Source organism: Sorex araneus, chromosome 2, assembly GCF_027595985.1.
Source record: "Sorex araneus isolate mSorAra2 chromosome 2, mSorAra2.pri, whole genome shotgun sequence".
NCBI classification, from domain to species: Eukaryota; Metazoa; Chordata; class Mammalia; order Eulipotyphla; family Soricidae; genus Sorex; species Sorex araneus.
The window spans coordinates 280,878,249-280,990,721 of NC_073303.1; the positions used below are offsets into that span (position 1 = coordinate 280,878,249).

Here is a 112,473-nt window from a genome sequence, read left to right on the forward strand (position 1 = left end):
TATTCAAATGCCAATCCCACCACCATTACACCTTCCCACGATCATATTTCAGATGTTTCCATCCTGAACCAATCCCAATCTCTGCCCCAAAACAGAACCGAAATAATATATTTGTATTGTTTGTCATGAAAAACCGCTGAAAATGCTACAGAAAAGTATCCGTAGAGGAAAGAGTGTGGAGATTGTTGTATTTCACCAGGGGCTGGAGCGATAGCACAGCGGGTAGGGCATTTGCTTTGCATGCGGCCAACCCGGGTTCGATTTGCAGCATCCCATATGGTCCCCTGAGCACCGCCAAGAGTAATTCCTGAGTGCATGAGCCAGGAGTAACCCCTGTGCATTGCCAGGTGTGACCCAAAAAGAAAAAAAAATAGGTGGGCTGTACCTTTTTTTTTTTTTTTGGTTTTTGGGTCACACCCAGTGATGCACAGGGGTTACTCCTGGATCTTCACTCAGGAATTACCCCTGGCGGTGCTCAGGAGACCATATGGGATGCTGGGATTAGAACCCGGGTCGGCCGAGTGCAAGGCAAACGCCCTACCCGCTGTGCTATCGCTCCAGCCCCCGGCTGTACCTTTTTAAGGTGAGATTGTTCTGCTTTCTTGAGGGTGCTCTGGGGACCAAATGTGTGCAAGCAGTATCTGCTGAGACAATCAGGGAGTGTCAGCTGATCCCAAGAGAAGGTTCCTTTTGGTAATTTGTAGGTCTCAAACCCTCACTGTGAAAATATTAAAAACAGGATAGGACCATTCATTAGTATTTATTACCTGTCTCCCAACCACTTTTGGGTAAAGGTAAACATCTTTTTTTTTTTTTTAATGACGAAGACCTGTCTTCTGATACTGCTTCACGCAGGGAGGGATCATAGAGATGTCCCCACATGTTGGCTAGCTGTCTGAGGCAAGGAGCGATGGGCCCAAAATGGGAATTTCTGCGTGACTGAGCTGCTTCTCTCCCTGTGCTTCACTTTAGGAGAGTCGGTGCCCATGATCCTAAGGGATCATCGCAGCAAGGAAAGTAATTGCTATTGGATGTTTTTCATTTCGGTAGTTAAAGGTACAATTTGAAGTCTTCTTAGATAATGGTAAAATAGGGGTGAGAGAGAAAAGTAAGTGAAAGAGGCAGCAAGAAAGCAAAGGAGTAGAAGCTGGTTGAGATGGAAAGGAGCCTCAAAAAATAGTGGAGGGGCTGGAGCAATAGCACAGCGGGTAGGGCGTTTGCCTTGCATGCCACCAACCCGGGTTCGATTCACAGCATCCTATATGGTCCCCTGAGCACTGCCAGGGGTAATTCCTAAGGCAGAGCCAGGAGTAACCCCTGTGCATCACTGGGTGTGACCCAAAAAGAAAAAAAATAGTGGAAATTTCTGAAGGGCAAAGTCCTGAATGGTTCTTTGTAAGAACTCAGAAGTAGGAGACGGAAGAGAAAGCTCTAGGCGTCTGAAGGAGGGTTGGAGAGGCCAGGAGAGGCATGAACAGGCCCAAGGGCTTCCTGGACGCTGAGTGTGAGGTCATAAGGCTGGCATGTGTTTCGCAGAGTTGGAGGGGGTTTTATGAAAGACCTGAATCCAAAGGGGCAGGTAATAGTAGAGTCAGAATAAAAAATACTCCATGACACCCCAGGAGGGGAGAGGACCCAGTCCCCACCTGCCGATGCCCCAGCAACCACACCCACACTCCACAGCTGCCAGTGTGCTCATGGCCCAATTTCACGGTTCACAACTAACCTCTACAGAGACGCCAAACCGACAAAAATCCCAGATACACTGATTTTTTGGGTTGAAAACTCTGGGATCCTGAGTGGGGGCAAGCCACTCCGACACCTGTTCTTCTGAAAGCCCCAACATCACACATACCCCACAGCATATGCAGCCTCACAACACTTCCAAATTCCACAATACTGACTTCCCAGTGAAAGCACACCAAGTTAGACGGGAAAGTAACAGAGCTAACTAAGGTCAATAGCACTATAGCACTGTCTTCCCGTTGTTCATCGATTTGCTCGAGCGAGCATCAGTAACGTCTTCATTGTGAGACTTGTTACTGTTTTTGGCATATTGAATAAGCCACGGATAGCTTTCCAGGCTCTGCCATGTGGGTGGGATACTCTCGGCAGCTTGCCGGGCTCTCCGAGAGGGATAAAGGAATCGAACCCGGATCGGCCGCGTGCAAGACAAATGCCCTCCCCACACTAAGGTCAATAAACAAAGATATTAACACAAAAGGCTCAGCTAGCAACAAACAGTTTTGGAACCCCCTCCCCCCCCCCCGAGAAGGACTTAATGTCCCCATGGTGAGGTATAATAATGTTCACAAATTGACTATTTGACAGCAGTTAGAGTTGTAAAAAGAGACCTGAAAACAATCAGTCCATCTCTGTCTGGAAAGTGAAAGCTGGCTGCAATCACTCTGGAGTGACCAGAGGGTCCAAAGTAGGGAATTATTTCCTGTAATAACACCGTGGCTATGTAATGTACCTTCTCCATCTCAGTGGGGAGGCTTCTGTCCACTCTCCCTAAACGTGTCCACCCAGACTGGGAGACATTCATATCTTCTACGCAGAGGATGTGATTAAAATTTGGTTGCCAATCTCTTCCCAATAAAAAGTACTTCTGTTGAATCAATTGAAGACGAGATGGGCTTAAATCCACTTCTATGGTTACTTTTGGAACAAACAGAACAGGAACTTAAAGTGGACTGTAGAGTGTCCTGAGCATTTTCACCCTTACCATGGCTTGGGTAAATTTGCTGCTCCCTGTGAGAGTCTGGATGGTCTGGAGCAATAGCACAGCAGGTAGGTCATTTGCCTTGCACAAGGCTGACCCGGGTTCGATTCCTTCCTCCATCCCTCTCGGAGAGCCCGGCAAGCTACCGAAAGTATCTCGCCTGCACGGTAGAGCCTGGCAAGCTACCCGTAGCATATTCGATATGCCAAAAACAGTAACAACAAGTCTCACAATGGAGACATTACTGGCCCACTCAAGCAAATCGATGAGCAACGGGATGACAGTGATACAGTGATACAGTAAGAGTCTGGATGTACCTGAGGCGAATGATGGAGATTAGACAGAGATTTCCACTGGCACCTCCTGGAGGAGAATTTGTTCCTGTGGTGTGTCCTAGAGCCTGAGAGTATAACCCTTGCATGTTGCTTATTGAAGCAACATGATCTCCTGATTAATATAATCTGGGTGGAAAACGTTAGTGGTGGAGACTAGGGGGTCTCTAATGAGAAGGCCGCTGATGCAAGAGCGTTTCCTGGAGAAATAGGATGTCTGTCAGTGACAGGCCAGCGCCCTTTACTCCACTGGCGCCAGGGACAGGAGATAATCCTCCCAGAGGAGGTCCCAAATTCTCTCCCTCTGTGTGACTGGGCTGTTCTGCATGATCCAGTATTTTCTCTCTGCCCAAAGGGCTGTATGGACATAAACGGCGTGATGGGCAATTGTAGAACCAGAACAGCTAGTTAAGCTTTGACCTTTTTTCCAGGAATAAGGTTCGAGTTAGGCTGATTGATTTGGCGTTTTTGTTTTGTTTGTTTGTTTGTTTGTTCTGCTTTTTGGGTCATACCCAGCGATGCTCAGGGGTTACTCTTGGCTTTACACTCAGGAATTACTCCTGGCGGTGCTTGGGGGACCATATGGGATGCCGGGGATCGAACCCGGGTCGGCCGAGTGCAAGGCAAACGCCCTGCCCTCTGTGCTATTGCTCCGGCCCCTCAATTTGGCGTTTTGAGCTGAGGTTGTGGAGAGCAGAAGTTTGGCCTCAATTGCCCTGTCTGTAATGGTCTAGTATCCCTTGCTTTATGGGGATAAACCTCCACCAAAGAATAACTCCCAGGACTGGAGAGATTGTACAGGACTTAAGAAACTTGACTTGCATGTGCTCAACCCCAGTTTGATCCCTGGCACCACGATGGTCTCTTGAGCATCTCCAAGTACAGCCCTGGAGGCTCCTGAAACACCAAGTGGCCTGGGCAATGCCTGGCACCGCAGGGCACTAGCAGTACTGTATTCTCATGAGTCTTGCATTGAATCACAGGCTCAATTGGCTGAGAATCACCTGTCTGAGAGGGGGCCTGGCCCTCCTGAAAAGGGCCTGGGAGCCCCCAGCCTCACCTTCCCACCCCTATCTCCCTGCCGGCAAAGAAGGAAACAAATCCTATTAGTATAGAAAAAATCTAACCTGATTCTCACGAACAGCAGTAAATAACTGAAGCATTTCTTAATCGTGCGTTTCAGCATGGGAAAGGATCTGTCAGAGAGCTGGCCGGATTAAGAGTATTATAAAGTTTAATCTGTATTTCTGAGCAACCCAACATTTTCACAGGTCCGGCCAGGGAGACTGAAATTCACTCGGCGGGCTTAGTTTGCAGTTTAGAGAGGATATTAAGAGAGACCACGATGGTCAGTGGGTGCCCCCAAGTAAAGTTTTTACTTTCTTTTGTAAGTAGCTACCAGTGTTAGGAGCTAGAGAGAGAGTACAGCAGGCAAAGGCATTTGGCTGACCCAGGTTCAATCCTTGGCACCATGTGTCCCTCGAGAACTGCCAGGAGTGATTCCTGAGCACAGAGCCAGGAGTAAGTCCTTAGCATTACTGGTTGTGACCCCTAAACAAAAACAAAAAGTAGCTGCCAGAGTTCTAGGCATGGAGGTCATCCGTGGCCACAACACCCAGATTTTTGGCTAGGTGTACCCTGTTTGAAGGCCTGAGCCCAGATTTTGAACTAGTGGTCCTAAGGCCACCCCACTTTTTTAATTTCTAGAGGTGGAAAGGGGCTTTTGTACATTTGGAAAGGTCAAGGCAGGGGCACTTGTTAGCGAATCAAATAATGACATTTGCAAGTTGATAAATGCCTTATTTAACTCATTACTCCATTCCAGATGTCCTGTATCAGATCCTTTTAAGGTCTCATATAAAGGTTTAGCAGTAATGCCAAACCAAAGGATCCAGGTTCTACACAAAACAGCCACTCCCCCAAAGGAAGGTGATTATGTGTGTGTGTGTGTGTGTGTGTGTGTGTGCGTGTGTTTGTGTAGTTTGTAGGGGTCATGCAGGAAAAGTAATTCTTTTGTGTGTGGGAGACATATAATTGGCATCATCCTGGAGAAAATATGAACCTTAAATATTTGACCTTTTGTAAAATTAATTGAGCCTTGGAAGAGGATAACTAGCATTATAATTTGCCAGATGGTTCAGAGTGAGGACAGCATCTTGGAGGGAGGCCTGTAGATTTGTACTACAGATTAAAAGTTCATCAACATGTTCTAAGAGAGTACTAGAAACTGGAAGCGTTTCTTGGATGTCCTGCGCCAGGGTCTATTCCACAAGATGAGGGCTATTCTGGAATCCCTGCGGTAGGGCTGCCTAGGTAGATTGCTTGATTTGGGGAGGGGGGTGTGAATATGATAATCAAGGGATGGAGGAAGCATCTTTTAAGTCTTTGGGTGCAGAGCCACTGAACAAGGAGGGCTAGGGCTTTGGAACTAAAGGGTGTCTGGGAATAACAGGATCACTGCTGGCATTAACCGGGGCAGTAGAATGTGGAGGATGGAGTGTGGACACTAATGGCCTCAGTCTCTGCACTCCCAAGCTCCTGGATGGGGAGAGCCCCACTCCTTGTGAGCCTGGACTGGGACGGTGGTGGGGAGTATTAGTCAAAGTTGCAGGGAAGCTGGGAAGAGGAGGATGCAAGTGAATGAAAGGAACCAAGGCTGGGGTGTAGGTTCTGATAGAGGGTGGGGCACTTACAGACAAGGAGAGTCATCTAAGGGTGATAGTATAATGGGGAGGGAAACTGCCTGGCAAGCAGCCAATGGGGTTTTGAGCCCCAGCACCCCGAGGGTCCCCTGAACCCAGCAGAAGTAACCAGTCATCTAGGAGATCAGATTCGTCAGAAAATTTTATGAGGCACGTAGATCAATTTTCTCAAGGATCTGGGCTCTGCTGGCAGCCCATAGAGACCTATGGGAACTTCAAATTATTTATGGAGTTGGTGACAATACAATTCTGGCAATAGAATGGTGTTAACATCAAAAGTTTCATTCAAAGACAAACCTCCTGGCCACCTAGTCTTTACTGAGCTTAAGCCATATTTCAAAAGAAAACCATTTGTTTGTAGAGAAGACAGCCAAGAGGAATAGATAATATTGGGTAGAAGTCAGCATCAATGTCCCAAGGAAGATCTGTGATCAGGAATTAGATAGGACAGAAGGGGCATCCTTTAACTTCCATTGATGAGAGAAAAACAACGGAAGAGCAATGAACATCCCCCTGTCATCCATCAATGAACTGACTCCTGAGAGACTGTGAAGGATGCCTATTTTTTTCAGAGGGTCCCCAAGAACAATACTCACTCGCCAGTGCAGGAACATGGAGTCACCCTGTGGTCTGGGTCTCAGCCAAAGGCTAGCAGGGGGAAAGTGGAAAGATCTTTGAGTCACTGGCAACAGCCTCGCGTGATAATCAGACTGAAAGTGCCAAAATTTGGAGCTCACAGAACTGCTCTTGCCAGAATTCTTGAATATTTAGTAGAGAAACATGAAAATCACCCATCCTCAGAGAAGGGAGGAAGAGATCTCAAAGGTCACTGAAAATGGGCACTGGAGGATTTTGAGAGTGAAATCACTGAACTTTGGAGTCTGTCAGAGTGGCTCTCGCCAAGACACCTCAGTTTTCAGCGGAGAGACATAAAATCCACTGACCTTCAAGGTAGGGAGAAAACAGATCTTGAACATGTGAATAATGTGCATAGACCCATGGGTCAGGAGGTTGCTGATGCTCCAGGTGTTAAGGATCCCCAAAATCAAGAGTGGAGAGAAGAACTGTGTAGGCCGCCAGCAATGCATACAGATTGATAAACTAATTTGCCACAATCAGAAGCAAAAAAAAAACAAATAGAAGTTTATTAGGGCACATACATAGGTGTGGGAAGGTCTCCAAGGTAAGACAAAGGCTCCTATGAGCAACGGGGTGTAAATTTTTAAGGAGAGATGTTCTGGGAACAGAGCGTGTGTGGTCAGGGACTGTTGAGATAATCGGAACATCCACAAGACAAGTATTTTTGGTCACCTGGGCGGTGGGCCTGTCAGGTGACAAAGAGTAATGCCTTAAACCGCTGGTGTGAAAATGTGATCACTAGACTAGACGCCAACGTAGGCGTCTGATCCCAGAGACTGACACTAGGCTGAGCTTTGGACCACACAGTCCAGAGGAGCCGCACTCCCAGCTTCATTCAGGACTAACTGGGGAGCAAATTACATATCAATGGGAACTGCATGTGGATCCTTCTATGGCACGCAATAGCCTGGCCCAACCGAGGGGGCATATTCCGAGAGAGAGACTGCATGAGATTTTAGGACGTTAGCATTTTGGGACACAGACTTTAGCTTTTTTTTTTTTTTTTTTTTTTTGCTTTTTGGGTCACACCCAGCGATGCTCAGGGGTTACTCCTGGCTTTGCACTCAGGAATTACTCTGGGCAGTGCTTGGGGGACCATATGGGGTGCCGGGGATCGAACCTGGGTTGGCCACTTGCAAGGTAAACACCCTACCTGCTGTGCTATCGCTCTGGTCCCAGACTTTAGCATTTTAATAAATGATTAGGAATTTACTTTCATGTCAACCAAAAAAGTAGGGCCCCAAGTTCACCAAAGAGCCGTTTATTACCGATGGTAGGCTCTAGAAAGATTTCTTTCACCTGTGCCACATTGGTCACATTTGTAACGATTTTAACTGTGTCCAGTGAGATGAGGCCTGCGTGAGTGTGGCAGTCCTGTGGCTCTGGCAGGAAAAGAAGATGTGAACAGATCTTCCCTCTGGGAGCAGATCCTCGTGGCGCTAGGCAAGGTAGCTTTGTTTCGAACCACTCGTCACCAAACTCCTCATTCTTTGTTGCTCTTTAGTTCTCAGGACCCAGTCTTCTGAGATCGGGGAATTGGGAGCACCATTTTCAACAGAATCCACAGAGGGGCACCTTCACCACTGTCAGAGGGTGCTGCCAGGGCTCCTTCCTGCCCTCGAATGGTCACTGTGCCTTGCGGGGGGATTCCTCCATTCCTCCTTGGGAAGTCAACTGCAGGACGAGAGAGGAGTTATGCGAAACTCCATCCGAGAACATTAAAAATGGAAGCATTCAAAGAAACGGGGAAAACTCTGTTTAGACTCGAGCAGCCAGGGTTGCGTCAGATCTTTTTGGAATAGATGGATCATTCTGGAACGAACGAGCTCATTCACTCAACAAATATTTACTGAGCATCTCTGGAGTGCCAGACCATAATCCAGGCTCCGTTCCATAGGCTCTATTAAAGTGTGGCTGTTTGGAATGATTCAATCAGATCTGGGTCTGGGTGAGGAAGTGAGTACCATTTTATTACAGCGTTTACCAAAGAAAATATCAAATACTTGAGGGCTTCAGCCAAAGAAATCCAAGCACTGCCTCAGCAGCCTCCCACATCCTGGTCCTCAGCAGAGTGAGCCTTGCCCTGATAGCATCGCGGGGTTGTGGGAAGCGGGGCAGACACTTGGCAGGGGGCTGGCCTTGAAGGCTGGGGGTTAGTCTCTTGGGAGTCCAGAGGGCAGAGAGGACAGAGCCTGTTGGCTGAGGCAAATGCCCTGGGGAGCTGGCCTTAGCCTGAGGCCATCTTCTGGCCCCTGCATCAGCCCACGTCAACTCTCCACTTCCTCCCCAAGACTGGCATTTGCCCTGAGTGGAAAGGTCTTCTGACTCTCAGCCCGGAATGTGGGTGCTGCAGGAGGTCAGGGTGCAAGAGGAAGCTACGGAAGCATTTTGTTGGCTGTGAGTAGCTGAATTAGGCCTTCGTGGAACTGTGGCTCTGGGTCCCTTAATTTTTATATTTTAACTTAAAAAATTGTGTTGAAGTTCTGTGATTTACTATTAATGAGAACCAGAACAATAGTACAGCAGATAGGGCATTTGCCTTGCAGGCAGTCAACCAGGGTTCGATTCCCCAGCATCCCATATAAACCCTGAGCACTGCCAGGAGTAATTCCTGAGTGCAGAGCTCAGAGTAACCCCTGAGCAACTCTGGATATAGCCCCCAAACCCCCACCAAAAACAAATATCCCAATACTGTTAGTGACAATTTTGCATTCAAATAATTCCAACACCACACTCCTCACCAATGTCTCCGTCTCCCTCCCCCAAGGGCCCCAATATCCCTTCCAACACCCCCCAACCCCGCACACAGAGCTGTATGGATCAGTTCTTTCATTGTGTTGCCTTCAGCCTTTGATGCTAGCTTGCTGTGTATCTTTGAGTCCCACAAATGAGATATCATTCTGTCTCTGTCCCTTTCCTTCTGACTGACTTGACTACCTTGATAACCCTCCAGTTCCATCCATATTGCAGCAAATTGCATGATTTTGTTCTTTCTAAGAGCTGCATAGTATTCCATTGTTTATGTATACCACAACTTCCTTATAACGTCTGTCTATGACTAATACACCTGTGACTCAGGGTAGAGCAAGAACCTCAAAAGTGAAAGACTGGGTTCAATACCTGGAGCCACCACACACACACACACACACACACACACACACACACACACACACACACACACACACAGATATACAGACACATCCATGTCAAGAGACTGGCTACTGTCAGCTGAGTCAAAGTGGGTGCCCTCTAGCTTAGGTTTGTGGAAGCCTGCTGCATTCATGAACAGGGGGAGACAAGAAATTTTCCTCTAAAAGGTGGTCTTTGGTCAGCAGCAGCCCCTCTGGGCATGCATGAGAAATACAAACCCTCCCTCCTCCCTACCCACACCAACCCGCACCCCAGCGAGGGCCCAGTGAGGGCCCAGTGAGGGCCCAGTGAGGGCCTACAGGACCACTTCCTGTGGTGCAGCCCACTTCTGGCTGGACAACAACTTGTGTTAGTCCATAGTGGCCCACCATCTCCCCAGGGGTCACTCCCATGACCCACAGTCACTAAGGCCTGTGGGCAGTGGGGAAGGTCAGGCAGAGAACATGAATGGGTTTCGAGAGGCGCAATAGGCCAGAGTTCCTAAGAGTCTATCTCTTGGGGACAGGGACCAGAAGGAAGCTGGAGGGTTCCGGAAGGCCCTGGAAGGCTTGTATAACCAAGGTCAGATCAGGTTTGTGTTGAGATTAGAGTGAGATTAGAGGCCGGCCAGCTAGGGCACAGGCTTTGGGAGGCTCAGCTTTGGCTTGTGCGCCCCGGGGCTGTGTTTGAGGCCTACAGACACAGTAGCCAGGAGACACCATTGCAGCTGCAGGCGGTGACCCCCTGCCCAGCCTCAGGACTAGGAGGCTTACGGCCCAGGGCTCGTATCCCACCGGGGCTGGGCATTTGCAAGGACATGAACTGGTGGGGGCCTGGGGACAAGGAGCAAGTTTTAAACCCACAGAAGGAGGGAGGAACTGATTGAAGGAAGCCTGAAATAGGGAGCACGTGGTCCTGTGCAGATGACGCCCCATTCTCTTGACACACTTGCCTGTGTACAAGCAACAGCCTCTGTCTGCTGCTGCCATCCCTGCTTGGTGCTGAGAAGTAGGAAGAAGCCTCGGCCTTGTGAGCCCAGGAAGGGCGCTGGGGAGGGAGGTGGAGGCACCGGCAGTCTGGGCAGCAGTGGGCTGTCTGGAACAGGCGGATGCCCCTACTGGGTGGTCCTAGAGGAGACAGGGTCTCCACTGGGGAAATTGAGTGAGTCCCCTTCAGCGGCAGGGGATAGCCAAGGTCACAGGAAGGATGAGGAAAGAAGTCAGAGCCTGACAACAGGGTAAGAGTATGCGTGGGAGGGGCTGGGAAGGAGGTGGGTGAAGGGACACTGAGAGAGCAGGCCACATTGGAGAGAGGCACTCTGCTGGCTGGAGAGCCCCCGCAAGAGCAGCACCCAGTTTTCTTGGGAATGATTAATAAGAGTGCAGGGAAGCGGGTCAGGAAACGTTTCCTATTGTCTGGGGGATCCTCCTTGCCTTGGGGAGAGCTCTAGAGCCGTCTGCAGCGGGTGAACTGGGAATAGAACAGTGAGAGAAAGAGAGACACTTTCAAGGACACAAATCCCACCCCCGCACCACCCCCAGCGCCAACAGGAAATCTAGGGGTGGGGAAGGACTGCTGCCCTGGTGTTAGTGCAGGGAAGCGTGGAGACCAGAGCTGATTTCCTGTAGGAAGGGGGGCGGGGGAGGCGCAGCAGAGAAAGGGAAGGGGGCGGGGCACAGGAGGGGAAGGTGAGAGGGAGAAGGTGTCCAGAACAGCAGGGGCTGGCCACTGATTCAAAAAGAGGGACAAGCCCTCCGTGGAATTCTCTGGCTCTGGATCACAGTTAGGTTGGAAGGAAGTGAAAAAAGGTGGGGGCAGACAGATGAGAGGACTGAGGCACGGAAGTGCCTGTCTCTGAAGTGCAAGGCCAGCTGCACTTCTGTCCTAGGATGTGGCCAGAGCAGAAGGTGAATAACTTCTACAGAATGATGTCAAAAAATCCTTTATGTCAATATTCTCACTCTTTCCGGAAGTTAGAGAAACAGGAATCCTCCCAAGTTTCTGTGAAGCAAACATTACCCTGATACCAAAAGCAGACCTCACAGAAAAATAAAACTATAGATCACGCCTCTCATGAACATAAATGAAAAACTCCTCAACAAAACGTTAGCCAACCAAATCCAACAATACTTCAAATGGGTCATACACCATGACCAAGTAGGATTCAACATGGGGGTGCAATGATAGTTTAATATACAGAAGTCAATTAATTAAATACATTATATCAATATAAGCAAAATTAAAAATCATATGACAATATCAATAGATGCAGAGGAAGCATTTGACAAGATTCAACACCCATTCATGACAAAAACACACAATAAAATGGGTGTTGAAAGATCTTTCCTCAACATAGATAAAGCTATTTACCATAAACTTACAGCAAACATCATACTCAATGGTGAAAAACTGAAAGCCTTCCCTCTTAAGATCAAGCAAAAATAGTCAGCGTGATCATACAGTGGATAGGGCGCTTGCTTTGCATGTAGCTGACCTGGATTCAATCTCCAGCATCCCAAATGGGTTCCCTGAGCACCACCAGGAGTAATTCCTGAGTGCAGAGTCAGGAGTAACCCCTGAGCAACACAGGGTGTGATCCAAAATTTAAAAAAAAAAAGATCAGGCAAAGATAAAGATAAAGGTGCCCATTCTCACCACTACTAATAAATATAGGATTGGAAGGTATTGGAAGTCGTTGCCTTGGCAATTAGGCAAGAAAAAAACTACATAGATACTAAAGGCATCTACATCAGAAATAAAGTCAACTCTCATTATTTACAAATGATATGATATATGGGTTGGAGCGATAGCACAATGGGTAGGGCGTTTGCCTTGCAAGCGGCCAAGCAGGGTTCAATTCCTCCGCCCCTCTCAGAGAGCCCGGCAAGCTACTGAGAGTATCTCACCCGCATGGCAGAGCCTGGCAAGCTCCCTGTGGCATATTCGATATGCCAAAGACAGTAACAACAAGTCTCACCACAGAGACGTTACTGGTGCCTGCTCGAGCAAATCGATGAGCAATGGGATGACAGTGATACAGTGATACAGACATGATATATTTAGAAATTCCTAAAGACTCCACAAAAAATCTCCTAGCAAAAATAGATTTGTAACGTAAGTGCACAGTAAAGTGCAGACTACAAAATCAGCATAGAGAAATCCATGTTTTCTCTATATGCAAATAAGGAAATTGAAGTGAAGAATTTAAAAACACTATTCACAACTGTGCTTCAGAAAAGTTAAGTATCTGGGAATCAGCTTAATAAAAGAAGCAAAAACTTAGGCAAAGAAAACTATATATAATTACAAAAAGAAATGAAAGAAGACATGAGGAAATGGAAACATTCCCTATTCAAGAATTAGGAAGACTAATATTGTCAAAATGACAATCTTGCCTAAAGTATTATAGAGTCAATACAATTCCTAAAATACCCATGACATTTTAAAAAAAGGCATAGGGGCTGGAGCAATAGCACAGCGGGTAGGGCATTTGCCTTGCACGCGGCTGACCCGGGTTCGATTCCCAGCATCCCATATGGTCCCCTGAGCACCGCCAGGGGTGATTACTGAGTGCAGAGCCAAGAGTAACCTCTGTGCATTGCCGGGTGTGACCCAAAAAGAAAAAAAATTTAAAAGAAAATTTAAAAAAGGCATAGATCAAAAGCTATTGGAATTTGTATTGGACAATAAAACCCCCAAAATAGTCAAAGCAATATAGGAAAAGAGAAGATGGGAGGCTTCTTTTTCTTCAACTTCAAATTATACTATAAAGTTATAGTAATCAAAATAGTGTGGTATTGGAATAAGGACAGACTTTCAAACCAATTGACTAGAATTGAGAGTCCAGAAACAGATTCTCAAGTATATGAACAGTTAATCTTAATCTTCCATAAAGGAGCCAATTATATAAAGCGGAGCAATAAAAATCTCTTCAATAAATAGTGTTGGGAAAAGTGACTTGTCACATGCAGAACAAACAAAAAAAGAACTCAGGTCCCTTTTGAACACCATGTACAAAAGTCAAATAAAAATGGAGTAAAGGTCTCTATATCACCCTTCAATCCATAGGTTATATTGAGAAAAACGCTGGTAGAACACTTCATGACATTGAATCTAGAGGCATCTTCAGTGATTCAACGCCGTTGGCCAAGCGAAGCAAGCGTAAACAAACATAAACGTAGGAGATATCAAACTAAGAAGATTTTGCAATGCAACGGAAATGACCAGATCCTGAGGCCAAGGGAGGAACAGGGCTGGAAGGGGCCAGAGCAGGTCTCAGAGTGGTTGTGATGCGTCTCCAAGCTCAGCATGGCCATGCTCTCACGCTCCCTCCATGCCCTCTCCTCTCGCTGCCTGGACAAGCCGACCAAGCACCGGCCCCACATTTCCAATTTCTGCATCTTCCCTCTGGTGTGGGTTCCCATGGCGACTCATCAGGAAGCTCCGTAGTTTTCCTCTAGGTACCCTCAAGGCTGACCACATTTTCCATTGCTCTCCCCGTATCTCTCTTCCTCCCTACTCTTCAGCATCAGTGTAGACAGGAGACGGTGCGCCAGAGCCTGGTGATGAGTGGAAGGCTCGAGTGTCCTGCTGGCAGCCAGGTGTGACTGTGTGTGACTGTGGCCCGAGGTGGTGAGCAGGTGTGACAGGAATCACGGGGTCATGTGCACAGCGGCTGCTCAGTCAATATTTGTGGAAGGGATAAACAAACAGGTCACCTGGAATGTTTGAGAGTCATGGAGTGTCATGGAGAGAGACCCGAGGCTGGACTTTGGAATCTGATGGGCTGCTGTTCAAATTCCAGCTCTTCCCCTCACTGCCTGGAGGGAGGCAGAGTCCGCCCTGGGAAGGGCGCCCGCCCCGTCCACACAGAAACCCAGGAGGTGAGGGTGCTGGTGGCAGTCAGGACCCCAAAGAGTACAAGAGCTGACACATATCTCTTGCCGTGCAGTCTCCCCAAAAGTCCAAGAGGGGAGTTGAGGCAGGCCTGGACCAGGAGCATCACCCCAGCCCCCGTGTAGACAAAGGGTATATAGAGATGTGGGTTCAGTTCAGAAAGTGGTGTCTGGTGGTCAGGACTTACTCCTGACTCTGTATTCAGGGATCACTCCTGGCGGGCTCTGACTGCAGGGATCCCCCAAGTAAGCGCCCTACCCATTGTGCTACAGCTCTGGCCCTTTCATCTTATTTTTTCTTTTATCTCGTGACATGATATTTTACTACACATTCTTCATGAAGGTAACTTTCAGGGGCTGTGGGCCCCCCTTTTCTCCCCATGTCTGTAGAATCCTTTGTAGCCGAACCATCTTCTGGTGGTGTTGGGTCACCAGGGCTGACCCCAGCAGGGCAGGGCTGGTTCCTTGGCTTGTGGGACCCGCAGAGGGACACAATTTGTGAGAGTCAAAAAGCAACTTGATTCTGGAGGAACAGGTGAGCCCTGATCTCTGATCTCTGTTCCCCTTTTAGGGAGCGGGGGTCAAAGCTCTGGACCCTCCCTGTCTGGCAGCTACAAGGTTATCGGATCCGGGGTGCTCAGTCCTCAAAAGCCGCCCTTGGCTGGAGCCAGCAGAACTCTGCAGACGCCTGCAACAGAAAATTCCTTCAGACTCTGTTGGCTCACAGAAATGCAAAGTCCCACACAGGGAGGGGCCCAGTTCCAGCCGCCCCGTGGCTTCCATCTTCGGCTCCCCCCAGTTTTTGGTGGCTACACCTCAGAGCAGAGTCTCTCAGGAAGGCCGACCCCGGCACTGAGGCGGTACCCCGGTCTGGCCACCCCTGGAGAGAGCTTGTGAACACTGTAGCACAGGGCCAAGGGAGCAGGCCCGAACGCCCTGCCTTTCTGTCAGGTGGGGGGCAGCCCCACCCGCCTCATACTCTGGAATGGGGAGGTGAGGTACCCCCAAAGGAGGGCCGGGTGCTTTTCAGTGGGACAGAGTCAGGGAGGTGCCAGCAGCAGATTGGCAGAGGCTGGCCAGTGTCCATGGCTGTGGTCAGAGGCGGTGACGCAGGAGGTAGGTCTGCACACACTGGTGCGAGGGTGCATTGGTGTCTCCGGCCCCCGGCCCAGCTCCCCAGTTCTTCCGCTAGCCTGGAGGCTGCGGCTGTGCAGGGCCGAGTCACACCCCCAGAACTCCCTCCCTGTGACCCATGACCAGGGAGGGGCCTGACATCCATGAGCTCATCAGGTGACTCAGCACCCAGGTCACACGGCCGGGATGTGTGGGGGATCCAGGCCCCGCTGCAGGACCCCCTGGGGCTTCCCAGGTCCCCTCGTTTAGCTGAGAGAATAAGGGTCCCACGGCCCGGGAGCACCCGCCTGCTGAGGCTGGTGGGGAGTGGGGAGACAAGACCGGTCGGGTCATGACCACGGATGGTGGCCTCGTGGCCTTCTGGACACAGGTTTGTTCCCCTGGGAAAGGAGGGACATGCCTGCGGTGGGACAGCGTGTTCTCTGACGGCCGGGCCCCTGCTATGCCCAGTGGGTGGCATCGGGCTATCTGTACCTGTGTTTGCTCTGGGTCCTGCCAGTCCAAACAGCACGCAGAGGGCGTGTGCCGGCCTCGTAGGTGCCTGCCCCCAGGGAGAGAGCACCGCCTGCGAGTAGCAGCACTGGGTGCCGTGCAGGTGCCAGGGACTGCGGGGAGAAAGCGGGGCCAAGGCCCTCCAGGGGGCGAGGAGATGCTGACAAGCTGAAGAAGGGCAAGTAAAGAGGAGGCAAGACTGAGGAGAAAGGAGAAGGTCCCAGAAGCGGGGTGGGCCCCGGGGAGCAGGATTCAGAGTGGGGGTGGGGGATCTCCACAAGGCAGCGTGCAGGTGCCCAGAGCACTGTCGGGGAGGCCAAGGGCACATTTAGAAAGCGGAAGCAGCTCTGCACACTCTGGCAAGGGCCTCTGCCGTTGACCCGGTGAGACAGCTGCACGGGTTGTGAAGAGGGGTGCCACTGGGGGGCCAGACATGCCAAAGACCTGTGTGCACATGTGCATGTGAGGGCGTGATGGAGCATGTGTGCCTGCATGATAGTGAAAGCCTGTGTGTGTGCATGAGGGAGTGTGTGAGAGACCGTGTGAGTATGGGGGAATGTGAGGGAGAGCGTTTGAGAGCATGTGAGAGTTGGAGAGAGAGACTGTATGCACACATGTGAGAGAGTGAGAGGATGGGATGTGAGAGCGTGAGGGTGTGAAGGTGGGAGAGAGTGTGAGAGAGTATGTGTGCATGTGAGAGAAAGTGTGAGGGTGGGAGAGGATGTGAGAGAGTGCATGCAAGTGAGAGTGTGGGTGTATGAGAGAATGTGAATGTGTGTATGTGGGAGGGAATGTGAGAGAGTGTGAGGGTGGGAGAGGATGTGAGTGTGTGTGTGCTTGTGAGAGTGAGTGTGAGGGTGAGAAGCTGTGAGAGAGTTTGTGCATGTGAGAGAGTGAGTGTGTGAGGGTGTGAGAGAATGTGTGGGTGTGTGTATGTGAGATAGTGTGTGCATGTGAGACAGTGTGTGAGGGTGTGAGAGAGTGTGAGTGTGTGTGTGCATGGGAGAGAGAGTGGGAGGGTGTGAGAGGCTGTGAGAATGTGTGTGCATGTGAGAGAGTGTGTGAGGCTGTGAGGGTGGGAACATGTGAGAGTGGATGGGGGACTTCTGGCAATAATTTTCTCAAAAAGTAATAAAACCTATTTGTGATTTTAAGCCGGTCACTAGCTCTAAAATAGTTAAAAGTATGAAGGCCAGACCCACTTTATGATCACAGGAAATGAGACCCGTAAGACCCTAACAGATGCCAGCACCCCCCCTCCCCAGAAAGCTGGACCCCCGCAGGAGAGTAGAAATCAGCAGAAACAAAAGACTGTGATAAGGACATGAAAGACCAACAAAAGCTCAAAGCTCTTCCTCTGTGACAATACCACGATGAACTTCTACTTCTATAGAAAACTCCAGGCCAAGGAAATTTGAAGAATATCGACATATAACTCTGTCTTACAATGCCATTCAGAGTGATGTCTCCTCTGGAGGAATCCGATTCTCCCTTTCTTCTCTCATAATCTCTAAGTAAATTTTTATTTCACTAACTGTCTCCTCCTGGAATCCTTTTCTCTGAGGGACAGTAAAGGAGCTGGAAAGAACCTGAGTAGAAGTTAAACCTGGCTTCCCTGTCCTGAGAAGACAGTTCCTGCTCCAGCTTAAGCCCCACAGTTCCCAAGCCTCCGGGAGGCAGGGAGGATTGCCCGACCTGGGAAGAAGAAGCGGGGCTCGGGTGCAGCCTGCTGACTGCCAAGTGGCGCTGTGGGAGCGAGCAGGTCTGGCCAGGGCAGGTGCTCCTCGGGGACTCGGCAGCGAGGGAAGCAGGAGACTCCCATCTCGAGGCTGCCATCTCTCTTCCCCCGCCTCACCATGTCACTGTAGCAACAGTGTGTGTGCATATGAGAGAGTATGTGAGGGCGGATGAAGGTAGAAGAGATGTGGTAGAGCGTGTGTGTGTGTGTGTGTGTGTGTGTGTGTGTGTGTAACATATAAAATATGTGAAGGTGAGAGACAGTGTGTGTGCCTGTGAGAGAATGTGTATGTGAGAGTGTGTGAGGGTGAGAGTATGTGTGTGAGAATGAGCGTGTGTGTGTACCTGTGAGAGAATGTGCAAGAATGTGTGTGTGAGACAGAGTGTGTTAGAGAAATTGTGAATGTGTGGGAATGTATGTGCATACCTACATGTTAGGGTGGGAATGTGTGTAAGTTTGTGTGTGTGTGTGTGTGTGTGTGCGCGCGCACGAGCGCTCACATCTGTGAATGTATGAGAGAAGGTGTCAGAGCATGTGTCTGTGAGAGACAGACAGACAGATACACATACACACACACACACAGAGCCCGTGAGGGAGTGTGAATGTGTGCAGTAAGAGAGAATGTGTGTACGAGTGTGGCTGTGAGAGTGTGTGAGAAAGAGTGTGTGTGCCAGGGCCCTGACCCTCCTCCCAGGGAAAGGGTGGAGTTCAAGCTCCCCTGGCCACCATCCCAACCCCCAAGTCTCTTCTTGTGCAAGCAGTCGGGGCAGGAGAGAGGGAGCTCACCCTGCACTGTGGGTTGGGGAGCGGGGGGGGCCTCAGTTAAGCTTTCTCCGGGATGCTATCCTGACTCCACCCTCAGTCCTACCCTCAGGCTGTAAGGAGCCCTGGTCTGAGGGATGTGACAGGCGTCACCTACTGCCCTCCGACCCCTAGCAGGGACAATCCCACGGAGGGTGCAGGTCTTTGGGGCTCCACAGAGTAGGGCATTGGGCAAATGTTCTTGTGGGGAAAACTTGGGGATGACTGAGGAGGGTACAAGGGTGATGAGGTAGGCAGAAGGTGGCACCAGGAGAAACCACAGCAGTAGCAGCGCCGGCCATTCCCAGAACCCACGTTCACCTCACTGTGCTGAGGAACCAGGCAGCAGGCTGCTTGAGGCCACACAGCCACGTGACCGGGCAGTGTGAGAACAGCAGCAAAGGCCCCCTTCGAGCCTGAAGAGATGGATGAGGAGCCTGGACCCCAGGAAGGGCTCACACCTGCCCTCTGCCCACAGACCTGGGTGCCACACCGTTTCTCCAGAAAGAATGAGTGTGTGTGTGTGTGTGTGTGTGTGTGTGTGTGTGTGTGGTGTATGGGGGGTCCAATGCAGGGTCTGCCTCCAGCTGCCATGCCCCAGGGCAGCCCCCAGGTGGCTGTGGGAGTGAGGGGATGAGGCGGAGTCAGCGGATCCCTCAGCCAGTGTAGGGGCTCAGGCGTTCGTCCTTGCTACCAGGGCCATCTGAGGGGCTGGCTCTGCTGGCAACTAGCCCTGCAGGGGAGAGTCAGGACCAAGTGACTGGAGTTATCTGTGAAAGGTGAAACACCTCCCCCCTACACACACCAACTCGGGCACTGCGGAGGGTTCCGAGCTCCCTGGCCCGCAGCCGCCCAGCTGGGAGCCAGACTTCTCCTCGGGGTGCCCTGGAATTCCTGAGGGCACAGGCTTATGGGAAGGAATGCAAAAATCCAGCGGATTTGGCAAAGTTGATCGAGTGCTATGGAATGATGTGCGAAGGGAATATTTTCTCTGTCCCAGTAGAGTTTAGACAATTAATATTGGTTTTGAAAGAGTCGAATCGGGAGGTTAACACACAACTTATAAGCAAGCATCTGACCGAGTCCAGGCTTGGGTTTCAGCTCACCCCGTGACATCCGGGCAGCAGGCTCTGGGCTCCACGGGAGCCAGGGACGTCACCAGCGCTCGCTGAGGTGTGCTACGTGATGCTGCGTGACGCTGGCCCTGACCTTGAATCAGCAGGGCGAGGCCCCCCCGGCTCTAGGAGCAGGAGAATGACAAGGGTGACACTCATGGACTTGGGGTTGAGCAGGCCTAAGACAGGCTGCGAATAGCCCCCTGGGGCAGAACAGGACAGGAAGGAGGGCGGGGCTGGGGGGAGCAGGACAGCGGGAGAGAGAAAGACAAGAGGAGACTGGCCCACACTGCAGGGACAGAGGGGCATGGGAGAGGCGAGCAGTGGGGGCCATGTATAGCCTCAAGCAGGTCATAGCACCTCTGGACCCCTGCAAGGCATGCTCCATTGTTGTCATGGAGACCGGGACAGGTGGCAGCAGGCAAATGGTGAGGGACAGGGTGGAAGTCAGGCCTTGAGGCCAGCAGGAGAGCAAACGTCAGGGGGTGAGGGGGTCCCATGAGGGAATCCTGAGTGAGGGCCTAATCGGGTGCAGTGTGGGGTTCATCTGAGGGTGCTGGGTGTGGGTGCCATTGGGATGCCACGTAAGGGTGCCCTCGCGGGTGGTGTGCGAGTGTTGATGACACTGCTGTGGGGGGGTGCTATGAGGGTGCTGCGTGAGGGGGCCGGTGAGGGGCCACCGCCCCAGCCTGCGGCCTGAGGGGGCGGACACAGTTGGAACTGAGGTGCTGGCCTCAGTCCCTCCACGGCAAGGGGATCATTGGCTTTCTGCTTTCCCCCCATTGAGCTCCTGCCAGCTCCTGCCAGGCCGGGGCTGCCCCACGTCTCCCTCCCCTCCCTGGACCCCAGACCTGCTCCACTGCCCAGGCCCGTGGACCCTCTCCCGGCTTCGCCACCCCCAGCCCATCTCTCCCCACTGCAGCTCCCTCCCGGCCCCACTGGGCCTGCTCCCAGCACCTTTTCCTCGCAGCGGGGCTCCCCCCCCCCCGCCCCGAGGCCTAGAGTCCAGCGCCCTTCCTGAGCTGGGGCCCACCTGCACCCGCCTGCCTGGCGTGGGGCTCACCCCCTCTCTGCCACTCCACGGGGGGCCCTCCCTCAGCACCCCCAGGGGCCGGCCAGCCTTCCTCACCCACCTGTGCCGAGCAGACCCTCCCCCAGGACCTCACGGCTCCTCCGAGATGGCCCTCGCCTGCTTCCCTGTGCCCGGAGAGGGCACCTAGACAGTCCAGCGGCCCAGCCCACCCGGTCCAGATACTGCACTGCGGACAAGGCAACCTTTTACCTTGTCATTTTGCTACTGACTCCAGGTGTGGTTAGACAGCATTCACAAGTCCTGAGGGCTCAGTCTGACTCACTCCTCCAGGCAGCCTTCCTGCTGCCCTGGGGAAGCCTTAGGGCCTCTCTCTCTTACCGTGTGCAGGTGAAGATGGTCCTTGACAATCCCCTGAGGCTTCCTCCCGTCCCTCCTCTGAGAGCACAGGCTGTTCCTCGTAGTCAAGGGCTGTTCCTTGATTGGTTTTGCTGCTGGGTTAAGAAACATCTGTCCCGGGGAAAGAGAGCGGAGGGGCTGGAGCAATAGCACAGCGGGGCCGGGTGTTTGCCTTGCAAGCGGCCGACCCGGGTTCAATTCCCAGCATCTCATAAGCACTGCCAGGGGCAATTCCTGAGTGCAGAGCCTGGAGTGACCCCCGTGCTTCGCCAGGTGTGACCCAAAAAGAAAAAAAGAAAAAAGAAACATCTGTCCTGAATCAAAGGGTCTGGGCAGGGTCCTGGAGCAGGTGCAGAGAACCGCCGCTCTTTTGTCTGGTTTTGAAGCCACTCCAGGTGGTGCTCAGGGCTTATTCCTGGTTCTGTGCTCAGGAATCACTCCTGCTGGACTTGGGGGACCATAAGAGGTGTCAGCGAATGAACCTAGCTGTGTACAAGGCAAGTGTCCTGCAGCTGTACTATCTCTCTGCCACTCCCCACCCCCGCCTCCGCACTCCCAAAACGTGTTGCTCTTTAAGGAAAATGAGTTACTCTACATACAGACACTGGAAGTGCAATATATTCTTTCTCCTCCTTTCCTCCGTTCGAACCCCAGTGTGGATCAAGCAGCAGCGGTGTTAACTGTGTTTCTAGGGTAGCCACACGCCCCGGGACCAACAAGACTTATGGGTGAGTATCTGGGGTGCATGGCAGAGGTGGGCATTCCTGCTGTGTGCTCGGCCCTCGCTGCTTCTGGAAGCAGAAGAGGCTGTGGGGGGGGGCGGGCGGGCAGCAGCTGGTGGGCGGCCGTGAGAAAGACTCCCGCTCTGGAGAGGCCTGAAGGGAGAGAACCCCTGGTCCTTGTGAGAGAAAAACCCCCTCATTAGTGTTGCCCGGGTGACTGGTGTCAAGTGGGGAGAGAGAGGCTGCGGGCTGGAGAAGGAAACCTTGAGGTTAGGACAAGGAGCGTCTGTTCCAGCCCCTGCACAGCGCCGAGACTCACGGAATGCTGCCCCTGACGCCCACCTGTCCCAGTGACCCCTGCCACCCAACTTATCAGGAAGCCGTAGGCTCGGGTTAGAGTGAAGAGTTAACTCCGTGCAGCAGAGAAAAGTCCGTCCTGGTCCTAACCTTGCCAGGCCTTTGGGATTTCCACAACTCGCTTTTTCTTCTCTCAGGAGGACCGTGAGGTACAAATAACAAATGTCTTGGGGACTAAAGGGATAGGCGGGAGAGCTAAGGTAAGATAGGTGCTCCTGAGGGGCTGGAGCGATAGCACAGCGGGTAGGGCATTTGCCTTGCACACGGCTGATCCGGGTTCGATTCCCAACATCCCATATGGTTCCCCGAGCACAGGAGTAATTCCTGAGTGCAGAGCCAGGAGGAACCCTTGTGCCTCATCGGGCGTGACAAAAAAAAAAAAAAAAGATAGGTGCTCCTGAGAGAACCATGGCTGCTCCAGAGTGGACAGGGCTTTTTTTGCATTTGGGGGAAGGTTAGCCATGGAGGTTTTCCCTGGAGCTGCCTTTGTCCCAAATTCTTTCCCAAGTAGGAGTGAATGGGGCTTTTCCTCAGGAAAAGCATTGATCTTCTGGTGGCTGGCTGCTCTTTGTCTGTGCCCGGCTTCCTGGTGCCACTCCTCTCAGGGCTCTACCTGTGCTTGGCCTGGAAGTCTGCACCTCAATGGCTTCCTGGGCTCCTTTGCCTTGAAGGCTTTCACACGTTGGGCTGGTTTCAGGGACTGCTGTCACTCCCCCCCAAACACGCTACTGGGGCTACTGGGGCTCCCCTATCTTCCCGCCTGTTTCCTAGGGTGCCACAGGATCCAGGATGACTTAAAGTAGCTGGGGCTACAAGGCATACATGGGCTCTCCTGCTGGGTGCTTGGGCCCTGGATTCTTCCAGAAGCAGGAGAGGTTAGTGGGCAGCGGCTGATGAACAGCCATGAGTGATGTCAGTGGGCCCACGGGTGGCTCATTATGTGAGGCAGGGAGGAGAGAGACGGTCACTTTCTCCCTATCCGCCTCTGCCACCTGGGACCCAGGGTTATGCATTCTTGTCTCATCCCTGCAGGAAAGAATTTCAGAAGGAGTTGAAGTAAAAACAGACTTTACTTGGAGGTTTCAGGAAGGAGAGGGAGGGAAAGAAAGCAAGAGAGTGGAGTAGCACGCTCCAGAGAGAGCGCGGGCTTTTCCAAGGGTGGAGAAGCCTCTAAACACACCCCAGCATTAGACAGGAAAGTACACGTCTCAAGAAGGGGGGAGTGGGTGGCACATGGGCAGCCAAGTGGGCACAAGCAGCCCCATGGGCTCGGGCAGCATTTGTTCAAGGTGGCTTTTATAGGGTTATCCCAACCTGCCTCCATGTAGGGCTTCCACCAAGGTAAAAGTCCGTTGCTAGGGCAGCTGCAGGGAGGGCGGGAAAGGTTGGAAATGGTTGATAGTCTTCTTTGAAATTCCTTTCCTTACCTTTTGTTCCTGCTGCAGCGTCTGTCGGTAGGGGATCCCGCCTCCCCTGGTTCTGTTGCTGGCCTGATGAATGTTTTATCAGACCTTAGTTACTGTTTTCTGCAAAGTGGGCTTTTTGCCACTTCCGGGCCACTGATACCATCATCTCCCAGGAAATTCACTGCCACTGCCTTTCCCATCTACCAGCCGGTCTCTATCATGAGGTCTCACTTTCTGGGGAACCCTGAGGGAGAGAACCCCTGGGCTTTGTGAGAAGAAACCCCTCCTCCATCTCACTGGGGCTGAGTCTCCACCACAACCCGCTAAATTCATCCAGAAAAAATGGAGGAAAGCAGAGAATTTCGGCAGAGGCCTTTCTGTGAGAGATGCCCAGAACCCGGATGCCGGGCTGGTCTCTGGCATTTTATTTTTTATTTTGTTTGTTTGTTTATTTATTGCTTTTTGGGTCACACCCGGCGATGCACAGGGGTTACTCCTGGCTCTGCACTCAGGAATTACCCCTGGCCATGCTCAGGGGACCATATGGGACACTGGGATTAGAACCCAGGTCAGCCGTGTGCAAGGCAAACGCCCTACCCGCTGTGCTATTGCTCCAGCCCCGGTCTCTGGCATCTTTAGATGACCATAGTGAAGCCTCACTCGGCCTTGAGGCCGGGCACCGCCTCAGAGCCCCAGGGGCCTGTGTCCTGGGCCTCTCTGGCCTCTGCTTTCATCTCGCTGTTGAACTGAGACCTCAGGAAGAACTTTGCAAAGGGGTCTGGTACTTCAACTCTGGGTTTCGGGGTCCAGGAAATCTGGGGTGAGGTCCCAGCTGTATTATAAAGGAGGTGTGTGAATTTCAGTCACCGTGTTTCAGTTGGTTTGATTCTGGATTCAGGTGCTGAGGGGACCTGGGGGCGTGTGCCAGAGTCAGAGGGTTCAATGTGAGGGTCCGAGCATGGCTCAGGCAGTGGTCGGGGGCCACCAAAGTGATGCTGGTGGTGGTGCTGGCGGGGTGGGGGTGGGGGGGGGACTCCAGGTCACGCTCTGGAGGCCATGTGGTACCAGGGATTGGACCCAGGTGGGGTGCGCGCAGCCGGGTGCCTAAGCCGGATATTGTCTCCCAGCCCCTGCTGTGTACTGAAGCATCATTTCCATTTTATTTTCCACAGAGGACTTTTTACATGGACTTTGGCGGAGGGCAGCACACCCGGGTCTACCCAGAGGGGCGTGAGGTGAGGGGTGTGTCCTGGGGGCCTTCCTGGAAAGCACAGCTCCAAGGGCCGTTCACATGCAGCCAAGGGGGACGCTGGATCGGGAATGTCCTCGAGGGTGCGGCCTCTGCTAAGCGAGAAGCAACAAGCTCAGAAGAGCCTCGTTCTTGGGCACACACGGAGCACCGTGGCCCCGAGCCTGGTGGCCTGTTTGGGATGCCCTTGGTTCCTCCACCGGTACTCGGGAAAGCCATGCCCTGACTGGCCCGGTCACTTTCCCACTGCTCTGCCCTGCAGCTGTATCCAGACCAGAGGAGAGCCTGCAAGCGTGAGGCCAAGCTGGGGTGCGTGGGACACGGAGGACTCCTGGCAAGTGCTCAGTGGTGGCGTCGCCCTAGGAGCCCGGCTCGCTAACCGGGGTGCATCTGTGTTTTTGTTTTTTTTTTCCCAGGGAGTCAGTGGTGAATTTGCAAACTTGCCTCTCTGCAGGGGACTGCAGGAATCAAGACGGCCGGAAAAGTAGCCCAGTGCTGGATTCCGTCCCGCGAGCACTGGGGGCAGAATCCTCCTGCCTTCTCCGGGAAAGCCCAGCCTTGTTTTTCTTCTCCGCACTTACAATAGTGGCTGGGGTAAAACAAAACTGGGTGAGGTTGGGGTTGGGGCAATAAAGTCGCTGCTCCCTCTTCCAGCCCTGGGAAAGAGGTCAGCGGGGTGCGTCCTGCGTGTCCAGCCCCGCACCCCAGTCCCAGCGGCGGGAGCAGCAGGTCAGACCCAGCCCTGCTGACACTTGACAGCGCCTGGAGTTTACCTTGGCTCGGAGCCAGCGCAGGGCCCAGCCCCGGGGCGGCCCCCACCTCTCCACCTTGTTACCTGCCCCCTCTCCAGCGCAAAGAGCAGCTTAAAGGGAAATCAGTCCCTGTCACAAACAGCGTCTCAGCCATCCTGGGAACCGAGGCCAGGGCCGCTTCTGCGAGTGCGGACAAGCAGCGACCCGCTTGGGACACCGCCGCGAGCACGGCGGGAGGTGGGGAAGGCGCGCGGGGCTTCTCCTCCACGCCCGCGGCTCCCAGTGGGCGCCCGCTGCACCCCTCGCGCGCCCCTGACTCTTGCTCCGTCCCGCTGCACCCTACGCTCCGCCCCGCGGGCACCCCCGGCGCCCCTCGAGCACCAGCTCCAGCTCCGGACCACCCGCACCTCCGGGACCGGCCCCTTCCACCCGCAGGCACCGGCGCCGCTCCCCCCGGGCCGAGACCACCGCGCGCGCGCCGCCGCGTGCCACCTGCGCGGGGGGCGGCGGCGGGCGGGGCGGGGGCCCGCAGCGCCTCCGACGGCCGCGGAAAGAGGGAGGAGAGAGCGCGTTTCATCATCGGCGCCGCGGGCCGACACTTATAAAACTTGTGGACGCGCGCCCTCTCGCTCAGTCTCCGCCGCGTCTCCTCGGGCCGCCGCCGCCGCCCGCCCCCCAGTCCGCGCCCGGCCCCCCGCGCTCCCCGGCCCGCACCGCACCATGGGGCTCCTGCTCGAGCTCGGCGCGCGCCCCGGCGGCCCCGGGACCTCGGGCCCAGCCCGCCGCTGTCGCCGCAAGATCTTCGGCAACATCAAGGTGAGCCGGGAGCCCGACGGACCGCCCGGGCCCCAGCGTCCTCCCCTCCGGGCGCGACTCCGGCGGGGGGCAGCGTCCGCGCGCGGGGCCGTCGGGGCGCGCTTCTCCGTGCTGGGCGCCGCGACCCGGGCTGGTCGCCCAGCGCCTGCAGCTGCGGGTCCGGGATGCCGGGACACGTGTGCGTGTGTGCGTGTGCGTGTGTGTGTGTGTGTGTGTGTGTGCGTGCTTGTGTGTGTGTTTGTGTCGGTACTCAGGCACCCGTCACCGTGGTCTGCCGCCGTGGGTCTGGGGACTCCTGGACTTGTGTGTGCACCTGCACATCAGGATAGGACACAGGTGTGTGTGTGTGTGTGTGTGTGTGTGTGTGTGCGCGCGCGCGCGCGCGCGCGCAGGCACTCAGGGACCCATCTCTGGGGTCTGCAGCTGCGGGTCAGGGGGCGCCGGAACGTTTGTGTGTGTAGGCATTCAGAGACCCATTTCTGGGATTTACAACTGAGGGTCAGGGGGCACCTGGACACGTGTGTGTGTGTGTGTGTGTGTGTGTGTGTGTGTGTGTGTGTGTGTGTGCAGGCATTCAGGGACCCATATCTGGGGTTTGCAGGACCCATATCTGGGGTCTGCAACTGCGGGTCAGGTGGCGCCGGGACACATGTGTATGTGTGTGTGTGTTTGTGTGTGTGTATGTGTGTGTGTGTGTGTGTGTGTGTGTGTGTGCAGGCACTCAGGGACGCGTCGCCCAGGTCTGCCACTGTGGTCAGGGGACTCAGGGGCTTAGGGGACTCCTGGATGTGTGTGCACCTGCTCACCATGATAGAACACAGGTGTGTGTGAGTGTGTGTGTGTGTGTGTGTGTGTTTGGAGTGTGTGTGTGTTTGTGTGGGTGCACGCACGCGGGCACTCAGAGACCCATCGCCCGGGTCTGCTGCTGCGGGTCAGGGAACTCCAGGAGGTGTGTGCACCTCCACCCCGGATAGACACAGGACAATTCTGGCCCGTTCTATTATTCAACAGGCCTAGCCTAGTGACCTGCCTGGCCCTTAAATGGTGGAGGGCATCTCTGGGGCGGACGGGGAGGCTCTGGGCTGGTCCTTTAGAGGGAAGAGCTCAAGGTTCCTCTCCTCCTGGTGGGAATCCCCACGCATTCTCCAGGCTTTTGCTCCCAGCCTGCATCCAGTGCCCCCACAGCGGGCCAGCGTTCCTGTCTCCAGAACATGCCTGTTACAGCAATGTTTGGGCAGGTGTCCACCTGCAGGTCTGTGGGATTGGAGCCCAGAGTGCATGGCCGTGTGGTTCCCCCTCACTGCCCCACACTGCCCCTTACTGCCCCATCCAGACGCAAGAGGCTTGCTGAGGACTGGCCCCTGCCCCTCGTGGGGCAGCTCCAGGCTCACAGCAGGATTCGGGAGCTCCCTTAGGGGCTGTCTCTGACAGCCACAGAGCTCATGCGGTTAGACCAGCCTCTGCCGGTGCCAGGAGGGGAACACCAGGTCCCCAGAGGAAGGGTGGGGGTCCCGGTGGGCTGGTCATGTGGGCGGGGTTGCTGCAGTGCCCCATCTGCTCTGCCCTGCTCCCCACCGCCTGTTCATTGAACCCAGTCCTGCATGGGAATGGGTGCATTAGAAAGAAAACCTGCCGGTTAAGATCATCCTCCACTCTTGCTTGGGGAGGTGAGATGTGAAGATCATCACAGGGTTTTGGTGGTGGTGGGGGAGCACTGAGACTGCACCGGGTGGTGCTCAGAATTCCTGACAGCATTCAGGGGACCCTGTCCTGTGTGGTGCTGGGGACTGAGCCCGCACCGTCCACATGCCAGGCATGTGCCTTCACCCCTGGACTATCTCTGTTGCCCCAATACCACAATTTTGATCCCACCGTTGAAAAGATTCTGCAGCAAAAAGCCATTTCAGCAGCAACTCTGGTGTTTACCGGAGAAATCAGGAGGGCAGGGTGGGGGCAGAGTTTGTGTGGTCTGAGAAGAGGGCCCAGTGAGGGAGCAGGGTGCCTCACTAATTACCCAGGGACTGCCGCAGGGATGGCACGACTGCCGCAGACAGATTCCCATCAGCCAGACAGCGAGGCTCACTGACCCCAGTGGGGTGGGTCTGTAGGGCCTGCCCCAAGCGCCTAAAATAAATGAGTTTATGACAGCAGTTTCTTTGAAGATCTCTAAAAAGAAGATAATTGCTCACGTGCCGATGATTTGGCTGCGCGTGCCTGCCTTGGGCCCATCCAGCTGGCCTCCTCCGAGTCTCTCTTAGTCTCATGCCAGTTATGAGACTCTCTTTTTTTTTTTTTTTTTAAACTCTGAGAACCAGATTTTCTCAATCACCGCCTCCCTCGATGGCGGTACTTCTGAGATGAGAGTTTGGAGAGACTTGTGCTTCGCTTCGCTTCTCAGCCTGGAACTGGGCACAAGGTTGGAATGCCGTGAGACTCACCCCAGGCTCTCCCCTGGCTGCTGTGGGATGGGCCATCCCAGGCTCTTCTGCACCTTCCCGGCGGGGCTTGGGCGGAGAGATGGTTGGCAGGCGTGCGATCGCTCCCTGTGCCCGTTTTTCAGGATCCTTGTTGCTGGGACAGACTCACCAACCCGTTTTGTGACCTTCCTGCCAAACCCTATATAATATACAGTGGAGGGAAGGAGCAGAAGGCAGAAGACTCGGCTCCATGTCCACCACGGCCTCTTCATTAGGTGGATGAGGGGGATGTTTCTCACTCCTGTGGGTCTTGGGGTCCTTCTGTAAAAACACTGGGGGACACCAGCAGGTGCCACCTTCTGGGGTCCAGTGAGTACTACCGGGACCAGGTGTAGGAAAGCGGCTTTGTGAATGCTGCTGGTCAGCTCTGGCCTCAGCAAACAGGACGGGACAATCCAACGTGGCTTAGGAACGATCATTCTACAAGTTAAGCCTCATTCCACGAGGCCGAGTTAATAGTTAAGAGAAACTATGGCTAATAATAATGTCCAAATAATAGTAATGATAGCTAACTGTAATGGGCCTTGCCTGAATGCAACAAGAGCCATGGAAGTGTTTTAATATTCAGGCCTCATTACAACCCACCCAAATGGGCGCTATTATGGTCGCCATTAATGAGGAGGAGAACAGGGCTGGGGCTCCAAGGGCTGGGTCAAAGGGCTGGGTCACATGGCTGCTGTACACAAGGCCCCAGGTTCAAGTCCTGCCACGGCAGGCATGGCTTCCCCACCACGGGGAAGCTCTTTCCAAACCCAAACAAACAAAAAACTGCCCATGAGGAACACAAGGCTGAGTGAGGCGCATCTTCAGAAAGGGGAGGGGTGAGGGCACCCCCAAGGCGAGAGAGTCTGGGAACATGAGCCTAACCATGGCACCTCACCTCACCTCACCTCACCTCACCGGGGTGTGGGTCAGCTCTGCTAAAGCGCGTGGGACCCCCTCAGGTGAGCCTGTGGCCGGATGCTGTGCTTTCTCGGGGGCCCTCCTGCTGCTCCCTCCCCAGCCCTGGTGCCCAGCTCGGGTGCTTGCAGTGGGTGTCACCTGCGATCCTGGCCCTGTGTCTCAGCTCTCATCCAAGGAGCCTCTTGACACCGACTCTGGGGGGAGTTTTGTGCCTCCCCTGCCAAGAGGAAATTGCAGCGACTCTCGAGGCCTCTCTCCTCGCCTCTCTCTTACAGTGAGTGCAGGGCTCCGTGCGCTTCTAGAACTCACTCTAAATTAAAAACAGGCTTGTCCGAGGGCTGTGCGCAGGGCCGAGGGAGGAGGGAGTCTTTGTGGCTAACTTAGTCTGGCAGCCTCACGTCTCGTTCTGTTTCTCCTCAAGATGAAACCTTGGGGGCCAGACTGAGGTTAGCCCTTGAGTTGCTGCCTGGGGTCAGGAGCTTCGAGTCAGGAACCTGCATCCGGGACCTTCCATGGGGCGGAGGGGAGAAAGGACCCAGGTCAACCTCCAGGTTGGGCCCGGTGGCCTCAAACCACCGCTGCTTGGGGGCTGGAAGGAAGGAAACGGTTTTTCCCCCAGATAAGTTAAGGGCTGTGGCAGGAGAAGTGGGAGAATTCTGACTCCCTGCTCTCCCCAGCCCGTCCCAGGGTGGTTCCGGCTTCTCTTTCTTGGGTGAGGGGCCGTTCTCGACAGAGGAAGAACTGACCTTGAAGCCATCTTTCAGTAACAAACTGGGGGGCTGGCGATGGCTCCGAGGGCGGGAGCTCGTGCTTTGTGTGGTTCCCCACGCATTTCCTGGAGTGCCCTCCCCAAATTAAACAATTCATTAAAAAAAATAAAGTAGGGGCCGGAGTGATTGCACAGTGGGTAGGGCGTTTGCCTTGCACTCGGCCCACCCAGGTTCGATTCCCAGCATCCCATATGGTCCCCCAACCACCGCCAGGAGTAATTCCTGAGTACAAAGCCAGGAGTAACCCCTGAGCATCGCTGGGTGTGACCCAAAAAAGCAATAAATAAATAAATATAAATAAATAAAAAAATAAAGTAACAAAGCACTTGGAGAGATTGTCACTCCTGAGTTGGGAAGCAGGCACCAGAAACGCAAATGGACAGGTAACTCCGTAAGGAGACTGAGTTTCTGGTTCCCCGGTCATCACTGGCCTGTGCCCAGCCTGTCTCTTCTCAGAGCTCAGCAAGGTCAGAGTGCAATTGGGGGTGGACTGGGGGTTGTGGGGGTTGCAGGACTGTGCAGAGCAAGGGCTTCTTCTGCTCCTGGCGGGCTCAGCGTTCCTCCCCCTGACCTGAGAGCGAGTCCCCCTTTCCTGTGGGGAGGTATTTCCTATTCCTGAGGAACTTCCTGGGGAGCCCCTAGGACAGAGGGAACAGTTGGGGCTTCACTTCTCAGTTTCAAAGCAAGGTTCTATCACAGCAACCTGCGAATTCTGTTCAGGAAAACGCTGTCAGTATAATCCGAGGCCAGAGAGCTCCCATTCAGCTGGAGTTCAGGAATGCACACTACACACACAAACACACACACTCTCTCTCTCTCTCTCTCTCTCTCACACACACACACATACATACATATTCATACACAATACTCATCACACAGACGACATACTCATAGACATATCACTATTCATACACAATACTCATTACAAACACACATACTCATACACATATTCACATAAATATACATCTGTATACACACACACACACACACACATACTTACACACATACTTATACACACACAGTAAAACCCAGGGTAGAGAGGTCCCACTCACTGAGAGTTAAGGAATGACAACTCTCTCTCTTGACAACCTACTCTCTCTCTCTCTCTCTCTCTCTCTCTCTCTCTCTCTCTCTCTCTCTCTCCCTCTTATTCACAGACAGACACACAAAAAACTTGAGGCTGAGAGCTCCCATGACTGGAAATTAAGGAATGACCACTCCCTCATCCAGTCGGACACACACACAGTGAAACTCAGGGCCCAGAAACTGCCTTGTTGCCTGGCTTGAAGCCTGACTTCCCTCTGGGGCTTCCTGTGGAGTGTCAGGGAGGGAGCAGAGCCAGAGAACTGGGAAGGGGGCACCAAGAAACCAGGAGTGCTCCTGGGCACAGAGGCCCTGGGGCCTGAGCTGGTTTGGAGTCACAGTTACTGACACGCACTTGGGGCGTACTCCCCTAGCTTCTACCTTGAAGAAATGGCTGTGCCTTCCAGGACCCACAAGGTGCCTTGAGTACCTGCTTCCAGGACCTGGGGCCATCCTTACTGAGGGACCAGGGAGAAAATCAACTAAGTTCTTAGCGTCAAGCAAAGCTTGATTTGTTTGGGTTTTTAAAAAATTCAGTTTGAAATTAGATAGTCGTAGGAGAAAAATAATTGCATGGTCCTGTGTCCCCTCCCTGCACCTTTGGCCTGGGGTTCCCTCTTTCCTAACTGTACACAGCAACATGCCAGTAGCGGGAAAAGAAGGGAATGCAGTGTGTGTGTGTGTGTGTGTGTGTGTGTGTGTGTGTGTGTGTGTGTGTGTGTGTGTGTGGTTTGTCACTTAGTCAGAGAAACAACCCCGTAAGCTCCAGACCTGTCCCTGTGCTGCTGAACCACAGACACACCCTGTGGTGCTCCTCACCCCCAGCCCCCCCAACCTCCAGCCTCTACTCAGGTGTTCTGCTCTTGTTCCGTGTCAGACACGGAGTCCTATAGGACCAGTTGGGGTGCTTTGTCCATTCAGTAAGATGCCTCTGAGATGTAGCCAAGTGGGACACACTTGTCATCTATTCCTTCACTGCTGGAGAGTCGTTACCGCATAGATATACCGTCATTTGTCCTTTGTGACTGTTCAGCGAGGAACAGGCTTCTGGGCTGTTCCCAGGTGGGGGGGTTTTACAGATAAAGCTGCTCCCAGCCATGGTTTTTGTGTGAGGATACTGGCGTGAACACCGTTTGCTGGGTCTGTGTGTGTTGGGTGAGCAGGGGTGGATGGTACCTGTTCGTGCTCAGGGCTTTTACTCCTGGCTCTGTGCTCAGGGATTACTCCTGGCTGTGCTTGGGGGGCCACCTGTGGTGCTGGGGCTCCAAGCTGGGTCAGCCATCTGCGAGGCCCTCAGCCGTGTGCTAGCCCTGTGGCCCTAGCAAGTCGATCATCTCAAGAAAGGCATGTTTGTGAGAGTCTGCACCCTTCCACATCTGCCCTAACAGCACTGGAGTCGCTCCCCTTTCTTATCAGCATGTATTGGGGACTTTTCATTGTTCTTTTGTTTTTGCTTTGAAGTCACACCTGGCAGGGTTCAAGGGTTAGTCACAGGGGTGCTCAGGGGACCTGGATAGATCCCAGCCCTCCTGTGTGCAGGGCAGGTGGTCAGCCTGTTGAACTGTCTCTTGAGCCTGACATCATTACTTTAAAATATATATGTGTATATATATATATATATATATATATATACATATATATATTTTGGTGGTACTCAGGGGTTACTCTTGGTGGTGCTAGGCAGACCATATGGGATGCCGGGGATCAAACCCAGGTCGGCTGCGTGCCAGGCAAAGGCCCTACCCACTGTACTATCGCCCCGTCCCTGACATCATTACTTTTAATGACAGTTATTCCAGTAGGTATATTCCAGTGGGTAGGTTTTTCCAGTAGGTAGCAACATCTTCTTGAGCTCTTACCTTGCATTTCCCTGATTCTGAGTGATCTCGAACAGCTTTTCTTGTTCTTATTTGCCATATGTTAATCATCTTCACTGATGATATGTCTGTATGTTTTCTCTGTTTTCAGTGGGATTCTCTTTATTAACGTAATACAAGGCCTTTATGGGGCATGTGATTTGCAAAGAGTTTCTCCCTCTCTTTAGCTTATTTTTAATCTTCTTTCACAAAATATAAGAATTTAGATTTTGTTATTGTTCTAGGGTTTTCCATAAGCACTTCTGGAAGTGGTCCCCATAATAAGAATTAAAGGGGGTGCTGGGTGGATCAGTAGCAGAGATCAAATCAGAGGCCTCACACGTGCAGGACGTATGCTCTCCCACCACCTCTCCTGCTCAAAGTCTTTTTTTTTTTTATTGGTGCTGTATACTCGTATATCACCATGATATACACAATTACAAAGCTTTCATTATAGGGTTCAGTCATAAAATGTTCCAACACCCATCCTTCCACCAGTGTACATTTCCCACTACCAGAATCCCCGGTTTCCCTCCACCCCCACCCCACCCCCAGCCTCTTGAGGAAGTCTAATTAATCAATTTTTAATTTTCTGAATCCTGCTTTTGGTGTCATATCTAATAACTGCACCAAACTCTAGTTCTTGAAGTTTTCTCCTATGAAATCTCTTCTTCCTCCTCCTTCTCTTCCTTTCCCTCCTCCTCCCCCTTTCTTTCCTTCTTGTCCTCCTCCTTCTCCCTGACACCCCCCTACCCCCCAGTCTTGACTCATGCGGATGCACAAGGCACCTACCATGCCTCTTTGGCACATGGAGTTTGGGGCAAGATGCCAGACAGCTCCGGTCAGGACTAGTTCACGGGCTGGACCTCCCAGCTTGCTAGCTGTTCGGGCACAGTGGGAAGGAGGCTTCATTCAGACTTTTCTGCCCCCACTCCCAGCCCTGCCCATCCCCATGCCTGGCTGCGTTGCTCTCCAGGGCCTGCATGGTGGGTGAGTGGGCTGTGCTGCTCCAACACTGGCCGCGGGGCTCACTGGTGGTGATGAGCTGCTGTGACCCTCACCGACATGTTTGCCTTGGGGTGCGGGGGCACCCACCCTTCCCTTCCGCTGTGGGGTCTCACGTCTCTTCGTGGTGCTGCTGTGCATGGCGGGTGCCGTCGGGGACAGCAGTGAGCAGAGCTCCCTGGGCTATGCTGGGGACATGTGTGACGACTTGGGGGCAGGAGCTTTGGAGGCAGGCTTCTCCTCTGGACCCTCCCTCCTCCTCCAGCCCTTAGTCAGTGTCCAGCGTGGAAACTCTTTGCCAGGTATTGCTGTTGGCTTTGGGCCCCTTCAAAGGCACCCAGAAGAAAATTGCCCACCAGCTCTGCTTCCCAGGGGGACAAGCTCTCTCCATCCGGTCAGAACTATTTTTGACAACTGTTTTTCAGAACATGCTATCCATGCCCCAGGACTTTTTCTTTTTTGCCTTTTGGGTCACACCCAGCAATGCTCAGGGGTTACTCCTGGCTCTGCACTCAAGAATTACTCCTGGCACTGCATGGAAGACCATATGGGATGCCAGGGATTGAACTCAGGTCGGCCGCATGCAAGGCAAATGCCCTCCTACCCACTGTACTATCACTCCGGCCCCTGCCCTAGGACTTTTAGGAATTTTGTTGTGTTTCTGTGGTCCTCCATGGGCAAGTTATGGGCATCTCACTGAGCCGTGTCCCTGGCCCTAGGACTGTGGTCTTATAACCACAGGAGCCAGGGTGAATTGAAATGAGCAGGTCCCCGGCCTTCCTTGCTGTGACATTTTACAGGAAGGAACAGGACCCGTCTGTCTAATTCTGGCTCAGAATGTACCATCGGAGACACTCATGCCCAAGAATGGAGATACTCGTGGGAGGGAGAGAAACAGAAGCTTCCAGAGAGGAGCTGGGTGACCGCCAGGATGCCCCAGGCTGCCCTGGCAGAGCTGCGAGGTTGTGTCTCCTCATTCGTCGAGGAGGCTGGGTTGAAGGCCTCCAGCCCACTCGACCTTTGCTCAGTTCCATTCGATGGAAGGCAGGTGCGCCCCCCAGCAGCGAGACCAGGGACCCCAGAGGGGTGGACGCGGCATCAGCGTCGACGCTCTTCCTGGGAGGGGGGTGGGAATGACATATGTCGTGTAACACACTACTTAGACGTTCAAGGAGAGAACGATGTGTCAAGTGATTGAGCCAAAAGCGTGAGGGAGGAACAGTGAAGAGCTAAGGCTTGGCGGGGGGGGGTGTTGTGAGGGAGGAACAGTGAAGAGCTAAGGCTTGGCGGGGGGGTGTTGTGAGGGAGGAACAGTGAAGAGCTAAGGCTTGGCGGGGGTGTCGCCAGTGCTGGGGGCTGTCACATTTGACTCGGGAAAATATAACCAAACTATCAGTAGGCAGCCCAGCTTGTGTCTGTTGGTCTGAAGGACCAAAGTATGTGTGGACAGAGGGACAAGACAGACGGTGGGACGGATGGTACAGACACTTGGATGGTCTCGGGATCCCTGAAGGTAGAGCAGGGGTGTGGCCAGCACAGTGGGGTAGCGGGGGGTGTCTGAAAGGACCATTTCCTGGGGTGTATTTTCACCCCCAGGAGTGCTGTGTCCAGTGTGTTCCTAGTGCGGGAGGCGGAGCCAGGTAACGGGCCCGACCTCATCGTCAGAGGTCAGGATGTTGGAGATTTTCTTTCCTGGGCAGATTGAGGGGTGTTTGTGTCCAGGAAGTCCTCTCCGCTCTTCTGGTACCCACTCCCAGGACTGGCTCAGAACTCGGGAATCCAGGCCTCTCAGGGAAGCGCTATCTGATGGGCCCTGTGCCAGGAAGGAAGAGCTGGCCTGCGGGCCAGGCTGTGGTCACAGATGCTGGAATAGGATTTGAGAAGTTACCCGGGGCCTGGGCTGAAAGGCGGATAGGGAGCATCATCCCTGGAGGACTTTCGCCCAGGCATGTGGTGAGCCTTGATTGACCCCTTACTGTGTGCCAGGCAGCGGCAAACAGTGTTGTAAGCAACAGGGCCCGAGGCCGGGAATGGTGTGGGCACAGCTGCCCGCTCGTTCACATACACACCAGGTACTCATCCATCACGTCAGCAAGGAGCAAAGCGAACGGGGCAGATACACAAATAAACACGAGGTGCCCAAAGGCGTCAAGTAAGAGGGAAAGGAACTGGGAGGAGAAGCTAGCGAGAGAACAGAATCCACCTGCCTGGGGACACGGATTCGGAAGTCTCACCAGTGCCACTTCGGGTCTGACATGTAACCTGTGCGAGGGACAGTGTCCGTGAGTCAGGCAGGGTCATTGTCTGCCAGAGGCACTGGGATGGGGCAATCCTGAAGTAGTGAATCATGGTTTCTGTTCACGGGACAGAGATCTGTGACATGGGACCCCTCCCATACTCCCTACACACACACACACACACACACACACACACACACACACACACGCACACACGCACGCACATTTGTACCTGCAGATCGTAGCAACCCAGAGATCTAAAAGACAAAACACAACAGGAACGTGTGTAGAGGGTTTGACAACTGGACTGGATACCAGCTGGTCTGTCCCTCTGGATGTTTCTTTGAGTGTCGGTGTCATTTGCCTCCGTCGCAGCCTCAGTCCTGGCCCTTGCCTGAAAATACCCGTGGAGCAGGGCTCTGCTTGGTCCCGCTGAGTCCTGTGCCTGCCCTGAGGAGGCTGGGACACCAAGCCTGCAATTCCTTCTAGAACTGTAGGGGTGAGTAAGGACCCAGGGGAGTCTTATCCTCGGGAGGAGCCTCGACACACCAGACGGGGTGACCTGAGAATGAGGGAGCCCGCGCTGGGTACTGATGTTGGGTAGGACGGGCTACCACTGCTATGACAAATCACCAACTTAGCTCTGTAAGACAAATGCCCCATCTTACAGTTGGAGGACAGAGGACCTGAATCAAGGTGTGGCTTGGACTGGGTTCCTTCTGGAGGCTTCAGCGGAGGATCTTATTTTTCTCCCCCCCTCTTCTCAGCTCCCGATGCCTCTTGCATTCCTTAGCTTGGGGCCCCTTTTTCAATCCTCAAAGCCAGCAGTGAGCATCGGGAAACCTCTCTCCTTTGGTGTTTTATTCTGATTTGGGATCTTTGACTAGTTGTAGTGATCCTTGTGATTTTATTGGCCCACACAGATGATTCAGGATAATCTCCCTATTGTAAGAATCTTAATTTAGGGACTGGAGCAATAGTACAGAGGTTAGGGAATTGCCTTTCACGTGGCCGACCCAGCATCCCATATGGTCCCTCAAGCCCTGCCAGGAGTAATTCCTGAGTGCAGAGCCAGGAGTAACCCCTGAGCATTTTCAGATGTGACCTAAAAAGAAAAATATGTCTTAGTTTAATAGCATCTGCAATGATGCTTTTGCATGTTAGACAATATATTTGCAGGTTCTGGGTATTAGGGCATCAGCACTGGGGAGGTTCAGACAAAGCAAAGCAGAGTCACTGGAACACACATACATATGTTTATATGAAAGAGATTTGTCACAATGCTTACACAATTATGGGGGCTGAAAGCGAATCCAAAATTTGGAGGGTAGGGTCTGGGGACGGCTCAAGGCAAAGCGCTGGGTTTGCAAGCCCGGAGCTGGATCCTAAACTGCACCCTCTGTGTGCTAATCGCAACCCCAGGCCTGCTCCCACCTGGGGCCCCAGGCACAGCCACCAAGTATGCAATCCCCAGGGCCACACAGCCAACACAACACGACACGACACAACACAACACAGCAGTGTCTGAGAACTGCGACCCAATGTGTGAACATAGCAAGTCAGTGTTGGGCAACAACAAAACCAGTTGCTGGTGTGAACAGGAGCGAAATAAAATTTTCTGGACAGGAACTTGGAGCAATAGCACAGCGGATAGGGCGTTTGCCTTGCACGCCACCGACCCGGGTTTGATTTCCAGCATCCTATATGGTCCCCTGAGCATATGGACCATATGCTCAGGAGTGATTCCTGAGTGCAGAGCCAGGAGTAACCCCTGTGCATCGCCAGGTGTGACCCAAAAAGCAAAAAAAAAAAAAAATTTCCTGGACAGGCCCTGTGGTTGCAGGTTGCAGGGCCGAAGACTGTCCCCAGGAATCCTCTCTCCACCCTTGCCTCGGGCCTTTACGGCATTTGGATTGATGGAATCAGGCCCACCCAGGTGATCTTTCCGCCTTACTGTCTTCTCATTAGAGTTAGAATTAACAGCTGCAAGCTCCTTTCACAGCAACTCCTAGATTGGAGTTTGGTGAAATACCAGGTGTGTGTAGAGGGGGAGGGGGAGGGCTGTAGCCAGGCCAACTGACACACCAGAATCCCCCACGAGGGCAGAGGGCAGTGACAGATTAGACAGTGCTAGTGGCAGCCAGAGAAGTCCAGGAGAAGGGAGCACTGCCTGGCCACTAGAGAAATGGGTGCAGGAAATGGAGAAGCCACTGATGGAATGAAAAGTGTGCAAGGGGGCATCCCTGCATGCCTTCTCACAGTTTGAAAATGCCATGAGGAGATGTGGGCCGGCCAGTGGCCCCTGTCCCGGAGGTCTGTAGGGTTTGCTGTGCCATCCTTCTGCTGCTGAGGTCATGGGCCCCTGGGCCACAGACAGGCACGGATGATGCACGGGAGGTGGGTGAGCTCATGTCTGCTGCTCCTGCAGCTGCGGCTGGGAGACGTCAAGTATTTGCTTAGCGTATCTCAAGATGCTTTGTGATGCCTTCACTTGGGTGTCCAGAAAGCTGTGGGTGAAATCCTACCCATCAAACCAGGTGTGGATGGTAGCGCCCCATTGCCCTGGCCCTCGAGCGTTCCCGGGGTCTGGGAGGGAGGCAGATGCACACAGCCAGGGCCAGTCGGGGCGTTGCCCACCCCCACTGACGCTACAGCCAGCCCCCTTTGGGTGAGGACACCCCATAGTTAGCGAGGCAGCGGTAACTCCTGGGGTTCCCTCCGGGGGGCCTCCTTCATGGCAGATTCACGCGCAGACTCCACCCTTGTGTCCAGGAAGAGTCTGGAGGGAAAATTCAGGAGCCCAGGAGGGCATGACTCCCCGAGAGGGCCCCCCTCCCGGTAGCGACGCCTCACCTGGAGCTGGGTATTGTGGCCATCTAGGCCCTGTCTCCGACCCCTGAACAGATCAGGGGCTCAGCGGGCTGTTCCTGCGGCCTCCAGGCAGCTCGGGCACACTCTGGGCTCTGGGCACCTCTGTCGTGCAGGGAGGGCTGGGAGACGATGCCCATCCCCGTGCCAAAGTCAAGATGCTGTGAGGTCTGGGGTGATAGCACAGTGGGAGGGGTACCCGTCTTGCATGCGTTTGCCTGGATTTGATCCCCGTGCCCCGGAACCCTGCCATGAGGAAGTTCTGAGCACCACGGGGCGTACCACACACCCCTCCCACCCCCGCCCAAGCAAAAAATATATAAGGTTGTGACATTCCCCATGTATTTTCTTTCTCTTTTCCCTCTTTTCTCTTTGACTCACTCCTATTTTCTCCTCTCCTATTTTTTTCCCTCTCTCCTTTCTTCCCCCCTTCTTCCCTCCCTTCCCCTTCCCTCCCTTTGCTTCCCTCTCCTCCCCTTCCCTCCTGTGTTTTACTGGCCGTACCCAGCAGTTTCTCCGCAGGTGACTTTGCACAGGGCCCCGTGCCTGCCATGGGTGGCGCCCAGTCCTGTGTGCAGCGCATGCGCTTAGCCCTTTGCACCATCCACCTCCCCAGGCACACCCCTTCTTTATTTTGTTGTTAGTTTTGGTTTGGGCCCCCACACGGTGTTGCTCAGGGCTTATTCCTGACTCTGTACTCAGGGATCACTACTGGTGGATTGGAGACCACATGGGGTGCTAAAGATTGAACCCCGATTCACCCCTTGCAAGGCAGGTGCCCTGCCTGCTGTGCTATCTCTCCAGCCCCGCCCCCTTTATCCCCACTTTTTCACAGCGACCGATGGGAAGTCACATTGGCTGAGATGGTGGCCAGGAAACGTGGGGGGCCATGATTGGCGGGGGGGCTGGGGGAACGCTGTAGCCTGAGTCTGTCCAGAGCTCCGTGCTGCTGGGCACAGCCAAATGCCCTGAGCCTCGGGCCTGGCCTGGCCTCGGGCTGGAGACAGGAGAGAGCAGGGGACTGTCTTTTCAGGGGCCTGATGACAGCCACGGGCTGGAATTCGAAGCATTTCCAGGTACCCGGGCATACAGGTCTGCGGGCCTGGGCGGGGATGCATCCCGGCTCCTTTCCCAGAGAGCTTGGCCCGGCCGGTGTTCCTGGGGCTGGGGTCGGGAGGGTTCTAGCCGCTGATATTTATAGCTTGGAGTCTGTGCGGGGAGGAACCGGAAACTGGAGGCCGGGGCCTTGCCTTGGTGCCTTTAGACCGGCCGGCTCACGGTGCTCAGGCCTTACCGCCCTGAGTGCTCCCCCAGCCCCAGGCGGGGGGATTCCCACCCCTCGGTCTCTGCAGGGCACTGGGCGGTGGGGTGCGGAGTCCAGAGGGAGTGGTGGCAGGAAAGGAGGTTCCCCGGGGTCATCTAAGCTGGGCTTTCCGATGGGAAGAGTCAGCGCGCTCCCTGCCTCCCCCGACCTCCCGCCTGGCCCGCCTGCCCACGTTTCCTTCCCTCTCCCGGCACCTGCGGGGTCTTCTGAGAAAGTCTCCGGCCACTTCCTGTGCTGCTCACCGGGGACCAGGCCTCCCCCAGTTCCTCCTCCTTTTCCCTCTGTGGACCCATCTTTGCCCCTGTGAGGGCTGGGAGGAAGAGAGGCAAGAGCCCAGCCACGGAGACATGGGAAACCCGACTGGGCCCACAGGAGGAGGCCGTGTCCCGAGGAACCCGCTGAGGTGATGGAGCCGAGCTGGCACTGAGCCCGCGCCCCCCCACACACACACTATGTAGACTGGGCAGACGGCCTGGCCCCCTGCACCCCACCAGGGCCTCCGGCTGACAACTTGGAGAAGAAGCTGGGGGCAATCAGGATCTTCCCACCTAAAGACCAGAAGAGGGGCTGGAATGATAGCACAGTAGGTAGGGTGTTTGCCTTGCACGCGACCGACGTGGGTTCGATTCCCAGCATCCCATATGGTCCCCTGAGCACCGCCAGGGGTAATTCCTGAGTGCAGAGCCAGGAGTGACCCCTGTGCATCGCCGGGGTGTGACCCAAAAAGCCAAAAGAAAAAACTAAGCAAACAAAAAAAAAGACAGAGGAGAAGAGGGGCCAAAGAGATAGAACAATGTGTCCCTGTGTTGCCTGGGCCGCCCTGCCAGGAGTGATCATTGAGCACAGAACAAGGAGTCAGCCCCCAGCAGCACCACTGTGCCCCCTGTCCCAACAACAGCAGATAAAGACCAGGAGAAAGATGTGCCTTAAGTCAAACCCCACCCCGCCAGACTCTGGCTTCTCCCGAGTCAGAAGCCAGATGCCTGATGTCTGAGAATGAAGCCCGTTCCACTCTTGGGCCTGCTCCTTTCTCAGGGGACGCGGCCCGGGGACACCGCTGTTGGCAGCGCTTCCGACTTACAGAGAGCAATGTACGGAGACTCCGGGATGGACTGGGGCTCCGGCTCTGGGCAGGAAGCGCTGGGGGACAGAGATAACAGCCTTGGCCCAGCTGCAGCCTCTCTCGGCAGCCCGAGGGGCTCCACATCACTGTCGTCACCATGTCACTCACCTTGCATTCCATGTGCAACTTTAGCCCCTGCCCGGGCGTGTTGTTGGAGACAGAGTGAGCCTGTCTTTCCTCAGAGTCTCCTCCCGCCAGCCTGGGCCCAGGATGGCCCCTATGTCCACTCGGGTCTCTAGCCCCATGGGGTAACTCCACTCCCTCTGGTACCTGCATCCCACTGTGTCTGGAGTTTCCTGCTGTCCTGCTGTCATCCATCCCCTGCTCTGCACCCCCTGCGCCCCCCATTCCTTTCCTTCAGATGCCCACGTGTCACTCATCACCCCTCCTTTCCCAGTCCTCAGCTTCTGCTGGCTTGTTCTGAGACCTTGCCCGCCCCATGCTCCCACCCCATTGTCTGTCTTCCTCTCCTCTCTCACCTGTCCCCTCTGCCATCCTAACACGCCAGCATGTGTTCTCTTTCGGGGCTCCAGCGACCACCAATCCTCTTTCTTTTTTCTTTTTGGGTCACACCCGGCGATGCACAGGGGTTATCCTGGCTCTGCACTCAGGAATTACTCCTGGCGGTGCTTGGGGGACCACATGGGATGCTGGGAATCGAACCCAGGTCAGCTGCGTGCAAGGCAAACGCCCTACCTGCTGTGCTATTGCTCCAGCCCCCAGCAGTCCTCTTTCTTGCTTGATTTTCAACTCACCTCATCAGAATTTTCTCCCAGATGGAAGGTTGTTTCCTCCTGCCACCCACCCCTCCTCTGATCTCTTGGGTCTGGCAGGATTCCTTTTTCCTCTCCACTTTCTGACATTCTCCTTGTCTTTCTAACCCTAACTCCAGCGCTGGAGTGGTGGCGGCTCGAGTGGCAGAGCCTGTGAGGTCCTGGGTTCCGTTCACACCCTCCCCATACCCCTCATATCCCACACCCCTGAGCACTGGGCCCGGGGCACCACTGGGAGTGGCCTCACAACAGTAACGAAGAAGCCCACCTCATCGCTCCAAATACCTCTCCCTTGTACTCGTATTCTCCATATCGGGAGGTCTCTCTCCCCTGGCGTCCGTCTCGTGGCACCACTGCTGTGTGAAGCCTCACTGACTACCCGCAGCTGAAGTATTCACAACACACAGACTCTGGAAAGAACCGGAGGCCTACGAACAGGTGATGGGATAAAGAACCAGGTACGTCGACACAATGGAATACGCCTCTGCTTCAAGAAAAGGTGGAAGCATGTCGTTCGCTGCTGCGTGGACGGAACCAGAGTGCTGAGTGACGTTAGGCAGGAGAGGGACAGACACAGAGTGACCTCGCTCATGTGTGGGATGTAAAGAGAGAAAGTAGGAGCAAAGGAAGCAAATCAAGAACTGGTCTTTAGTATGAAGCTTAGCAGGGGGAGGGGGAGCTGGGCAGTGGTGGAGGCAAATGGACACTGGGACAAGGGTGGAGGTCAGTGGTGGGACAATGGTGAGGCAAGTGGACACTGCAATCTGAGGTGTGGGACTGTTACGCATGAACGGCTACCATTAGCAGTATTGCAAACCACGGCACCTCAAATCAATGTAAACATTAAAGAAGGGAAAAGCCAAAATGTGTTTCCAGCTGAACCCTGAGCAGACACTAATTCTTTCGGTGTTTTCCCACTTTGCTCTGGGGAGCGGTGAGGGTGTCCAGAACATTCTAGAACAATCCAACTACCTGACACTGCAGTTTGGGTGTGGTGCTCTGAAGGAATAATAGAGAAAGTGTGTGGTGTCCCAGAGGAACAGTCTTTGTCTCCTGAAAGCTGGCAAAGGCAGGGGAGGGTGTGAAGAGCCGGGGTCTGAGGGAAGGGTCTCTCCAGGTGGTCCCCACCCTTCACTCCTCCTCCTGCCCTGGTTTGCAGGAAAAGTTTCCTGGAAATCTATTTTCTTCTTCTTCTTCTTTTTTTTTTTTGTCTTTTGGGTCACACCCGGCGATGCACAGGGGTCACTCCTGGCTCATGCACTCAGGAATCACCCCTGGCGGCGCTCAGGGGAACATATGGGATGCTGGGAATCAAACCTGGGTTGGCCGTGTGCAAGGCAAACGCCCTACCCACTGTGCTATTGCTCCAGCTCCAGGAAATATATTTTCTTTAAGCTCTAGCTTCTTCCACTGTGAGCTGTGGCTGGAATGTAGAGGGTCACGACACTTTTTCTCCTTTAAATGAATGATTTATTATGAATTAGTAAATTATTCATTATCAGTGAATGAATTATTATCAGCGAATGTTAGGCTTGCATGTATTTCATATTTTACTTTCTGTGGTTTGGGGGCCACACCCGGTGGTGCTCAGGGCTTCCTCCTGGCTCTGGTGCGGGGAGTTAAACCCAGGTGGACGTGAAGAGCCTTCACCTCGGGGTGAAGAGTAGGGATGTGGAAACTGTCCTGGGGGGGGGGGGGATTATCTCTGTGGCCAGACGTAAGAACCAGCTCATAATGCCGTTATCTTTATCTTCACCGATCTGTTATCTTTATCTTCACTGATCCGTTATCTTTATCTTCACTGACCGGTGCAACTCTGGCCAGATAAGCATCAACTGCTTGTCCTGCTGGAGGTGGCCCTACCTGTGGGTGACCCCTGGGCACTAGTCTCTCAGGCTCCTTCTGGAGTCTCTCTGGCAGTTTATGGCTGGCTGCTTCTGCTCGTCTGTCTTTCTGTCCCCAAGGCTGCTGACTTTCATGCAGTTTGGGCGAGAACGTCAGCAACTGAAAGGGAATCAGAGTTGGTACCGGTGGGGCTGCAGGCCGGAGGGCTGCACGGGGCTTGCTGAGAGTATGCCCAGGGCAGGGGTGTGTGGAGAAGTGCTGCAAAGGCTGAAGATCAACCAGATGCGGCCCACGTGGGGGTGGGTTCCACAAGACTGTCTCGGGAGGAGTTGAGAGAAAGCAAGAGCCTGGGAACTGCGGTGACATCCGCAGGGGAAGTGGGGAGCCCGGCGGCCCAGTGCTGCTGAGCTGGGGTAAAGCCATCACAGAGAGGCCGCTGACTCAGCAGTTACATACCTGGAACCCTGGTGAGAACTTCAGGGTGGACCCGTTCCCGAGCTCCATGACTGGGCAGCTTTGGGAGCAGAACAATGTACCGTGCAGCCTAATTCCCCACTGCCGTGTGCGTGAGAGTGTGTGTGTGTGTGTGTGTGTGTGTGTGTGTGTGTGTGTGTGTGTGTTGACAGCAGCATCACTTCCCCAGGCCGGCCATTCCCTTGCCCGTTAGCAGGCGGGGTTCTGCCTGCCTCTCAGAGTGTATGACGATGAACTCCATTCAGCTGGTGAGTTAGTGCGGCTTCGATACAGGCCAGCTGACTAGATGCGGAAGATACAGACTGACGAATGGGGAGACATCAGCTAGTGAGGAAACAAGCTTATGTGAAGCCACTGGCTCTCCAGTCTCTGGTCACAGCCAGCCTTTGGGGCAGTGGGGTCAGGTCCCTCCTTCCTGGCCAGCTTCCTTAGGGTCCTGGGCCAAATCTAAGGCAATCCTACTTACCATTCTGACAAATAAAACCAGCTTCCCTTTCCTTGAGGGTGAGGTGGTATCAGCCTAATTCTCAACCCTTCAGGGAATCGAGAGAGAAGAGTAACCTCCATCTTTTTTTTTTTTTTGGCGGAGGGGGGTGCGGCAGGGAGCACACCCAACGGTGCTCAGGGGTTACTCCTGGATCTACACTCAGGAATTACTCCTGGAGGTGCTCAGGACCATATGGGATGTGGGGGGATTGAACGGGGTCGGCCACTTATAAGGCAAATGCCTACACGCTGTACTGCCTCTCTCGGCCCCAGCAACCCCCGTCTTCTTGTCGAAAAGAATGTGAAGAAAGAATGTGAAGCGTTCAGCTCCACAGCAAAGCAGTCTAGGAACTCTTCACCACACACGTGTGATGCTCAGTGGGCTCCACACATGTGCACAGCACCGGGAATCGAACTCATGGTCTCACACCACACCCCCTGCAACCCCATAAGTGAAGTCAAAGGAGTTCCTCAGTGGGACCTTATTTCAGTTTGACAGTTAATGCTGTGAACGTGCCTCTTCCTTCCCTCCCACACATACAAATAAAGATAAATGATACTTGTTCTACATGCAGGAAATCTTTCCTGGATTAAAAATAGAAGTGACCCCAGGCTGGAGAGTGATATCATAGAAGGTAGGGCATTTGCATTGCACTCAGTCAACCTGGGTTCGATTCCCTGGCACCCCATATGGTTCCCCAGCTAGCCAGGAGTGATTCCTGAGTATAGAGCCATGAGTAATCTTGCTTGGAAGTAATATAATTTCTGGGGAACTTTGATCACCAAGCTTCTGGCTAATGGGATCAATTCCTCTCCATTCTAGGCCTTACAATTTTAATGTATGATTAAAGCTAGGCAGGTCCTAGCTACCTCAGACAATCTCTCTTTTTGCTTTCCCTCCTGTCACCCCCCCACCCATGGGGGTGACAAATCCCACTGGACCAATCAAGCCATCTGCTTCTCCACCCCCATGGCTAAGCTTCCGAAGGGGCACCACGGGGAACAGAAGGAAAACAAACAACCACGGCTGCAGGGTTTGCTGATGGCTGATGTCCGGAGCCAGAAAGCATCGGAGGAAATCCATGTGTAGCTTTGGAGACCTTTTGGTCTTCATCCTCCAAGGCTCCAGGGACCGTGTCTTATCAAAGATACAGCTTTGATCGCTCCTAACAATAATAAATACGAACCCATAAAAGAGCAACAGAACTACAGAATCAGGCAGGTTGGGAGCTTCCAGTGTTGATTTAAATTGTGGGAGAGTCTCCCAAGTTATTGTTCATGGTCCCCGGAGAATGTCTCAGTCCAGTGCTACTCATTCCCAGAGGACGGGGGCCACCAGGACCATCCTAGTGGTGTCAGGAATCGAACCGGGGGCTTCTACGTGCCAGGCATGTGCTTTAGCACTTTGCACCAGCTCTCCTGCCCCTTCATTTTTATTTTACATCAAGGCTTTTTAGGAGATTGTGTGTGTGTGTGTGTGTCCACACTGAGCAAACTAGGCTAAGAGAGAAAGAATCATAGCCAGTTCAGTGGGTGAGGCCGGGCCCCGACTGTGAACTGTGGGAAAGCGGGTCAGCTGCCCCTCTGTGCCTCTGTGGGACTGACCTGCTGACCTCACGGCATCAACCAGACCCTCATCCTCTGTGGAACAGTTCTCTGAAGCCACAGGGCCCTTTTTGGGCCATGTTAGGAGAACTGTGGGCACCCTCGAGCTTACTGTATGAGTAGGGGAGGCGACAGGGGCGCAGGAGAGGAGAAGGGAAAGTAATGCAGGGCTGTTGGATAGGGCTGCAGTGCCTGTTTCTTTGAACTTTCTTTTCAGATCTCCAAAGGTATCTAGAACCCTGCATTATCTAAAGCCTCCCACCCCCATTTTTAGAAATATATGTATGTATCATATTTTTTTTAAAGATGGTTCTCATTCCCCTGATCCTGAAAGAGCCCCCAGTACACCATCAGGATACACTACCATGTGCCAGGGACAAATGGAGACATTACTGGCGCCCGCTTGAGCAAATCGATGAACAACAAGATGACAGTGATACAGTGATAATAATTTTTTAAATCGAATCACCGTGAGATGCTCAGTTACAGGGTTGTTCATGGTTGGGTTTCAGTCACACAGTGTTCCAATGCCCATTCTTTCACCAATGTACATTTCCCACCACTCAGAGGCCTTTTCTAGTTCATAATATTACTAATAAAGCTTGCAGTCCCATTTCTTATTGCTACCATAAATACCACCTCTTTGACGCTCGGCTGGTTATTTTGAATCTCTGAACTTTATCTTGTTCAGACATTCTTCCTGCATGGGAAAATATTTGATTTCCTGAATCACTTCTTGAAAAGAAACATTCTCTGTGGGGCTGCTAGAACACAGTTTGAATCCAAAGTCACACCCTGCAGAAGGCACTGGAGGTGGGGGGAGTGGAGGGGCAGTGGCCAACTAGCTGAAGTCTTCATCCGAGACACAGCGAGCCTCCTGGGGCAGAGAAAAAGAGCCTCCTTCCCATAACAGCTCTGCAGGGCCTCTCAGGTGGGTCTCCAAGAAACCAGCTCTAAGCAAAGACCCTCCTCCCATTTCTGAAGCCGGGGGTCAGTGGGAAACAGCCAGGAGTCAAGGTTGCTGAGTTCTGGAGCTGGAGAGATAGTACAGCAGCTAGAGCTCTTGGTCTTGCATGTGGCTGACCTGGATTCAATCCCCGGCATCCCATATGTTTCCCCTGCACACCACCAGGAGTAATTTCTGAGTGCAGAGCAAGGATTAACTCCTGAGCATCACTGGGTGTGACCCCACAACAAAAAAAGAAAATTACTGAGTTCCTTTTTCCTCCATTTCATTAGGCCACTTAAGCCCTGAGCTTTACCCAGTTGGAAGGTAAGACCTCCAGGGTTTTACCACTGGTGAACCACTAACCAGGGCGGAGAATGGGCATATAAGGGTGTATGTAGTGTGACAGAAAGAACTCTAAGTGGAGATGGGTAGATGCCCAGGTGGGTGTCAGCACCACTCTCCAGCCTTCTGTTAGCACACCAACACTTTGGAAGATTCTAGATAAGTTCATGAGCCGCCAACATGCATGTCTGTAGTAGAGATGGGGTTAGTTTGTGGTTGCACTCTTTGGTTTGACTACTCAGTCGACTGTCAAATGCACACTACCCTGAGTCCTTTTCCTATTAAAATTTAGAGGCAGACGTGCTCAGTTGTTTGTTAGATAATAATCAACTGAGTTTATAATCCAAGATATCAGCTTGAATAGATATTGTCTCCCTCATCTCCAATACACTTACTTGTTACATCAAAAGTAGTGAATTAAAACACGGCAAGCACGAGTAACAGAAAAGGCAATGCAGGAATTGGACGAAAAGTTTCAGTAATTTCAGCCAGTTGGAAGATAAGGTTAAGGGATGTGATGGATGAAATTTAGATGGTTGGGTTGGCCAGGCTGGGGGGCGGGGGCAGGTGCGGTGGGTGAAACAGAGCAGAGGCAGGCTCTCTTTGTGTGTCGGGGGAGGCTCGCCGTGGAGAGTACCCTTGGACTCGGCTAGCCTTGAGAGCAACAGAGGTAAAGCTGGAGAATGAGAAGTGGAACTAAGTCATGTGGGGTTAGTACGAAGCAACACTTCACCCCAGGAAGAAGGCATAAGCAATGCTTTTTTTTTTCTTTTTGGGTCACACCCGGCGGTGCACAGGGGTTACTCCTGGCTCTGCACTCAGGAATTACTCCTGGCGGTGCTCAGGGGACCATATGGGATGCTGGGGTTTGAACCCGGGTCAGCCGCGTGTAAGGCAAACGCCCTACCCGCTATGCTATCACTCCAGCCCTGCATAAGCAACACTTTTTGACCCAGGAGACTATCAACTAATGTGAGGCTGGGGGCACCCCCAAGTGTCTGTTCCTGTAGCTCCCAGCTTGCTTGTCACAGAATGAAGTAATTCAGGAAACTTATTCGAATGCTGAAATGACTACAAAGAGTCGGGAGGTATAGGGAGAAGAGCAGGACGTCAAATGAGTGAACCAGATTCTCTCTACAAAGGCCTACAGGCTAAAGTGATCAATCGAGAAATGTCAGAGTCTGCGTGTTTTGTTCATTTTGGAGAGGTATAGAAGAAGAAAAACAAAAACTACAGTGAAATCTCATACCAGAGGCACAGGATGGTTCTGTACTGGTCATTCTAGGTCTTGGTATAACCTGATTTTTACAACCTATACTTATAGGTTGGAGCAATAGTACAGCGGTAGCCTTTAGCATAGCCTTTCATGCGGGCAACCCGTGTTCAATTCCTCTGCCCCTCTCAGAGAGCCCAGCAAGCTTCTGAGAGTATGGAGCCCACATGGCAGAGCCTGGCAAGCTACGCTTGCGTATTGGATATGCCAAAAACAGTAACAATAAGTCTCTCAATGAGAGATGTTACAGGTGCCCGCTCGAACAAATCGACGAGCAACGGGATGACAGTGACATACTTGTATAGTATTGATTCTAAGTATGGGGGGAGGGGAGAAGCTTACACTGATCATAGAGGCGGGGTTCCAGCTCACTGAGGCGTGTGCCCGTGGTTGATTGCCCCAGCCCATGTGGGTTGCCAGCCTGGGTGTGAGTTCTGGCACCGTCAAAATGCCAGATTGTCCCTGTCACGTGACAACCTGCTGGGCACTCAGCATTCGATAAGTTGAGTTTGCCTCCACCTTGGTGAGGACAGCCTCAGGAAGAGCTGTCCATGGCTATGTGGGTGAGAATCCCACAGGGCTCACCCATCAGATCAGTGTCCCCACAGCTACGTGGCCCGCGCTGTCGCTATCCTTCGGAAACAAGGGTGAGCCGCTGGGGCCCAGGCAGCCACGCCGAGGTCATCTGTGGCCCTGTCCTGAGCTCTGAGGGCCCCGTCCTCGTGTGAACGGCGGATCCTTGATGCTTGTATCGCTCGGGACCTGGAGACCTGTCTGGGACGGGGGTCACTGTACCCTATCTCGGGTTCTCCCTCAGGGTCTTTTGTCTGTTTTGGCACCGAGAGCAGTAAAAGGACCCCGAAAGATCTTCCTGGCAGCTCCAATTTCCCTGCTTCCTTTCTCTCTGCGCCCTCTTCATGGTTGTTAGGCTTGGAGGAAGAGCGGCTCCTAACAGCTTCCTGCCCACCCCATCCTGCCAGAATGCCTTCCATTCCTTTCTCCTCTCGCTTCCTTTCACAAGATGTGCCTAAAGACGTGTGTAATTTTCACACATTCTCCAGTACACGCACACACATGCACGCACACACATGACACCCTGTGCTTATCAAGAGGTTACCATCAGCGCACATGCAAACACATATTTACATGCATTTCACTGTTCCAAATGGGGCCCTCGAAGACAGATTTATTTCAAAAGCGTTGCCAATACTCATCCTACTAAAAAAGAAAATAATTTGTGGAATTCACACCCCTGGAACGTTGTTTTGACTAACTTCATGGTTGCAAAGCTCTTCTGAAATCAACTTTATCAAAATTAATTTATGTATAAGACAGCTCACAGCTTTGACATGTTGGGTGAGTTTTGACAAACGTATACATCTGTGTCAGTGCAACCACAACAAAATATGAAGTAATTCCACCAGACTCGACAGTCTAGTCGTAGGTAAGTAAAACTCTAGAGCTTTTCAGTGTGGATTTAGAAATACCCAGACGTGATTTTGAGTTTACCAAGTCAGGGAGTGTGGCAGTTAAGCGGACAGGTGGTGTCTGGGGTTCCTAGTATTGGTGTGGCTAGTAGGTGGCAGGCGAGGCTGAAGTGCTGGTGGTGGCGTGGTAAGTGACTGCACAGCCCTCCCTGGTCCTGTCTGTCCTAGGGACCTTTCGAGACCTGATGACCTTGACAATAATATTCCTGGTGAATGCAAGTCAACTACTTTTATTTTATTTATTTTATTTTTTTATTTTTTGGTTTTTGGGTCACACCCGGCGATGCACAGGGGTTACTCCTGGCTCTGCACTCAGGAATCACTCCTGGCGGCGCTCAGAGGACCACATGGGATGCTGGGATTTGAACCCGGGTTGGCCGCGTGCAAGGCAAACGCCCTGCCCGCTATGCTATCACTCCAGCCCCAAGTCAACTACTTTTATTAAGCTAAATCCTTATCTAGATTGGTGGGCTTCCATCCCACGAAATTTTATTTATTTTTTAAATACTATTTTATCTTTTTAAAAATTTTTATTAAGGCACGTGATTCACAGCTGAGTTTCAAGCAGATGGGTAGATTATGAAGGTACATCCCATATCATTTGAGGTGCTATGCTTCATTTTAATTATTTATTATTATTATTATTATTATTAAGATAGAAAACTTTTAATTGATTGCAACTTTTATCTTTCTTGATAACAAAAATTTTCCCAGTTTTTAAATTTTATTATTATTTTTAGAGCATTACAGAGCCACTCATGGTTGGATTTCAGCCATACAGTATTCCAGCACCCATCCCTCCGCCAGTGGACATTTCCCAGTAGGTTCCCTCCCATCACTGCCACCTCCCACCCCTTGCCTGCCTCTTCTCTTCTCTCTGTCGCTCTGTCTCTCTGTCTCTCTGGCCTTCTCTCTCTCTTTTTCTCTCTCTCTCTCTCTCCCCTCCCCCCCATTTTAGACATTGTGGTTTACAATATTGATACTGAAAGGTTATCAAGAATATCCCTTACGGGGGCTGGAGTGATAGCACAGCAGGTAGGGCATTTGCCTTGCAAGCAGCCGACCTGGGTTCGATTCCCAGCATCCCATATGGTCCCCTGAGGACCACCAGGAGTAATTCCTGAGTGCACGAGCCAGGAGTAACCCCTGTGCATTGCCGGATGTTACCCAAAAAACAAAAAATATATCCCTAAATATATCCCTTACCTACTATAGCACTCTCTTCTCTATCTTACCTACACTCATACACTTGTGGCTAGTTCCAACCATTAACCAGTCCTCCTAACCCCTGTTTACTCTGGCCATGTATCTTATTCTTCAGTGTAATATAGCAGTGTCATCCCGTTGTTCATCGATTTGCTTGAGCGGGCACCAGTAACATCTTCATTGTGAGACTTGTTACTGTTTTTGGCATCTCAAGTATGCCACGGGTAGCTTGCCAGGCTCTGCCGTGAGAGCAGGATACTCTCTATAGCTTGCCAGGCTCTTCGAGGAATCGAACCCGGATCAGTCGTGTGCAAGGCAAACACCCTACCCGTTGTTCTCATTCTATATCTGTCCCTTTCCTTCTGAGTCATTTCACTCAGCATGATACTTTCCATGTCCATCCATTTATAGGCAAATTTTCCTGACAGCTGCATAGTATTCCACTGATCCCACAAAATGTTAGTTAACACCTAACTACCCCAAACAACTGGCTTCAATCTACTTCTCCCACCTTGATAAATAAAAATGTAAAGGCAGGAGAAGCCCCAGCAGAATTATGGAAAATATAGCCCATTTCTTCCCACCTCATAAGCTACACCTTGACCTAACGTTTTTATGTCCTATACTTGTGCTTACTATTACTCCTTTTTAGGGCTGGAGCGATAGCACAGCGGGTAGGGCATTTGCCTTGCATGCAGCCTTGCACACGGCCGACCCGAGGTCGATTCCTCCATCCTTCTTGGAGAGCCCGGCAAGCTACTGAGAGTATCTCGCCCGCATGGCAGAACCTGGCAAGCTCCCCATGGCGTATTCGATATGCCAAAAACAGTAACAACAAATCTCACAATGGAGATGTTACTGGTGCCTGCTTGAGCAAATCGGTGAGCAATGGGATGAGAGTTATACACTGATACAGGGTCTCCTGAAGATGGTGGCATATTATCTGTATTAGCAAGGGGTGGTGAGGTTATCGGGCTTATCGACTTTAGGGGGATACAGAGCACTGCCAAGCTCTTTGAGTTTTCAGCTGTTACTGGTAGTTCTCTGGCAGGTATTTGTAGGGACGCAACCTCCCCAAAACACCACCGAGGTTTTCCTCTACAAAGTCTATGTTCTGGCGGGAAAGATGCCAGTAAGAGAGAAGTGAGAGGCACAATGGCACGGTAGGAAATAAGGTTATAGAAAGGCGGGAAAGGAGAGTGAGGAGAGGCGAGAGCAATGCTGGGGTGGCACTCCAGGAGAGCCACCGCTCCTAAGAACCATATGTTCTCTCTGACACTTCTGCTGGCTGCTGCTTTCTAAAACAGCCGTGGGCTCTTTAAGGCTTATTGTGCAGAGGGCTAGCACCTGCATGTATTTATTTATTTATTTATTTATCTATTTATTTATTTATTTATTTTGGGTCACACCCAGTGATACTCAGGGGTTACTCCTGGTTCTGCACTCAGGAATCACTTCTGGCAGTGCTTGGGGGACCATATGGAATGCTGGCAATCGAACCCAGATTGGCCGAGTACAAGGCAAATGCCCTACCTGCTATGCTATCGCTCCAGGCCCTGCATTTTTTTTTTAAAGGTGCATATGTGTTGCAGGGAAGAGGGTGAGGATTCATGGTGAAAAAGGTCTGAAAAAAAAAATCTGGATTGCTAAACAAAGCAGGTCTGATGAAGGTTAGTTATCTTGGTGACGCTTACAGGCTAATATGAATTATAGATTTTCGCAAAGGAGGATTAGAGTATGCAACGCTTTCGCAGACATTTTTTAAAATTTTAAATGTATTTATTTTTAATTAGTGAATCACCGTGAGGGTACAGTTACAGATTTATACATTTTTGTGCTCATGTTTCTCCCATACAAAGTTCAAGAACTCATCCCTTCACCAGTGCCCATTCTCCACCACCAGTAAACCCAGCATCCCTCCTACCCTCCCCAATCTATCTCCCCCCACCCCAACCTGCCACTGTGGCAGGGTATTCCCTTTTGTTCTCTCTCTCTAATTAGGTGTTGTGGTTTGCAATAAAGGTGTTGAGTGGCCACTGTGTTCAGTCTCTAGTCTGCATTTGGCCCGCATCACCCTTCCCCCGCATGGCCTTCGACCGCATTATACTTGGTGATCCCTTCTCTGAGTTGCCCTCTCCCCAGAATGTGAGGCCAGCCTCCAAGCCATGGAGTCAACCTCCTGATCCTTATTTCTACTATTCTTGGGTGTTAGTAGTCTCCTACTCTGTTATTCTATATTCCACAGATGAGTGCAATCTTTCTATGTCTGTCTCTCTCTTTCTCGCAGACATTTTTAAATTTGTATTCCTTTGTTTTTTGTTTTTTGGGTTACACCCAGGGGTGTTCAGGGCTTACTCATGCTGCTTTCAAAGATCAGTCGTGGTGTGCTTGGTGGGATATAGGAGTACTATAAATTAAACCTGGACCAGCCGTGTGCAAGGCACATGCCCTACCTGCTATACTTTCTCTCTGGGCCCTCACAGACCTTTTCATCAGGGAATCCTCTTAGAGTGGAGCATCATTTTTTAAAATTTAATTTAATTTTTATAAAGTTGTTCACAACAATTTATTACATTCAATATTCCAACACCATTACACCTTCACACCACCATTATTTGGAATTTTCCCAACCACCGCCCAAGCCTGCCCCAATAGATTAGGCCCTATGTTGCTTTGCTCATTATGAATAATTCGCTATAAAATGATCAGGAAAGGTTTCCTTAGAAAAAAGTGTGTGAAGATTGTTGTATCCCACCCTGGAGTCATTACGTCATGTAAGAGATGACGAACATGTTGTTACAGGTTGAGCCTTGTGTCCTAATATGTTTTCAGTTAAGATTGGTCCTATTTATCCCATCCAATGTGGTGTGTTACTTGTGGCACATCCCGTGCTGTGGAGTATGAGATGTCACACGGCTGCAGATGGTGGCCGAACGCAGAGGGGAGCATCGTAAGCAAATGATGTGATGTATATCACACGTGTGGGAGAAGGTAGAAGATTCAGTTCCAGAGTTTCACACCCCAGGAAAGTGGAAGCAGCCGAGAGGATAAATGACTTGGGGGACAGGTAATCCAGGGGTGTGGAGGAAGCTGAATTCATTCTCTGTCCCTCCAGTGTGGGCCAGTTCCTGGGTCCCGTTGTCTGGTGGGAGCTTCAGACCATCTCGGCTCCCGCTCATGGGTTGGGAGCTGCTCCTCAGAGAGCAGAGACTGTGGCCAAGGTCACACCTGTCCTTGCACAGTGAGGCCTGCGTGTCCTTGCTGGACTCTAGTCCCTAGCTGCCCAGACCGTGACCACAGACCCCTCCTCCCCCGCCCCCTGCAGCCCTGCACATATTTCTTTAGCTTTGTGTCAAGTGTGCCTTGCTTCATCTCGCACTATTCTGGATTTTTTTTTCCTTTTTGGACCACACCCAGAGATGCTCAGGGGTTACTCCTGGTGATGCTTGGGGGACCATATGGGATGCCGGGGATCGAGCCTGGGCTCTGCTGCATGCAAGGCAAATGCCCGACCCACTGTACTATCACTCCAGCCCCTCATGCTGACTTGGGTGAGCCCTTGGTTCATCCATTCACTTGGGGTCATGGTCCCACAGCTCCATCGACACAGGTTTGGGAGGTGAGGCCAGATGGTGTTCCCCGATGGCCTTGGCCACAAGTGTCTGCTGAACTCTCCATCGTCCCCTTCTGTTTTCCCTCCTGGCAGCCACAGCGCTGTGTCCTGTCTGCGTGCCGCCTGCTCTGGAAAGGGGGCAGTGGGGTGGGGGGGGGCTGGGGGGGCCACTAATCCACACCAGCGCTCCTGCAGCGCACCCAGAAAGCTCCCAGGCTGCCTCTGCTCGGGGCGTTGCCTCGAGGGAAGGGCCAGTTGGCCGTCGGTGGAGACTTCTGCCAGGATCTGGGAGGAGAGGGGAATTCCGAATTTACTGGAAAGAGTAAAGGCCGGTCTGTCTCAGGAAAAGACCTGAGACAGCTTTTCTTTCCCAGTGTCTCCACCATCCTCCCAGGAGACTGCGGGGGAAGTTGGACGAGATTAGTCACTCATTGCTCACTCGGATAGAGGGACGCTGCTCTCTCCTGGGCCGTATTCTCAGAAACACAGGTGTTCCGGAACCAGATTCACCGTCCTCTCATATATGGGAGCTCCTGGGGTCCCCGTCTCCGTGCATGGTCGGTCCTGGTTCTTCCCCCCGCCCCCCAACCAGTCTCTCCCGCACTGATGCAGGCCATGTGCCAGCACCTTGTCACCTGCAAAACCAGTCAAGTGAACCTGGGACTTGGACATGCCACCTTCACCCCGATGCGTCACTCACTGAGCTCTGCCCGGGCCAAGGGGCCCCTGAGGGACTAGGCGAGATTATCCGGACAAAGAAGGGGAAGATGAGTCTGTAAGTGGGTACAGGTGAAGATGTGGAGGATCTGAGGTGGTCCGACCCCCATGAGGTGTGGCAGCCTGGCTGACAGCCCTCGTGATGCCCACCTGAACAACCCCATACATGGTGCTTAATCCATGACACTCAGTCTGCTCAGGAATCTGCCATCCCTCTCGTGCCTGGCATGGGTGGCTCTTTTCTGCCCCGCTTGGCAGGGGAGGCTGGGCTGGGATCCCGCCAGTGGCTGCCTCGTGGCGTGTCTGACAGACAGACAGGTGACGCTGGCCGGCATGCTTGGGTGGAACACTAGTGTGTGGCGCCTCTGAGCAGGAAAGCTGGGCTCCTTCAAGAGTCAGGGGGTTTCTGTAATGGCTTTCAGGACTGCCCCAGCGGCCACAGGCATCAAATAGCCCGGTAGACCCCTCGGGAATGCACAGAGAAGGGACAGCTGATAAAGGTGTGCCAGTGTCCCAGCCGACAGGGGAGTGTGGCCTCCTCAGTCCATGTGACCAAGCAGAGCAGGGGCTGGGACCTGGGGCCCCTTGGATGCCACGGCAAGGGCACGGGTTTGTACCAGTTTGCGGGGTGACCTGCTGACATCTGCGTTTGAGAAAGCTCTTCCCGGGGTGGTGGCTGAGAGATTGAGTGTTCCCAAGCGAGGCCTGTGAGAAGCTGATGCTGTGACCTAGGACAGGGGAGAGGTGTAAGCTGAGGTGAGGCCTGGAGAGGAGCTGGGAGAAACCACAGGGCCTAGCAGGGGCACGGATGCTGGCCGGTGAGAAATAGGAGCTTCACGCGGTGTCTGGCTTGGGAAAATGAGGTGCTGGAGAGTGACAGGAAGGGGGAGTCGTGGCCAGGAGGTCAGTGATCCAGTGTAGCAAGTGGACCTGAGAGCACCCAAGTGGGTCCAAGGATGGTGCGTCAGACTTGCATGTAAGTATCTGGGGAAACATCTGGATGAGGGTCTGCGAGGTGGGTACCCTCAGCCGATGGGCAAATGGGATTGGTCCTGAAGGCAGACAGGGCACCATGTTCAGAGAAGGGGGCTTCGAATGAAGTTTGGGGCACTTGTTTGTAAGGTCTGTTCAGAAGAGAAGGATCCTGCAAGCTGATCCCAGATGAAATTGCCTCTTTCCGGGATCTGGCCTGGGCCAGGAGCTCCAGGTTCCGGGAGCTTTGCTGTACAGGAAAAGGTCAGGCCTGGACAGGCGCCCTCCTGCCTGCCCATCACTGGCCCACACATTTCCCATACCTCCTCCGTGCCTCCAATCTTCCACTCATTTCCCAATGGAAATTCCCAAGAATTGGGTGTGTTTTGTTTGGGGTTTCCCCTAATCTTCACATATCACTCTGTTTTCGTACCTAAGCATGACCTCTAACCAGCCACTGAGTCTTAAGGGGATGATTTCAAGGAATCGTTCCATTCAAGAGGCCTGAGTTTGGGTTACTTTTTTTCTTTTTGGGTCACACCCGGCAATGCACAGGAGTTACTCCTGGCTCTGCACTCAATACCATTACTCCTGGCGGTGCTCAGGGGACCATATGGGATGCTGGGGATCAAACCCAGGTTGACCGCACGCAAGACAAATGCCCCACCCTCTGTACTATAGCTCTAGCTCCCAGGGTTATGTTTTTTTCTTTTAATTTTAATCTTTTAAAATTTTCAAATGAATCACTGTGAAGTACAGTTACAGACTTACAAACTTTCGTGCTTATGTTTCAGTCATACAATGATTGAGTATCCATCCCTCCACCAGTGCCCATTCTCCACCACCAATGATCCCAGTATCCCTCCCACTACCACCAACCTTCCACCACCATCCTACCCTGCCTCTGTGGCAGGGCATTCCCTTTTACTCTCTCTCTCCTTTTGGGTGTTCTGGTTTGCAATAGAGGTATTGAGTGGCCTTCATATTCCGTCTATCGTCTACTTTCAGCTCACATTTCCCATCCCGAGCGGGTCTTCCAAGCACCCTTTACTTGGTGGTCCCTTCTCTATCTGAACTGGCTCCCCCCACCCCTGCCCCGGTTGTGTTTTAAACATTCTCCACCCCTCCTCCCTGGGTGATTCTAAGTCAAAGTTAGGAACCGCCTCTTCGGGGATCAGAGAGACCGTGCAGCAGGTCAAACGTTTGCCTTGTGCCCGGGTGACCCAGGTTCAATCCCAGCACCACAGGACTTATCCTGACAGTACCACTGGGTGTGGCCCCAAAACAAACAACTGAAAGAAACACCTCTTCCAGTTGGGAAGCCAAGAGGCCAGGAGATGCAGGGAACGAGTCATTTGTTAGAGGCAGCAGCACTGAGCCACACCTAAACCCAGAACCTTCTATGTGCAGGGGAGCCTTTCCTCTGGATTTCAGTTTCCCCGTTTGTAAAATTAGATTGTTTTCAAAGTCACCATCATCTCCAAATGCTCCGAATGCCTTCAGGCGACTTCAAGCCGTCAACTGTAGGGTAGTGGAGGTGCGAACAGGCTTCTGTGGCACGGGGTAGGGAGTGCCCAGACTGCCGGGGAGGCTTGTGGCACGTGATCCACCTGTGCTACTTTAATGAGGATTCTTGTTGAAAGAAAGAATTCTGACACGGGATAGGAAGCTGAGCGCGGCACCCTTGGAGGGCCAGACCCTGGGGCCACGATTCATGGGGGGCAAATTTCAAAAAACTTGTGGGGTGGGAGGAGGTATCTGGGTTCTCACGGGGTCTAAGGCTGTGAGCCAGCAAGGGGCCCTCTTCACAGCCACAGCGGATCTTGGGAAGGTCCTGCCCTGGCCGGTAGGTGAGGGGACATCTGGAGGAGGCCGCGGGGCAGCTCTGCTGTACCAGAAATGGAGATGGCGGCGATGGCGGAGCCTGTGCTGCCCTCCTGAGCTCGCAGCCCTTCCAGGAAGGGGAGAGCTCTGCCGGGCTTTGAAACAGAGCAGCCGCCTTCCCGAGGGGAACAGTGCCAGCTCCACAGGACCCCTCCCAGGGCCTCCAGGATGGGGGCACCCGGCCTCAGAGACTGAGCTTCGACCCACCAGTCCTGACCTCCCCTTGGGCCAGGACCCCCTCATAGCACCCACGGCACAGGCCCCCGGTGCGTGGGCACGTATGCAGACAGGGCCTCCCTCCTGGGAGTGGCCGCAGAGGCCCCTGGCCAGAGAGGATGCCAGGCTGGGGAAATACTGGGTGACCCCTGTGACAGTACGTGATGTGGCCTCAAAGGATGGGGGAGAGAAACATGGACCGTGAAAGAGTGAAGCAATAGGACCTGAGCACAGCGATGTGTGACCCGGGGGGTGGCCTGGGCTGGCTGCAGAGTGTAATGGTCCTTCCAGGGCCAGGAGGGCAGAGCCACCGCCCATGGGCACCAGGCCACTGCCACAGAACCAGGCCCCTTCCCTGTTGCTTCCTAATATTGATCCGATCAATAGGCAAAGGCTTTCATTGCCTTCCCAAGGTGTAGAGAGCGTCTTTTCCATGCCTGTACATTTCTTACGCTACTGCCATGGTAGACACTCAGCACTTATTTGTTAATTTAAGATGGAATGAGTTAAGTATCTGAATGAGTAAATATAAGAATAAAACAATCTCTTCACAGCAGCCTAAGGACACAGCCAGTTTTATATTATGAAACACTTAGTCTAAACATAGGGGAGAATTTGAGAGATGATGTGTTTATGAGACAAAGTTGCTTCTAAGAGAGTGTATAGAATGACCATTTCTAGGGATCTCTGAATGTTTGGTCACAGTCATCATTCTTAGGGTCCTAAACTGTGATGGCCTGGGAGGATGAAGACCCCGTTTCCCGTTCCTCTTCTGCCTCCTATGACAGAGTCTTTGCCTATGACTTGCCTGTTTCAGAATATTCTTTGCAGAATTCCTGTCTTCAGGGAGGTGGAACAGAATTGGGTGCCTTGAAAGGGGTGCCTCTGCTTTCCACAGGGGAAAGTTGGCTTGCCTGGGGTGCTATATGACCTCACTGTCACTGTCACTGTCATCCCGTTGCTCATTGATTTGTTCGAGCGGGCACCAGTAACGTCTCTCATCGAGAGACTTATTGTTACTGTTCTTGGCTTATCCAATACGCATGGGTAGCTTGCTAGGCTCTGCCGCATGGGCTCGATACTCTCGGTAGCTTGCCGGGCTCTCCGAGAGGGGCGGAGGAATCGAACAGGGGTCGGCCGTGTGAAAGGCGAATGCCCAACTGCTGTGCTATCCTCAGATAACATTGATATGAGTCTGTCTCCCTGCGGCCTGGGGGAAATACAAAGGGCCACTGGGTTGGTGGGCGGCGGGGGGGGGGGGGCGGGCTGGAGCACAGCGGGTAGGGCATTTGCCTTGCCCAGAGACGGACCGCATTCGTTCAATTCCCAGCATCCCATATGGTCCCCCAAGCACCGCCAGGAGTAATTCCTGAGTGCATTGCCGGGTGTGACCCCCCAAACAAACAAACAAACAAACGAACAAAAAAACAAAGGGCCGCTCCACTCCGGGCTGCTTCTCCATCCCCTGGTGGGCTGTGCCGCCGTGATGAGGGTGGCCGGGGGTGACGGGAGCTGCTGGGACGGGCTGTGCCCACCCGTGGGGTGGCGCTTCCCCGCCCCGGCCCGCATGGCGAGCCTCCTCCGCCCCCCCCCCCCCCCGCAGGTCTTCGTGTTGTGCCACGGGCTGCTGCAGCTCTGCCAGCTGCTCTACAGCGCCTACTTCAAGAGCAGCCTTACCACCATCGAGAAGCGCTTCGGCCTCTCCAGCTCCGCCTCGGGCCTCATCTCCAGCCTGAACGAGGTAAGCAGGGGGGGGAGGGGGGAGGGGGGAGGACGCCGGGGCGCAGCGAGGGGGGCAGGCGTGCAGCCCCAGGGGTGCATGCAGCTCAGTGCACAGGGGCTCACCCTCGCCGTGGGCTTCCTCCCCCTCTGCTGGGACCCCAGACCCGGCAGCTCCCCTCTGCAGCCTGGTGGTGGGAGCCAGACGCCCCCCCACCAGCCCTGGGCTCTCACTCTGCCCCCCAGAGGCTGTGCTTGAGGGAGTGGCCCGCGGAGGCAGCACGCCTGGCCACACACTTGCCTCGCAGGAGGCCGACCCCAGTTTGAGGTGTGGTTCTGGGCACTGTCTATGGTGCCCTGAGCAAGCCTTGAGGAAAGGGAGGCCCTGAGCACAGCAGGGGTCTAACCCCCAAACTGAAAGTAGGCTTCAGAGGCCTACAGGAAGGCAGGGCGGGGCGGGGCTGGTGGGGGGTGGGGGCCTGGGCCTGACACCTCTCACCCACAGTGCACCATTCTGGGACTTGAGAAACGCTGCAAGCAAATGTCTCACTCAGGACACAGGATGCTCGTATCTCTGATGTGTCCCCGCAGTTGGCGCCCGTGCCCCTGCTAGGCCCCTGCTAGGCCTCACTGATGACACACAGACCTTTCCCTTGTGCGCCCCCCACCCCCCAGCCCTCCGCGGGCCAGCTTGACTTGAGGTTCTTCCCAGCAGTGTTCTGGCACAGAGAGGAATGCGGAGCCTCTCCTCCTGCCCCTGCAGCAGGACACACAGCAGTCACTCCACACTCCCTGGGGCCAGGGAACAGGCAGAAAGACTCTAATCCACCTGCTCCGACACTGGTCCTGTGCCCCCAAGGGCGGTGGCCCCCATCCAGGGAGAGACTGGCTTACATCAGCCTTTCTCCTCTGGGGGCCACCGAGCTCTCTTGGTGTCCCCAGAGAGTTCAAGGGAATCGGGTGAGAGTCACAAAAATGGTGCGGGCCCCTGCAGCAGACAGGGGCCACGGGAAGGAACAAGGGCAGAGGGGGACCAGAGTTGGAAAAAGTTGTGAAACACTTGCCTGGGTGGTGCTAAAGATGTGCTTTAATGATGAGATCTTCATTCAACTTGTTCCAGGGCGTAGAACAAGAAGTATAAGTAACGGAGCAGCGGGTTTCCCAGCGGGACCTGGGCAGAAGGCTGCTCAGTCAAATAAGGAGGATTGTTCCCTGGGGCTGCAGTTTAATAATTAAAAACAACAACAACAAAAAAAATGAAGCTCCTAGTTGACTCCACAAACCTAGCTGAGCTTTTTATTTATTTCTTTTGGGACCATATCTGGTGGTGCTCAGGGATTACTCCTGACTCAGTGCTCAGGGATCATTGGTGTGTGCAAGGCAAGCAACCTATCAGCTGTCCTATCTCCCAGGTCCCCTAAATGAGCTTTTCAACCTCCTGGGTTGAGGCCATGCCTTTGGGAATGGTTTGAGGTAGAAAACAGGAGAAAATTCATCTCTCTGACCTAATGACCCTGTAAGTATCTGAGTGTGTTTGTGTCTGTCTGTATCAGTGTATCCCTGTGACTGTGTGTGTGACTGTGTTTACCTGTGTGTCTCTGTGTGTCGGGGTAATTGGGTATCTTTGTTTCTGTGTGTCCATGTAAAATTGCATGTCTGAGTTTCTGTGTTTATCTGTGTCTGTGTGAGTGCTTGTGTACAGGAACATTCATGTGTTTGTCTGTTTGTCTGTCTGAGGAGGGGTGGAGAGGTGAGTGCAGGAATCAACTAAAAATTCAGCTGTCCTCACCGGATTCCAATGCAGGCATTTGAAAACAGACCGTACTGTGAAATAGGGGTCACCCCTGGACACAGAGGGAGCAAGACTGGGACATGCCCTGTGGAGACGGAGTCACCAGTGTTTGTGGCAGGCAGGCAAGAGCCAGTGTGGCTGCCTGAACAGCTCTGAGGCCAAATAGTTCTAGGACAGCCACCGGCAGAGACAACTGGGAGACCTTGAAGTTCAGGACAGAGACACAGGCACTGAGTCAGGCTTGGGAATTCAGGGAAGAAGAGGACCCCAAGGCTCCACACTAGGAGACAAAGCAGATGATAGCCCCTGAGTGCAAGATGGAAAGCACTGCAGACCACGGGAAGGAGGCGTCCCCACACCCAGGGAGGTGAAGAGAGATATTTGGGTGTGAGGGGAGACACGTGGATGTTGGGGTTGTGTGTGTGTTAGTGGGGGTGAAGGGAGACAGGTGGATGTGAGGAGAGACAGGTGTGTGTGTGTGTGTGTGTGTGTGTGTGAGAGAGAGAGAGAGAGAGAGAGAGAGAGAGAGAGAGAGAGGAGACAGATGGTTGTATGAGGGGAGATAGGTTGAAGTGTGAGGGAAAATGGGTGTATATGTGGAAGGGAGATAGGTATGTGGGGGGGAGATAGGTATGAGGGAAACAGGTGAATATGAAGGGAGACAGATGTGTGTTTGTACATGTGTGTATGAGAGCAAAGGGCGTATGAGGGGAGACGAATGTATGTGTGAAGGGAGACTGGTGGGGGTGTGAGGGGAGATGAGTGTATGTATGTGAGGGGAGACAAGCATGTGTGAGGGGAAATGTGTGTGTGTGTGTGTGTGAGAGAGAGAGAGAGAGAGAGAGAGAGAGAGAGAGAGAAAGAAGCGGGTCTGAGGGGAGAGAGGTGTTTTGGGTGTGTGAGAGAAGACAGGTGTGTGGCGCTAGAGGAACAGGTGGATGTGTGAGGGGAGGTAGTTATGTGTGTGTGAGAGGAGATACTCTGTGTGTGTGGCGGGGGGCGGGGGGTGGGGAGGCAGGCTTGAGGTGGATGACCTGTGGTAGGAACTGCATTTCCACTGACAGAGGATATGGGATATTTGGCTTCTCTTGACCGCTGTCAACAGTCAGACCTGAGCGAGCATTCCCCCTCTGAAGTTCCCCTGCTCCCTTAACACCACCACCAGTTTGCCCTGATTCCTCTTTGACTTGCACTACTGACAGGTAGGAGTGAATTATAGCCGGGTTTTGTGACAGCCTTCAGGTGGGGTACTGTAGTTTCAACCGAGCATTTTAGGTATCTTTTGATCTTGAGGTTGAGCTTGGATTGCCGTGGTGGCCCATCTCCCCTCAGCTGACTGGCTCCCAGACCCCCCCCGAGCCTCATCATCCATAGAAGCTGTGCAGGATCAGTTTCTCTCAGGGAAACAAGTTCAGGCCTTGCAGCGTGCTGAAGAGGTCTCTCCAAGAGATGGAGCTCTGGTAGTTCTGGTAGTTTCTCCTTGAGTTCCCTGGGGGCCTCCCCTCCCTGCCCTAGACCTTTGATGTCAGCCGAGTTCGCATAGCTGATGGGCTGAGGTATTTACACTCTCTTTAGGGCCAGTGATGGGAAAACTAGAAGGAAATCAGTCAGATGGAAGAAGCATAGAGGATAGACTCTGTTTCCAAGGTCAGGTCTCGGAATGTCCTAGAACTTTGTTTGGCTGGAGCAAACAAACCTGTTTGGCCTCAGAGCACAGAGGATGAGGCTGTAAGCTTCTTTTTTTCCCTGGCTCCCCCCTCAGGCTGGTCCAGGGAGGTGAGAGAGGGCTGCCTCTGGTCTCTGCCTTTCCTGGACAAGGCCTGCCTGGCTGGGTGTGGACCATGACCTGCTCTCACACGCTCCTCTGCTCCCTCCACAGATCAGCAATGCCATCCTCATCATCTTCGTCAGCTACTTCGGCAGCCGAGTGCACCGCCCAAGGCTGATTGGCATTGGGGGTCTCCTGCTGGCCCTGGGTGCCTTCATCCTCACCCTGCCGCACTTCCTCTCGGAGCCCTACCAGTACAGCTTGGTCAGCGCCGGTGAGTGCCCATGGGGCGAGTGAGAAATGGGTGGTGTCTCAGCATGTTGATGGGGATACCCCAGGACTGTGGGCACCCCTTTGGACTCCACTGCCCACTATTGACACAAGGTCTCCTTAGCGTTTATCTTGCTTCTCCTTAGACTCTCGCGGAAAACCAGAACTCGCAGAATTATCTAGTGTGGAATATTCCCCCACTGCTGGCTGGCTGGAAGGGTGTTACTTCACTCTCCTACCCAGAATCCCTATGCTGGGGAGTGTACGTGGGTCAGCTTCTTGCAGGGCAAATGTACTGTCTCATGGTCCCCATAGAGCTCTTTTGTGAAAAGAAAGAAATGAATTGTCGCTTCCCTTGACGCTACACTCCACTCCCCCGAGGAAGCCTCTACTCAGCATCGGTGCACTGAGGTTCATTGCTCAGCGGTGTAATTGTCTTCCTCCTAGTACTGTGCCTGATTTCTGCAGACCTTCTTTCTAATTACTACTGATATGCTAGTTATCCATACTTTAAAGTAGGTTAAAAGAGGGGATGGAGCAATAGCACAGCGGGTAGGGAGTTTGCCTTGCATGAGGCCGACCCGGGTTCAATTCCCAGCATTCCATATTGTCCCCTGAGCACCGCCAGGAGTAATTCCTGAGTGCAAAACCAGGAGGAATCCCTGTGCATCGCCAGGTGTGACCCAAAGACCAATAAGTAAATAAATAAATAAATAAATAAATAAAGTAGGTTAAAAGAATCATTAGAGGGGTCAGAGAGATAGTACAGTGGGTAGCGTGCTTGCCTAGCATGCAGTTGATATGGGTTCAACCCCTGGCAGCACATATATGGTTCCCCCAATTTTTTCTTCCCCCAGAAGTAATCCGAGAGCACTTTCAGGTGTAGCCCCCAAATAAACAAAAGGTCATTAGAGGATCTGGAGCAATTGGACAAAGAGTAAGGTATTTGCCTTAAACATAGCCTATCTGGGTTAAATCCCCAACACCCCATATGGTCCCCTGAATTCTGCTGGAAGTAATCCCTGACTCAGAGAGATCAAAATAAAACAGGGGCCAGAGCAATAGTGTAGCGGGTAGGGTGTTTGCCTTGGATGCGACTGACCTGGGTTCAATCCCCGGCATCCCATATGGTTCCCTGAGCACCACCAGGAGTAATTCGTGAGTGTAGAGCCAGGAGTAACCCCTGAGCATTGCTGGGTGTGGCCCAGAAAGCAAAAAAAAAGTCATTAAAGAACCAAGTTAACTTTTGTTGGGGGTGATATACAGTTCTATCTGTATATTTGAACATATTTATTGATTTGTGTTAGCACCACAGTCAAGATATGAATCAATGCTAACACCCCAAGATTCCCTTATGCTGTTCCTTTATTTTTAGTGTGTGTGTGTGTGTGTGTGTGTGTGTGTGTGTGTGTGTGTTTTGGACCACACCTGGTGGTGCTCAGGGTTTATTCTTGGCTCTATACTCAGGGGTTACTCCTGGAAGGGATTGGAGGACCATATGGGATGCAAGGAATTAAATCAAGGTCATGCAAGACAAACATTTTATGCACTGGACTATCATTCTAGCTCCTTGTGCTGTTCCTTCGTAGCCACTCATCCCACCACACGCCTCTACAGCCCTTGTTTTGTTGCTCATCAAGAGAGTCTTGAGGTTTTTGACATCATTTCAATAGAAACACAAGAGATAGTAGTTAAGACTGGATCCTTCAGGCAACATGTCTTTCGGTTCACCCAAGATGTTGTATATCTCAGAAGTCCCTTGCTTTTGATTGTTGGGTTATATTACTTTGTAGGGATTTGCCTTTGTTTATTCACTTGCCTATTGAAAGACATTTCCATTACTTCTGTTTGGGTGATTAGAGAGCTACAAATATGTGTGTGCAGAATTTTGTGTAAATATGCTTTTGATGTCCAACATGTTTTTCGTGCACTCATTTCTCAATAGAGTCTCTTTGGTGAAGTGTCTGTTCTAGGCTTCTGCCCTATTCTCAATTGGGATTTTGTTTACTTACTTACTTGATAGTCCTTTGCAAATTCTGGTTGGTACTGTTAGGTCAACACCCACTGCCCGTCAAAGGACACAAAGCAGCAAAAAAGAAAAGAGCACTAGAGACCCAGCACCGAGGGTTCGCAAGCTTAAGAGCCTTGTCACCCCACGGAGCTGTGGCCCCCCTTCATTTTATACACTCTAAGGGCTGCAGAAGCAGGGTAAGTTTCCCAGTCCTATCTTTATCTAAAGCAAAGTAGATGTATTGAAGCAAAATAGATAGTTAGTTTCCTCTGACTTTCCCGCCTTTTAATCTTCCAAGTAACTAGTTGAGGGGTCAGGGATAGACCTCAGGGCTTGGAGTCGTCAATGGGCAGAGTTCATCACTCATGTCGACATTCACACACACGCATGTCCTGGGCAAGGGGTCGCCCTCTCCCTATCGGGCGGGGGCCACCTGGTGATTTGCTTACTCCGAGGTCTACTCAAGTCTGCTCTTGAGGAGGAAAAATTGTTTTTTCCTCTAAAGAAAAGATGCCATGCTCATATGTTCTTTCAGGTACAAGTTCTTCATTGCATACAAATTCATAAATGTTTTCTCCCAGCCTTTAACTCAATGTTACATTTTTCAATGGTGTCATCTGTGAAGTAAAATTACAAAATTTTCCTGAAATGCAACTTATCTTTTTATTTCCTTTTATTACTTTCATGTTTGTTGCCATGTTGAAGAACTCTGCCTGACTCTACACTCAGAGATCTCTCCTGGAGAGACTCAGGGTGCCAGGTTGTCCGCATGTGAAGCAAGCACCTTTTCCCACTGTATTTTCTCTGCCTCCCAATTGTAAATTTTTATAACTATGTATCGTCATTTTTTGAACATATATTGAATAGATCAATATACCTGTCCTATTTTATGGTTTATTGGGACCTCCATATGATTTATATATGTTCCCTTCAGTCACTTCAATTATTCAGATAGTTCTTCTTGGGGAGCTTGGCAAGCCACCCGTGTCGTATTCGATATGCCAAAAACAGTAACAGCAAGCCTCACACTGGAGGTGTTACTGGTGCCTGCTCGTGCAAATCGATGAGCAACAGGATGACAGTGACAGTGACAGTTCTTCTTGGGATTGTTCTGTTTGCTAAGTTTTGAGAAAGCTAATCCTCACCATGTGTGGTGTCCGCTTTCTCTTGCTCCTGATGTCAATACATTCTATCCATTGTGTTTGCTGTCGATAAACCATATTCGTTTGCAGTGTTTTTTTTTCCCCTGTGACAATTTTGTGTGGTCTGGGCTGAGTAATCACCCTACTCAAGAGTGGGGTCCGCTTTTTCTTGCTCCTGATGTCAATACATTCTATCCATTGTGTTTGCTGTCGATAAACCATATTCGTTTGCAGTGTTTTTTTTTCCCCTGTGACAATTTTGTGTGGTCTGGGCTGAGTAATCACCCTACTCAAGAGTGGGGTTTGCATTTGCACTTAGCACCCTGGGGAGCATCACTACTCTGGAATGAATTTGATGATGATTTATTGGGCTGGAATAAGTGTGCACTAGTTTGGAGGGACCTAGGAAGTGGCTGTGACTGTGATGAGCGGCAGTGAAAGGCTCAGCCCTGTGTGTGCGCATCCTTAGTTCACTGTCTTGGGCCTCAAGGTATCTGAGGAAACACCCGGCACCCAGGGGGAATTGATTCCTATTTGCGTAAATGCCTGACTCTTCTTTTAGAAGTGTTATGTACAGATTTATCGAGAGATGAGTCACTTAGAATGCTCAAAGGGGCTTTGTTCCAGGACATGAGACTTATGGTATAGGGAAAAATAGACTGTTGGGGGAAATGCAGCAGAAACCACCGTCCCTGAAGAAGAAACATCTGCTGAAGAAGAAACATCTGCTGGTGTCTCATGGGGACCTTCTCTTCTCCTCACCTCTCTGCCAGTTACCCACTTGCTACTTCTCATACATGCACGGCGGGTTGGGGTCTATTGCAGCCTCCTCAAAGCCAAGTCCTGCTTTGAGTGGGCACAGGAGAAAGACAGACTCACGTCCAGGTCTGTGGCCTGGCCTGGAGGCACGGGCCAGCTCTGCAGGAGGCTTGGCAATGCCTGGCTGCCCTCTCAGCAAGCCAGGGCCAGGGCCAGGGCCAGGGCCAGCAGCCGCCCTCACATTGCTCGGGACACTTCTCCCTGCCCTTGCATGTGAGCACGGAGACGGGGCTAAGAAAACCAGCGAAGGGAGCCTGGGGCACCGGGCACTCACCCAGGGGAAGGCATCCTTCCAGGAGCCACACACGGTGGCCTCCTTAGCCTGCTGGCTGCGCTTCCCAAGGCCTGAGCTACATCCCGATGGCATTTGCTTCCCACAAAGCAGCCACCACGGAGTGGCTGGAGGCAGGCGGACTCTGAAAGCAATCGTGCCCGTTCCTGATTAGGGACGGCCCTTCCGCTGGGACTCAGCACCGCCAGGACTCTGCTGGAGGGGGCCACTCTGGTCTTCTGCCCTTGACCTCAGAGCTCTTTAGTGAAGTCACTGACATTGGACTGCAGGGGACCCAGCGAGGGGTCCTGGCTTTATCTGCAGGCTGTAGGGAGGGTTAGCTGGCCCGGAGAGTGAATTTTCATGGATGCTTGTTTTCTTTGTGTGGGATCTAACAGTCGCCCCCCCCCCCCTTCTCTCTCAGTCTGGCTGGGACAGGGCAGCATCTGGACATGCTCAGGATTCAGTGACCTCTGGGGACGTACCCAGTGCCAGTGGGTGACCCGAGGAGGACTTTGGCCTAGGAACCACTTCCATGAGCTCTTGCTCTTTCTGTACTGGGGGGGGCAAGGGTCGTTTGGGCATGTGATTATGGGCAACTAAAGTTATTCAGAATTATAAAGCTATTCCCTCTTCTTGGGGAAAGTTTGAAACACAAAGATCTGAGTTTCGAGTTACAGGAGCCCATTAGGAACAAATGCACTTCATTCAGTGTTCTGTCCTGAACGACATTGTGCATCGGGGGAGGGAGGCTCGTGGATTTTTGTTTGTTGTTTGTTTTCTGGCTCTCCCCAGAAGTACTGGAGGCTACTCCAGGCTTAGTGCTCAGGGATTCCTCTTAGAGATGCTCATGCACTGTGGGGTACCAGGGGTCAAGCCCAGGGCCCCTGCATGTGAAACATACACTCCAGCTTTTGAGCCATCTACCGAGTCCGTGACAGTGAATCTCAGCTGGAGTCAGGCGGTGTCTGGTCTCCCCTGGACTTGGGACAGTGGGAACCTGGGGCCGCTCCTCTGCGGTGCTGTGTGTGTACCAGGCTGACCCGATCAAGGCTGCAAGAGGAGGATGCACTTTCAGAATGTGGCCAGAGGCCCGAGCCAGTGGCATGCTTAGATGATGGCTCCTGGGATGGCCACTTCTGGGGACAACAGCTGTAGGATGCTGAGTAAACTCGGGTCCAGGCTAGCGAGGGCCCAGTTTCCTGGGAAGAGGTACCAGTCAAGGCAGCTGGGCAGGGCAGCCCAAACCTCTGAGGGCTGCAGGCTTGCTTGGCCCAGAACAGCTGCTCTCAGCAGAACAGGTGGAGCTTCAGGAGGGACAAACTCAGGCTCTGTCTGCCCCGCCCTCGGGTTCCCAATTGGACCAGCCTGGCAGGATAAAGAGAGCTCAAACTTTACAGTTCAAAGTCTGAGGATCTGGGAGATCGCCCAAAGGGCTAGACGGCATGCTTTGATGCAGACTCCCCAGGTTGGATCCCTGGCATGCATGTTTTCCCCCAGTGGTGACCCCAGGATACCAAGTCAGTGGTAGCTTCCTAGCACTGTTGAGGGGGTCCTAAACACACACACAGAACTTCAAATCCTAACCCAGCCATTTACTTGTCAAGTCCCCTGAGGCGAATTGGGACTTTACCTTGCTGACCCTCGGTTTCCTTATCTCTACAATGGGAACAAGGAAAATGGAGATGAAACAGTGGCGGAAAAGTGGAAATGAAAATGCCTGAACCCGTTAGCGGTGGCTTTCCTTTTGTCTGCCCTTGCCATGGGGTCTGAAATCTGGTTCTTGTTTGCGATGCCCCCCACAGACTATTACCATGTGCTGATTACTGATTTCTTTTTCCTCTTGGAGCAAAGTCACTCCAGAAAGGATCCTGGGAAATGAAGCGTAACTATGTGTTTTAGGGGGAAACACAAATTAAAGAGCGGCCGGACGTTGTGGACATCACGCAGACCTTTAACAACTAATTGCTAATTTCAAAAAGGCCACGCAGACCTTTATGAATGTTTAGATTTTCTAAATGTCAATGGAGTCCGGAAATGTGCCCTGGCGCCTTTTGAGAAAGACGAGCCACCCGGCCACAGCCTCGGAGCCCACGTCTGGGAGGCGCGGGAGGCGTGCAGGGGTGGGAAGCGGGCCAGCAGGAGACAGCCCCCTGGGAGATAAGAGTCTTCGGAAGCCGGTGTCTGCGGGAACTGCACGGCCCGCCAGAGCTCCCAGCCAAGAACGGGGGGAAGTCTGCCCCCGCCAGACAATGGGGGCTCCCACTCAGCCCCTTCCTGCGGCCCAGTGGGCGGGCGCGGGTGGTATTTTTGGAGTGGTCGAGAAAAGAAAGGGAAGGGTCCCCTTCTGGTCCTGCATCCTGGAAACCGTCCGCCCCGCGGAGAGAAGTGGTGACCGGGTGCAGAGGGCCACCTGCCGCAGAGAGAACCCCAGGGCCTGATGTCGGCACCCTGCCCTTCCTGAAGCGTGTGGGCCCGGCCCTGCCTCACAGAGTTCAGACTGTGGGTGTGAGCACCTGAGTGCCCACCTGTTAAGTGAGGTGAATGTGCTTCCTATGGGGGAAACTTAGAGCGAGCTGTGTACCAGGGTGTGTGTATGTGTATGTGTGTGCACATGTGTATATGTATTTTATGGGTATGTATTATGTGCGTATGGGGGTGTGTGCATGTGTGTGGGTGTGCATGTGTGTGCACACATGTGTGCATTTGGGTGTGGGTGTGGGCGTGTGTGTATACATGTGCATGTGCATGGTACATGCGTGTGTGCATGTGTGTGTACACACACATGTGTGTGTGTTTGTGTGTGTGTGTTATGATTAGGAGGTTTGGGGGTGTTTCTCTCTGCAGAGAGGTGAGTGTCGTCAGAGGTCCAGGACTGGACAGGGGAGTGGGTATCTGTGGCCATGGGAAGTCAGCCAGGGCCAAGTGAGCGTGAAGCGTGCTGTGCGGGTGGAGATGGGGCCAAGGAGGAGGGGAGGGTGCAGCACTGGAGCACCGGGTGGGCGTTGCATCTCCGGGCCAGTTGGATCTATTTAACCTTGGAAAAGGAGAGAAAACAACAAGAGGGGTGTGTGGGGGCCGTGCAACACATGGGTGTTATTAAGGCCACGGAGAGAAAAATAGCCCCAAACAGATGAGCAGAACAAAAGCTAATGAGAGCTGATGGGGAACATTCTTCAGAGGCGCAGTGCGGGGAGAAGGGCCTTGAGAACTGATGGGAAACAGCAGACGGCGCTGGACGCTCAGGAGAGCGGGGACAGGAGAGCTGCCGTCTCCATGGCAACAGCGCATGGCCGCTCCATGGGCCAGGCTGGCCTTCCCTGGTGGTCTAGTGGATTCGGATTCAGCATCCTTGAAAGGGTCAAGCCGCTGAGAGGAAAGGGCTTGACTCTGGGGGCAAGTCAGGACCCCGCCTTGGCTGGCCGCCGGCCCAGGCATGCGCAGTGACCCAAGTGCTCCCCTCCGGGCCCCCGGGGCATGTCCAATCCTCTCCCTCTCTAAGGAATGAGTTGAGGGTTCAGGCCTGCTTCCAGCTGGGCAGCAAACTGGGTCCTCCTCCTCCAGGCAGATGGCTCGTGCGCCATTGGTGGGGCACCCTGACCGTGGGAAGAGTCTCCTTGAAGGAAGGGGAAGGCTTTGGGTACCCAGGAAAGTGGCCGGGGAGTAAGGGATAGGGAAGTAGGGAGTGAGGTGGAGAGGTGCGAAGGAGCCATTGGTCCATCCTGCTCCCCGAAGACCTCCCGGAAACTCAGGAGGAATCTTCTTGTCCTGCCGTAGCTGGGGAAAGCAGGGGGCCGCTGCTGTGCTAGATGCCTGCCGTGGCCCAGCGGTAAACGGGGGACCCCTGGGGCACAGGCGGGAGCACTTTCTCTCTCTCTGGCAGAAAAAGGGCACTTCTGGATGCAGAGCTGCATTGGCTGCACCAGCAAGGAGGGGTCTGTTCAGGATCCGAGAGAAAGTCAGAGCAGCAGGAAGGGGTGCTGGAGGACCTGGGGGGGGGTCGGCGGCTGCAGGGGTGCTTCTGGGCTGGCTGCCTCTGACAGCTGCCCCAGCTGTCCCCTGGAGGCAAGCCCACCACAGCCAGAGCCTGTGACCACCCCTCCCCCGCCCCCAGCCCCAGACCTGCACCGTTGCCCTGTGAGGTGCACGTTTCTCTGATTTTTCAAGCCACCCAGTTATGGGCCTTTGATTGGGGAGTTTGGGGCCTTGGATACCATACTCTGCAGTGCTTAGGGGCTACTTCTAGCAGTACTTGGGGCTCATGTGGTACTGAGAATTAAACCCAGGACCTCACATGTACTAGGCAAATACTCCGCCCCCCGAGCCATAGCCACAACCTCTCCATTAGGGCCCTTTGATACAGAGGTCCAAACTAAGACTCTTTTGGGGGGTAGAGGGTGGGGGGCACACCTGGTGATGCCCAGGGCTTACTTCTTGGCTCCGCATTTGGGGATCACTCCTAGTGGACTCGGGACCATACGGTGTGTGAGAGATAGAACCTAGGTCAGCTGGGTGAAAGGCAAGAGCCTTACCCACTATACTCTCCAGCCCCCCAAACAAGGACTCATTTATAGTCGTTCTGCTGGGCTGGGGTCCTTCTTGACTGCCTTGGGTCTGGTTTGGAATTTTCAGCCTCTGGGCTCTCGTGTCAGCCATGCCTCCAGGATCCTGCCCTTCACAGATCTGTCATCTCCCAACTGACTTCCCCCTAGCCTGCGAGCACAGTACTGAGTGGTGCCCAGCGCCAGTTCCTCTGGCCACACAGCCTGCACTGGGCGTGCTCTGAGTCGCTTCTCCCAGGGATGTTCCAACCACGAGTCCCCAGGCTCTCATGACAAGCTTTGTGAGGAAGCTTCCTCCGGCATGTTATACCACGCATAGCTTCCGGCCAGCCTGGGAGCCCCCATTGCAGAGGAAATGAGTTTGGCTTGGCATGACTGCCTGCAGATGAACTCATGTTAGCTCACTTAATTGCTTTTTTTTTTCCTGACGAGGTTCTCATCATACTATGGAATAAATCTGTGAATGATAAATTCCGCTTCACACCCAGTTGGATATAAAGCAAGTGGACAGAAACCAAGCACGCAACACCCTGAGAAGTGAAATGAGCTGCTGAGATCTCCATCGGCTCTTTGGGTGTCTCTCTCTCATTCCCTCCTGCCACTAAGAAGCAGCTCTGATGAGGAGCCGAGCCAAGGGGTGACCCTCAGTGTCCTATGCAGGAGCATGGGTGAATGGTGGGGCAGGGGGTGTGAAAATGCCCTTTTCTGGCACTGTGCAGGCCTTTTTATGGCCTTTATAACAATCCATCGTTGCTGGTGACCAGCCCTCACTTTATTTGTTTCTGATTTCTGGACTCAGTTCCCAGGTCCTCACAAACCTCAATATCATTGCCTGTCCCCAGAGTTCTACCAATATCTTCTCCTTGCAGAATTAGGAGTTGCATACGGCTCAAATTTTCCTGTCTTTTGGGGAGAACGTTGGTCTTACTGTATCGTCACGTCCTGGGTTGAATGAACTCATGCTTTCTAACCCTTGGATAAAATTGCAAAGCAGGCACTCTTGTATCTGTTTGGGGGAGTGAAGATGCCATTTCTGAGGGACCTTTGAGAACAGATAGCCCAGGTAGACACCTAGTGAATTGCCTCCTTCACCCCTGAGCCCCAGCCCCAACATGCTGTCAACCCAGTTCTGTTCTGGAGACGCAAAGAACATGTTCTAGAGTTCCAGCCCCTTTAGTAAGTGGAGGCTGGTTGGAGTAGGGCAGGTTTCCCAGGAGCTTTCTGGGCTAATAAGGCTTTGTCAGCTCTGCTGGGATCCCCCACCATCACTCCAGACTTGCAAACAACCCACGTTACAGCCCACTTTGGGATCCCAACGCCTGAGCAAGTTCAGGACAGTCTGTTCCAGGCTCGCCAGTGGGTGTGGCCAGTTCTTTCGGGAAGAACTGTTGAGCCGCCCAATTTGGGAGGATGAGGAAATGGGTCCTTCAGAGTGGAACGTTCTGAATGACGTTCCAGAAGCTATCCTGGTAGCGAAAGGGCTTGGAACCTTGATGATGCTTCCAGAAAATTCCTGAGAAACACTTCTGCCTGGGCCTGGTGTTTCCATTGAGGTTCTGAGGGTTGGGGGCCTCACTAGCCTCCTCCCAGGACCCTCCTTGTCCATGGCTCATGCCGCCTTGAGTGAGGAGGTATTGGGTGGCTCTTAAAAACCAGCCCTATGACTGCACTCATTTGTGGAGTATAGAATGACATCACATGAGGCTGACACCCAAGGGCAGTAGATACAAGGGCCAGGAGGATTGCCCCATAGCTGGAAGCCTGCTTCATGAACCGAGGGGAGAAGGCAGATGGAATAAAGAAGGAACCACTAAGAAAATGATTGCTAGAAAAAAAAATAAATAAAAAAGAAAAGAAAAGAAAAGAAAAGAAAAGAAAAGAAAAGAAAAGAAAAGAAAATGATGGCTGGAGGAATCAGTCGGGATAGGAGATGTGTGCTGAAAGTAGATAATAGACCGAACATGATGACCTCTCAGTGTCTGTGTTGCAAGCCATACTGCCCCAAAGTAGAGAGAGAGTATGGGGAATATCGTCTGCCATGGAGGCAGGGGGAGGGTGGGAAAGGGAGGGTATACTCAGGATATTGGTGGTGGGGAATGTGCACTGGTGGAGGGATGGGTGTTTGATCATTGTGTGATTATAACCCAAACACAAAAGCTTGTAACTATCTCATAATGATTCAATAAAATTAAAAAACAAAAACAAAAACCCAGCCCTATGGAGCCAGAGCCATAGTATAGGGGGTAGGGCGCTTGCCTTGCACACGGCCGACCAGGGTTCAATCCCGGCATCCCATATGGTCCCCCGAGCACTGCCAGGAGTAACTCCTGAGTGCAGAGCCAGGAATAGTCCTTGAGCATCGCTGGGTGTGGGGGCCCCCCCTCAAAAAAATTAAATAGTCCTGGGTGGGGATTTGACTGCTGCCTCCTGGCAGAATCCTTCCCTCCTTTGGCCATGGGGAACTCGTCCCGGATGTCCTCCTTGCCAGGGTCACCTCCTGGGAAGCCTCCTTCCGGGGCCCACCCAGCAAGAATCAGCCGGGCCAACCTGGTGTGTGTCGGTGAGCTGCACAGGGCCCTGACCTCTGCTCAGTCCTGCCCCCTCTCCTCTGTCCCCATCACCGGACAGAGCCCCTCCCGAACAGCTCTCCCCCACTCTCCAGACCCACCAAGGGGTCCAAAACCCAGAGGTGAAGTTCTTCTGATGAAAAGTTCGGTGTGAGTCAGGGTTGACTCACGTGCAGCTGGGGTGGTGCCGGGGACGCAGGCCTGTTTCCACTTAGCGTTGCACAGTCCCGGGAAAGCTAGCGGAGCCTGCCTCTGCTGTCCGGCGGGCAGAGAACGCGCACTATTGAACTCGGGCCCTGCAGGCTTCTGCCCCACGGAAGATGAGACACACACTGATATGTGTGTGTGTTTGGGGACGGGGGGGAGGGGTGAGCAGACGCCCTCTGCAGGGACTCTGTGGGGGTCGGGGCCTTCTCCTGCCTCTAGGAAGCGGTTCCAGGGCCACCATTTAATAGAGGGTGGCCTGGAAGGGGCTCTTTCGGGTCCTCTGTGAGTGGGGGGTGATGGCCGTTCACTTGGGCCCAGGCTTCCGAGGAAAACCGTCATCCGCTCCAGAAAAGACAAGGGTGGAGTGAGGAAGAGAGAGCGGAGCCTCCAGTTCTGCCAAAAGCTCCTCATACGCTCTTTTTCCTTTCCCCTTCTTCCGGTGCTTGGACCTCCCCATGTTTTTTTGATGTTTATGTAGGTTTTGGGTGCATCGGGGTTCTGTATCACTGTATCACTGTCATCCCTTTGTTCATCAATTTACTCAAGCGGACGCTGTTTTTCCCAGCCCTGAGATTTTAGTAGCCTCTCCTTACTCATCTTTCCAACAATTGGAGGCTCTTTCATGGTCATGGGAATGAGACCTGTTATTGTTACTGCATTTGGCATATCGAATACTCCATGGGCAGCTTGCCAGGCTCTTCTGTGTGGGCGGGATACTCTCGGTAGTTTGCCGGGCTCTCTGAGAGGGACGGAGAATGTATATTAGAGAATACAAGCAAATATGTTAAAACCAAACACATGTGTGCTGTTTTAGGGACATCATTGGGCTAGACTATAAGAGGTTGTGCGGCCTCTTTGTGGTCACGTGGTTCCGGGAGCTTTGTTATATATAGTCTCTGGATCTTGGCCCATTTTCCAGTAGCTCGGTAGTCACACCCACAAACTGCCCCCGGCACCATGTAATCCCATCAATGTCACTGGGGTTATTTCTGGTAACCAGTGGTCAGGGACTATGTAGGAATTGAACTCGGGACTCCTGCATTCAAAGTGTGCCCAGCCCTTTGAGCCAGCCCCCCGGCCCCTATTCTCGTATCCATTTGGGGGCCTCCCAAGAGGTGCTCAGGGGCTCAGGGACCACACGAATGGATGCTTCGGTGCTTCTCACCTTTTGACAGGTGTGACTTCCTGCTGTGCTCGCTGGTGGACAGACACCTGTTCAGTCCCCGTTTCCGTTCCTTAGGGTGCATGTGCAGTGGTGGGATTGCTGGATCACGCGGTAGTTCTGTTTGTTTGGTTGGTCTTCAGCTTTTTGAGTCATGCTCAGCAGTGCTCAGGGGTTCCTCCTGACTCTGCACTCAGGAATTACTCCTGGCAGTGCTCGGGGGACCGTGTGGGATGCCGGGGATTAAATTCAGGTTGGCCACTTGCAAGGCCAGTGCCCTGCCCACTGTACTATCGCTCTGGCCCCCTGTTGCTTTGGGGGTTTTAGGACACTATTGCTTTCTCATCGTGGCACCCATTTTACATCATTTTCCCATCCACAGTGCTCAGAGTCCCAATATCTCTGCTGCTTCTCCATCGTGCCCTGTTCTGGGTTTTGATGGGAACCAGCCTGCTGGGGATGAAGGGGATGAAGGGATCTGTGCTAAGAAGAACCCCCCACCCCACCCACACCATTTCTCTGCCCTTCCCAGCCTTCTTGCAGGAGGGCCGGCTCATCCTTCAGTGCTCTCATTCACTTTCAGGCCCCTCCTTTTCCTACCTGCAACCCTTTCTGGAACCATCATCTTCTCGTGCCTGAATGATTTATAGAAAATCTCCCTATGCAGCCACCTTCGGGTTTCTGCCTCATGGGAAACTGAGGCTCAGAGTGGTTCAGAAACTTGCCCAAGATCACAGTGATGTAGGGCTAAGACCAATTTATTTTCCCTTACGACCACTTTGTTGAGGACCAGAGAGCTAGTAGAAGGGTTAAAGTACTTGGTCCCCCCCCAGAACCACTAGGAATGACCCCTGAGCATTGCTGGATGCGGTCCAAATATCTACAGGTGGTGCTGAAGGCCCAAGGCCAAGGACGGGCTACCAAAGGTCCACAAGCTTGGCTTTTTATTTTAAAAGTTAGTTTTATTGCGGGAGGGCATTAATTCTAAGGAGAATGTAGCTCCTGTGTGCGAGATGATGGGGTGGGGCGTTTGCACCCCGAAGGAGAGCACAGGCTCCCCCAGAGCAGAAGCCGTGCTCACCCTTCTTTCTAGAATCATCTCTCCACACCAAGTGGACAGACCCTCGGAGTCGTGTGCTGTGCGCCAGTACAGCCTCTGTCCCAAAGGGCCCAGAGAAAGGTCAGGTTTGGGGTCACAGGAGCCAGAGACTCAGTGGGGATGACCGGGGCTCTCTCCCTGCAGGCAACCGCAGCCGCTACCAGGCCGAGCTCTGTCAGAAGCACGTGGGGGACCTGGCCCCCAGTAAGTGCCACAGCTCCTCCCAGGACGCCCAGAAGGAGACCAGCAACCTGTGGGGCCTGATGGTGGTGGCCCAGCTGCTGGCGGGCATCGGGACGGTGCCCATTCAGCCCTTCGGCATCTCCTACGTGGACGACTTCTCCGAGCCCAACAACTCGCCCCTGTACATCTGTGAGTCGCCTGGCTTGATGAGGGCAGCAGGGTGGGCGGTGCCCGATGTGGCACTGTCCAGGCCTGGGGGTCGGGTGGAGGGGAGTCAGCCACTTTGCCTTATCACCCCGTCAGTGACGCGGACGGTTGGGGCTCAGAGTTCCTAACAGTTCTGACACACACACACACACACACACACACACACACACACACACACACACAATCACGCACGCACACGCTGAGCCCAGGGCAGGGCCCTGCTTCCTCCCGCAATCTGAGGCTGTGTTTACGCAGAGACAGGTGCGATCACCTGGCCCCCTGCCAGCACAGCCCGAGCGGCTGCTAACACCTGGTCCCGGGCCTGGCTCCACCTGTCTTCTCTGGCCATTTGCTTGGGGGCAGGTGAGCCTCAAAGACGCACATCCGGAGCAGAAAGCGGTGACCATTCCACTGTCCAAATTCACCCCTCTGTGTGCCTCTGTGGCGTCCCCTTGGGGAGTGTCACCCCCTAGCCTACTGTCACCCCCTCCGCATGCCTGCACTGGAGCGGCGTTCCCAAACGCTGTGGGGCTGACCTGGGCAGGGCTCAAAGGGCCGGAGCGCGTGTCTGCTGTGCATTTAATGTTGCCTCCTAAGCCCCTCCAGGTGATCCCAGCACCACGGGGGAGACCCCCCTAAATAAATAAATAAATAAATAAATAAATAAATAAATAAATAAATAAATAAATAAAGGTAGCGATCCTGTTTCCCCCCAGCAACCAGAACTTTCTGGCTGCGGCCGGAGGAAACCAATCCGTGGCATCTCTCAGAACTCCAGTGCGTCCGGGAGGCCGCACAGGGCAGGCTTGTCAGGGCAGGGAATGGAGCAGTGGCACTGCAGGAACCCCTCAGCCTGGTAGCGACCACCCCCTCAGCCTCCTTTCCCACTCCCCTTTCCAGCCATCTTATTCGCCATCTCTGTGTTTGGACCGGCCTTCGGGTACCTGCTGGGCTCTGTCATGCTGCGGATCTTCGTGGACTACGGCAGGGTGGACACAGGTGAGTGTGTGCCCGTCCCGAGCCACCCCTCTGCTTCAGTCCAGGCAATCCTTCAGGACAATCCGGCAGAACAAGGCTTCGACAGCAAAGGCTCTCGGCCAGCCCCTCCTGCCCAACGTGCTCACAGTCACCTACGCATGCAGTCACACACACTCAGTCATACGGAGTCACGCACACTCACTCCCTCGCTCACACAGATTCACTCACCCAGTCCCTCACACTCACTCCCTCGCTCACACAGATTCACTCACCCGGTCACTCACACTCACTCTTCCTCACTCACAGATTCACTCATCTGGTCCCTCACACTCACTCTTCCTCGATCACACAGATTCACTCACCCAGTCCCTCACACTCACTCTCCCTCGCTCACACAGATTCACTCACCCAGTCCCTCACACTCACTCTCCCTCGCTCACACAGATTCACTCACATGGTCACTCACACTCAGTCTCCCTCGCTCACACAGATTCAGTCACCCAGTCCCTAACACTCACTCTCCCTCACTCACACAGATTCACTCACATGGTCACTCACACTCACTCTCCCTCACTCACATAGATTCACTCACCTGGTCCCTCACACTCACTCTACCTCGCTCACACAGATTCACTCACCCAGTCACTCACACTCACTCTCCTTCACTCACACAGATTCACTCATCCAGATTCGCTCACAGTCACTTACCCAGTCACACAAACTCACTCACAGTCACACACACAGTCATTCTCACGTGCCCACTACTCACACAGTCACTCACACTCTCCCTCACTCAGATTCACTCACGCGGTCACTCACACTCTCTCTCACTCACACAGATTCACTCATGCATATTCACTCACAGTTACTTACCCAGTCACACACACAGTCACACACAGTCACTCTCACTCGCTCACTCAGATTCACTCACAGATTCACTCACAGATTCACTCATGCAGTCATGCAGTCACTCACAGTCACACACACACACACACAGTCACTCTCACTTGCTTGCGCAAATTCATGCACACACTAGCTCTTACAATCATACACATTAATTCACATCCTCAATCACTCACACTCATTTACAGTCACTCATTCAATTGTTCATTCACTCCCTCACAATCACAGTCACTCACACAATCACTCATCACATGCTTACACAACACACAGTTATGTCATTCATTCACAGTCACTTACGTAGCTACTAATTTACATACTCACATAGTCCCTCATTCACAGTCACTTCATCACTCAATTACTTAGTCACACTCACAGTCATGTACTCACATCGTCACTTACTCATGCAGTCACTCACTCATAATCACTGAATCCATCTTTCATTCACTCACACACACGCTCCTTTCCTCATTCACTTACATACTCCTTCCCTATCTCCCATCCTTTGCTCACTCACATGCTTTCTCATACATATACATAAACACACATACACACCATCCTCTTTTGCTCACTCACACGCCCCTTCCTTTCACTCCCTCACTTTTCCCTACAGTCCCTCAGATGGCCTGAGGTGAACAGCTTCTGGCTCTGACTGGGGCCCATGCTGTGTGCCGTGGGGGACATGCTGCTGAAGAAACATACTCTCTGCACTTGAGATGTTTATGGACAGACCCCCAGCAGGGCTGCTGATTATTGGAGTTGATCTTTGATTCTTTAAGTCTAAGATGATTTTAGTTGTTTAGAAATAAAAATTTAATAAGAATTCTTTTCCTGAAAAGGGAGACTGCACATAAAGTACACATGGTTTGGTTATGACTTCCATCCAGAGGGGACAGTCTGTGCCCAGTCCAGGCTCCACCTCTTGCTGGTTGAGTCATAGAAATATTGACCTTTCTGTGCCTCATTTCCTTGCCTGTAAAATGGGGCTTATGAGGCCTGGTAAAATAGAGCTGTGGTAAAGATTAGAATATGCCTACAAATCCAGTGTTTTCTGTAGGGCATCCTGCCTGGTTTCCCAGAGAGAGGGGGAGAATGGGCATTTATTCTAAGGGGCCAAACCATCTTTGACCTTTGGCTGATGTTGCCTCAGTTGTTCCTGGCTCTTGGTTACCCAAGAAGGCCAGTAGCCATCTGACGCGGTTCACTGTGAGACACTGCCACCTCTCCCTCCTCTACTCTCAACCTGTGGTCCCCTGGAAGTGCAGGAGGGAGATTCATCAGGAGCAGTTTCTCTGAGGAAACTTGCCCACTCTGAGGAAGGTTGACGACTCTGAAGAAGATCTCTGAGGAAGGTTGTCCACTCTGAAAAGAGTTGCTCACTTTTAGAAAGTTTGCTCACTCTGAGGAAGATTGCGCATTGTTCCCTCAGTCTTTTTTTTTCCCTTTTTGGGTCACACCTAGCGATGCACAGGGCTTACTCCTGGCTCTGCACTCAGGAATTATTCCTGGTGGTACTTGGGGGACCATATGGGATGCTGGAAATCAAACCCGGATTGGCCGTGTGCAAGACAAACGCCCTACTCACTGTACTATTGCTCCAGCCCCACCCCCCCTTAGTCTTTTAAACAGTTTGGGATTTCAGTTCTTATTACTCAATAAAGTTGGGGGCAGCTGTGTTCAGCGGTGAAGAGTACCACTGTTTGGGCATAGGAAAACATAAGTTTGGACTTGCTTGATGAGGTGGCACTTCCTAGGTGAAGGGCAAGGTTAGCCCCTCTGATCCTGTTTCCTGATTGGCTGAGGCAGTTCATCTGGCCTCTCTCTGTACTTTGCTGGCACCTGACTCTGATTATGGGGTCTGGGTCTGACCGCTGGTGAGCCCTCCGGCGACTCAGCCACCAATGGGGTCACCCCTGTTCAGGATTGAAAACAGATGAGTGGAAGCTTCCTTAAGGGACATTCAGTAAAACAGGCCTGCTCTGAGAACCTCTTGTAAGGCACGAACGTGCACGCCCTAAAGCATTCTTGCATCCTGTTGTTTCGCTTCAGCCACAGTGAACTTGAGCCCTGGAGACCCCCGATGGATTGGAGCCTGGTGGCTGGGCCTGCTCATTGCTTCGGCCTTGTTGGTGCTTAGCTCTTTCCCTTTTTTCTTCTTTCCTCGAACCATGCACAAAGAAGTGGAGGTAAGTTCTGAGTACCCTCGAATCTGCCTCTCAGTGCCCAGGCAAGGAGGCGGGGTGGGAGACGAGTGGAGCCAAGAAACAGCGGGGCAATCAACACAAGTTTCGTGAGGCAGGACCTCTCAGGACTTTGAAAACTGAGGGTGACTGTCAAGATGGAGTCCATCAGAGTCTCCTTGCCAGCCTGGCAACTTGGGGACTGGGCAGGCTCCGTGGAATAGAATTTGGGATCCACTGAGTTCATCTAGAGTGGGATGAGAAATGAAGAGCCCTGGAGACATGGATGTGGGGACTCGATTTTGCATGTAGAAGGGCCCCAAAGCATCTAAGCCTGAAGGCTGAGGGAAAAGGGGGTTCCAGTGTCAAGGGTGAACTGGGAGGGTGTCTGTTTTCAGCATCTTCTCATCATATCCCGTTGGGGAAGAAATTAGGCAAAGATGAGAAAGGAAAACAGGGAAGAACGGTCACGGCCTGGTTGTCGGACTGAGGGAGGGCCTCAAACTTGCGTCGGGTGCTGCTATCGTGCCCAGAGGGTTCACTTGGTGGGGTCACATGGTGGTGGTTAGCTCGACAATGGTCTCGGGAAGGAAGGGCTGCCTGAGAGGCCAAGCTCGGGCCGGCATTGGTGTTCCCTGTCGGCTTAGCAGTGAGTTGCTTTGGAGGAGGGACCCAAGTTTGCACCCAAGCTTTGTGACAGAACTTGACAATCACTGGGCAATGAGGAATCTGAGGTGGAGACCTGGAGTGTGTATGTGTGTAGGGACTGGGGGCAAGGATGGGGCGGGAGTGCCTGGCTTGCTTGGGGAAAAATCGGTTGGTTAAATTTGGTGATGTAGGATTCAAATCTGAGTTCGAATCCTGCTCTGCTACTCACAGCCTAGGCGAGGGACCTTGGGCAAGTCACCTTATTCCGAACTCTCTAAAACACTGGAGAAAGAGACCCATGTTGTGAGGACAGAGACGATACCTGTGCAGAGAGAGAAACTTGGGGTGAGCCTTGGGGAACAGGCCTCCCGTGCCTGGAGACAGGTTCCTGGAGGGCCTTCAGTGTCAGGGCTTGGGACCATGTGTCCGTGAAGCAGAGAAAGTTAGGGGCCAGCACAGAACCGGGAGCAGAACTCCACTGGGAGCCCAGGAGGAGGCAGGGCTGTGGAGGAGAGAGATAGAGACCTGGCACGAGGGCCCTCTGGACGAGAGAGGTCCCCAGAGGATCCGAGGACAGGCTGCTTCCACGACCAACTAGCATGGGCGGGGTTGGGCGTCTGCCAGGGAAGGTGGGTGTGAAATTAGCAGCTCAGGTATGTGGAGGCCTTAGCGTGTGGCCCGGCCCAGACCCTCTCCCTCCTCACATCCCCGTTGGGCCTGGAGCGTCTGGGATGGAGGGTGAAGGGCGCAGGGAGGCACCTCAGGGAGACACTCACTTCCCTCCCCTTCGCCTCCTCAGCAGTCTCCGGCCATAGCGGACGAGACGAGGAAGATGGAGGGCGCCAAGCCCAGCGGCTCCCTGGTGGACTTCATTAAACGTAACTGGCTAGCAGGCACCCCCAGGGAGCAGCTCGGGTCTGGGCTGGGTTTGGGGGTTCCCCGTCCTGCGGGTGTGGTGTGAGGTAAGAGAGCAAGTGCGCCTGTGGTCCCAGCCTTCCACCGGCTGCCAGGGGTCCGCAACCCCACGCCTCAGTGTTGCCTGGCTCTCCTCCCCTCGTGTGCCAGCGACAGGCTGGTGAGAACGTCCCTACGGGGGTCCTTTCCCTCTCCATCCTCGGCCCACCGTGGCACGCGCCTGGGCATCGGTCCGAGTAGCCTGACGGCGTCTGCTTGCAGGATTCCCCCGTATCTTCGTGAGGCTCCTGCTGAACCCGCTCTTCATGCTGGTCGTCCTGGCCCAGTGCACCTTCTCCTCCGTCATCGCCGGCCTCTCCACCTTCCTCAACAAGTTCCTGGAGAAGCAGTACGGCGCCTCCGCGGCCTACGCCAACTTCCTCATCGGTGAGTCGGGGCCGGGGGGACTCGACTGGAGCCAGAGCAGGGGTTGCCCAGAGAAAGAGTCTCAAGGTTGTTCTTCCTGGTTGGTGACCTGCCGTGCTTGGGGGCAGGTCCCCGGGGCCCTGTCAACCCAGGCAGGAGTGCGTGGAGTGGGGGTCGCCTTCCTCCTGTCCTGGGGGCCGGGAGCCTCACAGCCTCTCACAGACTCACCGCCGCAGAGGGAGAGCGAGGATCCTGGGGGTTTAGATAATGGCAATGGCCCCTGCCTTTGCCCTCCTTCCCAGGGCCTGGCGTGTGTTTGCTGAAATAAGAGAACCCCTTCCACGTTAGGGTCTCCTGAGGACTTGGAAGTTAACGAAGGCCCAGCCAGGCTTCTGGTGGCTGTGGAAAGCAGAGTCTCAGGAGGGGTCTGGCGTTGGCAGGGGCACCACCTGAGCCTAAGAACCACTGACTGACGGGGGTCTGGAGCTATAGTACAGTGGGTAGGGCATTTGCCTTGCATGTAGCTGACCCAGGTTCGATCCCCAGCATCCCATAGGGTCCCCTGAGCACCGCCAGGAGTAATTCCTAAGTGCAGAGCCAGGAGAAAAAAAAAAAAGAACCATTGACAGGGTCTCCCCAGGCACCCGAGTGGATTACAGGGCCCAGTATACACAGGTGAACTTGACTGCGTGGATGGGCAAAGTGGACATGGTGTGACCCGATCTCTTGTGTGACCTTTGGCTATAAGCTCACCCTGGAACCTCCCGTCTTTGCTCTGTCATGCCTTGCTGACCTCGTGTGGTCACTGTGAGGATGCAGTGAGGGTCAGGGATGAAAGACGAGGCACTGCAGCCCATGTCCCTCTCCCTGCGCGGCCCCTCCTGTCTCCTGGACACTGACCAGCAGTCCTGAATGCGCGGCGCAGCCTGCCAGCCTCCGCAGCCTCGCGGGACGGAAGCCAGCCCGGCTTGTCTCTGGTCTGAGGCCGCGCTCCCCGCCCGTGCGCCCGGACCAGCCTCTGAGCAGCCCCGCTGCCTCCGCAGGTGCTGTGAACCTGCCCGCCGCGGCCCTGGGCATGCTGCTGGGAGGGATCCTCATGAAGCGCTTTGTCTTCTCTCTGCAAACCATCCCCCGCGTGGCCGTCACCATCATCACCATCTCCATGATCCTCTGTGTCCCTCTCTTCTTCATGGGCTGCCCCACCCCCGAGGTGTCAGAGGTCAACTTCTACAGGTAATGGGGTGTGGGGGGGTGCAGCCCCGTCCACTATGGTCAGAGCCTGGATCTGGGAGCCGCTTCCCAGCTGCAGCCTCAGCCCCTAGGGGAGAGGAGGGTGGGAATTCCCCGTGGCCTTCCCACGGACCCCCACCATCAGTCTAGTCAGGGTCCCAGGTGGGGCTAGTGAGATAGCGCCGTGGGTCAGGAGTAAGCCCGGAACACCCCCAGACAAAACAGACACGGTGGCCGGAGCCATAGTACAGCGGGGAGGGCATCTGCCTTGCATGCGGCTGACCCAGGTTCGATCTCCGGCATCCCATATGGTTTCCTGAGCACTGCCAGGAGTAATTCCTGAGTGTAGAACCAGGAGTACCCCCTGAGCATCATGGTTGTGAACCGAACAGCAAAAACAAAGCAAACAGACAGACAGTCCTGGGCGGCCAGTGTCTTGGCCCCTTCTGCTCGGAGGGGCGGCCTCACTGAGTTTCCCTCCTGGTGGGCTTGGGCCCTGAGTGGCAAAAGCAGCGGAGAGTTGCCGTAGCAGCAGGTTGGTCCTTGTCTCCACTGGGCCCCAGTCGCGAGGCCCAGCCGGCCGAGACGTGGGCCCGGTCTGCAGCAGGGCACGTGTGCTTTCCCTCTCATCTTGCTTTGTTTGAACCCTGTTTCCTGTCTCGCTGGCAGCCCACCGAGTTCTCCCCACCTGCAGCCTCCCTTCTGCCGCCAGGACTGCGCGTGCACAGATGCCATGTTCCACCCCGTGTGTGGGGACGATGGTGTGGAGTATCTCTCCCCCTGCCACGCCGGCTGCAGCGACGTCAACAACAGCTCCATGACCTCCAAGCAGCCGGTAAGGCTCAGGGGGTGCTCTACGGCCCCTCGGGGCTCCTGGTCGTAGAAGGACCAGGCACCCTCCATTCCTCTTCACATCCTGGCCCCCTTGAGGTCGTGCCTGTGTTCCTTCCTTTCCTGGAGTCACGGCCAGATGCGTCTGACCCTAAGTCACATGAAGAATGGCCAAGCTTCAGACAGCCCCATTCTGGTGGCCCCGCCACGCTCCGAGGGGAACAAGCCTTGCTGCAGTGAATGTATGCGGCATCTCCGGATGCACGCCCCCAAGGCGTTGGCACCTGTGTCCCAGCAACGCCATTGAACTGGTGTGGACACTGAGGGCAAAGCGTCTCTGTCCCATGGACCTGGAGGCTTAGGCCCCGCGCAGTGACCGCGGCATTTGCTTCAGCTCCTCACCCCCCAGGCACGGCTGTACTCTGGCGGACAGCCCCAGCTGTTGAAGGGCAGGTTTGGGACTGCACCCCCGGGGCCCTGGCCCAGTTAAGGCAGCCCTGCCCCACTCGGGGAGCCCACCTTGGCTGTGCTGCTTTGGGTGGGCTCCCAGCCGGCCACAAGTGCATGGACTCCTGCTTTCTCGGCCCAGCCACCCACCACCCAGTTGGGTCCTTTGCTCAGCGGTTCAGTGGCGTGGACACTGCGCTGGCGATTAGGCTGTAATTGCCACGGTCAGGCCATCATCTCGTGGCGCTTCCTTTCTAGAAGGTGGTTCCAGAAAGGGACCCAGGCCACCGGAGACTGGGGACTCTGCCCCAGGGAACCCGTGAGCTCGCACCAGAGGGAAACACCTTGGCAGGGGACCCTTTCCAGTCTGGGAGCAGCTGGCGCCCGGCTGCCACCCTGGGGGCATGGCTGAGCTGGCGTAGGATGGAGGAGGAGTGCCACGTCCATCGGGTTAGGGAGAGGGCAGGGGCCAGAGCTGGGCAGGCCAGGGGCAGCGCTGGCGACTCACTTCCCAGGGGCTGAGGGAGGCCTGGACTTGCCCCCAGCAAGGAATGTGCCTGGTTCCGCTGTGCCTGCATGGATGGCCTGAACATATGGGTCCTCCTGACCATCCCCCTTGGAGTGGACAGGCCAGGGCTGCCCCACAGGCAGCTCTGTGGGCAGGGGGGCAGGGGTGGAGGGCAGAGAGAGGCCTAGATGCAGGACCAGTCGCCCTCTCGTCGAAGGAGGCTGTGGTGACGGTGGCTTTCTTATCTGTATTTACTTACCACTGACTCATTTACTTCCAGAAATAATCTTGACACGTTTCCAACAATAGCACAGTGATATCCATTAGCATAATGTCAAGAGAAAAGAGGAATCATTATAAGTGAAAAATGTTTTAAAAGCCCTAGACTGGGGGAAATAGCTACAGTGTTGCAGAGAATTTATTTCTGAGCAGCCGGGATGAAAAGTGCTTCCTTTCCCCTGTGCGGGAGCAGGAAGTGTCCGGGCTCAGTCCCTGACCCGCGACTGCTCTGTAACCCAGAGAGCCCTCGGCTGCTCCAGGGAATGGCGGGAGAGGGAAGGTGATGCTCCCAGCTACGGGCTGGGGCCTTTTTTTTTTTTTTTTTGCTTTTTTTTGGGGTCACACCTGGCGATGCACAGGGGTTACTTCTGGCTCTGCACTCAGGAACCACCCCTGGTGGTGCTCAGGGGACCATATGGGATGCTGGGAATCGAACCCGGGTCGGCTGCATCCAAGGCAAATGCCCTACCCGCTGTGCTATTGCTCCAGCCCCCGGGCCGGGGCCTTTAAAGTGAGCTGTACGGGCATCACCGTAGGAGCCGTAAGGACTTTCAGACTTGGAATAGAAATCTCTTCTCTGGAGCCCCCTGCAGACAGGAGGGAGGGGAGCCAGAGGCTCTGGCCCAGACCTGAACCGCTCAGCGGTTGCCTGTGCTCCCTCCCCTGCCGCCCTCCCTCGCCCTTCATGCAGGAATGCACCACCAGCCCCCCAAGCTCCGAGCTGGGTGGGCCTGGTCTGGCAGCTCCTGGGTGATCTCGGCCGTGGTTCTGCTGCAGATGTCTCCTTCCCGGGGCATGGCAGGACTCCAGAGGAGCATCTTGAACCCCAGGACTCCACCAGAGCTGGGGCAGACACGCACAGGCACGTGTGCCCAAGGAGGATGCCTAACCGCCACCCCCCACCCCTTCTCGTTCCAAGGTTTACTTGAACTGCAGTTGCGTGAAGGGGGCCTCGGCGAGGACAGGGCCGTGCCCCATCCCCTGTGCCCACCTCCTGCTCGCAGCCATCTTCCTCATCTCCTTCGTGTCCCTCATCGCCTGCATCTCCCACAACCCGCTCTACATGATGGTTCTCCGGTGAGTGGCCCGCCCAGCCTCTCGGCCCTTTTGGGGTGGGGGTGGGGTCCTCACCCGCCTCTGAGGGCACTTTGCTGAGAGATGAGCGAATGCAAAGCCACTCGAGTGCTCCCGGAGGCCCGCCAGTCCTCTGGGGCGTGGGGACGCGTGCCAGGGTGAATAGGGCTGGCGTGTGTGACCGGGCCACGTGGGAACAGGCCTGTAGACCCACTCGTTTGCAAATCTCAGACGAACAGAGAGGAGGGAGGAAAGTTCTGGGGATGCCTAGTCATGGGAAAGGGGCTGAGGAAGTTTCCAGAGACGTTAAGGATGGGAGTGGGGGCTGTGCAGGGAGGGAGGAGAACGGATAGGGCGGGGCAGAGCATCCTGCATGTAGCAGCCTCCCTGAGCCCCAGTTTGCTCTTGTCTTCTGTGAAATGGGGGCGATGAACCTGGCCTCAGAGGACTGGTGTGGGGCCCCCAAGCCCAGAGACAGTAGGTTCCATTGCTGGGTTTGACTAAGCGGGCCCTGGACATCTGCATTTCTAATGTGTCCCCAGGGCACGGGTACTGAGTGGGGAGGTTCTGAGGACAGGACGAGCCATATGAGTAGGGGCCAGGGGAATCCCATCCGCCTGCCGGTAGCTCAGGCGGGTTCCCACGAGGGCAGGGAAAGTGGAAAGGGCAGAGGGAAGGAGGGTAGAGGGCAAAGGGAAGGAGGGCAGAGGGCAGAGAGCAGGAGGGCAGAGGGCAGAGGGCAGAGGATGGTCCTTCAGTACAGACTTCCTGCGCCCTTTCAGCGTGGTGAACCAGGAGGAAAAGTCCTTTGCCATCGGGGTCCAGTTCCTGCTGATGCGCCTGCTGGGTAAGTATCTGAGGAGTGTCCCCCCTCCTGGGGCATGACCCTGGGGCAGCTTGGGGTGCAGGGCGGGAGTGGGAGAGCCGGAGCTCGTCGCTGCGGTACAGAGAAGCTGTGTAAGTGTGGGCGGACCGGGCACTGACCGGTGGGGCCGTGTGCCGATGGCCGCCGAGGGATTTGGGGCCTCCATCCTTGCATGCGGTGACACTAAGTGCTAAAATGCCCGCAGCATGGACTTTCCTGGACTCCCTCCGGCCCCCTTCTGGCCTGGCAGAGGTCCATCCTGGCGCCCCGTTTTAGTTTTGTAACTACACGACTCATTTCCAACTTCTCCAACCCCAAAGGAGACCTCGGTTCTCCCGCCCAATCCCTCCCCCGCCGCCCATGGCCTGAGGAGCCCCCGTGACCTAGGAAATGACCTTGCCAGCCCCTCACCCCCGCAGCACAGAGCACTTGCCTTTGCTTTTGCATCTGAGCTCAGAGATGTGGGTATGAGGCATCGGGAGCCCAGTGCTTTGCAGCTTGGCTGAGCTGACAGGTAGAGACAATATGTGTTGGTCCAGTCCAGCCCTCCCGGCTAACAGGGAGCCCACCTCTCCCTATAAAACCAGTGCCCGAACCCCCCACGCTGGGAGCTGGGAGGACCTGAGGGGCTGATGCCTCAAGAGCAGCCAGGCAGAGGTGGTCAGCTCTTCAATCTCTGGGCCAGTCCCCCCATGCAGGACTCTTGTCCGTATGTACTAGCCTCAAGGAGGCCTGGTCTAAAAGTGAGCTCGGGGGTCCTTATGCTTCCACACCTTCTGGTGGAAGAGGCATGCGGGCATCCTGGAAAGCTCTCTGCTTTCTAGAACTTTCCAGAGCTTTCTAGAGCTTTCCAGAGCGTTCTAGAGCTTTCCAGAGCCATTGTGGTTCCTAGGGCAGAGAGTGCTGTTCTCAGGCCTGGGATCCTGTTTAGCGCGAGAGGGACTCGCTCCCCCGGCCCTGCCTACAGTGCCCATGACCTGCCTTCCTGCTCTCTCTTCCCGCTGGTGCCAGCCTGGCTGCCCTCTCCATCCCTCTACGGCCTCACCATCGACTCCTCCTGCATCCGGTGGAGCTCACAGTGCTCGGGGAGGCGAGGGGCCTGTGCCTACTATGACAACAACCACCTCCGGGACAGGTGAGGAAGCTCACCTGTAGCTTCTCTGCTGCCTGTAGACCAGAGGGGCGCTCCAGTGCGTGGGGTGTGGGACCACCACGGACAGGCCTTCGGGCTCAAGAGGGCCCATTGCGGGATGGCCTGCAGTCCCCACGGGCTATTGAGAGAGGCAACTGCAGAGAGAAAGGAAGAAAGGAAGAAGTTTATCCAAAGGCAGGGATGGCGGGGCCGGGAGGGAGGGTCAGTGCGGGTGGGACGGCACCAGCCGGCCGCCCTCTGCTCCGCAGGGTTAACTGTCTGCTCCTGGCAGGGGCCAACGGCGGGAGCAAAATGCAGGGAGGGAAGATCAGGAGGAGGGCGGGAAGGTGGCCCCTCAGTGCTGGGAGCCCAGGCCCCTGCAGGCTGGCTGGGGCTGCAGGGCTGCCTCTGGCCTCTGGGGGGCGCCCTGGGGATAAGCCCTGTTGGCTCCTGCCTAAGCACTGGCCACTTGAACCCGTGGCCAAAGAAAGGAGGAAAGCTGTCTTCACATGGGGGAGAAAGGCTGGGGGGCGTGAGGACACCGTCCCTGGGCCACCGAGGGCAGTTCTGCTTTCGCTGAGCGCCCGCACCCCCGCTGTGCCCGGCCCCTCCTGCCCACAGGTACCTGGGTCTGCAGATGGGCTACAAGGCGCTGGGTGTGCTGCTGCTGCTGCTCGTTGCCTGGCGGGTGAAGAAGAGCAAGGAGTACAACGTGCAGGAGAAGGCCGCCGGCCTCCTCTGACGCGGACTCTCGGCCGCCCGCCCCGTCGGTGGACTCTGCCCGCTCCACCCGCCTGCAGATACTAGCGACACGTCATTTCTGTCTTTAAGTACCAGAGAAGACTCCGTCACTCTTTGCCCTCCCTGCCTCCTCCCCCCACGAGTGCCCCGAGTTTCCGGGGGGGCCCTGAGCTGGACGGGCCAAGAGCTGGGTTCCTCGGGAGGGGCCTCCCTCGTGCCGGGCTCTCCCCCAAAGCACATTCTCAGACGAGGAGACCCCTGGAGGCTGCTCGAGTCCCCCCTTTCCCTCAGTGAAGAGCAGAAAGGCCACTGGCCCGTAGGAGGGAGTGGATTGAGCTGTCAGTGGCCAGAGCCGGGCTAGGGAAGGGGCCCCCTGAAGCCGGTGAGGCCACCCCAACCCCCAGCTCCTCCCTCACCTCCTCACACCCTAGCCCGTGAGGCCACTTTGGAAGCTGCCCCTGTCATGACAAGGGTCAGCTGGCCCCCGAGCTCCCCACATGCACTCAGCAGAGACCTGGCCCCCGGCCGGGTCACTCTGTGTCCTTGTGGCCAGGGCCCATCGTGCTCACCGCTGTCTGCTGGGGCTCCACATCCACCCAGGAGAGCTGGACACGAGAGGTGGAGGGTCCACGCCGGCCTGCAGTCTGGGAGCAACCCCCTGCTCAGTGTCGGCAGCCCCTTCCCGGGCTATCCTGGGGCAGGCCCCTGGTGACGTCAGCCTGCATGGTCAGACACAAAGAGACGGTGGCGAAGCCTGCAGAGCCAGTGTCCAGCACAAAGGCCGAGGCCCCCGAGCCTGCCGGGCAGCACCCGGGAGAGGAGGCTTCCCCGCGGCTCAGCCCCTGCCACCTCCAGAGACAGGACACGTGGGGACCAGAAGCAGGACGCCTGCTGCAAGGGGGCCAGAACTGGAAGTGGACTAAGGTCGGCAGGCCCCCGCACGCAGCATGGCACAGGGGTCTCCGCCTGCGTCCCTCCTCCTTCACACCAGGCCCCTCTCCGGGAGAGACAGCGAGAACCAGAAACTCAGCAGGACCCTGACAGCCCACGGCCCACCACACAGGCCTGGCCGCTGGCGCTTGGCTGGGCAGGCCGGGCACTGCTCGCTGTCCCCTAGGCCCCGGTGCCACCCATATTTTAGGAATGAAAGTGTCACTGGAACCAGGGCCTGTTCCCAAGTTCCCACTCGGGCAGGGGTGCCAGGCACCCTGGGGGCCAGTTCCAGCTACTCCAAACGGTTCTGCTTGGAAAACGCTTCCTGTGACTAACCCGGGTCCTCCTTGCCGCAGCGTCACCAGGTTCTGCGACCTGCCTGCTTGGCTGCACTCCTGGGCAAGTCCAGCCTCCAGAGACCAGGCGGTGGGCGGCCCTCCCAAATCAGTTTTGATATTGCTATTAATATATTCTAGTTTTGCTATTGATTTACCTCAGTCATGACTTCGTGCCGTCACGTGGCCCTGTCAGGGGACAGACAGAACCCGCAGCGCTGTGGCAGAGGAACTGTCCACACCACAGGCCTCAGAGCTTCGGCCACAGCTTCGAGAGTGGACACCAGTCTCAGCCTGCTCCGTGGCACCAGTGTTCTGTTGACAATGTTCCTCCAGCCAAGTTCTATCCGTCACGGTCACAGCTCGTAACAGCGGGGTGTGGGGGGGGCGGTTCTTAGGCCTGGATTCCATCCCCTTCACACACACACACACACACACACACACACACACACATACACACACACACACACACACACACGTCACAGGGTTCTCAGGAGACCTGGTCCCCATGAGTTCACATCCAGAAAGTGGGTTGAATACAAAGTAGAGTGACAATCCAAGCCATCCAGTGTGGGCAGAGCCACCGTGAGTCCCCTCAGCAGACCTCTCCGTGCAGGCCAGCAGGGAATGCCTCAGGGTGAACTTCCTTTCCCTTCCAGAACAGAGCAGAGCAAACTCCCTGTGGAGGCAGCAAAACTCCTCACAGAGGATGCTCAAATGCACATCCCCAGTCCCTCACCCAGCTCCAGAATATTGCCGTGGACTTTGGGGTGTCCCTGAAGTGATAGAGGACATTAAAAAATTTGGGGGGGTCCACACTTAGCGGTTCTCGGGGGTGACTCCTGGCTCTGTGCTCAGGGATCACTGCTGGAGGTGCTCAGGAAACCGTGTACCTAGGATTGAACCCGGGTCAGCCACATGCAAGCAAGTTCCTTAACACCTGTGCTGTCACCCCTGCCCTGCATTTTCTTTTCTTTTTTTTTTTTTTGCTTTTGGCGATGCACAGTGATTACTCCTGACTCTGCACTCAGGAATTACTCCTGGCAGTGCTCAGGGGACCATATGGGATGCTGGGAATCGAACCCGGGTCGGCCGCAAGCAAGGCAAACGCCCTACCCGCTGTGCTATCGCTCCAGCCCCCTGCATTTTATTTTCTTAAGAGTCCCACTATGGTGCTTGGCAGGGGCCCAGGGCCCTTCACAGGAACGCTGTGCCCAGGCAGAGTCCAGTGTCCCTTGGCCAGTGGGCGCACGTGAGCGGAGCATTTTGGGCTGACTTTAGCGCCCCCTGCTGGCTGGAAAGCATAGCCGCGATGCGCAGTTCCTGGCCCTCTGCAGAGTCTGGGGGCCTCCCTCAGGGGAGGGTTTCCATCCTTTTCCTAATGGAAGGCCCCTGAGGGCGTCAAGTGACCTGGATACCATGGGTCCCAGTGACAGGACCACCACTCGTTGCCCCCCTCTGCCCCTCGTCAGTCATAGATTGCCTCTGCGCCTCTCCCAGTCCCTAGAGGGCTGAAGCAAGAAGCTAGAAGGTTCCCACGTGGGAAGGTTCCCAAGAGGACCCATTCGAACATGTTCCAGTGCTTAGGACATGTTTGAGTTTCAGGTCTCCTAACATACATTCAAGGAAACTGGTGGGGTCCACACTTCCCTCGGGAAAGGGGTTGCCGGAGAATCGAACACTGTATTTTAAGGGGGCTGGAGCGATAGCACAACGGGTAGGGCATTTGCCGTGCACACGGTTAATCTGGGTTCGATTCCCAGCATCCCATAGGGTCCCCTAGCACCGCCAGGAGTGATTCCTGGGTGCAGAGCCAGGAGTAACCCCTGTGCATCGCCAAGTTTGACCCAAAAAGAAAAAGAGAAAAAAATCCAACATTGTGTCTTCAGACATTAGCCGCAGCCTACTGCTGCCAGGCTGGCCTTAAGGCCACGCTTGAAGATGAGAATCCAAAGTTGTAGAATAAGCATTGAGGCCAATTTTGTGCCAATATTGCCTGAAATCAACCCGGCTGCAGTGCCAGAGCTCATTACCCTGTTCATTCTCCAATGGGGAGGCCCTTCTGTTCCCAGCGCTGCTCATTGCCGCGTGGGGAGGAGGGGGGGATGGGATGGGGAGAACCGGGAAGCATTTCATTGACCAGCTTCCATCCGAGTAGCAAGAACATCCCCCCATCCCATTCACCGAGCACTCCAATATAGAGCGCCACCAGTCATAGAAGATTCACGAGAAAGGGGACAGAGGCAAAGGCTGCCACAAGAAAAGGCCTGCGGAGATCTGCACACAGACAGCCCTTCAAGGGAACGGCCCTGGCTGGTGCCAGGCTGAGATGCCTGCTTGGAGAACAGTGCCAGGCTGAAACTCCTCCAGCCAAAGATGGAGAGACGCACTCTCAATCAAATGGGTAGCACGCTATAATATTCCTACTACAGATGCCCCAAGAGATTGGCAGGGGCTGGAAATGTGTGTGTGTGTGGGGTGTGCGCATGTGCGTGCGTGTGTGCGTGTGTGTGTGTGTGTGTGTGTGTGTGACAGAGAGAGAAGAGAGAGAGAGAGCTCTTTTACAGCCACAGGAACTAATTGCCCAGGGAGAGCTATTTCTCTCCTGTCAGTCACAGCCGACTCCTCATAGTCTTTCACAAGAGATTAAACATGTCAATGGGGCCTGAGCAAGTCCTTTAATAAACTCCTAAGTGAGAGACAGTTTTCCTCCTGTGACACATCTGCTCTGTAGTTCTCCACCTCATCCCCATCATGTGCTACTGTCACTCTACATAGGGGTCCCCCCCTTGCTTAAGTCCCTGAGTGCCCCTACCCCCATCCCGCCCCCACCCCTACCACCTCCCTCTCCTGGATGACAATAGATCAGCTTAAAAGTGTACATCTCTACAGCTTACAAACCTGCCCATTTAAGCAGCTGCTTTCCTGGCAACTCCTTGAGCATCCATTGCGGGACACACAAGATAATCTGTCTTGCTCACCAAAGTACCCCCCATGTTTCCTGGGGGACCCCCAGTAATTCCCTGGCTCCATAGCTCACCTTGAGTGGATTCTGAGACAGTTGCCACTAAGTTCATGTTTGGGCCCGGAAGTAACATCTTCACCCTTGGCCAGAGGTGGTGTGTCCCCGCTAACTGCCACGTGGAGAGAAAGACAATGCTCTTATATGCCCTGAAAAATAAAAAAAAAGGTGTGGATGAGTGCTAGAATTCTAGTGTTAGAATCGGAATTCTAGTAGTAGAATTCTCACTGTTCATGAGCATTAGAATTCAGACACCAAAGAAAGCACTGGAATAATCTCCCACTAAGGTAACCACTAGAATTCTCTCCTAATGAGCATCAGAATTCTTTACCATTGCAGATGAGCACTAGCATTCTGTACTATAGATAAGCACTAGAATTCTCTCCCGTGGCTAGTGAGCACTAGACTCTAGAGTAAGCGCTACATTCTCTAACGTTCTGGGGTACGTGCTATTGATGGGGAGGAGCACTGGAACTCTTGGCCACTGTGATAAGTATTAGTGTACCCTATGCTCAAGACTACGGAAATGCATCCCCCCAGAATCTCTTCCAGTGTGGGTGAGGATCCGGATCTATCCTACCCAGGATGAGCACAAGAATTCTTTTCCACTAATATGAACACTAGATTTTTCTTCACCCTAGCACCAGGACTTTCTTTCACTAAGTGAGCACAAGAGCAGGATTCTCTACCAACATGGATAAACACTATTACTGTGGATGAATCCAATCCCCTGCCACTATAGATGAGTACCAAAATTATCTACCACTATAGACGAGTCCCAAAATTATCTACCACTATAGACGAGTACCAAAATTACCTACCACTATTTATGAACAATGGAGTTTTCTTCCAGTGTGGATAAGCACTCAAAAAGCTCTAGAACTGAATGAGCACTGGAATTCTCCCCTGCAAACAAGGACAACAATTCTCCACCACTACAGTTGAGTACTGTAATTCTTACCTGACAATGAGCAAGCACTCAAGGTTTCTACCATTCTAGCATTAGTATTCTCTACCACCAGAGTTCTCTTACACCACTGATGAGCACTGAAATTCTCCATCAGTAATTAGGGCATTAGAATTCACGCCCACCATGTCTGAGTTATATAGATTTCCCTACAATTTTGAACAAGTGCTAGAATTCTTTACAGATATTAATGAGAACTGAACCCTGCCACTGCAATGAACAGTCTTCTCTCTCCTCCCACCCCTCCTCTTTCCCCATCTTTTATCTGGAAAAAATTAAATCTTCGGGTGAGGGGTTGTTAGAAAGTTTGTCTGCCAGGCCCTGGGGGGCAGTTAATTTCAAGGAATCTCTAGATTACACCCCCTTCTCTTTGGGGTCCATCTATCCATAATATCCCAGGCAACCCCTTTTTGGACTTTAAACCCAGAGAACGTCAGAGGTTCCAGAAGGAACTGACATTGCTCTAGAACTCGGTCCCCATTACGCATGGCCACAAGTTCACGAAAGAGGGAGCGGCTGGTAGTCTGAGAATGAGACCGAATGTCCTCTCCGTTCACACGGGGAAGAGGCAAGATTCCACACTGTCTCCACACTCTCTCCGGTTCCCCTGCCTGGGCGCCTCTCCAGACACCGTGTCCTGACGTTTTCAGCGAAGCCTGCACCGTTCATGGGCACTGCAGCCCTGGTGGGTCCAATCGATGTACCACTGCACCCACCCTGGAGCTAGCCTGCAAGGAGCCTCGCCCCGCGTATGGGCGCGACTGGCCAGCAGGGGACGCGGTCGGACCGCGGGGCGTTCCCCACCCCTCCTCCCTCCTGGGTGTGTGTGTGGGGGGGGGGGGGGTTTGCAATCCGGCTGGAGGCTGTGCATTGCTCCTGCCGCATAGTCTCAAAGAAAAGATCTTGCGTTGCCTGCGGGCTTTCCCCACACCCACCACAAGCCTCGCGCTCTCCCCTGGCCACAGGCTAGCGGCGCGGTCTGGGTCTGGGCTGTGCATCACTAGATAGGACCTTGAGACGCCCGTCCCCTTCCGGGGCGGGATGGGGACAGCGCCAACAACCCCGCGGAGGCTGTCACCTGTCGCAGGAGCGCGCAGCGAGCACAGGCAAGGACGAGGGAGGCCGAGAGAAACCGGTCGAGGGCACCGTGCTCCTCTGCGCTCGCGGACCGCGTGGGCAAGCGGAGTCCCCTCCCTGCTGCGTCACCCACCCCCAGGGGTCACGTCCAGGTGCGCTCCCTTTGGAACCTGAGCTTCGTTTGGCCTGATGGACTGGAGCGCCTGACTTGGGGGTTCCAGACCCTGCGCCCCTGGAATTCCGCGAGAGCACAGTCCAACGAGGCACAGAATGTGGGGTCCCTGGCTTGTCTGTTATGGGGGCTTCAGTGGGGTGCGGAGAGGTGCAGGTGGCTCCCTGGACTGCAGGATGAGGAGGGGTCGGAGTGACCCCACGATGGGGCGAGAGGGAAGTCTATGCCGGAGTCTCCACTCTCCCATCTTTCACTGACTTCTCCATTGTAGTTACTCCAGTTTTCTGGAGGAATAGACAAAAAAAAAAAAAAAATGGAGAGGGAAGAATTAAGCTTTTTAAGTGAACCTTATTGACAGGTAATTTGCATGCAGGCGGAAAGCACCGTTCAATGGGTTTTGACAAATGTATCCAACCATGCAACCACCATTTTAATCCAGATGTAGAACCTATTCATGACCGCCACCCCCCCTCCGCCCCCAAAATTTGAAGTCAATACTAGCCACTCCTCTACCTCATCCTGTCTGCTTGTGCAAATAGCCCTTGGTAGGCCTATTTCCCTATGGTCTAGAGCCAACCCAGACATATTCTTGAGTGCCAGGTTTTCTCTGCTTAGCAGATGTTTTTAAGAGTCAGTCAGTGCTTGTGTATATAAGGAACTGATCCTTTTTGCTGAATATGCCATGATCTAACCACTGGGTGTTCAGGCTGTTTATGTTTCTACCCTTATCAAAGTAGTTGCAAAGAACATTTGTGCCCAATTCTTTTTGTCAGCCCATATTTTAATTGTTCCTTGGGGAAATGCCTGGAAGAAAAATCTGCCAAGTCATTGGGAACGTGCGTGTTTCGCTTTCTTAGAAAGTGCCTTGTTCTGCATTGGTGGTGGAGAATGGGCACTGGTGGAGGGATGGGTACTCGATCATTGTAGGACTGAAATGTAATCACAGAAGCGTGTAAATCTGTAACTGTATCTCACTGTGATTCATTAATTTTTTTAAATAAATAAATAAATAAATAAATTTTTAAAAGAAAGTGCCTGTTCTAAAAATAATCATCTCCCTGTTCCCACCAGCAACGCAATGTCCACTGCTCCACATCCTCTTGTAAACTTGATTAGGCTCAGAAAAGATGGATATGGTTTAACTTACGTAAAATATCCACATGACCAGCACCGCTCACCAAGCAGGGCTGTTTTCCTACAAAAACAAGCTGCCTTCCCCACAGGAAACCTCCATAATAGCTCCTGCTCTGGGAGCCACTGATAGGATTGCTCTTGCTACAGATTCCTCTACCTGTTCTAGAGCTTGATAGAGACAGAGCCTTAAACATATCTTTCTGCCATAACGCTTTTGCGGTGCATCCATCCTACTGTATGAATCAGTTCGTTCCTTGCTTCTTTCCAAGATGGATTTTTAACTTTCTAAACGATTTTAAGTCTTTACATTATGCACATCTTAAAGAGTGGTGTCTTGGGGCTCAATCCACAGATATGAAGCCTGGACACTTCACCAAGAACCTTCCCCAGTAACATTTTGCAAAACTACAGCATAATATCACAAGCAGAATGTCACTGATAAAATCCACGTGCTCTTTAGTGTTCTCATCCACTTTAATTCTAGTTATTTGTGTGTGTGTGTTTGTGAGTGTGTGTTCACCTCAACAGAGTTCTATTACTGGTGTAGGGTCAGATATTCAACACTACTGTGGAGAATAGAACAATCTCACACCACAAAACATTGCTTTTTGGTAAACACACATACACCTTCCCTCCTGGCCCTTTCAACCTAGCCCGGTCCTGGTATTTTATATTATATAAATATTATATAATTAATATATACCATGTTGTATATATGATTGCAATATATGAGATCAAACACCGCAATATTATTTACAATACATGTCTCTGTGTTTTATATTAATTATATTAATATAAATATAATAATACATCTAACTCAATACAATTCTCCAGAGAGTCATCTCTAGGTTGTTGCATAGAGCTTGTACTTTTCACAATGCATTTCTCTGAGTAGACATTTCACAATGCATTTCTCTGGTTAGAGTTGGAGTTACAAAGAATAAATATACCTTCAATATTTATATTTAAGTAAACTATAGTTTGTACTTTTTATGACTGAGTAGACATTTCATAATGCATTTCTCTGGTTTGGGGTTGGAGTTATGAAGAATAAATATACCGTGAATAATTATATTTAAGTTTTTGTGTGAACAAAATTTCATCTTCCAAGAATAAATATCTGAGTGCAATTGTTGAGTTCTGTGATAATTGCATTTTTAATATTGTAGGAGATTGCTGAAGCGCTTTTCAGAGTGTCAGACCATTTCCCATTCCCACCAGCACAGAGCTCGTTTCTTCACGTTGCAGCCAGCTTCTGAAATGCAGCTCTCTCTCAGCCCTTCTGATAAGTAGGGAGTGATGTCTCTTGAGTTTCTCCCTCCCTCCCTCCTTCTCCCTCCCTTCCCTTCTTTTCCTCTTTCTTTCTTTCTTTCTTTCTTTCTTTCTTTCTTTCTTTCTTTCTTTCTTTCTTTCTTTCTTTCTTTCTTTCTTTCTTTCTTTCTTTCTTTCTTTCTTTCTCTCTCTTTCTTTCTTTCTCTCTTTCTTTCTCTCTTTCTCTCTTTCTTTCTTTCTTTCTTTCTTTCTTTCTTTCTTTCTTTCTTTCTTTCTCTCTTTCTCTCTTTCTCTCTTTCTCTCTCTCTCTCTTTCTTTCTTTCTCTCTCTCTTTCTTTCTTTCTTTCTCTCTCTCTTTCTTTCTTTCTTTCTTTCTTTCTTTCTTTCTTTCTTTCTTTCTTTCTTTCTTTCTTTCTTTCTTTCTCTCTCTCTCTCTCTCTCTTCTTTCTTTCTTTCTTTCTTTCTTTCTTTCTTTCTTTCTTTCTTTCTTTCTTTCTTTCTTTCTTTCTTTCTTTCTTTCTTTCTTTCTTTTTTGCTTTTTGGGTCACACCCAGCGATGCTCAGGGGTTACTCCTGGCTTTGCACTCAGGAATTACTCCTGGCAGTGCTTGGGGGACCATATGGGATGCCGGGGATCGAACCCAGGTCGGCCGCGTGCAAGGCAAATGCCCTACCCGCTGTGCTATCGCTCCGGCCGTTCTTTCTTTCTTTCTTTCTTTCTTTCTTTCTTTCTTTCTTTCTTTCTTTCTTTCTTTCTTTCTTTCTTTCTTTCTTTCTTTCTTTCTTTCTTTCTTTCTGTCTTTCTTTCTTTCTTTCTTTCTTTTTCTTTCTTTCTTTCTTCCTCCTTTCTTCCTTTCTTTCTTCTTTTGGACCATACCTGGAGAGATGCTCTGGGGTTACTCCTGGCTCCACATTCAGTAAATACTCCTGGCAGTTCTCAGTGGGATGCTAGGAATCCAACCCAAGTTGGCTGTATGCAAAGCAAGTGCCTTCCTCACTGTACTCTTGCTCCAGCCCCACATGGTTTTCATTTGTTTTTCCCTAATGGTAAGTGAGATGTTGAGCACCATTTCACTGACTTTTTAATGCTTAATTTTAATCTATATTTCCTCCTCTGGAAAATGTCTGTTCTTAGTAAGACAGTGGGTAGGACATTTGCCTTGCATGCAGTTGACCCGGGTTTGATCCCCCGTATCTCTTATGCGAAGTATTGAACCTGGGTCAGATATTTATTTGTGGAAAATGAAATTTTGTTCACACAAAAACTTAAACATAAACATTCATGGAATATTTATTCTTCATAACTCCAACCCCAACCCTGCATCCTAAGTACCTCCAGGAGTAATTTGTGAATGGAACTGATGCGTTAGATGGCAAATACACGTTTAGTTTTCATTTTTTTCTTCTTTTGCTTTTTGGGTTACACCTGGCAATGCCCAGGGGTCACTCCTGGCTCTGCACTCAGGAATTACTCCTGGAAGTGCTCAGGGGACCATCTGGGGTGCTGGGAATCGAACCAGGGTCAGCCATGTGCAAGGCAAACGCCCTACCCGCTGTGCTATCACTCCAGTTCCATATTTAGTTTTCTAAGAAATGGCTAATGGCAACATGACCTAGGTTAAAGTCAGGTTCCAGATTATTACCATTTTTTATTTTCTTCTGTCCTTTATTCCTTTCCATAGATTGGTGTATATCTGAAATCACTGACGTTGAGCCAGAAGAACAATCTTTCACATCTCTTGAATTACATAGTTCTGCTGGTAACAGATTGCCTCAGTTCTCATCCATCTGAAAATGGCTTTATTTTGGTTTGTTTTCATTTTATTTTTTGTTCTTTGTGTCATACCCAGCAATGCTCAGGAGTTACTCCTGGCAGTGCTCAGGAGACCATATGGGATACCAGGGATCAACATGGGTTGGCTGCATGCAAGACAAATGCCGTACACACTGTACTATCACTCCAGCCTAATTTTTATTTTATTTTATTTTATTTTATTTTATTTTATTGGGGGGTCACACCCAGTGATGCTCAGGGGTTGCTCCTGGCTCTGCACTCAGGAATTACTCCTGGCAGTGCTTAGGGAACCATATGGGATGCTAGGGATTAGAACCCAGGTTGGTCGAATGCAAGACAAATGCCCTACCCACTATAATATCACTCCAGCCCCCCCTTATTTTTAATTTTAGATAAATGTTTTGCCCTGTATATAAACTCCTCAGTGGACAGGATTTGTTCACATTGAAATCTCACGCTGTTGTCACCTCAATTCCTTCTGAGTGGGGAGACCTGCTGTGTCTTTAAGACACGTTGCATGCTGTCTCAGAAACATGAGGAAGAAAAAGAAGAGGAGAAAAAAATATATATGTATATGTATAACTGTACATAGATATGTATGTATATTCTTAGAGGACTGGAGTGATAGCACAGCGAGTAGGGTGTTTGCCTTGCACTCGGCCGACCCAAGTTTGATTCCTCTGCCCCCCTCAGAGAGCCCAGCAAGCTACCGAGAGTATCCCACCCGCATGGCAGAGCCTAGCAAGCTACCCGTGGCATATTCAATTTGCCAAAAATAGTAACAACAATCTCATAATGGAGACGTTACTGGTGCCCGCTCGAGCAAATTTATAAACAATGGGACGACAGTGCTACAGAGCTGTATTCTTAGAGTGAATCTATATTATTCTATAATCTTATTATAGTGATAGTTCAATTACTGGTTGAAAGTTATAGGACTGGCTTTAGATATGATATTTAATTAATACATGAAACAAAAATCTGTAAAATGCCCTTGGCCTTCCTTAAACCCTCTGATGTTTTAGAACTTGGCCTCCACCTTCTGTCTCATTTAGGGATCTAACTAGGGCAAAGTAGAGGTAGAGTTGGTACCTACCAGGACAGACTCCTCCCTCTCCGCCAGCAGTACAAAGGTGTGGAGACTTGCTTAATCCCAAATTGTTCAGGATTTTGGTGCATGTAAAACAAGGAATTAGGTTAAAAAGTGGTGTTGAGCAAAAGACTATCACCACCTGTGTCTTTTTTTTTTTCTAATGGTAAAGCTTCCTCTGAACTCCTGGCCTATCTCTTCCTTGTAAGTACCCTAGGGAAGAACAATTTATAGTATTTCAGTGATTGATTGATTGATTGATTGATTGATTGAATCAGTCCCTTTGGTGCTGGAGCTATAATTGGGGTTGACTGTGTTCCAGGAATGATCCCTGAGTACAGAGCCAAGAATAAGCCAGTTATGGTTCCAATACCAAAATAAATATATAGGTAAACTCATTAAGATGAAGTATTTCTATTCATTAGAAATATTGTGGAAAGAGTTAAACATCAAATTACAGAGAAGAAAAACATTTCCAATTTATATGCCAGACAGAAGACTTGTACATAGAATCTGTGTATAAGCAAAGGAAAATATATACTGGACAGGAAACTGGCCAAAAAACTTGAATATATATTTCATAAAATAAGATATCTACTCTATTTCAATTAACTATGTATTAACACAATTGAGTGTTAAAAAATAAGGACATGCAAAAGTCACCAAAGAAATTGGAAGTGCACTTAATCTCATTAATTATTATGGAAATGTAAAATTGAAACTGTAATCTGATTCAACTACACCTTCACCAGAATTTGTTTTTGTTTGTCTGTGCTCAGGGCTTACTCCTGGCTCTGTGCTCAGGGGTCACTTCTGGAGATACCCAGGGGACCACGTGGGGTGCCAAGGATCAAACCTAGGTCTGCTGCGTGCAAGGTTAACACTCTACCCACTGTACTCTCCCTCTGGTTCCATATGGCTGAAGTTTTTAACCAATACTACTAAATATAAATAAATATAAATATAGTCCAGAGACTATTAGACCAAGCTCCCAGAAACGTGTGGCCGCAATGCAGCCGTGCAACAACTAATAGCCCTGTTCTCCCTCTTGGAGAACCTGACATGTTACCAAGAGTCTATTGCCCGCATGGGAGAGACTTGCAAGCTCCCCATGGCAATTCATATCCCAAATACAGTAAAAGATATATACATAACTCTCAGAGAGCCTGGCAAGCTACCTGTGGCATATTCGATATGCAAAAAACAGTAATGATAGGTCTCACTCCCCTGACCCTGAAAGAGCCTCCAATTGTAGGGAAAAATGAGTAAGGAGAGGCTGCTAAAGTTTCAGGACTGAGAGTGATAGAGACGTTACTGGTGCCCGCTCGAGTAAATTGACAAACAATGGGATAATGGTGATATAGTGATACTAAATATTAAGAAAATATGGAGCACTAGAAACATTATTGGGGGAGTATAAGTTGGTACAATCACTTTAACTGCATTTTGTAATTTTTTTTTTCTTTTTAGGTCACACCTGGCAATGCACAGGGGATACTCCTGGCTCTGCACTCAGGAATTACCCCTGGCGCTGATTAGGGAACCATATGGGATGCTGGGAATCGAACCCCGGTCGGCCACTGCAAGGCAAACGCCCTATCCACTGTGCTATCGCTCCAGCCCCTATTTTGTAATTTCTGACCAAAGTTGAACACATGCATAAAATCTGACCCAGAAATTCTACTTCTGGGCATATACCGAACAAATGCATGATACATGTGCCAAAAAGCATGTGCGGGGCTGGAGTGGTAGTACAGTGGGTAGGGCGTTTGCTTTGCACGCGGCTGACCTGGGTTTGACTCCCAGCATCCCATATGGTCCCCTGAGCACCACCAGGAGTAATTCCTGAGTGCAGAGTCAGGAGTAACCCTTGTGCATCGCCGGGTATGACCCAAAAAGAAAAAAAAAAAGCATGTGCAGGGTTTTTCACACTTTTACTCATAACAGTCCCAACCTGGAAACAACACCACATGATTACAATAGCACAGATGTACAGATGCAATACCTAGAGAGGTTAATATAAATTAACCTGTAACCACAGCGTCGTCAATAAGTCTTATAAATACTTCCTAGAATATGAAAGAATATCATAAATCACGAAATCCCACTGATTGTCGATCTCTTGAGTGGGCTCAGTAACCTCTCCATTCGTCCTATCCCTGAGATTTTAGAAGCCTCTCTCCACTCGGCCTTCCCAACGATGCCGCATTGAGGGCTCTTTCAGGGTCAGGGGAATGAGATCCAGCTTGTTACTGGCTTTAGTATATGAACACACCATGGGAAGCTTGCTAGGCTGTCCCATGTGGGCAGGAAACTCTCAGTAGCTTGCTAGTTTCTCCCAGAGGGAGACGTAGGTTATAAGATATCTGGGAGCTTGCTTTTAAGTCTCTGGATGTTGGCCGTTGATGGGATTACACACACCTGGGTTCCTCTGCCGGTACCTTCGTGTGTGAGGCTTGTCCGAACGTGTGGAGAGGGGCCTTGAGCATGGTTGTGGCTAGGTTCCGGTGGTCTTTGGCCACCGGGAGCTCTGCTCGAGATGGGGAGGGAAGCTGGAGCCCATCTCCTCCGAGGGGCCCCGGGGAAGACAGCCAGGAGTGCGGGCAAGAGACTCTCTGCCATGAAAGAATAGATGCACCGTAATTTTCCCCCCAAAAGTCACAGGAAAGTGCCATATTCTAGGCAGAAACACTCGGTCCCCGGGAGGCACAGGAGCGAGGGAGCTGGGTTCTGTCCCTGGCACTCACTCATGCCAGGTGTGTGTTTTGTGTTCATTGTTGGTCTCAGTTCTGATTTATGTACATGTGTGCACTTGAGTTCACCAAAATGTGTCAATAGAATGCATTTGAGTTTCACATGATTATAACTCCACCATCACCCCAGAATTGTCCTTGAAATAAAATTCTTCCAAAGGTTTTGCTAAATTAGGTGTTTTGATTAAATTTTAGACTAAAACCAACACTGCTGAGTTTAGTATCCAATAACATGTCCCAATTTTAAAAATGGCCTTCGTTCTCAAAATGTCCTTAAGTAGAAAGCATTTCCAGTGGCAAAGTTTTTATCAATTTATCTTTACAGTTGTACCTTATTTTTGCTTTAAATTTTGATGCTGGGTACTTGAGTTCAGAACAGTGTACAAGCAAATTCCCTGAGCTAAATTCCTATAAACTTATAATTTCTTCTAAGGCAAGTTGACATTTCCATGTTGCAAGGAACCACCTGTCCTGCAAGTTATTTTGCTCAAGTCCAAAATCTGAGATTTTTTTTAATGTAATGAAATTAAGAAGAGGAATGACTTTTTTCTTCCCTATTTTCTCAGTTTGTATTATCTTATGGGAGAAAGCAAATTATGGAAGAAATATAGGTAGCCAGACCATTTCCTCTGTATGAACGTGGCACTTACCAATACAGCCTTTAGTGCTGTTTGTATGCCTTATGTGATATTCGCATGGACCTGCAGCCCTCAGGAACTTTAAAGGGTGGGGAAATTTAAATCTTGGGTTGAACCTTCCTTTATATCTGTGGGTTAAAAAAGAAACCCAATATTCGAGCATTGTATAACTGAGATTTAAACCTGAAAACTTTGTAACTTTGTAACTTTCCACAATAAAAAATTAAAAAAAAAAAAAGAAAAAAAAAAAAAAGAAACCCAAGGACCTCTCCTGTCGATGGTCGCAGGTGGTATCTGTCCTTCCCTTGTGTCTGGAATGAGACTTTTCTTGTTTTTTTTTTTTCTTTGCATCTTTATTATCTCCTGTTTCACTGACTTTCCCCCTCCTATACATATAAACCTCATGCATGAAACCTCACACATGAGCCTCATGCATGAAGGAACAGGTAGAGGAACCCAGGTGTGCGGGACCTGGGGCTGAACCTTAGCCCGCTGGGTTTAGAACTGGGCCTCTTTTGCCCAGATCCCCTATTTTTCAGTAGCTAGGCCGTCACACCCACAAACTGCCCCAATGTTGTGTAATCCCATCAACAGCCAACATCCAGACACTATAAAACCAAGTTCCTGGAAGCGCGGGACCTCAACATCTTATACCCTAGTTCTCCATCTCAGAGAACCTGGCAAGCTACCAAGAGTTTCCTGCCCACATGGAAGAGCCTGGCAAGCTCCACATGGTGTATTCATATACCAAAACCAGTAACAATGGTGGGTCTCATTCCACTGACCCCGAAAGAACCTCAAATGTGGCACTGTTGGGAAGGACGAGTAAAGAGACGATTCTAAAATCTCAGGGCTAGGACGAATGGAGACGTTACTGAGACCGCTCGAGCAAATCAATGATCAACCAGGATAATGATGATGATGATGATGATGATGATGATGATGATGATGATGATGATGATTTTACTAGTGGACTGGAGCGATAGCACAGCGGGTAGGCGTTGGCCTTGCACACGGGTGACCCAGGTTCGATTCCTTAGTCCCTCTCGGAGAGCCCGGCAAGCTACCGAGAGTATCCCGCCCACATGGCAGAGCCTAGCAAGCTACCCGTGGTGTATTCGATATGCCAAAAACAGTAACAAGTCTCACAATGGAGATGTTACTGGTGCCTGTTCGAGCAAATCGATGAACAACGGGACAACAGTGCTGACAGTGCTATTTTAATAGTCTGCAAAAATTATAATATTTTTATAATTTTTACTTTTAGCTAGCATTGGTTTACAAAACAGTATATGTTTTAGAGGTACAATATCACCTTTCTTCTATGTCACCACACCACAGCCACCATCAAAATTTCAATGCCCCTCCCCCACAGTTCACTGACTCCCTCTTCAAACTCTCCTCTAGCCTCTTTGATAACCTCAGTTATATGGCCAGAAAACTTAAGAGTTTGTTTTCACTGGTCATTGCAATTCTTTTTCTATGTTTCTCTGCATTCACTATGAGTAAGGTCATCTGATATTTGTCTTTCTTATTCAGACTAACTTCATTCAGAATATCACTCTTCAGTTCTAGTCATTTGGTTGCAAAAGGCAAGATTTCATTTTCTAGCTAAATAGTATTTCATACTATGATTTCTTCTCTTTTTTACCTTTATTATTATTATTATTATTTTTGCTTTTTGGGTCACACCCAGCAATGCACAGGGGTCACTCCTGGCTCATGCACTCAGGAATCACCCCTGGCGGTGCACAGGGGACCATATGGGATGCTGGGATTCGAACCCGGGTCGGCCGCGTGCAAGGCAAACGCCCTACCCGCTGTGCTATCACTCCAGCCCCTATCATTATCTTATTTATTTTTTAATAATAATTTTTTATTTTTAATTTTTTAAATAATAAATCACTGTATCGAAGTACAGAGCCATGTGGGGACGCTCCTTTCCAGCCCCGCGCGAGATCGACCCCGGAGGCAACTGAACCACTTTGGGCATGAGCAGCGCCCCCAAAATGCCTCCAAACTGTGTGCTGGGAGCTTCTGGCCCAGGCGCTGCCGGCAGGGTATGGTCTTTTCTCTCTCAACTCTTTCTTTTTGAACGCAGCGAGGCAATAGCCGGTTTTTAGACTCTACAGGAAGCCCGGGAAAGCCGATGGGCGGGACTTCCGGGTCCGCCCTGTGCCGGCCGACGTTTAAGCACAGAGCCATGTGGGGACGCTCCTTTCCAGCCCCCCGCGAGATCGACCCCGGAGGCAACTGAACCACTTTGGACATGAGCAGCGCCCCCAAAATGCCTCCAAACTGTGTGCTCGGAGCTTCTGGCCCAGGCGCTGCCAGCGAGTGATGCAATTACCAAAAGAATTTTCCCTGGACTTCATATAGAAATCCAAAACCGCGCGGCTGCGATAGACCTAATATCTCTGGATTGTCAGCAACGTGTAAATGTTCCTTTTTGGCAGGGCTTAACGTGGGGGGAAACTCCAAACAATAGTACTAAGTTTTTTGTTGAAGGGTAAAAGATTGTAGTGATAGAATTTTAGGCAGAATTTTCCCTGGACTTTATATAGAAACCCAAAACTGCGCGGCCGCGGCAGCCTAATGTCATCTAATCATCAGCAATATGAAATGGTTCCTTTGTAATGGGTTGGACTTTGGGGGGACCATAATAGGGTTAAAGTTTGTAGCGACGTGTAATTTCTGGCTGTACTTTCTCTGGACTTTATACTGAAATTCAATGCCGCGAGGCCGCTGCCATGGCCGCGCAACCTATTGTCATTTAATCATCACCAATATGAAATGGTTCCCTTTTAACGGGTCGGACTTTGGTGGGAAATCCTAACAAGAATAATAAAGTCTTTTGCTGAAATATTGAAGGCTACCAAAATGGTAGCCATCTCTATAGACTGAACTAAGCCATATCCCCATGCCGGCTGAGAAGAAATATCCTTCTTTCTCGGGAAGAAACGCGGCGTGGCGTTAACCATAGTATGATGTCCATTAAGCTGACACGGACCTGGTGGCGTGGGAATGGGATACAAGGGAATAAATTATTATGTACTTGGAACAGCGGGGTGCTGGTGGAATCTCGAGCCGGGGCCGATACCAGCGTATTACTTTTGGTTCCAGAAACTGCTTGCAGACATTCTACCAGACTATCGACTAAGCCAGAGCCCCACGCCGGCTGATGACGAGAAATAACCATCTTTTTTGGTTTGTTTTCCCTTTGTCAGGCAGCGTGGTGATTACTAAACAGGCGTGATCTCGGTGGCACGGGACGAGGGGGGAAAAAAATAGAAAAGTTATGTAATAAACAGCGGGACTTAATATCTCTACATTCTCAGCAATGGAGAGCCAACAAATGCTTCCTTGACAGTGGGACTGTCTTTTCTTTTTTGGGGGGAAACCCTAGCAACAATAGTGAGTTATGTGTTGAAACATGAACTGTAACCAAGATAAAGCATAAATGAAGTGAAACTTATCACTTACAAGGGCGGGAGGGGGCGGGAGGTATAATGGGGTGGTTGGTGATGGAATATGGGCACGGGTGAAGGGAAGGGTGTTTGAGTATTGTATAACTGACATAATCCTGAGAACTATGTAACCCTCCACATGGTGATTCAATAAAATTTAAATTAAAAAAAAAAGAAGAAAGAAAGAGACATAGAAAGATTGCACTCATATGTGGAATATAATGTAACTGAGAAGTACAAGTTGGCAACGATGCAACTTCTGGCAGATATCTCTCTGGACATAGTTACTAAAATACTAAAATACAGAAACCCAAAACTGAGAGGCCGCTAAGTGTGGTCACTCGACCTCATACCTCTTCATCCTCAGCAATGGAAAACAAATTATCTAATGCTTCCTTTTCAGCAGGTCTGACTTTAGGGGAGAGACTGTCCAAACAATAATAGTGAGTTTTGTTGAAATATTGTATGCAATCAAAGTGAAAGTAAAGTGAAATTTATTAGTTACACAGGCGGGGGGGGGGCTAAGGGTGGGGGGCTAGGGGCGTGGGGGGGTTAGGGGTGTGGGGGGTGGGGTGGAGCTATACTGGGATTCTTGGTGGTGGAATATGAGCACTGGTGAAGGGATGGGTATTCGAGCATTGTATAACTCAGATTTAAACCTGAAAACTTTGTAACTTTCCACATGGTGACTCAATAAAAAACTTTAAAAAAAAATTAAATAAATAAATAAATCACTGTATCACTGTCATCCCATTGTTCATCAATTTACTCAAGCGGGCACCAGCAACGTCTCTATTAAACTCAGCCCTGAGTTTTTAGCAGCCTCCTTTACTCATCTTTCCCAAGGACTGAAGGCTCTTTCAGGGTCAGGGGAATGAGACCTATTGTTACTGTTTTTGGCATATCAAATACGCCTTGGATAGCTTGCCAGGCTCTGCCGTGTGAGCAATAGACCCTCCGTAGCTTGGCAAGCTCTCCAAGAGGA

General features: G+C 52.4%; 1 protein-coding gene across 1 annotated transcript; it reads left to right on the forward strand.

The window, feature by feature from the left end:
- The first annotated feature begins 26,320 nt into the window (after positions 1-26,320).
- On the forward strand, positions 26,321-94,426 carry SLCO2A1 (solute carrier organic anion transporter family member 2A1). Its single transcript, XM_055127613.1, has 14 exons — positions 26,321-26,433; positions 61,525-61,662; positions 65,312-65,474; positions 79,455-79,682; positions 80,601-80,699; positions 83,628-83,764; positions 85,206-85,284; positions 85,583-85,747; positions 86,770-86,959; positions 87,626-87,791; positions 89,941-90,098; positions 90,878-90,942; positions 91,972-92,095; positions 92,714-94,426. The coding sequence occupies exons 1-14, from the start codon at positions 26,338-26,340 to the stop codon at positions 92,832-92,834; spliced, it is 1,929 nt and encodes a 642-aa protein (XP_054983588.1). The 5' UTR covers positions 26,321-26,337; the 3' UTR covers positions 92,835-94,426.
- Positions 94,427-112,473: the final 18,047 nt, after the last annotated feature.

What these genes read in the sequence shown, in the direction of transcription:
- SLCO2A1 (XM_055127613.1), top strand. Translation starts at nt 26,338, where the DNA reads ATGGGGCTCCTGCTCGAGCTCGGCGCGCGCCCCGGCGGCCCCGGGACC. An exon ending in CCATGCACAAAGAAGTGGAG is followed by an intron (nt 83,765 to 85,205) that starts GTAAGTTCTGAG and finishes TCGCCTCCTCAG; the next exon opens with CAGTCTCCGGCCATAGCGGA. An exon ending in CCTGGTGGACTTCATTAAAC is followed by an intron (nt 85,285 to 85,582) that starts GTAACTGGCTAG and finishes GTCTGCTTGCAG; the next exon opens with GATTCCCCCGTATCTTCGTG.